The following is a 136026-nucleotide window of genomic DNA, read 5'->3' as shown; positions in this document are numbered from 1 at the left end:
AGTAATTGGTAAGAGGGGATTTGAGGGGACATTTCCACCAGAGGGTAGTGGGAGTCTAGAACTCACTGCCTTAAAGGATGTTAGAGGCAGACACCCTCGCCACATTTAAAAAAAATACTTGGTTGCGCATTAAAGTGCAGTAACCTGCAGGGTTACTGACCAAGAGCTGGAAAGTGGCATTAGGCCGGATTGCTCTTGTTTGGCCAGCCTGGAAACGATGGCCTAAATTGGCTCCTGTGCTGTAAATCTCTACCTCTCGTTTACATGTATTTCCCGTTTTTGCCCCGCATTGGATCGGAAAATCGTGCGTGGTGTATAATTGATGCAAGAATCGCTACCGTCCGTTTGACCCCAGGTTCTCCAGGTTAAATGACCTCCTCTGTTTCAGTCTGGCTGAATCATCACTGAGCAGAACCTGGTGAAAGGCAGCAGGGTGTTTAATCAGAAAATGCCTTACCACTTATTGCCACGCAAATAGTTTATACTTGAAAACTCGTGGGTAAAATGAAAATTACAGTGTGCAAAAGCTGATGTTCATATCTCATGTGATATCTTTGTCGGTATCCCAGCATGAATATTCTTGTAAGCAGAGAGAAATCAAGGATTATTGAAAGGTTCATTCTCTGAGGTGTTGTCGGCATTTCAATGTTCTGATCATTAACCTTTGTTACCTAAACACAAATTCTTAAGTCTGAGATAGATGCTTTAGACAGAAAATCCAAATAGTGATCTATTTTATAGAAGTCTTCTCCAAACCGACATTGAGGGCTGAGTCTGAAGATCAATTATTTGAGGGCCAACAGTTAACACTCGCGTGTTCGGATGAAATATTTCACAACACTTCTTCCTTGAGATATGAATTTTACAAAGATGGACAAGCTCTCAATTCAGCAGAAGGGCATGCCTATTACATCAAGGAGACATCTTGGCGGAACGATTCAGGGAGTTACAGTTATGAAGCATCTACTTTGCACAATGAGGTGAAAAAATGGAGTAATCCGTTTCAGTTTTAGTCAGGCGTGAGTAACATTTACTGCAATTATCATTTTTCTTCCACATAATTTCCAACAAATTTTCACAAGGTGATTCCTCAGTCTAGATGTAGGCCTTACTATGTGTTTAACATGTACTGAATAAATTAGTCAATATATGTGTGCATAGAAAACCACAGTAATAAAGAAGTGTATATTTGTACGGCACAATCATTAGGCCTCAGTCACTGCGTGCAATTTTGGGCCTCAATTCGAAAGAGAACATTAAAATCACTGAAAACGGACAGGATGTCGCTGGGATGGAAACCTTTATTCAGGTTAGAGTTGAGCTACTGGGACCAATATTGCAAGAGTAACCAAGGTAGCTACGCCATGTATTAGTGGGTCTTTTTACAAGTTAATGATGAGGATAAAGTAAATCGGGAAAACGTGTTTCGTCTAAATGTGAAATATGGAAGGATGGTTCATCAATGCACAATGATTACTAAAACAGAAGAGTAGAGCTTAGAAGAACTTATGTATCAAGACGAGTACTGGAGCAGGTTATGATTTGTCACGTGGAGAGCTGGAGTTGGACACCACTGCTTTTAGTTAGAGTAATAGTTATGACACTGGAATAGTGCAGAATTCCTGCCTTTGACAATTAGAATCAGGACCGGACCAGAGGTAGTAGGTTGGCTACACGTAGATTGCATTAAGAATCATGAATTTTCCAATATCAGGATTTCCTGAATTCACTATACCTATTGGTAAAGTAGACGAGGGAAATGGGCGTCCGATATTGGTGTGGTAATCTGAATGGCGAGGCTCTTAATTAGGATGAGAGTCCTATTTGACTTAGAAACTGACACGACAAATTCAAGCAAAACAAAGTAATTAACAGTTGGAAATATTTAAAGTGTCAAAACCGGAATTGTCAATCAGCCCTGGTGAAGAGTTAATAGAAGGAGACACAGCGTCGTTAACCTGCTCATTGAGCAAGGGTTCTATCCCGATTACCCACATTTTCTACAAGGTCCCGGATAAAGAACTCTACCGAGAGGAGTCCAACCTACCCGGAATTACTTACCAAATCGGTAAAGTCCACACCAGCACCGAAGGAGATTTCAGTAGTGGGTTTCATATGAGGCAGGAGGACCTCCTCTGCAGAGCGAATCCATTGCGGTTTCAGTAATAGGTGAGTTGCTATAAATACCTCGGTGATAGAACGAAATAAGTGACTCAAATACAGATCAGTCCGTGAATTACTGCTTGTCTATTAGCTTGGATGGTGTAACATCATCTATGACTTCCATCTGTTTGAAGTGAGGCACGGAGTCATTTACATGAAACAGATGAATGCCAAGAACGAGCAAGGAATGCGATCTGGACACATCAAGTATTGAAGTATAAAACGCAACAGTTATTGGTAGGTTTTAATAAGTGGATCACTCAGTTTACGTTGGCAAATTGAGGAAAGTTACACGAAAAGTTTAATGCATCCACGCATAATAATATAGGCAGTAATTTATGGGAAATACATTTTAGATTTTTTTTCGATAGTTGTTACTTCTGTACTTCAAGTGCAATTGGACAATATAGGTTCCAGCACGATATTATTGGAATATTGCCAGCAGTGGAGCACGCAGTCTTCAGTCCCGAGTTAAGCAGCGCTCTGAAGGAGTTAATTGTAACTTTAGGCGAAGGTTAAACATGGGTCATGTCGAAGAGACCATCCATTATAACCGTCACCCTATCCCCCTCTTTGTCTTCACTGAGAAGGGAAACCGGATGTGGTATATGACTGCGGAAAATTTCACATCGTGCATTTCAGGCCACCTGCCAAATTCAAAATACGTCTGACATGTTCCGTGTGAAATTCAGTCCATGTTGCATTACTGGCTCATTGTCACCATGACATTGAGGTTGGTGACAAAAACAGTTATATACATGAGTGTTTCAGTGTAAGAATGAACAGTGGCAAGTGGAATTTAATCGGAAGAAGTGTGAGGGAATGCATTTGGGGACGGCTAACAAGGCCAAGGAATAAACATTAAATGGTGCAATGCTGAAAAGTGCAGAGGTACAAAGGGACATTGGAATGCAGGTCCACAAATCGCTGAGGGTATCAAGTCAGGTGGTTAAGGAGGCATATGGAATACTTTCCTTTATTATCGAGGCATAGCATGCAAGAGCAAGGAGGTTATGCTTGAACTGTATAAAACAGTGGTAAGGCCGCAGCTGGGGTACTGTGTGCTGTTCTATTCACCGCATTACAGGAAAGCTGTGATTGCACCTGAACGGGTACAGAGGAGATTTAGAAGAATGTTGTCAGGACTGTAGAATGTTGCCTTTTAGGAAAGATTGGAGATGTTGGGTCTGTTTTCTTTGGAACAGAGGAGGCAGAGGGGAGACCTGACTGAGGTGTAGAAAATTGAGGAGCCTGGATAGAGTGGATAGAAAAGACCTGTTTTCCTTGGCAGAGGAGTCAATAACCAGGGGATAGACATAAATAATTGGGGGGAGGTATAGTGGTGACATGAGGGGAAATGTATTTACCCAGACGGTGGTGCGGGTCGGGAACTCATTGCCCGAAAGGATGGTAGAGACAGAAAGCCTCAGCACATTAAAACAAATAATTGGATGTGCATTTATAATGCCGTAAACTACAGGGCTATGGACCAAGATCTGGAAAGTGGGATTAGGCTGGGTAGCTCTTGGTCGGCCGGTGTGGACACGATGGGCCAAAATGGCTTCTTTCTGTGCTGCAACTTTCTATGATTCTATAATTCTGTGATGAACTTCCCGGAAAAAAATCATCTTCTGTGGTGTTGCAAATATGGCGATATCTGATCGTTCAACTGCTTTATTCCCCGCCTGATGTAAAATCCTGTTGAAGATTTAGATGTTTCAAAGAAAATTTGCTTTTAGCAGTCATGTACAAGACATTATTGAGAATCAATATTCTACATCATTGATGGTACAACATAAGGGACATTCTGAAATAAGTACAATCTATTTACAACTTGCACCAGTCTAATTTACTTCTCTGATTTTACTCTCATCAATTCCTTAAATAACTGCAGTAAGAATTCCTTGCTTTTTTACTCCATTCACGTTGCAATAAAGGCCATGATACCATTGTCCATCCTGATTTATGCACAAGTACCCCCAGGTCCTGCTGTACTACGGATCTTTGCAATCTTTCTCCATTTAAATAATAACTTGCTCTTTTTTTCTGCCAAGATTACCACTTTCCAAGATTATACTCCATCTGCCAAATTTTTGCCCATTCACTAAGCCTGTCTCTGTCCTTTTGCAGATTTTTGTGTCCTCCTCACACATTGCTTTTCTTCCCATCTTTGTATCATCAGCAAACTTGGCTAGGGTACCCTCGGTTCCTTCTTCCAAGTTGTTAAGATATAAATTGTAAGTAGTTGGGGTCCCAGCACTGATCACTGCGTCACCCTCCGAGTTCCTGTAGCTGGTGCTTCTCTCACTTCCAAAACCAACAAAACTGTGATTTCAGCGGGGGAGAGCCTCGTTCTCCAGTGCCGGGTGAAGTCAGGCTTTGCACCACATTTCTGCTGGTACCTGAACAACCAACAGTTAGAAAGCACCACCGAATCTTACCACTTAAACACGGACGGGAGTGAGCTCATTATCAGTTCATTCCAGATAGGCCATGGAGGGCGATAACACTGTGTAGCGAACAACAGGGGAACCTATGAAAAGAGATTTAACACAACCAGCAATTATAAGGAGTTCACGGTATCAGGTAACCGATTCATGATGCTTGTGTTAATTTAATTAATTAGTTTTTGTTCAGCAAATCAATCAGTATATTATATTTGCGTGATTTATACCACAAATGACAAATTGCACCTCAGGTGAAAACTTATATGTTATTATTCTGATCAATAAAGTGAACCTAATTAGGGGTTAAATGGTTCCGATATAAACTAGCAGCTTTTCACAAGGGGACTTTTGAAAATGAAATGGACAAATATATGATGTGGCACCCTCGTTAGAAAGTGAGTGAGAGAGAGATAGATCAGTAACCTAGCTGTAAATGTCGGTCCTGTGAAGACATTTGAAGCAGGATGTAGTAGAGATGGAAATAGGATTAATGAAATGGTTTAAGAGAGTAGAGCTAAACATTTCCACTAATGGTGAGACAAAGGAAATGCAAACGCCCAATAAGCCACAACTCATCTGTCTGAAGGGTGTAAAAATAGATATAAAATGGGAGGAGATTTGTCTGAAACATAGGGCCACGTGGACCAGGAGTTTGAATTTGTTACTTTGGAGGACAGGAAGATGGTTGAACACAGTGGTGAGTAGGAATTAGTGTGGGACAGGGAAGTTGGGATTAGTTGGAGTCTGTGGACAGTGGATTTGGAGATCGGAAAGGCAGTCAATGTAATAACAGAGCTTAGAGCTGAGACATGCATGGATATCAGGGAGAAGGGACTGAGTTGATTGGAAAGGGATTCCATTTTGTGCAGATTTAAAAGGAGTTTAATTTGGCACTTGATGCGAGGGTGACTCTGTAATGCTTGGAGAGTATTATGTTATTCATGGATTATGTTTACTTGGTTCCAGCGCAGAGTCACACAACGTCGATCACAGCAACAGTTCTTCTACTTTTTCTTATCGCCGCCCTGATTAAGTTATTTTTCTTCAAACTTCATAATAAGTAGCAAGGTGAGTATTGTCTTACGGGCAGGTGATTGTCTCCACAGTCAGGTGAGGGGATTGAGTCCCCTCCATTTTCAGTTGCAGCATTCCAAATATGAGAGTAAGATTTGGGAGGGAGATGCCTACTGATGGCTGGAGAACAAAGAATTATTTCCATTGATGAGTTCAGAACAGTCATGAATTGAGCTTGCTGGGCTGTGGAATGTTTCCCCTCATTCCATTCTGAAAAGGAATGCACCTGGGCGAGGAACAGAACAATAACTGGCAAATGGTTACTAAGTGAAGGTGTCATCAGATAGTGGATGTGTAATGCATGGCACTATCTAAAACGTTTCCAGATGTTATTTTTGCATTAGTACTCTTATATTTAATGATTTATATTAATGCACGTTTGTAACAGTTTATTATTAATATCACTGAAAATGTTGCTGTTTGGGGTTTAATGAAAGAAACCCAAACCAACTGTAACAGTAGGAGCGCAATATTTACTGCACAATTTGCTGAAGTTTGTCTCTTCCTGTTTTATCCAGACAATTGATCAAGTGTTTCACAGCCACAGGGGTAAATCTGCACAATCTTCATGTTAGTAAGTATTATGCATATCTATGAATATACTGAAGTGGTGAATTTCATCTGTAGCAGGAATGAAAATCAGGCGATTTTGCATCTGCCACCAGTTATAAGTATCAAATGGAACTGAAATCGGACGGGACATGGAGGGTGGCAGGTATGCGAGCACTAGTTTTGCATTCCCATCCAATTCTAATTCATCCCGTAGTCTCTGATATAGCTCCGCTTGAGACATGTAGATTATTTAAGAGCGACAATATCCTCTGAATTCAGTTTTTGCTTTTTAATTTATGAACAGGCCAGTCAGCCACACATCGCTGTTGAGAAAGTTAAACGTTGGTCACTTCGAGAATGAGACTGGAGAATTAATAATGGGGAACAGGGAAATGGCAGGAACATTTAACCTATATTTTGTATTGGTCTTCACGGCAAAAGACACTAAAAGCATCCCAATAATTGATAATCAAGCAGCTATGGGGAAGGGGGATTGTAAAACAATCACTAGCACTAGAGAAAAAGTACTAAGCAAACTGATGGGACTTAAGGTGGACAAGTGCCCTGGATCTCATGGCCTGCATTCTAGCATCGTTAAAATAAATGGCTGCAGAGATAGTGGATATTTTGAGTGTAATCTACTAAAAAGCCCTGATTCTGGAGAGGTCCCAGCAGATCAGATCATCGAAAATGTAATGGCTCAATTTAAGAAATTAAAGAAGGCAAAATGCAGGAAACTTTCGACCTATTAGCTTAACATCTGTCATTGGGAAATTGTTGGAGTTAGTAGTAGCAAGACATTTAGAAAATTATAATAAAGTCAAGCAGATTGAGCATGGTTTGATGAAAGGGAAATCATGTTTGACAAATTTGCTGATGTAAAGAGCAGGGTGAATAAAAGGGAACCAGTGGACGTGGTGCATTTGGATTTCCAGAAGACATTCGATAAGGTGTCACATAAGAGGTTACTGTACAAGATAAAAGATCACTGGGTTGGGGGTTAATATATTAGCATGGATAGAGGTAGGACGAACTATCAGAAAACAGAGAGTCAGAATAAATGTTTCATTTTCAGTTCGGCAAACTGTAACTCGTGGGATGCCACAGGGATCAGTGCGGGGGACTCAACTATTTACAATCTATATTAATCACTTGGATGAAGGGAGCGAGTATATTGCAGCCAAGTTTGCTGATGCGACAAAGATAGGTGGGAAAGCACGTTGTGAGGAGGATTCAAAGAAACTGCTAAGGGATATAGATAGCCTAAGTGAGGTCAAACGTTTGGCAGATGGATTATAAAGTAGGAAAATGTGCGGTTATCCACATTGGTAGGAACAATCAAAAAGCAAATTATTATTTAAATGGGGAGTGATTACAAAATGTTGTGGTGCAGATGGATCTGTGGGTCCTTGTACATGAAACTCGAAAAGTTAGCATGCAGCTACAGCAAGTAATTAGGAAGGCAAAAGGAATGTTAGCCTTTATTGCAAGGGGATGGAGTAGCAAAGTACGGAAGTCCTGCAACAACGGTACAGGCCATCGGTGAGACCACACCTGGAGTACTGCGGAGAGTTTCGGTTTTAAGGAGGCATATATCTGATGTGGAGGTGACGGTGCCTCGAACTCCCACAATTCTGAAGTCATTTGCAACCAACACGGCGATCTGAACCGGGCTTGTTGCTTAAGTATCCAGCTTCCCCTTTGACCTGACTCTAGCTTAAAGAATCGGACCAGCGGTACAATGGCAAGGCTCTGATTGAAACTTCTGTTTTTGACAATGCCGTGGTTTTGATGGGGACCAGGGAGAAGACTTTCCCCCACAGCTAGCGCACTGCATACAGTTCTGGTCACCACTATACATAAAATTCACTATTGCACTAGACAGGGTACACAGGAGATTTATGATGATGTTGCCAGCACTGGATAATTTTAGCTGAGTAAAGATTGCATGGCTGAGGTTTTTTCTTTCGAACGAGGGAAGCTGGAGGTGTACGTTTCTGAGGGGCCTATATAAAATGGATAGGAAGGATCTATTTCTCTTGGCAGAGGATTCAATATCCAGGGGGTATAGATTTTAAGCAATTGGTACGAGGATTAGGAGAACTTTGTTTCACCCAGTGGGTGGTGGAGAGTCTGGACCTCTCTGCCTGAAAGGGTGGTAGAGGTACCAAATCTCAACACATGGACTTGGATGTGCACTTGCTGACCCGACAAGGCTATGGACCAAGAGCTGGGATGTGGGTTAGGTTAGATCGCTCTTTTCGGCCAGCACGGAAACGATGGGCCGAAAACTGATCGAATTCTGATTTACACGAATCCAGTGTCATCACATTGAGCGTCCATCTGCTGTTGTCACCCCTGCTAGCTGCTACTCTCGCAAATCAAGCCTCCTTTCTTCTGGAGCTATATCCGGATTAGTTGAGTAAATTTGGGTATAAAATTCGAGGTTTGTGCAAATTCTTTTCACGCTGCTTCTTTTGCGACTCCATGTGTAAAGGCACCACGAACACCAATAATTGATGTCTAAATTACAAAACGGTCTGAGCTTGGTCTGAACCTGAGATTTCTGCCCCTTCCGAACGCTTCAGACTCACGAGACTTGGAGTTTTGTACCATTGGGTGTACTGGATATCCATTTTCCCTTTGGGGGATAGGTAATGGGTAAGTTGCGTCAGTACCTCCGTCTGGTTCTGCTTGTCTGGCGAATCTGAGGCGCTTACTCCTGGTACCTTCTGCCTACTGCGTGAGGGTCAAATCCGTGAATGTCAAATTATTAACGAGAAACTAGCGACCTTCCGGTGATGCTGGGGGCGGGGAGGTGAGGACGTAGGACTCGTCGAATTGATTGAAATAACAGACCCGGTGCTTTTGAAGTTCAGAACTTTACTAGCTCTCGTAGCCTCAGTAATGGGCTCGGCAAGTCTACAGCATTCCGAGCTGGTCTCAGTCAGTCTGATGGCTTGAGCCTTAACTCGATGGTGGAGGAATTCTTTCCCTCCGAATAACACAAGGCAAGTGGCCCTATATTTAGCTTCGGAATGGTCACCCGATCCGTTTTCTATGGACAATCAAATAGTGGGAACTATATGGACGAGCACAATAAGAGATGCAAACGTAGAGTAGTAATATTGGGGGAGGGACATACAATCATAATGTAGAATGAATTATAGTAATATAAAGGGCAGAGAAGGGGATGCATTTCTGAAGTGTTTTCAGGAGAATGATCGTTTCCATCCCATGATGCTGGATCTGGTTCTGGGGAAACGAGGTGGGTCAAATGGGTGAATATTTAGTGAACAGCGATCACAGTATCATATGCTCAAATTAGCTATGGAAAAGGACAGGGAGCAATCTAGTGTAAACATGTTTATCTGGGAAGACCAATTTCAGTGGGACGAAAACTGATCAACTGGAATGAAAAGATTGGCAGGCAAAGGACAATGGGCTGCATTAAAGAGGAAATAGTTCAGGTACATTTGAAGTACATTCCCACAAGGTTTGCTGGGGGAGGCGCGGGGAGGAAAGAGGGAGGTAGGATAACTAACGTCGGAGCTCCCTGGATGACCAAATACAATGATGAATCAGAACATATGATGGATGTCAAGTTGCAAATATATGATCATCCGGCTACATACAAAGCTCAGATTTGAGGATGATAATAAAATAGCAGCCAACATAAGTTAATCCAAAAGTCTTTAAGCATGCAAATAGTAAATGTGTAGTGAGAGGAGAGATGTTGAAAATTAGGGTCCAAAGAGACTTGTGCATGGATGCAGAGGGTATGGCCAGGTATTAAATTAATATTTTGCATCTGTCTTCACCATGGAAGAGGATGCTGTCCTAGACCTAGGGAAGAGGATAGTGGTGAGGCTTGATATGATAAAATGAGGTATTGGGAAGGCTGGCAGCGGACTGGAAATTAAAATATTAAGCCATTGTTGAAAACCCAACAGATACAGGCCAGTCAGTTTAAACTTGGTAATAGGGAAGTTTTTAGAAACAATAATCGGACAATTAACCGGGGTGGATTAAATCAGGAAAGCCAGCACGGACTTGTTAATGGCAAATTGTGCTTAACCAAACTGATCAAGTTTTTGATAAGGTAACATGCTACCTGAGGATAATACAGTTGATGTACATGGATTTCCAAAAGATGTTTGACGAAGTGCCAAATATTGGACATGCCAGCAAAGTTGAAGCCCATTGAATAATAAGGACAGTGACAGTCTGGATACCGAGTTGCTAAGTGACATAAAACAGCAGTGGTGAATGGTTAGTTAAACTGCAGGAAGATATATGGTGGTGTTCCAAAGGGGTCTGTCTGCGGTCCACTGCTTTTCTTGATGTATATCAATGATTTGGACTTGGGTGTACAAGGCACAATTTCAAAATTCAGCCGACACAAACCTTGGAAGTAAAGTGATGTGTGGAGGATAGTGATCGACTTCAAGACGACATGGACAGGCTGGTGAAATGGGAAGACACGTGGCAGATGAAATTTAACTCGCGTGAAATGATGTATTTTGGTTGGAATAATGAGTGAAGCACATGTATAGTAAATTGTACAATCCTAAATTCGGTGCATGCAGAGACGTTTGCATAAATCGCTGAATGTGGCAGGGCAGGTTGAGAAAGCAGTTACAAGGCTTGCGGGATCCTGGACTTCCTCGAGGTCCGAGTACAAGTGAAAATTATAATTAATCTGTTCACTGGTTCGGGCCCAACTGGAGTATTCTGAAATTCTGGGAACCGCACTTAAGGAAGGATGTGAAGACCTTTTTTAAAGGTCCAGAAAAGATTTACGAGAATGATTCCAGGGATGAGGGACTTCAGTTACATCGATAGACTGGAGAAGCTGGAATTGTTCTCCTTTTGAATAGAGGAGATTTGCTAGGCGCTCATTCATGAGGGATCTGGATAGAGTAGATAGAGAAACTGTTCGCATTGGCAGAAGGGGCGAAAACCAGAGGATACATTCAAGGTGATTGGCAAAAGAACCAAAAAATGATCTAAAACATTTTTATGCAGCGAGTGGTTAAGAACCAGAATTGCACTGCCTGAAAGGCTGGTGGAGAAATACTCTTCTTGTCCAAAAGGGAGTTGGACAAGTATCTGAAAGAAACATATTGCAGGGCTATGGCGAAAGGGCTGGGGAGTGGGATTAGCTGAGTTGCCATGGGCTCGAATGGCCATCTTCCACGCTGTAACCATTCTATGATTTGTGATACGACCTGGGAACTGACTCCCATTACCTGAAATAGTTCAGGTCCTGATACCTGTGCAAATTCCTGGGGTTGGGGTGCTTTTCTTAATCTGCCACTTTTGTAGGGGGAGGGAGTGGCACGAAAGGGTCCGCTGTGATTCTTTTGAAGAGCAGGGGTGTTATCCCCAGTGTCTGGGGATGAATATTTACTAGGCCAACGTTTATCCTCAATCAATGTAACAGGCAGATTACCTGGCCACTAACGCATCGCTGTTTGTGGAAGCTTGCTGTGCGCAAATTGGCTGCCGCGTTTCCCACATTACAACTATAACTAGACTTCAAAAGTATTTAATTGTAAAGCGCTTTGGGCATCTGCTGGTCGTGAGGAGCTATAAAGTTTTCTTTCGCACTGGGAGGTTGACTTGTGTTGAAGTACGGGCAGTCCATTTCTTGTTGTTTTCCGGAATGGATGAACAAACTGCCACCTCTGCTTGCCTTTGCTCCCCAGGAGGCGCAGCGAATACTGGAGCCAATGAGCTTCGAGGAACGGGGAATGACCACAATCGATCGATTGCAAAGGGAGAGAGCGGAGCACAGACAGTTTAACGAAGCAATGATGCGTCTCGCTATTGCTGGTGCAGGTAAGCAGGCTGACTGCGGCTGTCCGCTCTGGAATAGGTTACACGTGCAACTTTCTGTGTGATATTTCCTCGTAATTTAAGAGCTTGCGTCCAATTTTCAATCTGATAACACTGGGCAGGCCAATATATCAAGGTGTAGTGCCCAGAACTATGCAGAGTACTCCTGATATGGTCTAACCAGAGATTTGTATACCCGCAGCATTACTTCTCCGCTCTACCCCGGCCCCTGTATTCAATTCCTCTAGATTTTATCTGTACCTGTCCATAACATTTTAACCTATATACATAGCCCCTAAATCTCTTTAGACCTCCACTGTTACCTTTTCACCAGTTTGAAAGTACTTTGGTCTATCCTTGCATCCAAAGTGGATTACCTCCCATTTGCTTACAATATTACAGTTTTGCCCACTCGCTTAATCTATTAATACCTAGGAATGTTATGCTTTCATTTGCAATGCTGCCTATTTTGTCATCGTGAACTTGGCTGTGTGCTTTTCTATCCTCTATCCTAAGTCGATAATAGTGAATAGTTGAGGCTCCAACGTTGATTCCTGTGGGACAATAGCCAAACATTGCCAATTATCCCTACTGTCTCCTGCCTCTCAGCCAAATTCCTAATCAGGTCAATGATTTGCCTCAATTCCAAAGGCCAAAAATCTTTGCGGGGAATGGGGCAAATTAAATGAAGTATAGGAGGAAATATCTAGAACGGATTCACGTTAAAAAGTATCAGCAACACAGGTGAAGAACAAACCCTGGGTAGATGACAGTGGTGTGCTGTGCACATTTGTGGTCTCTCTCAAATATATATATCCGAGGCACTGGATGATAAATGAATTACATGGATAATATAATAGAAATTTTTAGCACCGAAGGAGGCCATTGCAGCCCATCGTGTCTGCGCTGACCGACAAAGCTACCCAGCCGAATCTAAATTTCCAGCTCTTGATCTGTAGCCCTGTAAGTTGTGGCACTTAAGTGCACATCAAGTACTTTTTAGCAGAGTTGAGCGTTTCTGCCTCTACCACCTTTTCAGGCCTGGAGTACCAGACCCCAATCACCCTCTGGGTGAACACATTCCCATCGCATCTTCTCTAAATCTCCTACCAATTACTTTAAATCTATGCCCCCTGCATGTTGGCCCCTCTACGGGAAATCGGTCCTTCCTATCCACTCTATCGAGGCAGCTCAGAATTTTATACATCAGTCTTTGCATAAATGATCCGACACAAGCGATTGAACGGGGTGGGGCACTGACGTGACCTGAGGAAGTATATCAAAATCGAAAGAAGGGCTTTGAAAGACTAGATTAGAAATAAAGCGGTTTGTGGAGAATACAACACTGTCATAATAAATGATGGTCAATAATTAACCAATAAAGATTGAGGGGAAACTACTTGGTGGATAAAATGTGGAACTGGATACGACGGGGAGTAGTTGAGGAAAGTAGCATAGATGCAATTAACATGGGTGAAAGGAATATGAGGTTTTACGTGTTGGGTTCGGTGAATTGGTTGGAAGGACGCACTTGTGTAGCATAAAGCAGCAGGGCTGAGCGGCCTCTTTCTGTGCTGTGGAATACATGTAATAATCATGGGTATTCGTTATGTTTCACGAACTAGACTCTGGGAATAAATGACAGTACATGGAATCGAAGGCAACCTGTCGCCAGTGGTAAGAAATTGGTTAGGGGCAGGGGACAGCGATACTGGCCATCTACTGCAATTGGCAGGGTGTGATTTGTGGTCCTCCTAGGGATCTGTACTGGGGCCTCAGATTTTCACTTTCAATGATTTAGATGAAACCATATAAATATAGAAATTTACAGTGCAGAAGGAGGCCATTTCGGCCCATAGTGTCCGCGCCGGCCGACACACAGCCGTATATCCAAGTTTTCTCACGCCAGCAAGTTGGCTGGCACAGTAACTAGTGTATATGGAAGCAATTAAGTTTCAAAAGGATATTAAAGTAAGGCAGCAAAACTGCCAAGATGGCGTTTAGTCTGGGAAGTGTGAGATTGTCGACTTTAAATCCCGAGAACGTTGGATCATTATTTCTGTTCGGTTAGAAGCTCGGAACTCAAGCAGAAGAGATCGAGGGACCTCTGAGCAGATATCATTAAACCAGTGGGAGTTACAAAAGACTACTGAGAATTGCTTTCAGGCTCAAATCTCAGTGATCTTAGAAGCGGGCGCGGCCTCCGGCAACTCCGGGCTGGTTTTGAATCTGACACCGAGGCAAACATCCAGCGTCTGAGCTGTAGGACGTTTCAAACTAATGTTTCCCGGCAGGGTCCTTGGGATTGGAGCCTTGTTCCTGATGAACTATTGAGGTGGTGGGTTGAACAACAAGCCCGCACTGTTCCTCATTGTCCGTCTGCCTGATTGGGCTGCACCCACCAATGAATGTAGCAATTGCTCTTTATATCCTCACGGTGGGCTGGGTGGAGGGCACGGTGTGTGCACTAGACAGAAATAACTGGAGGGCGTGGTTTACGATCAAAGCCTGGATTTATGTCACTTCTCCCAGAGGGCGAGATACAGCCATTGAGACATGAACGGGAAGATCCCAGGTGTTGCTGACTGATTCTCGATTGTTGCCAGGGGACCGGGCGGGGTGTCCGGGACACACATTATTAGCGGGGGCGGGGGAGTGGGAGTATAACTGGACACTTACCACTGTCTTGAGACTGAAATCGCCTTTCTTTCCCTCTGACCTTCACAGGTGAACAAGGCAGGTCCAGCCTGGCTGGCGATTGTGGAAACCGGGATCAGTGAAAAGTGGACAGGCGGAATTTCCTGATCCGTGTACATTTCTCGTTGCTCAGTTCGGTCTATTCCAAGGTCCTTTCAGATATGTTTGTTCTCTGGGTCAGTTTTACCTCTGCTGCCTGGGCTGCAGTCGGTGTAAAGCTCCACCTTTCATTACCTGATTGATTCCGGTCCACTTTATTGTCTCCAAACCCCAACTAGGCAGCGGGACTGTTCCCTCGGGTGGAGTTTTGAAAATGGACCAGGGCCCGAATGGTAACAGATTATGCCCGAAGTTTAATTCTCTGATGTCGGGCCAAGCTGGTTCTCAGCATGTCAATGTGACGCTTCATTTTCTTCATCCAGGCAGTAAGTGGACAGGGATGGCAAAATTGTTCATCGAATTAATTATTTATGTTTAACACTCTTTTAGGTTCTCGTCTCTGATGCTTGAGCTTATTCCGGGTGAAGTGAGTAATTAATTGTCAGAGGAATAACAAATGAGCCTGGGCGGGAGTCGGATGAACTCTAGCTTGGATCGTGTTGCAATCGGTGGTGCAGCAACAGATTTCGGCAATGTGCACTCCTGGTCTCATGTCAATATTTTTGCTCCTTCCTTTCACGCCTCTATTCCTTTCCTCCTGCTTTGGTCCCATTAGGCCGCTCCTCCTGTTCACGAGCTTGCCCCACTGACCAATGGAAGCACAGCCGCTTCAGCAGTTGAATGTGCTGACTCAACTCCCCAGTCCCAGCACGGTCAGTGTTCCATATTCAATGAGCAGACTGAACCGCTCGAGCTGTTGGCAACTTCCGTTAACCCTCAGTAACTGAGGCGGCGTTATCTCAGTGCTTGGCCCCTCCTTATATCCATCTACATATTGCATCTCGGTGACATCATCCAAAAGACAATGGGCTGCATTTAACCGGTCCTATGACGGCCTACGCACAGCGTACACTGTCGCAAGCGCTCTTCTGGGATTTCGGCATATGGATGTGGGGAGAAAAAAAAAACAGAACTTGCGATATGTCCATGACTGATCGAATCCGTCTGCTGTAAATTCCCTTTCGCTGGTGCAGGATTGGTCTATTTGTCAAACTACTGCCCAATGAACACCCACTAAACACTTGTACTTGGTAAAAGCAATAAGATCATTTACCAGCATAACGGTTTATATAAATATTTTAAATGATTTTAAAAAAACGCGTACATTTAAAAGTTCTGGTCAATTTGTCCTGGTTAAAAATGCCTAGATTTATTTTTTAATTTTATTCTAAAAGTTTTAATTTTGAAACTAACTATTTTTATTTCTATTTCAGTCAGAATAGCTTTTTTTAGGTGATTTCCAATATGCTTGTACGGATTAAAGAATCCTCCTTTCTCGTTGGTTTTCCTGACTCCCGTGACCCCAGGCACTGCATGCGTTCATGTGATGCATGAGGTTTTACGCCGGCGTACACCTGCAAGCCGAGGACCGCAAAGGACTTGAGCCATGAGATGAGGCATTTTTCTTGAAGTTGAGAGATTTGAGCATGCGGCAAGAATCCGACTGCAATTACCAGGCCGTTATCAGAAGATCGCAGGTTCGAATCCTGTCACGGTCGTTTAACTCAGTGTAATTTTTTATACTCTATTCTGAATTGTCCCAAACTGATTGTCTGACAGTGCTCGCCTGAAGTAACGGAAGACCATTTGCTCAACAAATTCGCCCAGGTCACCAGCAGAATATCATGTCGGACAGTAATGGTAGCACAAATACCCTGCATGAGGAAACTCTTAGCTCAGAGCTCGAGGAGATCTCTCCCCGTGAGAAAAACCCTCGGAGTCGATCTGAGAGGCACCCTACCCTAAAAGCCCTCAGCAATGATATAGATGCGAGTAAAAATAAATTCCATCTATACTGGCTGGAGAAACAAAATAACTCTTGAACTGGCTGACCCAAACGATGAGAACACCCTTCAAACAGCCGTGGCCGAGGTTTGTTCGGCACTCCAGACGATTCAGCATCTGTGGGCTACGCTCTGCGACCTCCACACAAGATAAAGCGAGAGCATTCACGTAAGATGGTCAAAAAACTGAGTAAATCTTCCTAGAGAACAGCGATATTGCCCACATTATGGAGCGGCTCCACACCATGGCCCTACAATCACGGGCGAGCGTCAGCAGGCGGTCGGGACACTCGACAAGAACTCCAGGACATCGTCCTCAAGTCAGCCTACCTAGATTAATGCTCGACACTATGCTGCTGCTGCAACAAAGAACACAGATTTAGTGGTGGTCATAGCGAGATAAACGGTCGAGGCGAAAGTGGCAGAAGTCCAGGGCGAGGTGGCCCTCCAGTTACTTCAAGCCAGGAAATCCATGGCCGTACAGCAAGCAAGGGTAGAGGAGATGGAGCGAGCTGGGTAAGAGACACGGAGGTCTTGTGTCCAAACCTCACCGGAACAGAACTCAAATGACCATGCCTCACAGTTTCGGCACCTCACAGCCAGGTCGGCTCACTCTGCCACTGCATTCCGACTTCAGCCAGCAGCCCTGATCATTCAGCCAGCCGGAACGGAATGAAGAGCTGTCCCCTCAGCCAGTGGCGTAGCAGCAAACTACTCGAGCCTCCGTCATCTCGAGCCGGCAACCAACATGCGGGAACCAAACCTCGACCTAACAATGGCTTTGCCAACACTCGTCACTGCCAGCCTGCACATGAGCCTGATGTTTATGACAGGCTCCCAATCACGTTTCAGTCTTGGCGCCACACATTTGAAGCCATGGTAGACAGGCCACGCAGAAACTTGCTTTTCTCATCAAGTATATAAAAAGAAAACTTCAAACAGTTGGTAAACGTTCCGACACTGGTACTTTGCGGAACATAAAATGGCCTACCAGGAAGTGTGTAATGAAATGGAGAGTTTTGGCACACGTTCAAGATGACCACATACATCCTTCGAAAGCTCGACAAGTTTCTGAAGTTCAAAGCGGATGAAGCCACAAACTTCCCGAACTTGTTGAATTATGTACAGAAATCGCAGTGCAGATGGATGACTTGTCCAAATTGTGGCTGCTCAATTATGCCAACTATCTTCGCCCAACACTCACAACTCCAGGTCTACCTATGCAACGCATGGCGAGAGATGTATCGGAGCATAAGGCTGATACTGGCAGCGACTCATTTCACTAAGCTGGCCAAATTTCTTAAAGGAAGCCAGACCGCACAGCGTCCTTTTATGCAGTTAGCTCCGTACACCAGCTTCAGAAAAGATGCCAATCATTTTCCTCCGACAAATAAATTCCCCGGAACGACTGGCCACTTGTCCGTGCCTCTGGGTCCTACCCCGCCGAGGGCAGATGGGTGCATAAGGTGGAGGTCACGGTTGGCCGCGGTGGCACGTGTCATACCTATACGAGACTGAACTCTCACATAAGATGACACCCGCCTAGAAGCCAACTCACGCACTAAGAGGAACTGAACTGAGTAAACATTTGTAATCCTTGTTTCTAAACAGGGAGTGTATTGGTTGGAGCGAGTTTAATTCTTGACATGAAGTACTCCAACCATAGGCTGGCATTCTTCCGATTGAACGGAAAAGAGCAGAGAAAGAAAAACCAGACGAAACCACCAGCCACAGATTAACAAGCATCCATTTTAGCTCAGATTGTGAAATTTTAGTTAAAAAAGAACTTCCTTCTATATTAAACCTAACCAGAAGGAAAGTGATGTTAGACGCTTCTCATCCAATTGTTCTGGAATTGTTGTATGTGTGATGGACGGTAAGATAAATAACTTCTCGATTACTGCTTTTATTCGATTGTGAATGTTACAAGAATGTTAGATCTGTATGCTATTCTTTATCAACACTTTTCGCACTGCATTATGAAAGGATTTGGATTCTGAAGCTCTGACCTTCGGCCATATCCCTTTGTGCAGAGTTGAACCCAGCTGGAGAATTAGAGGTATGCTCACGTTATGCTACACTCTGACAGAAACCGGTACAAGGAACCCCAACGTTACACATTGATGATGCCCTCTCTTAATTCCCCATGTGTTTTGAATCTCCTGTTTCTTTTGCTTGAACCTACTTTGTTTATGGAATCATTGTCCCCTTGTTTCTGGATCTCGTAATTTCCCAATTTCTCTAAACAATTCCTCGTTTCTGGGGCTGAAATGTCCTTTGTTTCTGGAGCACCTGATTCCCCCTTATTCAGGAGCTAATTAACATATTTCTGGACATAATTCCTCTATTTCTGCAATTCATAATTCTGGTGCTTGTGGAGAACCTAATTCCCCAGGTTGTGGTGTTTATTCCAAAGTTTTAGGCGTTAATTCCCGTGTTTGTGGAATTCATTCCTGTATTTAATGACATCCCATTCCATGTTTCAGGGGCAAATTTATCTGTTCCTGAAGCTGCTAATTCCCATGTTTCAATTGCTCCTAATGCTCCTGTTACTGGAGCGACTAATACTCTAGGTTATAGATGAACTTGTTCCCCTTTTTCTGGAGATATTTCATTTGTTGACATCATAGTTACCCGGTTTATGGAGCTCCAAATTGCATAGTTTATGAAGCATCTAATTGTGCTTTTTGCGTGGCTACCATTTCCACGATAAATATAGCTCCGAATTATATTGCTTGAGGTTCAATCTCCAAATCCTCCTGCTGCAGGAATAGCTAATTTACCTGTGTCTTTAGGCAACTCTCTTCTTTCTAATCTTAATTCCTCTTATTTTGCAGCTAATTTCGCTGTACAGTGTGAGTTCCCCCTGTTCCTGGAGCTCCCACTTCCCCCTCTTCCTGGAACTCCCCCTTCCCCCTGTTCCTGGAGCACCAGGTTGTACTTTATACGTGTCTGAGTGCGGCGATATATATAGCTGAATTGTCCCCAATATCTGACGCCTGACCCTATTCTCTGTCGCTATTCACTGATCTCACTCTATGACCTGCGGCCCCACACCCGTACCCCTCAACCCAGGTCTCCAAAATCGGCGGAATTATGAGAATGCTACAGAAAGAGGGGGATTTGGAGATCCAGAAATGGGGCAATAGGGATCTCTAAAATCAAGGTCAGGAAATGGGTATTGGTAGAGTTAACCCAAACCAGTGCAGTTAACAGAGAGCTCCCGAAGCAGGGTAAATATTTGCTATGTTAAAAGTTATTTTGAGCTGCTAAAACAGACAAACCTGAGCTTCAGAAACAGGAACATTGAAAGTACATTAAAGAGGGGAACTAACAACTCCATAAACAGGGAGCATTTGCTCAAGGAATCTATCGAATTCGCAATGGGCTGCAAGTTGCGTTAGTTGGACGATGTAGCTCGGCGACGTAGCTCACCACTTCCTGGCCTTCAGACCATTGACACGTGTAAAATCGATAGCTTGCCATCAGAACGCTTTCCTTCGGATTTATGTGCTCCCAGACCAGCGTACACAGTTCTTCATACGTGGTTGTTGGTTTCACCAGAGCTAGAAGATTCTTCATGAGGCCATAGGATGTTACCCCACAGAGAGTGAGGAGGATCACCCTTCGTTTAGCAGCGTTCTCGTCCCCTTCCAGCTCGTTGGCCACGAAGTTTTGGGCGAGTCGCTCCAGGAAAGCCGCCCAATCGTCCCCTTCTGAGAATTTCTTCAGGGTACAAACAGTTCTCTGCATTTTCACGTGATTGTTCGTTATCTCTTCGCCAGTTGTTAGTTACATTACTTTATTATAAGCCTGGGTACTGTTGACATGAGTAAGTGGGACCCAACTCCTTTATACAAAATCCAGAGTGTTGGTACAGATTGGGAGGCATGATTATATAAATTGCTGGCATGGGATGCTGGGCTCGCTTGGGACTCCATCAAGTATGCCCTCTGGTGGCCGTATGATACAGATTACTTAGGTTGTATATATAACCAGGTGTTCCTGTTGCAGGGGAATTAGGAGAGCACACTTTTTATATTCTATTCGGAGCTCCAAATTTCGGGAAATTCTCAGCCACATAAAAAGAACAATTAGCTACTGCATAAACATCTGACTTTGGAGCTTCTTAAAAAAAGGGAATTCGCTTCAGAAGCAGGGCGAAAGTCTCCATAAACAGGCGTCTTAGCTCGAGAAAGTGCAGAACTACTCCAGGAAAATAGGATTTAGGACGATATTAAGAGCCTCAGAAAAGGGTGAATTAGCTCCAGAAACGGGAATTAGTAGCAGGATTAGGGAAATTAGGATCAGCAGAAATAGCTACCGTATCAGCTCCAGGAATGCGTGAATTAGCTCCGGAACAAGTTAATTCACTCGAGGAACAGGGGAATTTGAAGCTCCCGGTAAAGGGGAACTTGAAGCTCCAGGAACAGGGGAATTAGGTCAAGGACAAGGGAGCTAGCAGCAGAAATTGCGGAATTATGAGATACAGCATCAGGGCAAATAGCTCCAGGAACATGATTTTGCATAGAAACATAGACAATAGGTGCAGGAGTAGGCCATTCGGCTCTTCGAGCCTGCAGCATGATTCAGTAAGATCATGGCTGATCATTCACCTCAATACCCCTTTCCTGCTTTCTCTCCTTACCCCTTGATCCCGTTATCCATAAGGGCATCTCAGCACCCCTTTCCTGCTTTCCCTCCATACTCCTTGATCCCTTTATCCGTAAGGGCGATATCAAACTCCCTTTGGATAGATCTAAATAACTGGCCTCAACAACTTTCTGTGATAGAGATTTCCACAGGGTAATAACCCTCCGACTCAAGAAGTTTCTCCTCATTTCGGTCTTAAATGGCTTACCCATTATCCTTCGACTGTGACCCCTGGTTCTGGACTAAACCAGAATCGGGAACATTCTTCTGCCTCTAACCTGTCCACTCCCGTCAGTATGTTTATGTTTCTATGAGATCCATTCCCATTTTTCTAAACTCCAGTGAATACAGGCACAGTCGATCCAGTCTCTCCTCATTTGTCAATCCTGCCATCCCGGGAATCAGTCTGGTGAACCTTCGCTGCACTCCTTCAATAGCAAGAACGTCCTTTCTCAGATTGGGAGACCAAAACTAACACAATATTCCAGGTGAGGCCTCATCAAGGCCCTGTACAAAAGTATTAAAATATCCCTGCTCCGATACTCAAATCCCCTAGCTATGAAGACCATTTGCCTTCTTCACCGCCTGCTGTACATGAATGCCAACTTTCAATGACTGATGTACCATGACTCCCAGATCTCGTTGCACCTCGCCTTTTCCTAATCTGTCGCCACTCAGATAATATTCTGCATTCCTGTTTTTGCCACCAAAGTGGATATTCTCACATTTATCCACATTATACTGCATCTGCCATGCATTTGCCCACTCAACTAACCCGTCCAAGTCATCCTGCAGCCTCTTGGCATCCTCTTAACAGCTCAGACAGCAAACCAGCTTGGTATCAACTGCAAGCTTGGAGATATTACACTCAATTCCTTCATCTAAATCATTGATGTATATTGTAAATAGCTGGGGCCCCAGCACTGAACCCTGCAGCACCACACTTTTCACTGTCTGCCATTCTGAAAAGGACCCGTGTATCCTGACACGCTGCGTCCTGTCTGCCATACAGTTCTCTATCCACTTCAATACCTTACCCCCAATATTTGTGCTTTAATTTTGCCACTAATGTCTTGTGTGGACCCTTGTCAAGAGCCTTTCTGAAAATCCAAATACACCAGATCCACTGGTTCTCCCTTGTCCACTCTACTAGTTATGTCCTCAAAAAATTCTGGAAGATTTGTTAAGCATGATTTCCCTTTCATAAAACCAATGATTACTTAGACCGATCCTGTCACTGCTTTCCGAATGCGCTGCTATTTCATCTTTAACAACTGATTCCAACATCTTCCCCACTGCCGATGTCAGGCTAACTGGTCTATAATTCCCCGTTTTCTCTCTCCCTCCTTTTCTGAAAAGTGGTATTACATTAGCTACCCTCCAGTCCATAGTAACTGATCCAGAGTCGATAGGCTGTTGGACAATGATCACTAATGCATCCACTATTCCTGGGGCCACTTCCTGAAGTATTCTGGGATGCAGATTATCAGGCCCTTGGGATTTATCGGCCTTCAATCCCAGCAATTTCGATAACAAACTCTGCTGACTAATAAGGATTTCCTTCAGTTCTTCCTTCTCGCTCGACACTCGGTCCCCCAGTATTTCCAGAAGGTTATTTGTGTCTTCCTTCATGAAGACAGAACTAAAGTATTTGTTCAATTGGTCTGCCATTTCTTTGTTCCCCATTATAAATTCATCTGATTCTGACAGCAAGGGACCTTCGTTTGTCTTCACTAATATTTTTCTCTTCACATATCTATCGAAGCTTTTGCAGTCAGTTTTTATGTTCCCAGCAAGCTCCCTCTCATATTCTATTTTCCAACTTCTAATTAAACCCTATGTCCTCTGCTGAATTCTAAATTTCACCCAATTCTTAGGTTTTCTCCTTTTTCTGGCCTATTTATATTCCTCTTCCTTGGATTTAACACTATCCCTAATTCGCCTTGTTTGCCACAGTTGAGACACATTGCCCGCTTTGTTTTACTCCAGACACAGGTGTACAATTGTTGAAGTTCAACCATGACATCTTTAAATATCTGCCATTGCCTATCCAACGGCAATGCTTTATGTACCATTCGCCAGTCTATTCTAGGCAATTCATGTCTCGTACCATCGAAGTTAACTTTCCTTAAGTCCAGGACCCTAGTCTCTGAATTAATTGTGTTGCTCTCCATCTTAATAAAGATTTCTACCATATTATGGTCACTCTTCCCCAAGGGGCCTCGCACAACAAGATTGCTAATTAGTCCTTTCTAATTACATATCACCCAGTCTAGGATGACCAGCCTTCTAGTTGGTTCCTCGACATATTGGTGTCGAAAACCATTCCTAGTACACTCCAGGAAATCCTCCTCCACCTTATTGGTACCAGTGTGGCCAACCCAATCTATATTTGGATTAAAGTCGCCCATGATAACTGCTGTACCTTTATTGCACGCACCCCTAATTGCTTGTTTTCTGTTGTCCCCAACCTCACTACTACTGCTTGGTGGTCTGTACACAACGTCCACGAGTGTTTTCTGCCCTTTGGTATTCTGCAGCTCTACCCGTACCGATTCCAGATCATCCAAGCTAATGTCCTTCCTTACTATTGCGTTAATTTCCTCTTTAACCAGCAACGCTACCCCACCTCCTTTTCCTTTTTGTCTATGGTTCCTGAATGTTGAATACCTCTGTATGTCGTGTTCCCAGCCTTGGTCATCCTGCAGCCATATCTCTGAAATCCCAATTATATCATATTCGTTAATATATGCATGCGCAGTAAGTTCATCTACCTTATTACGAATACTCCTCGCATTGAGGCACAGAGCCCTGAGGCTTGTATTTTTTAACAAACTTTCTCCCTTTAGATTTTGGCTGTAATGTGGCCGTTTATAATTTTTACCTTGTGTTTCTCTGCTCTCGATTTTTACTTTTCTTCTTTCCATCATTTGCTTCTGCCCCCATTCGACGTCCCTCAATCTCCCTGCATAGGTTCCTACCGCCTGCTATATTAGTTTAATACCTCCTCAACAGCACTAACAAACACTTCCCCTAAGACATTGATTTTGGTCCTTCCCAGGTTCAGACCATCCGGTTTTACTGGGCCCAATTCCCCCAGAACCGGTTCCAATATCCAAGGACTTTGAGTCGCTCCCTCCTGCACCACTCCTCAAGCCACGTATTCATCTTAGCTATCCTGCTAACTCTACGCTGACTAGCACGTGGCACTGGCAGCCATCTTGAGATTACTACCTTTGAGATCTACCTTTTAATTTAACTCCTAGATTCCTAAATTCAGCTTGTAGGACCTCATCCCGTTTTTCCACATATATTGTTGGTACCTATATGCACCGCGACAACTGGCTTGTCACGCTCCCCCTCCAGAATTTCCTGCAGCCACTCCGGGAAATACTTGACCATTGCACCATGGAGGCAACATACCATCCTGGAGTCTCGGTTGCGACTGCAGAAACGCCTATCTATTCCCCTTAAAATAGAATCCCCAACCACTATTGCTCTCCCATTCTTTTTCCTGCCCTCCTGTGCATCAGAGCCACCCACGGTGCCATGAACTTTGCTGCTGGCTACCCCTGTTGAGCCATCTCCCCCAACAATATCCAAAACGGTATATTTGTCTTGGAGGGAGATGACTCAGGGGAGCCACGCACTGCCTTCCCGTTCCTGTTCTGATTGATGATAACGCATTCCCTATCTGCCTGTGGAACCTTTACCTGCGTTGTGAGCAACTCATTAAACGTGCTATTCTCGAAATCCTCAGCATCGTGGATGCTCCACAGTGAATCCATCCGCAGCTCCATTGCCCTAACGCGGTCGCAAGAAATATTCAATATAACTCCAGAAACAGGGTAATTTCCTGATGAAACTGGATGTTAACTAGAAACAGAAGATATAGCGCTGGAGACAGCTGAAGTGGCTCCATAAACATGGGAAATCGGATCTCCGGAGACATGGAATGTAAAAGAAAAATAATGCGGCTGCTGGATTCTTGAATAATAACAGAAAATGCGTGAAATTTCAGCAGGTGAGGCAGCATCTGTGCTGAAAAGCAGAGTTAACGTTTCGGGTAGATGACACTTCGTCAGAACTGCAGAATCTTGGAAAAGAACAGATTCTTGAATTAAACACGAATACAAAAGCAAAATATTGTGGATAGAAACATAGAAACATAGAAACATAGAAAATAGGTGCAGGAGCAGGCCATTCAGCCCTTCTAGCCTGCACCGCCATTCAATGAGTTCATGGCTGAACATGAAACTTCAGTACCCGCTTCCTGCTTTCTCGCCATACCCCTTGATCCCCCGAGTAGTAAGGACTTCATCTAACTCCCTTTTGAATATATTTAGTGAATTGGCCTCAACTACTTTCTGTGGTAGAGAATTCCACAGGTTCACCACTCTCTGGGTGAAGAAGTTTCTCCTCATCTCGGTCCTAAATGGCTTACCCCTTATCCTCAGACTGTGACCCCTGGTTCTGGACTTCCCCAACATTGGGAACATTCTTCCAGCATCTAACCTGTCTAAACCCGTCAGAATTGTAAACGTTTCTATGAGGTCCCCTCTCATTCTTCTGAACTCCAGTGAATACAAGCCCAGTTGATGCAGTCTTTCTTGATAGGTCAGTCCCGCCATCCCGGGAATCAGTCTGGTGAACCTTCGCTGCACTCCCTCAATAGCAAGAATGTCCTTCCTCAAGTTAGGAGACCAAAACTGTACGCAATACTCCAGGTGTGGCCTCACCAAGGCCCTGTACAACTGTAGGAACACCTCCCTGCCCCTGTATTCAAATCCCCTCGCTATGAAGGCCAACATGCCATTTGCTTTCTTAACCGCCTGCTGTACCTGCATGCTAACCTTCAATTACTGATGTATCATGACACCCAGGTCTCGTTGCACCTTCCCTTTTCCTAATCTGTCACCATTCAGATAATAGTCTGTCTCTCTGTTTTTACCACCAAAGTGGATAACCTCACATTTATCCACATTATACTTCATCTGCCATGCATTTGCCCAGTCACCTAAGCTATCCAAGTCATTCTGCAGCCTAATAGCATCCTCCTCGCAGCTCACACTGCCACCCAACTTTGTGTCATCCGCAAATCTGGAGACACTGCATTTAATCCCCTCGTCTAAATCATTAATGTACAATGTAAACAGCTGGGGCCCCAGCACAGAACCTTGCGGCACCCCACTAGTCACTGCCTGCCATTCTGAAAAGTACGCGTTTACTCCTACACTTTGTTTCCTGTCTGACAACCAGTTCTCAATCCACGTCAGCCCACTACCCCCAATCCCATGTGCTTTAACTTTGCACATTAATCTCTTGTGTGGGACCTTGTCGAAAGCCTTCTGAAAGTCCAAATATACCACATCAACTGGTTCTCCTTTGTCCACTTTACTGGAAACATCCTCAAAAAATTCCAGAAGATTTGTCAAGCATGATTTCCCTTTCATAAATCCATGCTGACTTGGACCTATCATGTCACCATTTTCCAGATGCACTGCTATGACATCCTTAATAATTGATTCCATCATTTTACCCACGACTGTGGTCAGGCTGACCGGTCTATAATTACTTGTTTTCTCTCTCCCTCCTTTTTTAAAAAGTGGGGTTACATTGGCTACCGTCCACTCCATAGGAACTGATCCAGAGTCAATGGAATGTTGGAAAATGACTGTCAATGCATCCGCTATTTCCAAGGCCACCTCATTAAGTACTCTGGGATGCAGTCCATCAGGCCCTGGAGATTTATTGGCCTTCAATCGCATCAATTTCCCCAACACAATTTCCCGACTAATAAAGATTTCCCTCAGTTCCCCCTCCTTACTAGACTCTCTGACCCCTTTTATATCCGGAAGGTTGTTTGTATCCTCCTTAGTGAATACCGAACCAAAGTACTTGTTCAATTGGTCTGCCATTTCTTTGTTCCCCGTTATGACTTCCCCTGATTCTGACTGCAGGGGACCTATGTTTGTCTTTACTAACCTTTTTCTCTTTACATACCTATAGAAACTTTTGCAATCCACCTTAATGTTCCCTGCAAGCTTCTTCTCGTACTCAATTTTCCCTGCCCTAATCAAACCCTTTGTCCTCCTCTGCTGAGTTCTAAATTTCTCCCAGTCCCCAGGTTCGCTGCTATTTCTGGCCAATTTGTGTGCCACTTCCTTGGCTTTAATACGATCCCTGATTTCCCTAGATAGCCACGGTAGAGCCACCTTCCCTTTTTTATTTTTACGCCAGACAGGAATGTACAAGTGTTGTAATTCATCCATGAGGTCTCTAAATGTCTGCCATTGCCCATCCACAGTCAACCCCCTAAGTATCATTCGCCAATCTATCCTAGCCAATTCACGCCTCATACCTTCAAAGTTACCCTTCTTTAAGTTCTGGACAATGGTCTCTGAATTTACTGTTTCATTCTCCATCCTAATGCAGAATTCCACCATATTATGGTCAATCTTCCCCAAGGGGCCTCGCAGATGGGATTGCTAATTAATCCTCTCTCATTACACAACACCCAGTCTAAGATGGCCTCCCCCCTAGTTGGTTCCTCAACATATTGGTCTAGAAAACCATCCCTTATGCACTCCAGGAAATCCTCCTCCACCGTATTGCTTCCAGTTTGGCTTGCCCAATCTCTGTGCATATTAAAGTGACCCATTATAACTGCTACACCTTTATTGCATGCACCCCTAATTTCCTGTTTGATGCCCTCCCCAACATTCCTATTACTGTTTGGAGGTCTGTACACAACTCCTACTATCGTTTTCTGCCCTTTGGTGTTCTGCAGCTCTACCCATATAGATTCCACATCATCCAAGCTAAAGTCTTTCCTAACTATTGCATTAATCTCCTCTTTAACCAACAATGCTACCCCACCTCCTTTTGCTTTTATTCTATCCTTCCTGAATGTTGAATATCCCTGAATGTTGAGTTCCCAGCCCTGATCATCCTGGAGCCACGTCTCCGTAATCCCAATCACATCATATTTATTAACATTTATTTGCACAATTAATTCATCCACCTTATTGCGGATACTCCTTGCATTAAGACACAAAGCCTTCAGGCTTGTTTTTTTAACACCCTTTGTCCTTTTAGAATTTTGCTGTACAGTGGCCCTTTTTGTTCTTTGCCTTGGGTTTCTCCGCCCTCCACTTTTCCTCATCTCCTTTCTGTCTTTTGCTTTTGCCTCCTTTTTCTTTCCCTCTGTCTCCCTGCATTGGTTCCCATCCCCCTGCCATATTAGTTTAAATCCTCCCCATCAGCACTAGCAAACACTCCCCCTAGGACATTGGTTCCGGTCCTGCCCAGGTGCAGACCGTCCGATTTGTACTGGTCCCACCTCCCCCAGAACCGGTCCCAATGCCCCAGGAATTTGAATCCCTCCCTGCTGCACCACTGCTGAAGCCGCGTATTGATCTGAGCTATCCTGCGATTCCTACTCTGACTATCACGTGGAACTGGTAGCAATCCCGAGATTACTACTTTTGTGGTCCTACTTTTTAATTTAGCTCCTAGCTCCTTAAATTCGTTTCGTAAGACCTCATCCTTTTTTTACCTATGTCGTTGGTAGCAATGTGCACTACGACAACTGGCTGTTCTCCCTCACATTTCAGAATGTCCTGCACCCGCTCCGAGACATCCTTCACCCTTGCACCAGGGAGGCAACATACCATCCTGGAGTCTCGGTCGCGGCCACAGAAACGCCTATCTATTCCCCTCACCATTGAATCCCCTACCACTATTGCTGTCCCACTCTTTTTCTTGCCCTCCTGTGCAGCAGAGCCAGCCACGGTGCCATGAACTTGGCTGCTGCTGCCCTCCCCTGATGAGTCATCCCCCTCAACAGTACCCAAAGCGGTGTATCTGTTTTGCAGGGAGATGACCAGATGGGACCCCTGCACTACCTTCCTTGCACTACTCTTCCTGCTGGTCTTCCATTCCCTATCTGGCTGTGGACCCTTTCCCTGCGGTAAGACCAACTCACTACACGTGATACACACGTCATTCTCAGCATCGTGGATGCTCCAGAGCGAATCCACCCTCAGCTCTAACTCCGCAACGTGGACAGTCAGGAGCTGGAGGTGGATACACTTCCTGCACACGTCGTCGTCAGGGACACCGGAAGTGTCCCTGAGTTCCCACATGGTACAGGAGGAGCATAACACCCGACCGAGCTCTCCTGCCATGACTTAACCCTTAGATACACTTAAATTGGTAATAACAATGTTAAAAGTTACTGACTAATATAAGAAGAAAAAGAAAAACTACTCACCAATCACCAGCCAATCACTTACCCCCTAGGCTGTGACGTCACCTTTGTATCTTTGCCTTCTCCCTGTAGCTGCACCGGTACGCCTCTCGCCGACCCCGGACTCGCGCTGCTCCAAGCTCCCGCCTCCTCGACTGACTGCTCGACTCCCGCTGGCCTTTATAGGCCTCTCGCCGACCCCGGACTCGCGCTGCTCCAAGCTCCCGCCTCCTCGACTGACTGCTCGACTCCCGCTGGCCTTTATAGGCCTCTCGCCGACCCCGGACTCGCGCTGCTCCAAGCTCCCGCCTCCTCGACTGACTGCTCGACTCCCGCTGGCCTTTATAGGCCTCTCGCCGACCCCGGACTCACGCTGCTCCAAGCTCCCGCCTCCTCGACTGACTGCTCGACTCCCGCTGGCCTTTATAGGCCTCTCGCCGACCCCGGACTCGCGCTGCTCCGAGCCCCCGCCTCCTCGACTGACTGCTCGAACTGCCTGACTCCCGCTGGCCTTTATAGGCCTCTCGCCGACCCCGGATTTGCGCTGCTCCGAACTCCCGCCTCCTCGACTGACTGCTCGAACTGCCTGACTCCCGCTGGCCTTTATAGGCCTCTCGCCGACCTCGGACTCGCGCTGCTCCGAGCTCCCGCCTCCTCGACTGACTGCCAATGATGCTGGAATCTGGAATGAAAACTGAAAATGCTGTAAATCTCAGCAGGTCAGGCAGCATCTGTGGAGAGGAATTAACTAATACAAAAGGAAAATATTGGGGATGCTGGAATCTGAAACGAAAAGAGAAAATATAGATCTTCCCCTCTCCCAATCAGTGCTTCGAAGAATCGGTTCTTTTCCAACACTCTCCAGTTCTGACAAAGTGTCATCGACCAGAAACGTTATCATTGCTTCCTCTCCACGGGAGATACTGCCTGACCTGCTGAGATTTCCAGCATTTTATGTTTTTACTACAATTGATGTGTCCCAAAACTCTGTCCACTTATTAGCTGTCCTGTGCGATCGCTTAGGTTCCTCTTGCACATAATTTGGCAATGGAGGATGAGTAATATAGATTCAAAGATATAACCAGGAAATACATTTACAACAAACAGGTGCTCTCTGCAATACAATTATTTAAAAAAACTATTGCATTATAATAGACAAACACTAACGCAGGTAAGTATATTTATTTATATACCAAAGCACAACTCACAGCTACACGTTTCACGAACACAAATACACCACAATATATTTACAACTATCACAGCTCAAAAAAGATTTTACTCGCTGCGAATCCTCGGCAAGTGCTGCTGTGCCTGTTTTTAGTGTGCTTGTGCTCGGTGTATGGGAAGATTTGGCCGGGCCGTGGTATATCGGGGCTGCATTTCCCTCCCTCAGAGCCTGAGAGATCAGCCAGCACGGGAGGAGCGTTTAATTTATAGCCTAATGCCCTTCTCCAAAATGTGAAGGGACGTAAAACTGGGCAGAGTGCCGATAGAAAGTAACACAAAAAGAGCGAATGATTCTAACAAAATTAATGTTGAAAATTATTATCACGCAACCGCTGAACCGCCCATCCCTCAAGCAATGTCCTGATATGAAACCAGCCTCTTCCCTAAAAATGAAGGGAATACAAAATAACCAGAAATTGCTGAAACCTGGGAGTGAACCAGGAGTCAGTCGAGGAGGCGGGAGCTCGGAGCAGCGCGAGTCCGGGGTCGGCGAGAGGCCTATAAAGGCCAGCGGGAGTCGAGCAGTCAGTCGAGGAGGCGGGAGCTCGGAGCAGCGCGAGTCCGGGGTCGGCGAGAGGCCTATAAAGGCCAGCGGGAGCTCGGAGCAGTCAGTCGAGGAGGCGGGAGCTCGGAGCAGCGCGAGTCCGGGGTCGGCGAGAGACGTACCGGTGCAGCTACAGGGAGAAGGCAAAAAAACAAAGGTGACGTCACAGCCTAGGGGGTAAGTGATTGGCTGGTGATTGGTGAGTAGTTTTTCTTTTTCTTCTTATATTGGTCAGTAACTTTTAACATTGTTATTACCAGTTTAAGTGTATCTAAGGGTTAAGTCATGGCAGGAGAGCTCGGTCGGGTGTTATGCTCCTCCTGTACCATGTGGGAACTCAGGGACACTTCCGGTGTCCCTGACGACTATGTGTGCGGGAAGTGTATCCGCCTCCAGCTCCTGACGGTCCGCGTTGCGGAATTGGAGCTGAGGGTGGATTTACTCTGGAGCATCCACGATGCTGAGAATGACGTGAGTATCACGTGTAGTGAGTTGGTCTTACCGCAGGGAAAGGGTCCACAGCCAGATAGGGAATGGAAGACCAGCAGGAAGAGTAGAGCAAGGAAGGTAGTGCAGGGGTCCCCTGCGGTCATCCCCCTGCAAAACAGATACACCGCTTTGGGTACTGTTGAGGGGAATGACTCATCAGGGGAGGGCAGCAGCAGCCAAGTTCATGGCACCGTGGCTGGCTCTGCTGCACAGGAGGGCAAGAAAAAGAGTGGGAGAGCGATAGTGATAGGGGATTCAATTGTGAGGGGAATAGATAGGCGTTTCTGCGGCCGCAACCGAGACTCCAGGATGGTATGTTGCCTCCCTGGTGCAAGGGTCAAGGATGTCTCGGAGCGGGTGCAGGACATTCTGAAATGGGAGGGAGAACAGCCAGTTGTCGTGGTGCACATTGGTACCAACGACATAGGCAAAAAAAGGGATGAGGTCCTACGAAACGAATTTAAGGAGCTAGGAGCTAAATTAAAAAGTAGGACCTCAAAAGTAGTAATCTCGGGATTGCTACCAGTGCCACGTGATAGTCAGAGTAGGAATCGCAGGATAGCTCAGATGAATACGTGGCTTGAGCAGTGGTGCAGCAGGGAGGGATTCAAATTCCTGGGGCATTGGGACCGGTTCTGGGGGAGGTGGGACCAGTACAAACCGGACGGTCTGCACCTGGGCAGGACTGGAACCAATGTCCTAGGGGGAGTGTTTGCTAGTGCTGTTGGGGAGGATTTAAACTAATATGGCAGGGGGATGGGAACCAATGCAGGGAGACAGAGGGAAACAAAAAGGAGCCAAAAGCAAAAGACAGAAAGGAGATGAGGAAAAGTGTAGGGCAGAGAAACCCAAGGCAAAGAACAAAAAGGGCCACTGTACAGCAAAATTCTAAAAGGACAAAGGGTGTTAATAAAACAAGCCTGAAGGCTTTGTGTCTTAATGCAAGGAGTATCCGCAATAAGGTGGATGAATTAATTGTGCAAATAGATGTTAACAAATATGATGTGATTGGGATTACGGAGACGTGGCTCCAGGATGATCAGGGCTGGGAACTCAACATTCAGGGGTATTCAACATTCAGGAAGGATAGAATAAAAGGAAAAGGAGGTGGGGTAGCATTGCTGGTTAAAGAGGAGATTAATGCAATAGTTAGGAAAGACATTAGCTTGGATGATGTGGAATCTATATGGGTAGAGCTGCAGAACACCAAAGGGCAAAAAACGTTAGTAGGAGTTGTGTACAGACCTCCAAACAGTAATAGGGATGTTGGGGAGGGCATCAAACAGGAAATTAGGGGTGCATGCAATAAAGGTGTAGCAGTTATAATGGGTGACTTTAATATGCACATAGATTGGGCTAGCCAAACTGGAAGCAATACGGTGGAGGAGGATTTCCTGGAGTGCATAAGGGATGGTTTTCTAGACCAATATGTTGAGGAACCAACTAGGGGGGAGGCCATCTTAGACTGGGTGTTGTGTAATGAGAGAGGATTAATTAGCAATCTCATTGTGCGAGGCCCCTTGGGGAAGAGTGACCATAATATGGTGGAATTCTGCATTAGGATGGAGAATGAAACAGTAATTTCAGAGACCATGGTCCAGAACTTAAAGAAGGGTAACTTTGAAGGTATGAGGCGTGAATTGGCTAGGATAGATTGGCGAATGATACTTAGGGGGTTGACTGTGGATGGGCAATGGCAGACATTTAGAGACCGCATGGATGAAGTACAACAATTGTACATTCCTGTCTGGCGTAAAAATAAAAAGGGGAAGGTGGCTCAACCGTGGCTATCTAGGGAAATCAGGGATAGTATTAAAGCCAAGGAAGTGGCATACAAATTGGCCAGAAATAGCAGCGAACCTGGGGACTGGGAGAAATTTAGAACTCAGCAGAGGAGGACAAAGGGTTTGATTAGGACAGGGAAAATGGAGTATGAGAAGAAGCTTGCAGGGAACATTAAGGCGGATTGCAAAAGTTTCTATAGGTATGTAAAGAGAAAAAGGTTGGTGAAGACAAACGTAGGTCCCCTGCAGTCAGAATCAGGGGAAGTCATAACGGGGAGCAAAGAAATGGCGGATCAATTGAACAAGTACTTTGGTTCGGTATTCACTAAGGAGGATACAAACAACCTTCCGGATATAAAAGGGGTCAGAGGGTCTAGTAAGGAAGAGGAACTGAGGGAAATCTTTATTAGTCGGGAAATTGTGTTGGGGAAATTGATGGGATTGAAGGCAGATAAATCCCCAGGGCCTGATGGCCTGCATCCTAGAGTACTTAAGGAGGTGGCCTTGGAAATAGCGGATGCATTGACAGTCATTTTCCAACATTCCATTGACTCTGGATCAGTTCCTATGGAGTGGAGGGTAGCCAATGTAACCCCACTTTTTAAAAAAGGAGGGAGAGAGAAAACAGGGAATTATAGACCGGTCAGCCTGACCTCAGTAGTGGGTAAAATGATGGAATCAATTATTAAGGATGTCATAGCAGTGCATCTGGAAAATGGTGACATGATAGGTCCAAGTCAGCATGGATTTGTGAAAGGGAAATCATGCTTGACAAATCTTCTGGAATTTTTTGAGGATGTTTCCAGTAAAGTGGACAAAGGAGAACCAGTTGATGTGGTATATTTGGACTTTCAGAAGGCTTTCGACAAGGTCCCACACAAGAGATTAATGTGCAAAGTTAAAGCACATGGGATTGGGGGTAGTGTGCTGACGTGGATTGAGAACTGGTTGTCAGACAGGAAGCAAAGAGTAGGAGTAAACGGGTACTTTTCAGAATGGCAGGCAGTGACTAGTGGAGTGCCGCAAGGTTCTGTGCTGGGGCCCCAGCTGTTTACATTGTACATTAATGATTTAGACGAGGGGATTAAATGCAGTATCTCCAAATTTGCGGATGATACTAAGTTGGCTGGCAGTGTGAGCTGCGAGGAGGATGCTATTAGGCTGCAGAGTGACTTGGATAGGTTAGGTGAGTGGGCAAATGCATGGCAGATGAAGTATAATGTGGATAAATGTGAGGTTATCCACTTTGGTGGTAAAAACAGAGAGACAGACTATTATCTGAATGGTGACAGATTAGGAAAAGGGAAGGTGCAACGAGACCTGGGTGTCATGGTACATCAGTCATTGAAGGTTGGCATGCAGGTACAGCAGGCGGTTAAGAAAGCAAATGGCATGTTGGCCTTCATAGCGAGGGGATTTGAATACAGGGGCAGGGAGGTGTTGCTACAGTTGTACAGGGCCTTGGTGAGGCCACACCTGGAGTATTGTGTACAGTTTTGGTCTCCTAACTTGAGGAAGGACATTCTTGCTATTGAGGGAGTGCAGCGAAGGTTCACCAGACTGATTCCCGGGATGGCGGGACTGACCTATCAAGAAAGATTGGATCAATTGGGCTTGTATTCACTGGAGTTCAGAAGAATGAGAGGGGACCTCATAGAAACGTTTAAAATTCTGACGGGTTTAGACAGGTTAGATGCAGAAAGAATGTTCCCAATGTTGGGGAAGTCCATAACCAGGGGTCACAGTCTGAGGATAAGGGGTAAGCCATTTAGGACCGAGATGAGGAGAAACTTCTTCACCCAGAGAGTGGTGAACCTGTGGAATTCTCTACCACAGAAAGTAGTTGAGGCCAATTCACTAAATATATTCAAAAGGGAGTTAGATGAAGTCCTTACTACTCGGGGGATCAAGGGTTATGGCGAGAAAGCAGGAAGGGGGTACTGAAGTTTCATGTTCAGCCATGAACTCATTGAATGGCGGTGCAGGCTAGAAGGGCTGAATGGCCTGCTCCTGCACCTATTTTCTATGTTTCTATGAATCTTTAAACCAACCTTCCAACACTCTCTCAAATGAGCCATTTCGGCATTACAACAAATTAAAGAAAACTTTCACACCACTTTTTTAAAGAAAACCTAACATCTGGAGAAATTACCCCGACCACACAACCCTCACTTCAGGGCAATGAGTCCCGACCAGATCTCGGAGTTCAGGTTGTGTGAATCTATTAGGAAACTCTTAATGCCCAGGTTGCGTTATCACTGCCACGGCCCGGGCACTGCCTGATTCTAGATTTGGACACATTGCTAAGTTCAAACTGTTGCATTTTTCTAACTGGCAATGAATTGACTGATAGTCATGCAGTGAGAAGCTAGTGTGATGCAGCGTAAGAAGAAAAAGTCAAGACGAAAGATAACCGAGATTGTATTGACACTTGCAGTTAAATATTGCCAAGATTTACATTGTCAATTAGCAATGAAAGAGATCTCGTCATTGAACGCTGACTTTAAAACAGCAGGCACAGAAGTGTATTTTTTATCGCAACAATGAATAATGCGCTGCTGATGGTTGCAGCAGCAGCAGTGTGATCAACTGCAAATTTGTTCATAAACAGCCGTTCACATTGCAGTAAAAACAGCGGTAAATGCTATGCTCGGCGGCCAGGAATCGAACCCAAATCGCAGTATTAAGAGCGCCGAACCGAATCTCGAGACCACCAAGGAAGCTACTGCAAGTTTGTGTGCGAAGAAGCAGACCAACCCAGTCTTTCCTGCTTGCTCCATCGAAAATCTCACCACATTTGCGCCAGATAAAACTGTTGGCAGCAAATGTCCGCGCATCCACAGCATCACGTGCGGGTAGGCATCCACTGTAATCTATTTAATTCTGTCCGTTTCTCGGGATTTTTCACTCTCGGTGCCGGGTGAACATTTCATTTGGTGTTTTGTCCTGAACTGCAGACTTTTGCCCATCTCCGGGCGACAGAATTGTTCTGTCTGTCTGTTCCTACTTTTGACCATTGACGGGAACAGGCCTCCGGTTCATCGTTTATCAGCAAACCAAGAAACACAAATAAACAGAAAGATGTGCCTCTCCACCCCGTCGGCAAAGAAGCAATGACTGTTATTCAAAATAATTACCAACCCTTGGGATTCTGTGTGGATTTGTTTCATTATAAAGATTTGTTATTAAACGTTAATAAAAAAACGAATAAAAATAATGAACACTAGAATGGAACCCGCGACCTTGGCATTATTAGTGCGAGGCTCCAAACAACGGAGCTAACCAGCCACAAAGCACGTCAAAATTGCTTGAAAGGCCAGTCTGAGGGGTTTGTGTTTCCGACTCACACTGGGTGACAGAGTTACTGCATAAACATTAAACACATCACATCACTTAAACATTGTTCACTGTTCAGATACAACACTGGGCAGAGTGTAAATAGAACGTAACAGAAAAAGAGCACTGCATCTAAAAAAAATTCATGTTGAAGATTATTATCACGCAACCGCTGAAGAGCACATCCCTCAAGCAGTGTCCCAATATAAAAGCAGTCTATCCCCTCAGAATGAAGGGAACGTGAAAAAAACAGAAATGGCTGAAACACAGGATTGAACCAGGAACCATGTGGATTTTCAGTCGAACGCCTTCCCAACTGAACTATTTCGGCCCGACAGTTGACGAAGCAAAATTTTCTCACACATTTTTGAAAGAAAACTTAAGCCCGGAAAATATTGCCCCGCCCACTCAGTCCTCATTTCAAGGCAATGGGTCCCAAAAACATCTCGGAGCTCTGGATGTGTTAATGTAATGTATAATGATACCGAAAATCTTAATGCTTATGTTAAGTTATCACTGCCCACGATCCTGGCACTTTCCAATTCCGGTCTTGCACACGTTGCAAAGTTCAAAATGTGCATTTTTCCGCATTGGAAATTAATTGACTGATAGCTGGGCTGTGATCAGCTCAGTTTGTTAGGGTGATGCCGCGCAAGAAAGTACAGAGAAGAATAATGATCATTGTGATTGTTCTAACACTGCAGTGAAATGTTGGCAAACCGTACAGTGTCAATCAGCAATTGTAGTTCAATATGTTGATTTAATGTTCTGCTGAAGTGTTCATAATGACACAAAGATTGCACACCAGGCTAGATCTCACAGTGTTGAAGACACAGTGAAATATACTGGAGAGTTTATAACTGTTTCAGGACATCAAATGTCAGTAAAATTCCCCGTTCTGTTCTCGGCACTGATGGGTTGTGAAAGGGAGACGGGCCGAAGACCTATTGAGCTGCACTGACCCCGAACCAAGGTGAAATTAAAGCAGCTTCAGTCCTTAGCAGTGATATGATGAAGAGAGATAATCAAGGAGAGATTTAACGTTAGTGATGGTGAAACTCGGTTAGATCAAAAACTCCATGAATTCTCTGCCGGGAAATTCAGATCTTGCAAATCGCCTGTGAATGTTAAACATTGACAGGGAGTAAAGCAATGTGCAATATAGGACGGGCCCAGTCCAAAAATGAATGCTCAAGGATAGGTTATCCGTGCCCATGGCCCAGGCATTCCCTGATTCCAGTCTTGCACACGTTGCGAAGTTCAAAATACTGAATATTTTCACAGTAGCAATGCATTGATTGATGATAAGCTCGAGTGATGTGGAGCAAATAGGTAACTGGAAGACTAAAGATAGCCATGATTGGCAAAATTTAAGTTGTCCATCAGCAATTGTAGTTCCACTTGTTGAGCGAGATCTGGTCATTTAGTGCAGACTTTAAAACAGAAGTGTCTGTTGTATCACGAAACGCTGCTGATGGTTGGGGCAACAACAGCGAGGTGAGCTGCAAGCTTGTTCAGGAACAGCATTGCATTTCGAAGCACCGCAAAGACAATGTTCCCTGACCGGGAATCGAACCGGGGCCGCGGCGGTGAGAGCGCAGAATCGGAACCACTAGACCACCAGGGAAGCTGCTGTAAATGTCTGTACCAGCAAACAGACCAACCCAGTCTTTCCTCCTTGCTGTTTCGAAATTCTCATCACAATTGCGCCAGGGAAAACTGTTCGCAGCAAATGGCAGTTTTTGTGGAGAACACCAAAGACATGTCGGTGCAATCACAGCGTTAAGTGCGGCTAGGCATCCACTGAAATCCATTTCATTCTCTCCTTTTTCCGGGAATTTTCACTCTCGGTACCGTGTGAACATTTCATTTGGTGTTTTTGTCCTGAACTGCAGCCTTTTGCCCATCAAGTGCGACAGAACCGTTCTGTCTGTCTGTTCTGCTTATAACCATTGACAGGAGCAGGTCTCCAGTTCATCGGTTATCAGCAAAGCAAGAAACACGTATAAACAGAAAGTTGTGCTCTGCACACCGTCGGCAAAGAAGCAATGGCTGTTATGAAAAATTGGGATGGCCCATACTGGGATCGGGCGCGCGCTCTTGGCTTTATTAATACCACGCCCTAAACGACCGATTTAACCGGCAACAAAATGCCCTCGGGCTGCATGAAAGCCCAGCCTGAGGGGATTTTGTATCCGGCACACACTGGCTGATAGAGTTACTGCATAAGAATTGAAGACATCGCATCGCTTAAACATTATTCACTCTTCATATACAAAACTGGACAGAGTATAAATAGAAAGTAACAGAAAAAAAGCTCTGAATCTGAAAAAAAAATCATGTCGAAAATTAATATCACGCAACCGCTGAAAAGCCCATCCCTCAAGCACTGTCTCGATATTAAACCAGCTTCTCTCCTCAAAATGAAGGAAACGCAAAATCACCAGATATTGAACCAGCGACTTTTAGATCTTCAGTCTAACGCTCGCCCAACTGAGGTAATTCGGCCCGACACTAAACGAAGCAAAATTTTCTCACACCTTTTTGAAAGAAAACTTAAACCCCGGAAGTAATTGCCCCGCACACTCAGTCCTCATTTCGGGGCAATGGCTCCCAAACACATCTCGGAGCTCCGGATGTGTTCATGTAATGTATAATGATATTGAAAATCTTAATGCTCATGTTAATTTATCACTGCCCACGATCCAGGCACACTCTGATTCCGGTATTGTGCACGTTGCTAAGTTGAAAATGTGCATTTTTACGCACTGGCAATGAATTGACTGATAGCCGGGCTGTGATCAGCTCGGTTTGTTCGGGTGATGCCGCGCAAGAACGTACATGGAAGAATAATGATCATTGTGATTGTTCTCACACTGTACTTAAATGTTGGCAAACCGTACAGTGTCAATCAGCAATTGGAGTTCCATATGTTCATTTAATGTTCTGCTCAAGTGTTCATAAAGACACAAAGATTTCACACCAGGCTAGATCTCACAGTGTTGAAGACACAGTGAAATATACTGGAGAGTTTATAACCGTTTCAGAACATAACATGTCAGTAAAATTCCCCGTTCTGTTCTCGGCACCGATGGGTTGTGAAAGGGAGACGGGCCGAAGTCCTATTGAGCCGCACTGACCCCGAGCCAAGGTGAAATTAAAGCAGGTTCAGTCTTTAGCAGTGATATGATGAAGAGATATAAGAGTCGCGAATCAAGGAGAGATTTAACGTCAGTGATGGTGAATCTCGGTTCGATCAAAAACTCCAGGAATTCTCAGCCGGGAAATTCAGATCTTGCAAATCGCCTGTGAACGCTAAACATTGACACGCAGTGAGCCAATGTGCAATATAGAAGGGGCCCAGGCCAAATGAATGCTCAAGGATAAGTTTTCAGTGCCCATGGTCCAGGCATTCCCTGATTCCAGTCTTGCACACTTTGCAAAGTTTAAAATGCTGAATATTTCCACAGTGGCAATGCTTTGATTGATGATAAGCTCGAGTGATGTGGCGCAAATAGGTACCTGGAAGATGAAAGAAAGCCATGATTGGCAAAATTTACGTTGTCTTTCAGCAATTGTAGTTCCACTTGTTGAGCGATAACTTGTCACTTAGTGCAGACTTTAAAACAGAAGTGTCTGTTGTCTCACGACGCGCTGCTGATGATTGGGGCAACAACAGCGAGGTGAGCTGCAAGCACCGCAAATACAATGTTCCCTGACCGGGAATCGAACCCGGGCCGCGGCGGTGAGAGCGCCGAATCCTAACCACTAGACCACCAGGGAAGCTGCTGCAAACGTCTGTGCCAGCAAGCAGACCAACCCAGTCTTTCCTCCTTGCTGTTTCGAAATTCTCATCACATTCGCGCCAGGGAAAACTGTTCGCAGCAAATGGCAGTTTTTGTGGAGATCACCAAAGACATGTCCGCGCAATCACAGCGTTAAGTGCGGCTAGGCATCCACTGAAATCCATTTCATTCTCTCCTTTTCCCGGGAATTTTCACTCTCGGTGCCGTGTGAACATTTCATTTGGTGTTTTTGTCCTGAACTGCAGCCTTTTGCCCATCAAGGGCGACAGAACCGTTCTGTCTGTCTGTTCTGCTTTTAAACATTGACGGGAACAGGTCGCCAGTTCATCGGTTCTCAGCAAAGCAAGAAACACGTGAATAACAGAAAGTTGTGCTCTGCACACCGTCGGCAAAGAAGCAATGGCTGTTTTTCCAAATAATTCCCATCCCTTGGGATTCCGTGTGGATTTGTTTCGTTATGAAGGTTTGATTGTAAAAGTTACTAAAAACCGAATAAAAATTATGAAAAATTGGGATGGCCCATACGGGGCTCGGGCCCGCGCTCTTGTCTTTATTAATACCACGCCCCAAGCGACCGATTTAACCGGCAACAAAATGCCCTAGGGCTGCGTGAAAGCCCAGCCTGAGATGATTTTGTATCCGGCACACACTGGGTGATAGAGTTACTGCAGAAGAATTGAACACATCGCATCGCTTAAACATTGTTCACTCTTCATATACAAAACTGGGCAGAGTAAAATAGAAAGTAACAGAAAAAGAGCGCTGAATCTAAAAAAATTCATGTCGAAAATTAGTATCACGCAAACGCTGAACAGCCCATCCCTCAAGCACTGTCTCGATATCAAACCGGCGACTACCCTTAAAATGAAGGAAATGCAAAATCACCTGATATTGCAGAAACCCAGGATTGAACCAGGGATCTTTAGATCTTCAGTCTAACGTTCTCCCAACTGAGCTACTTCGGCCCGAGAGAAATCGAAGCAAAATTTTCTCACACCTTTTTGAAATAAAACTTAAACCCCGGAACGAATTGCCCCGCACACTCAGTCCTCATTTCGGGGCAATGGCTCCCAAACACATCTCGGAGCTCCGGATGTGTTCATGTAATGTATAATGATATTGAAAATCTTAATGCTCATGTTAATTTATCACTGCCCACGATCCAGGCACTCTCTGATTCCGGTATTGTGCACATTGCTAAGTTGAAAATGTGCATTTTTCCGCACTGGCAATGAATTGACTGATAGCCGGGCTGTGACCAGCTCGGTTTGTTAGGGTGATGCCGCGCAAGAACGTACATGGAAGAATAATGATCATTGTGATTGTTCTCACACTGTACTTAAATGTTGGCAAACCGTACAGTGTCAATCAGCAATTGTAGTTCCATATGTTCATTTAATGTTCTGCTGAATTGTTCATAAAGACACAAAGATTGCACACCAGGCTAGATCTCACAGTGTTGAAGACACAGTGAAATATACTGGAGAGTTTATAACTGTTTCAGAACATAACATGTCAGTAAAATTCCCCGTTCTGTTCTCGGCACCGATGGGTTGTGAAAGGGAGACGGGCCGAAGTCCTATTGAGCGGCACTGACCCCGAGCCAAGGTGAAATTAAAGCAGGTTCAGTCTTTAGCAGTGATATGATGAAGAGATATAAGAGTCGCGAATCAAGGAGAGATTTAACGTCAGTGATGGTGAATCTCGGTTCGATCAAAAACTCCAGGAATTCTCTGCCGGGAAATTCAGATCTTGCAAATCGCCTGTGAACGCTAAACATTGACACGCAGTGAGCCAATGTGCAATATAGAAGGGGCACAGGCCAAATGAATGCTCAAGGATAAGTTATCAGTGCCCATGGTCCAGGCATTCCCTGATTCCAGTCTTGCACACTTTGCAAAGTTTAAAATGCTGAATATTTCCACAGTGGCAATGCTTTGATTGATGATAAGCTCGAGTGATGTGGCGCAAATAGGTACCTGGAAGATGAAAGAAAGCCATGATTGGCAAAATTTACGTTGTCTTTCAGCAATTGTCGTTCCACTTGTTGAGCGAGATCTTGTCATTTAGTGCAGACTTTAAAACAGAAGTGTCTGTTGTCTCACGACGCGCTGCTGATGATTGGGGCAACAACAGCGAGGTGAGCTGCAAGCACCGCAAATACAATGTTCCCTGACCGGGAATCGAACCCGGGCCGCGGCGGTGAGAGCGCCGAATCCTAACCACTAGACCACCAGGGAAGCTGCTGCAAACGTCTGTACCAGCAAACAGACCAACCCAGTCTTTCCTCCTTGCTGTTTCGAAATTCTCATCACATTCGCGTCAGGGAAAACTGTTCGCAGCAAATGGCAGTTTTTGTGGAGAACACCAAAGACATTTCCGCGCAATCACAGCGTTAAGTGCGGCTAGGCATCCACTGAAATCCATTTCATTCTCTCCTTTTCCCGGGAATTTTCACTCTCGGTACCGTGTGAACATTTCATTTGGTGTTTTTGTCCTGAACTGCAGCCTTTTACCCATCAAGGGCGACAGAACCGTTCTGTCTGTCTGTTCTGCTTTTAAACATTGACGGGAACAGGTCTCCAGTGCATCGGTTCTCAGCAAAGCAAGAAACACGTTATAAACAGAAAGTTGTGCTCTGCACACCTTCGGCAAAGAAGCATTGGCTGTTATTCCAAATAATTCCCATCCCTTGGGATTCCGTGTGGATTTGTTTCGTTATGAAGGTTTGATTGTAAAAGTTACTAAAAACCGAATAAAAGTTATGAAAAATTGGGATGGCCCATACGGGGATCGGGCCCGCGCTCTTGGCTTTATTAATACCACGCCCTAAGCGACCGATTTAACCGGCAACAAAATTCCCTCGGGCAGCGTGAAAGCCCAGACTGAGATGATTTTGTATCCGGCACACACTGGGTGATAGAGTTACTGCATAAGAATTGAACACATCGCATCGCTTAAACATTGTTCACTCTTCATATACAAAACTGGGCAGAGTATAAATAGAAAGTAACAGAAAAAGAGCGCTGAATCTAAAAAAATTCATGTCGAAAATTAGTATCACGCAAACGCTGAACAGCTCATCCCTCAAGCACTGTCTCGATATCAAACCGGCGACTACCCTTAAAATGAAGGAAATGCAAAATCACCAGATATTGCAGAAACCCAGAATTGAACCAGGGATCTTTAGATCTTCCGTCTAACGCTCTCCCAACTGAGCTATTTCGGCCCGAGAGAAAACGAAGCAAAATTTTCTCACACCTTTTTGAAATAAAACTTAAACCCCGGAAGGAATTGCCCCGCACACTCAGTCCTCATTTCGGGGCAATGGCTCCCAAACACATCTCGGAGCTCCGGATGTGTTCATGTAATGTATAATGATATTGAAAATCTTAATGCTCATGTTAATTTATCACTGCCCACGATCCAGGCACTCTCTGATTCCGGTATTGTGCACATTGCTAAGTTGAAAATGTGCATTTTTCCGCACTGGCAATGAATTGACTGATAGCCGGGCTGTGACCAGCTCGGTTTGTTAGGGTGATGCCGCGCAAGAACGTACATGGAAGAATAATGATCATTGTGATTGTTCTCACACTGTACTTAAATGTTGGCAAACCGTACAGTGTCAATCAGCAATTGTAGTTCCATATGTTCATTTAATGTTCTGCTGAATTGTTCATAAAGACACAAAGATTGCACACCAGGCTAGATCTCACAGTGTTGAAGACACAGTGAAATATACTGGAGAGTTTATAACTGTTTCAGAACATAACATGTCAGTAAAATTCCCCGTTCTGTTCTCGGCACCGATGGGTTGTGAAAGGGAGACGGGCCGAAGTCCTATTGAGCCGCACTGACCCCGAGCCAAGGTGAAATTAAAGCAGGTTCAGTCCTTAGCAGTGATATGATGAAGAGAGATAAGAGTCGCGAATCAAGGAGAGATTTAACGTCAGTGATGGTGAATCTCGGTTCGATCAAAAACTCCAGGAATTCTCTGCCGGGAAATTCAGATCTTGCAAATCGCCTGTGAACGCTAAACATTGACACGCAGTGAGCCAATGTGCAATATAGAAGGGGCACAGGCCAAATGAATGCTCAAGGATAAGTTATCAGTGCCCATGGTCCAGGCATTCCCTGATTCCAGTCTTGCACACTTTGCAAAGTTTAAAATGCTGAATATTTCCACAGTGGCAATGCTTTGATTGATGATAAGCTCGAGTGATGTGGCGCAAATAGGTACCTGGAAGATGAAAGAAAGCCATGATTGGCAAAATTTACGTTGTCTTTCAGCAATTGTCGTTCCACTTGTTGAGCGAGATCTTGTCATTTAGTGCAGACTTTAAAACAGAAGTGTCTGTTGTCTCACGACGCGCTGCTGATGATTGGGGCAACAACAGCGAGGTGAGCTGCAAGCACCGCAAATACAATGTTCCCTGACCGGGAATCGAACCCGGGCCGCGGCGGTGAGAGCGCCGAATCCTAACCACTAGACCACCAGGGAAGCTGCTGCAAACGTCTGTGCCAGCACACAGACCAACCCAGTCTTTCCTCCTTGCTGTTTCGAAATTCTCATCACATTCGCGTCAGGGAAAACTGTTCGCAGCAAATGGCAGTTTTTGTGGAGAACACCAAAGACATTTCCGCGCAATCACAGCGTTAAGTGCGGCTAGGCATCCACTGAAATCCATTTCATTCTCTCCTTTTCCCGGGAATTTTCACTCTCGGTACCGTGTGAACATTTCATTTGGTGTTTTTGTCCTGAACTGCAGCCTTTTACCCATCAAGGGCGACAGAACCGTTCTGTCTGTCTGTTCTGCTTTTAAACATTGACGGGAACAGGTCTCCAGTTCATCGGTTCTCAGCAAAGCAAGAAACACGTTATAAACAGAAAGTTGTGCTCTGCACACCTTCGGCAAAGAAGCATTGGCTGTTATTCCAAATAATTCCCATCCCTTGGGATTCCGTGTGGATTTGTTTCGTTATGAAGGTTTGATTGTAAAAGTTACTAAAAACCGAATAAAAGTTATGAAAAATTGGGATGGCCCATACGGGGATCGGGCCCGCGCTCTTGGCTTTATTAATACCACGCCCTAAGCGACCGATTTAACCGGCAACAAAATTCCCTCGGGCAGCGTGAAAGCCCAGACTGAGATGATTTTGTATCCGGCACACACTGGGTGATAGAGTTACTGCATAAGAATTGAACACATCGCATCGCTTAAACATTGTTCACTCTTCATATACAAAACTGGGCAGAGTATAAATAGAAAGTAACAGAAAAAGAGCGCTGAATCTAAAAAAATTCATGTCGAAAATTAGTATCACGCAAACGCTGAACAGCTCATCCCTCAAGCACTGTCTCGATATCAAACCGGCGACTACCCTTAAAATGAAGGAAATGCAAAATCACCAGATATTGCAGAAACCCAGGATTGAACCAGGGATCTTTAGATCTTCCGTCTAACGCTCTCCCAACTGAGCTATTTCGGCCCGAGAGAAAACGAAGCAAAATTTTCTCACACCTTTTTGAAATAAAACTTAAACCCCGGAAGGAATTGCCCCGCACACTCAGTCCTCATTTCGGGGCAATGGCTCCCAAACACATCTCGGAGCTCCGGATGTGTTCATGTAATGTATAATGATATTGAAAATCTTAATGCTCATGTTAATTTATCACTGCCCACGATCCAGGCACACTCTGATTCCGGTATTGTGCACATTGCTAAGTTGAAAATGTGCATTTTTCCGCACTGGCAATGAATTGACTGATAGCCGGGCTGTGACCAGCTCGGTTTGTTAGGGTGATGCCGCGCAAGAACGTACATGGAAGAATAATGATCATTGTGATTGTTCTCACACTGTACTTAAATGTTGGCAAACCGTACAGTGTCAATCAGCAATTGTAGTTCCATATGTTCATTTAATGTTCTGCTGAATTGTTCATAAAGACACAAAGATTGCACACCAGGCTAGATCTCACAGTGTTGAAGACACAGTGAAATATACTGGAGAGTTTATAACTGTTTCAGAACATAACATGTCAGTAAAATTCCCCGTTCTGTTCTCGGCACCGATGGGTTGTGAAAGGGAGACGGGCCGAAGTCCTATTGAGCCGCACTGACCCCGAGCCAAGGTGAAATTAAAGCAGGTTCAGTCCTTAGCAGTGATATGATGAAGAGAGATAAGAGTCGCGAATCAAGGAGAGATTTAACGTCAGTGATGGTGAATCTCGGTTCGATCAAAAACTCCAGGAATTCTCTGCCGGGAAATTCAGATCTTGCAAATCGCCTGTGAACGCTAAACATTGACACGCAGTGAGCCAATGTGCAATATAGAAGGGGCACAGGCCAAATGAATGCTCAAGGATAAGTGATCAGTGCCCATGGTCCAGGCATTCCCTGATTCCAGTCTTGCACACTTTGCAAAGTTTAAAATGCTGAATATTTCCACAGTGGCAATGCTTTGATTGATGATAAGCTCGAGTGATGTGGCGCAAATAGGTACCTGGAAGATGAAAGAAAGCCATGATTGGCAAAATTTACGTTGTCTTTCAGCAATTGTCGTTCCACTTGTTGAGCGAGATCTTGTCATTTAGTGCAGACTTTAAAACAGAAGTGTCTGTTGTCTCACGACGCGCTGCTGATGATTGGGGAAACAACAGCGAGGTGAGCTGCAAGCACCGCAAATACAATGTTCCCTGACCGGGAATCGAACCCGGGCCGCGGCGGTGAGAGCGCCGAATCCTAACCACTAGACCACCAGGGAAGCTGCTGCAAACGTCTGTGCCAGCAAACAGACCAACCCAGTCTTTCCTCCTTGCTGTTTCGAAATTCTCATCACATTCGCGTCAGGGAAAACTGTTCGCAGCAAATGGCAGTTTTTGTGGAGAACACCAAAGACATTTCCGCGCAATCACAGCGTTAAGTGCGGCTAGGCATCCACTGAAATCCATTTCATTCTCTCCTTTTCCCGGGAATTTTCACTCTCGGTACCGTGTGAACATTTCATTTGGTGTTTTTGTCCTGAACTGCAGCCTTTTACCCATCAAGGGCGACAGAACCGTTCTGTCTGTCTGTTCTGCTTTTAAACATTGACGGGAACAGGTCTCCAGTGCATCGGTTCTCAGCAAAGCAAGAAACACGTTATAAACAGAAAGTTGTGCTCTGCACACCTTCGGCAAAGAAGCATTGGCTGTTATTCCAAATAATTCCCATCCCTTGGGATTCCGTGTGGATTTGTTTCGTTATGAAGGTTTGATTGTAAAAGTTACTAAAAACCGAATAAAAGTTATGAAAAATTGGGATGGCCCATACGGGGATCGGGCCCGCGCTCTTGGCTTTATTAATACCACGCCCTAAGCGACCGATTTAACCGGCAACAAAATTCCCTCGGGCAGCGTGAAAGCCCAGACTGAGATGATTTTGTATCCGGCACACACTGGGTGATAGAGTTACTGCATAAGAATTGAACACATCGCATCGCTTAAACATTGTTCACTCTTCATATACAAAACTGGGCAGAGTATAAATAGAAAGTAACAGAAAAAGAGCGCTGAATCTAAAAAAATTCATGTCGAAAATTAGTATCACGCAAACGCTGAACAGCTCATCCCTCAAGCACTGTCTCGATATCAAACCGGCGACTACCCTTAAAATGAAGGAAATGCAAAATCACCAGATATTGCAGAAACCCAGGATTGAACCAGGGATCTTTAGATCTTCCGTCTAACGCTCTCCCAACTGAGCTATTTCGGCCCGAGAGAAAACGAAGCAAAATTTTCTCACACCTTTTTGAAATAAAACTTAAACCCCGGAAGGAATTGCCCCGCACACTCAGTCCTCATTTCGGGGCAATGGCTCCCAAACACATCTCGGAGCTCCGGATGTGTTCATGTAATGTATAATGATATTGAAAATCTTAATGCTCATGTTAATTTATCACTGCCCACGATCCAGGCACTCTCTGATTCCGGTATTGTGCACATTGCTAAGTTGAAAATGTGCATTTTTCCGCACTGGCAATGAATTGACTGATAGCCGGGCTGTGACCAGCTCGGTTTGTTAGGGTGATGCCGCGCAAGAACGTACATGGAAGAATAATGATCATTGTGATTGTTCTCACACTGTACTTAAATGTTGGCAAACCGTACAGTGTCAATCAGCAATTGTAGTTCCATATGTTCATTTAATGTTCTGCTGAATTGTTCATAAAGACACAAAGATTGCACACCAGGCTAGATCTCACAGTGTTGAAGACACAGTGAAATATACTGGAGAGTTTATAACTGTTTCAGAACATAACATGTCAGTAAAATTCCCCGTTCTGTTCTCGGCACCGATGGGTTGTGAAAGGGAGACGGGCCGAAGTCCTATTGAGCCGCACTGACCCCGAGCCAAGGTGAAATTAAAGCAGGTTCAGTCCTTAGCAGTGATATGATGAAGAGAGATAAGAGTCGCGAATCAAGGAGAGATTTAACGTCAGTGATGGTGAATCTCGGTTCGATCAAAAACTCCAGGAATTCTCTGCCGGGAAATTCAGATCTTGCAAATCGCCTGTGAACGCTAAACATTGACACGCAGTGAGCCAATGTGCAATATAGAAGGGGCACAGGCCAAATGAATGCTCAAGGATAAGTGATCAGTGCCCATGGTCCAGGCATTCCCTGATTCCAGTCTTGCACACTTTGCAAAGTTTAAAATGCTGAATATTTCCACAGTGGCAATGCTTTGATTGATGATAAGCTCGAGTGATGTGGCGCAAATAGGTACCTGGAAGATGAAAGAAAGCCATGATTGGCAAAATTTACGTTGTCTTTCAGCAATTGTCGTTCCACTTGTTGAGCGAGATCTTGTCATTTAGTGCAGACTTTAAAACAGAAGTGTCTGTTGTCTCACGACGCGCTGCTGATGATTGGGGAAACAACAGCGAGGTGAGCTGCAAGCACCGCAAATACAATGTTCCCTGACCGGGAATCGAACCCGGGCCGCGGCGGTGAGAGCGCCGAATCCTAACCACTAGACCACCAGGGAAGCTGCTGCAAACGTCTGTGCCAGCAAACAGACCAACCCAGTCTTTCCTCCTTGCTGTTTCGAAATTCTCATCACATTCGCGTCAGGGAAAACTGTTCGCAGCAAATGGCAGTTTTTGTGGAGAACACCAAAGACATTTCCGCGCAATCACAGCGTTAAGTGCGGCTAGGCATCCACTGAAATCCATTTCATTCTCTCCTTTTCCCGGGAATTTTCACTCTCGGTACCGTGTGAACATTTCATTTGGTGTTTTTGTCCTGAACTGCAGCCTTTTACCCATCAAGGGCGACAGAACCGTTCTGTCTGTCTGTTCTGCTTTTAAACATTGACGGGAACAGGTCTCCAGTGCATCGGTTCTCAGCAAAGCAAGAAACACGTTATAAACAGAAAGTTGTGCTCTGCACACCTTCGGCAAAGAAGCATTGGCTGTTATTCCAAATAATTCCCATCCCTTGGGATTCCGTGTGGATTTGTTTCGTTATGAAGGTTTGATTGTAAAAGTTACTAAAAACCGAATAAAAGTTATGAAAAATTGGGATGGCCCATACGGGGATCGGGCCCGCGCTCTTGGCTTTATTAATACCACGCCCTAAGCGACCGATTTAACCGGCAACAAAATTCCCTCGGGCAGCGTGAAAGCCCAGACTGAGATGATTTTGTATCCGGCACACACTGGGTGATAGAGTTACTGCATAAGAATTGAACACATCGCATCGCTTAAACATTGTTCACTCTTCATATACAAAACTGGGCAGAGTATAAATAGAAAGTAACAGAAAAAGAGCGCTGAATCTAAAAAAATTCATGTCGAAAATTAGTATCACGCAAACGCTGAACAGCTCATCCCTCAAGCACTGTCTCGATATCAAACCGGCGACTACCCTTAAAATGAAGGAAATGCAAAATCACCAGATATTGCAGAAACCCAGGATTGAACCAGGGATCTTTAGATCTTCCGTCTAACGCTCTCCCAACTGAGCTATTTCGGCCCGAGAGAAAACGAAGCAAAATTTTCTCACACCTTTTTGAAATAAAACTTAAACCCCGGAAGGAATTGCCCCGCACACTCAGTCCTCATTTCGGGGCAATGGCTCCCAAACACATCTCGGAGCTCCGGATGTGTTCATGTAATGTATAATGATATTGAAAATCTTAATGCTCATGTTAATTTATCACTGCCCACGATCCAGGCACTCTCTGATTCCGGTATTGTGCACATTGCTAAGTTGAAAATGTGCATTTTTCCGCACTGGCAATGAATTGACTGATAGCCGGGCTGTGACCAGCTCGGTTTGTTAGGGTGATGCCGCGCAAGAACGTACATGGAAGAATAATGATCATTGTGATTGTTCTCACACTGTACTTAAATGTTGGCAAACCGTACAGTGTCAATCAGCAATTGTAGTTCCATATGTTCATTTAATGTTCTGCTGAATTGTTCATAAAGACACAAAGATTGCACACCAGGCTAGATCTCACAGTGTTGAAGACACAGTGAAATATACTGGAGAGTTTATAACTGTTTCAGAACATAACATGTCAGTAAAATTCCCCGTTCTGTTCTCGGCACCGATGGGTTGTGAAAGGGAGACGGGCCGAAGTCCTATTGAGCCGCACTGACCCCGAGCCAAGGTGAAATTAAAGCAGGTTCAGTCCTTAGCAGTGATATGATGAAGAGAGATAAGAGTCGCGAATCAAGGAGAGATTTAACGTCAGTGATGGTGAATCTCGGTTCGATCAAAAACTCCAGGAATTCTCTGCCGGGAAATTCAGATCTTGCAAATCGCCTGTGAACGCTAAACATTGACACGCAGTGAGCCAATGTGCAATATAGAAGGGGCCCAGGCCAAATGAATGCTCAAGGATAAGTGATCAATGCCCATGGTCTAGGCATTCCCTGATTCCAGTCTTGCACACTTTGCAAAGTTTAAAATGCTGAATATTTCCACAGTGGCAATGCTTTGATTGATGATAAGCTCGAGTGATGTGGCGCAAATAGGTACCTGGAAGATGAAAGAAAGCCATGATTGGCAAAATTTACGTTGTCTTTCAGCAATTGTCGTTCCACTTGTTGAGCGAGATCTTGTCATTTAGTGCAGACTTTAAAACAGAAGTGTCTGTTGTCTCACGACGCGCTGCTGATGATTGGGGAAACAACAGCGAGGTGAGCTGCAAGCACCGCAAATACAATGTTCCCTGACCGGGAATCGAACCCGGGCCGCGGCGGTGAGAGCGCCGAATCCTAACCACTAGACCACCAGGGAAGCTGCTGCAAACGTCTGTGCCAGCAATACAGACCAACCCAGTCTTTCCTCCTTGCTGTTTCGAAATTCTCATCACATTCGCGTCAGGGAAAACTGTTCGCAGCAAATGGCAGTTTTTGTGGAGAACACCAAAGACATGTCCGCGCAATCACAGCGTTAAGTGCGGCTAGGCATCCACTGAAATCCATTTCATTCTCTCCTTTTCCCGGGAATTTTCACTCTCGGTACCGTGTGAACATTTCATTTGGTGTTTTTGTCCTGAACTGCAGCCTTTTACCCATCAAGGGCGACAGAACCGTTCTGTCTGTCTGTTCTGCTTTTAAACATTGACGGGAACAGGTCTCCAGTGCATCGGTTCTCAGCAAAGCAAGAAACACGTTATAAACAGAAAGTTGTGCTCTGCACACCTTCGGCAAAGAAGCATTGGCTGTTATTCCAAATAATTCCCATCCCTTGGGATTCCGTGTGGATTTGTTTCGTTATGAAGGTTTGATTGTAAAAGTTACTAAAAACCGAATAAAAGTTATGAAAAATTGGGATGGCCCATACGGGGATCGGGCCCGCGCTCTTGGCTTTATTAATACCACGCCCCAAGCGACCGATTTAACCGGCAACAAAATTCCCTCGGGCAGCGTGAAAGCCCAGACTGAGATGATTTTGTATCCGGCACACACTGGGTGATAGAGTTACTGCATAAGAATTGAAGACATCGCATCGCTTAAACATTGTTCACTCTTCATATACAAAACTGGGCAGAGTATAAATAGAAAGTAACAGAAAAAGAGCGCTGAATCTAAAAAAATTCATGTAGAAAATTAGTATCACGCAAACGCTGAACAGCCCATCCCTCAAGCACTGTCTCGATATCAAACCGGCGACTCCCCTTAAAATGAAGGAAATGCAAAATCACCAGGTATTGCAGAAACCCAGGATTGAACCAGGGATTTTTAGATCTTCAGTCTAACGCTCTCCCAACTGAGCTACTTCGGCCCGAGAGAAAACGAAGCAAAATTTTCTCACACCTTTTTGAAATAAAACTTAAACCCCGGAAGGAATTGCCCCGCACACTCAGTCCTCATTTCGGGGCAATGGCTCCCAAACACATCTCGGAGCTCCGGATGTGTTCATGTAATGTATAATGATATTGAAAATCTTAATGCTCATGTTAATTTATCACTGCCCACGATCCAGGCACTCTCTGATTCCGGTATTGTGCACATTGCTAAGTTGAAAATGTGCATTTTTCCGCACTGGCAATGAATTGACTGATAGCCGGGCTGTGACCAGCTCGGTTTGTTAGGGTGATGCCGCGCAAGAACGTACATGGAAGAATAATGATCATTGTGATTGTTCTCACACTGTACTTAAATGTTGGCAAACCGTACAGTGTCAATCAGCAATTGTAGTTCCATATGTTCATTTAATGTTCTGCTGAATTGTTCATAAAGACACAAAGATTGCACACCAGGCTAGATCTCACAGTGTTGAAGACACAGTGAAATATACTGGAGAGTTTATAACTGTTTCAGAACATAACATGTCAGTAAAATTCCCCGTTCTGTTCTCGGCACCGATGGGTTGTGAAAGGGAGACGGGCCGAAGTCCTATTGAGCCGCACTGACCCCGAGCCAAGGTGAAATTAAAGCAGGTTCAGTCCTTAGCAGTGATATGATGAAGAGAGATAAGAGTCGCGAATCAAGGAGAGATTTAACGTCAGTGATGGTGAATCTCGGTTCGATCAAAAACTCCAGGAATTCTCTGCCGGGAAATTCAGATCTTGCAAATCGCCTGTGAACGCTAAACATTGACACGCAGTGAGCCAATGTGCAATATAGAAGGGGCCCAGGCCAAATGAATGCTCAAGGATAAGTGATCAATGCCCATGGTCTAGGCATTCCCTGATTCCAGTCTTGCACACTTTGCAAAGTTTAAAATGCTGAATATTTCCACAGTGGCAATGCTTTGATTGATGATAAGCTCGAGTGATGTGGCGCAAATAGGTACCTGGAAGATGAAAGAAAGCCATGATTGGCAAAATTTACGTTGTCTTTCAGCAATTGTCGTTCCACTTGTTGAGCGAGATCTTGTCATTTAGTGCAGACTTTAAAACAGAAGTGTCTGTTGTCTCACGACGCGCTGCTGATGATCGGGGAAACAACAGCGAGGTGAGCTGCAAGCACCGCAAATACAATGTTCCCTGACCGGGAATCGAACCCGGGCCGCGGCGGTGAGAGCGCCGAATCCTAACCACTAGACCACCAGGGAAGCTGCTGCAAACGTCTGTGCCAGCAATACAGACCAACCCAGTCTTTCCTCCTTGCTGTTTCGAAATTCTCATCACATTCGCGTCAGGGAAAACTGTTCGCAGCAAATGGCAGTTTTTGTGGAGAACACCAAAGACATGTCCGCGCAATCACAGCGTTAAGTGCGGCTAGGCATCCACTGAAATCCATTTCATTCTCTCCTTTTCCCGGGAATTTTCACTCTCGGTACCGTGTGAACATTTCATTTGGTGTTTTTGTCCTGAACTGCAGCCTTTTACCCATCAAGGGCGACAGAACCGTTCTGTCTGTCTGTTCTGCTTTTAAACATTGACGGGAACAGGTCTCCAGTGCATCGGTTCTCAGCAAAGCAAGAAACACGTTATAAACAGAAAGTTGTGCTCTGCACACCTTCGGCAAAGAAGCATTGGCTGTTATTCCAAATAATTCCCATCCCTTGGGATTCCGTGTGGATTTGTTTCGTTATGAAGGTTTGATTGTAAAAGTTACTAAAAACCGAATAAAAGTTATGAAAAATTGGGATGGCCCATACGGGGATCGGGCCCGCGCTCTTGGCTTTATTAATACCACGCCCCAAGCGACCGATTTAACCGGCAACAAAATTCCCTCGGGCAGCGTGAAAGCCCAGACTGAGATGATTTTGTATCCGGCACACACTGGGTGATAGAGTTACTGCATAAGAATTGAAGACATCGCATCGCTTAAACATTGTTCACTCTTCATATACAAAACTGGGCAGAGTATAAATAGAAAGTAACAGAAAAAGAGCGCTGAATCTAAAAAAATTCATGTAGAAAATTAGTATCACGCAAACGCTGAACAGCCCATCCCTCAAGCACTGTCTCGATATCAAACCGGCGACTCCCCTTAAAATGAAGGAAATGCAAAATCACCAGGTATTGCAGAAACCCAGGATTGAACCAGGGATTTTTAGATCTTCAGTCTAACGCTCTCCCAACTGAGCTACTTCGGCCCGAGAGAAAACGAAGCAAAATTTTCTCACACCTTTTTGAAATAAAACTTAAACCCCGGAAGGAATTGCCCCGCACACTCAGTCCTCATTTCGGGGCAATGGCTCCCAAACACATCTCGGAGCTCCGGATGTGTTCATGTAATGTATAATGATATTGAAAATCTTAATGCTCATGTTAATTTATCACTGCCCACGATCCAGGCACTCTCTGATTCCGGTATTGTGCACATTGCTAAGTTGAAAATGTGCATTTTTCCGCACTGGCAATGAATTGACTGATAGCCGGGCTGTGACCAGCTCGGTTTGTTAGGGTGATGCCGCGCAAGAACGTACATGGAAGAATAATGATCATTGTGATTGTTCTCACACTGTACTTAAATGTTGGCAAACCGTACAGTGTCAATCAGCAATTGTAGTTCCATATGTTCATTTAATGTTCTGCTGAATTGTTCATAAAGACACAAAGATTGCACACCAGGCTAGATCTCACAGTGTTGAAGACACAGTGAAATATACTGGAGAGTTTATAACTGTTTCAGAACATAACATGTCAGTAAAATTCCCCGTTCTGTTCTCGGCACCGATGGGTTGTGAAAGGGAGACGGGCCGAAGTCCTATTGAGCCGCACTGACCCCGAGCCAAGGTGAAATTAAAGCAGGTTCAGTCCTTAGCAGTGATATGATGAAGAGAGATAAGAGTCGCGAATCAAGGAGAGATTTAACGTCAGTGATGGTGAATCTCGGTTCGATCAAAAACTCCAGGAATTCTCTGCCGGGAAATTCAGATCTTGCAAATCGCCTGTGAACGCTAAACATTGACACGCAGTGAGCCAATGTGCAATATAGAAGGGGCCCAGGCCAAATGAATGCTCAAGGATAAGTGATCAATGCCCATGGTCTAGGCATTCCCTGATTCCAGTCTTGCACACTTTGCAAAGTTTAAAATGCTGAATATTTCCACAGTGGCAATGCTTTGATTGATGATAAGCTCGAGTGATGTGGCGCAAATAGGTACCTGGAAGATGAAAGAAAGCCATGATTGGCAAAATTTACGTTGTCTTTCAGCAATTGTCGTTCCACTTGTTGAGCGAGATCTTGTCATTTAGTGCAGACTTTAAAACAGAAGTGTCTGTTGTCTGACGACGCGCTGCTGATGATTGGGGCAACAACAGCGAGGTGAGCTGCAAGCACCGCAAATACAATGTTCCCTGACCGGGAATCGAACCCGGGACACCGCGGTGAGAGCGCCGAATCCTAACCACTAGACCACCGGGGAAGCTGCTGCAAACGTCTGTGCCAGCAAACAGACCAACCCAGTCTTTCCTCCTTGCTATTTCGAAATTCTCATCACATTCGCGTCAGGGAAAACTGTTCGCAGCAAATGGCAGTTTTTGTGGAGAACACCAAAGACATGTCCGCGCAATCATAGCGTTAAGTGCGGCTAGGCATCCACTGAAATCCATTTCATTCTCTCCTTTTCCCGGGAATTTTCACTCTCGGTACCGTGTGAACATTTCATTTGGTGTTTTTGTCCTGAACTGCAGCCTTTTACCCATCAAGGGCGACAGAACCGTTCTGTCTGTCTGTTCTGCTTTTAAACATTGACGGGAACAGGTCTCCAGTGCATCGGTTCTCAGCAAAGCAAGAAACACGTTCTAAACAGAAAGTTGTGCTCTGCACACCTTCGGCAAAGAAGCATTGGCTGTTATTCCAAATAATTCCCATCCCTTGGGATTCCGTGTGGATTTGTTTCGTTATGAAGGTTTGATTGTAAAAGTTACTAAAAACCGAATAAAAGTTATGAAAAATTGGGATGGCCCATACGGGGATCGGGCCCGCGCTCTTGGCTTTATTAATACCACGCCCCAAGCGACCGATTTAACCGGCAACAAAATTCCCTCGGGCAGCGTGAAAGCCCAGACTGAGATGATTTTGTATCCGGCACACACTGGGTGATAGAGTTACTGCATAAGAATTGAAGACATCGCATCGCTTAAACATTGTTCACTCTTCATATACAAAACTGGGCAGAGTATAAATAGAAAGTAACAGAAAAAGAGCGCTGAATCTAAAAAAATTCATGTCGAAAATTAGTATCACGCAAACGCTGAACAGCCCATCCCTCAAGCACTGTCTCGATATCAAACCGGCGACTACCCTTAAAATGAAGGAAATGCAAAATCACCAGATATTGCAGAAACCCAGGATTGAACCAGGGATCTTTAGATCTTCAGTCTAACGCTCTCCCAACTGAGCTACTTCGGCCCGAGAGAAAACGAAGCAAAATTTTCTCACACCTTTTTGAAATAAAACTTAAACCCCGGAAGGAATTGCCCCGCACACTCAGTCCTCATTTCGGGGCAATGGCTCCCAAACACATCTCGGAGCTCCGGATGTGTTCATGTAATGTATAATGATATTGAAAATCTTAATGCTCATGTTAATTTATCACTGCCCACGATCCAGGCACTCTCTGATTCCGGTATTGTGCACATTGCTAAGTTGAAAATGTGCATTTTTACGCACTGGCAATGAATTGACTGATAGCCGGGCTGTGACCAGCTCGCTTTGTTAGGGTGATGCCGCGCAAGAACGTACATGGAAGAATAATGATCATTGTGATTGTTCTCACACTGTACTTAAATGTTGGCAAACCGTACAGTGTCAATCAGCAATTGTAGTTCCATATGTTCATTTAATGTTCTGCTGAATTGTTCATAAAGACACAAAGATTGCACACCAGGCTAGATCTCACAGTGTTGAAGACACAGTGAAATATACTGGAGAGTTTATAACTGTTTCAGAACATAACATGTCAGTAAAATTCCCCGTTCTGTTCTCGGCACCGATGGGTTGTGAAAGGGAGACGGGCCGAAGTCCTATTGAGCCGCACTGACCCCGAGCCAAGGTGAAATTAAAGCAGGTTCAGTCCTTAGCAGTGATATGATGAAGAGAGATAAGAGTCGCGAATCAAGGAGAGATTTAACGTCAGTGATGGTGAATCTCGGTTCGATCAAAAACTCCAGGAATTCTCTGCCGGGAAATTCAGATCTTGCAAATCGCCTGTGAACGCTAAACATTGACACGCAGTGAGCCAATGTGCAATATAGAAGGGGCACAGGCCAAATGAATGCTCAAGGATAAGTTATCAGTGCCCATGGTCCAGGCATTCCCTGATTCCAGTCTTGCACACTTTGCAAAGTTTAAAATGCTGAATATTTCCACAGTGGCAATGCTTTGATTGATGATAAGCTCGAGTGATGTGGCGCAAATAGGTACCTGGAAGATGAAAGAAAGCCATGATTGGCAAAATTTACGTTGTCTTTCAGCAATTGTCGTTCCACTTGTTGAGCGAGATCTTGTCATTTAGTGCAGACTTTAAAACAGAAGTGTCTGTTGTCTCACGACGCGCTGCTGATGATTGGGGCAACAACAGCGAGGTGAGCTGCAAGCACCGCAAATACAATGTTCCCTGACCGGGAATCGAACCCGGGCCGCGGCGGTGAGAGCGCCGAATCCTAACCACTAGACCACCAGGGAAGCTGCTGCAAACGTCTGTGCCAGCACACAGACCAACCCAGTCTTTCCTCCTTGCTGTTTCGAAATTCTCATCACATTCGCGTCAGGGAAAACTGTTCGCAGCAAATGGCAGTTTTTGTGGAGAACACCAAAGACATTTCCGCGCAATCACAGCGTTAAGTGCGGCTAGGCATCCACTGAAATCCATTTCATTCTCTCCTTTTCCCGGGAATTTTCACTCTCGGTACCGTGTGAACATTTCATTTGGTGTTTTTGTCCTGAACTGCAGCCTTTTACCCATCAAGGGCGACAGAACCGTTCTGTCTGTCTGTTCTGCTTTTAAACATTGACGGGAACAGGTCTCCAGTTCATCGGTTCTCAGCAAAGCAAGAAACACGTTATAAACAGAAAGTTGTGCTCTGCACACCTTCGGCAAAGAAGCATTGGCTGTTATTCCAAATAATTCCCATCCCTTGGGATTCCGTGTGGATTTGTTTCGTTATGAAGGTTTGATTGTAAAAGTTACTAAAAACCGAATAAAAGTTATGAAAAATTGGGATGGCCCATACGGGGATCGGGCCCGCGCTCTTGGCTTTATTAATACCACGCCCTAAGCGACCGATTTAACCGGCAACAAAATTCCCTCGGGCAGCGTGAAAGCCCAGACTGAGATGATTTTGTATCCGGCACACACTGGGTGATAGAGTTACTGCATAAGAATTGAACACATCGCATCGCTTAAACATTGTTCACTCTTCATATACAAAACTGGGCAGAGTATAAATAGAAAGTAACAGAAAAAGAGCGCTGAATCTAAAAAAATTCATGTCGAAAATTAGTATCACGCAAACGCTGAACAGCTCATCCCTCAAGCACTGTCTCGATATCAAACCGGCGACTACCCTTAAAATGAAGGAAATGCAAAATCACCAGATATTGCAGAAACCCAGGATTGAACCAGGGATCTTTAGATCTTCCGTCTAACGCTCTCCCAACTGAGCTATTTCGGCCCGAGAGAAAACGAAGCAAAATTTTCTCACACCTTTTTGAAATAAAACTTAAACCCCGGAAGGAATTGCCCCGCACACTCAGTCCTCATTTCGGGGCAATGGCTCCCAAACACATCTCGGAGCTCCGGATGTGTTCATGTAATGTATAATGATATTGAAAATCTTAATGCTCATGTTAATTTATCACTGCCCACGATCCAGGCACACTCTGATTCCGGTATTGTGCACATTGCTAAGTTGAAAATGTGCATTTTTCCGCACTGGCAATGAATTGACTGATAGCCGGGCTGTGACCAGCTCGGTTTGTTAGGGTGATGCCGCGCAAGAACGTACATGGAAGAATAATGATCATTGTGATTGTTCTCACACTGTACTTAAATGTTGGCAAACCGTACAGTGTCAATCAGCAATTGTAGTTCCATATGTTCATTTAATGTTCTGCTGAATTGTTCATAAAGACACAAAGATTGCACACCAGGCTAGATCTCACAGTGTTGAAGACACAGTGAAATATACTGGAGAGTTTATAACTGTTTCAGAACATAACATGTCAGTAAAATTCCCCGTTCTGTTCTCGGCACCGATGGGTTGTGAAAGGGAGACGGGCCGAAGTCCTATTGAGCCGCACTGACCCCGAGCCAAGGTGAAATTAAAGCAGGTTCAGTCCTTAGCAGTGATATGATGAAGAGAGATAAGAGTCGCGAATCAAGGAGAGATTTAACGTCAGTGATGGTGAATCTCGGTTCGATCAAAAACTCCAGGAATTCTCTGCCGGGAAATTCAGATCTTGCAAATCGCCTGTGAACGCTAAACATTGACACGCAGTGAGCCAATGTGCAATATAGAAGGGGCACAGGCCAAATGAATGCTCAAGGATAAGTGATCAGTGCCCATGGTCCAGGCATTCCCTGATTCCAGTCTTGCACACTTTGCAAAGTTTAAAATGCTGAATATTTCCACAGTGGCAATGCTTTGATTGATGATAAGCTCGAGTGATGTGGCGCAAATAGGTACCTGGAAGATGAAAGAAAGCCATGATTGGCAAAATTTACGTTGTCTTTCAGCAATTGTCGTTCCACTTGTTGAGCGAGATCTTGTCATTTAGTGCAGACTTTAAAACAGAAGTGTCTGTTGTCTCACGACGCGCTGCTGATGATTGGGGAAACAACAGCGAGGTGAGCTGCAAGCACCGCAAATACAATGTTCCCTGACCGGGAATCGAACCCGGGCCGCGGCGGTGAGAGCGCCGAATCCTAACCACTAGACCACCAGGGAAGCTGCTGCAAACGTCTGTGCCAGCAAACAGACCAACCCAGTCTTTCCTCCTTGCTGTTTCGAAATTCTCATCACATTCGCGTCAGGGAAAACTGTTCGCAGCAAATGGCAGTTTTTGTGGAGAACACCAAAGACATTTCCGCGCAATCACAGCGTTAAGTGCGGCTAGGCATCCACTGAAATCCATTTCATTCTCTCCTTTTCCCGGGAATTTTCACTCTCGGTACCGTGTGAACATTTCATTTGGTGTTTTTGTCCTGAACTGCAGCCTTTTACCCATCAAGGGCGACAGAACCGTTCTGTCTGTCTGTTCTGCTTTTAAACATTGACGGGAACAGGTCTCCAGTGCATCGGTTCTCAGCAAAGCAAGAAACACGTTATAAACAGAAAGTTGTGCTCTGCACACCTTCGGCAAAGAAGCATTGGCTGTTATTCCAAATAATTCCCATCCCTTGGGATTCCGTGTGGATTTGTTTCGTTATGAAGGTTTGATTGTAAAAGTTACTAAAAACCGAATAAAAGTTATGAAAAATTGGGATGGCCCATACGGGGATCGGGCCCGCGCTCTTGGCTTTATTAATACCACGCCCTAAGCGACCGATTTAACCGGCAACAAAATTCCCTCGGGCAGCGTGAAAGCCCAGACTGAGATGATTTTGTATCCGGCACACACTGGGTGATAGAGTTACTGCATAAGAATTGAACACATCGCATCGCTTAAACATTGTTCACTCTTCATATACAAAACTGGGCAGAGTATAAATAGAAAGTAACAGAAAAAGAGCGCTGAATCTAAAAAAATTCATGTCGAAAATTAGTATCACGCAAACGCTGAACAGCTCATCCCTCAAGCACTGTCTCGATATCAAACCGGCGACTACCCTTAAAATGAAGGAAATGCAAAATCACCAGATATTGCAGAAACCCAGGATTGAACCAGGGATCTTTAGATCTTCCGTCTAACGCTCTCCCAACTGAGCTATTTCGGCCCGAGAGAAAACGAAGCAAAATTTTCTCACACCTTTTTGAAATAAAACTTAAACCCCGGAAGGAATTGCCCCGCACACTCAGTCCTCATTTCGGGGCAATGGCTCCCAAACACATCTCGGAGCTCCGGATGTGTTCATGTAATGTATAATGATATTGAAAATCTTAATGCTCATGTTAATTTATCACTGCCCACGATCCAGGCACTCTCTGATTCCGGTATTGTGCACATTGCTAAGTTGAAAATGTGCATTTTTCCGCACTGGCAATGAATTGACTGATAGCCGGGCTGTGACCAGCTCGGTTTGTTAGGGTGATGCCGCGCAAGAACGTACATGGAAGAATAATGATCATTGTGATTGTTCTCACACTGTACTTAAATGTTGGCAAACCGTACAGTGTCAATCAGCAATTGTAGTTCCATATGTTCATTTAATGTTCTGCTGAATTGTTCATAAAGACACAAAGATTGCACACCAGGCTAGATCTCACAGTGTTGAAGACACAGTGAAATATACTGGAGAGTTTATAACTGTTTCAGAACATAACATGTCAGTAAAATTCCCCGTTCTGTTCTCGGCACCGATGGGTTGTGAAAGGGAGACGGGCCGAAGTCCTATTGAGCCGCACTGACCCCGAGCCAAGGTGAAATTAAAGCAGGTTCAGTCCTTAGCAGTGATATGATGAAGAGAGATAAGAGTCGCGAATCAAGGAGAGATTTAACGTCAGTGATGGTGAATCTCGGTTCGATCAAAAACTCCAGGAATTCTCTGCCGGGAAATTCAGATCTTGCAAATCGCCTGTGAACGCTAAACATTGACACGCAGTGAGCCAATGTGCAATATAGAAGGGGCACAGGCCAAATGAATGCTCAAGGATAAGTGATCAGTGCCCATGGTCCAGGCATTCCCTGATTCCAGTCTTGCACACTTTGCAAAGTTTAAAATGCTGAATATTTCCACAGTGGCAATGCTTTGATTGATGATAAGCTCGAGTGATGTGGCGCAAATAGGTACCTGGAAGATGAAAGAAAGCCATGATTGGCAAAATTTACGTTGTCTTTCAGCAATTGTCGTTCCACTTGTTGAGCGAGATCTTGTCATTTAGTGCAGACTTTAAAACAGAAGTGTCTGTTGTCTCACGACGCGCTGCTGATGATTGGGGAAACAACAGCGAGGTGAGCTGCAAGCACCGCAAATACAATGTTCCCTGACCGGGAATCGAACCCGGGCCGCGGCGGTGAGAGCGCCGAATCCTAACCACTAGACCACCAGGGAAGCTGCTGCAAACGTCTGTGCCAGCAAACAGACCAACCCAGTCTTTCCTCCTTGCTGTTTCGAAATTCTCATCACATTCGCGTCAGGGAAAACTGTTCGCAGCAAATGGCAGTTTTTGTGGAGAACACCAAAGACATTTCCGCGCAATCACAGCGTTAAGTGCGGCTAGGCATCCACTGAAATCCATTTCATTCTCTCCTTTTCCCGGGAATTTTCACTCTCGGTACCGTGTGAACATTTCATTTGGTGTTTTTGTCCTGAACTGCAGCCTTTTACCCATCAAGGGCGACAGAACCGTTCTGTCTGTCTGTTCTGCTTTTAAACATTGACGGGAACAGGTCTCCAGTGCATCGGTTCTCAGCAAAGCAAGAAACACGTTATAAACAGAAAGTTGTGCTCTGCACACCTTCGGCAAAGAAGCATTGGCTGTTATTCCAAATAATTCCCATCCCTTGGGATTCCGTGTGGATTTGTTTCGTTATGAAGGTTTGATTGTAAAAGTTACTAAAAACCGAATAAAAGTTATGAAAAATTGGGATGGCCCATACGGGGATCGGGCCCGCGCTCTTGGCTTTATTAATACCACGCCCTAAGCGACCGATTTAACCGGCAACAAAATTCCCTCGGGCAGCGTGAAAGCCCAGACTGAGATGATTTTGTATCCGGCACACACTGGGTGATAGAGTTACTGCATAAGAATTGAACACATCGCATCGCTTAAACATTGTTCACTCTTCATATACAAAACTGGGCAGAGTATAAATAGAAAGTAACAGAAAAAGAGCGCTGAATCTAAAAAAATTCATGTCGAAAATTAGTATCACGCAAACGCTGAACAGCTCATCCCTCAAGCACTGTCTCGATATCAAACCGGCGACTACCCTTAAAATGAAGGAAATGCAAAATCACCAGATATTGCAGAAACCCAGGATTGAACCAGGGATCTTTAGATCTTCCGTCTAACGCTCTCCCAACTGAGCTATTTCGGCCCGAGAGAAAACGAAGCAAAATTTTCTCACACCTTTTTGAAATAAAACTTAAACCCCGGAAGGAATTGCCCCGCACACTCAGTCCTCATTTCGGGGCAATGGCTCCCAAACACATCTCGGAGCTCCGGATGTGTTCATGTAATGTATAATGATATTGAAAATCTTAATGCTCATGTTAATTTATCACTGCCCACGATCCAGGCACTCTCTGATTCCGGTATTGTGCACATTGCTAAGTTGAAAATGTGCATTTTTCCGCACTGGCAATGAATTGACTGATAGCCGGGCTGTGACCAGCTCGGTTTGTTAGGGTGATGCCGCGCAAGAACGTACATGGAAGAATAATGATCATTGTGATTGTTCTCACACTGTACTTAAATGTTGGCAAACCGTACAGTGTCAATCAGCAATTGTAGTTCCATATGTTCATTTAATGTTCTGCTGAATTGTTCATAAAGACACAAAGATTGCACACCAGGCTAGATCTCACAGTGTTGAAGACACAGTGAAATATACTGGAGAGTTTATAACTGTTTCAGAACATAACATGTCAGTAAAATTCCCCGTTCTGTTCTCGGCACCGATGGGTTGTGAAAGGGAGACGGGCCGAAGTCCTATTGAGCCGCACTGACCCCGAGCCAAGGTGAAATTAAAGCAGGTTCAGTCCTTAGCAGTGATATGATGAAGAGAGATAAGAGTCGCGAATCAAGGAGAGATTTAACGTCAGTGATGGTGAATCTCGGTTCGATCAAAAACTCCAGGAATTCTCTGCCGGGAAATTCAGATCTTGCAAATCGCCTGTGAACGCTAAACATTGACACGCAGTGAGCCAATGTGCAATATAGAAGGGGCCCAGGCCAAATGAATGCTCAAGGATAAGTGATCAATGCCCATGGTCTAGGCATTCCCTGATTCCAGTCTTGCACACTTTGCAAAGTTTAAAATGCTGAATATTTCCACAGTGGCAATGCTTTGATTGATGATAAGCTCGAGTGATGTGGCGCAAATAGGTACCTGGAAGATGAAAGAAAGCCATGATTGGCAAAATTTACGTTGTCTTTCAGCAATTGTCGTTCCACTTGTTGAGCGAGATCTTGTCATTTAGTGCAGACTTTAAAACAGAAGTGTCTGTTGTCTCACGACGCGCTGCTGATGATTGGGGAAACAACAGCGAGGTGAGCTGCAAGCACCGCAAATACAATGTTCCCTGACCGGGAATCGAACCCGGGCCGCGGCGGTGAGAGCGCCGAATCCTAACCACTAGACCACCAGGGAAGCTGCTGCAAACGTCTGTGCCAGCAATACAGACCAACCCAGTCTTTCCTCCTTGCTGTTTCGAAATTCTCATCACATTCGCGTCAGGGAAAACTGTTCGCAGCAAATGGCAGTTTTTGTGGAGAACACCAAAGACATGTCCGCGCAATCACAGCGTTAAGTGCGGCTAGGCATCCACTGAAATCCATTTCATTCTCTCCTTTTCCCGGGAATTTTCACTCTCGGTACCGTGTGAACATTTCATTTGGTGTTTTTGTCCTGAACTGCAGCCTTTTACCCATCAAGGGCGACAGAACCGTTCTGTCTGTCTGTTCTGCTTTTAAACATTGACGGGAACAGGTCTCCAGTGCATCGGTTCTCAGCAAAGCAAGAAACACGTTATAAACAGAAAGTTGTGCTCTGCACACCTTCGGCAAAGAAGCATTGGCTGTTATTCCAAATAATTCCCATCCCTTGGGATTCCGTGTGGATTTGTTTCGTTATGAAGGTTTGATTGTAAAAGTTACTAAAAACCGAATAAAAGTTATGAAAAATTGGGATGGCCCATACGGGGATCGGGCCCGCGCTCTTGGCTTTATTAATACCACGCCCCAAGCGACCGATTTAACCGGCAACAAAATTCCCTCGGGCAGCGTGAAAGCCCAGACTGAGATGATTTTGTATCCGGCACACACTGGGTGATAGAGTTACTGCATAAGAATTGAAGACATCGCATCGCTTAAACATTGTTCACTCTTCATATACAAAACTGGGCAGAGTATAAATAGAAAGTAACAGAAAAAGAGCGCTGAATCTAAAAAAATTCATGTAGAAAATTAGTATCACGCAAACGCTGAACAGCCCATCCCTCAAGCACTGTCTCGATATCAAACCGGCGACTCCCCTTAAAATGAAGGAAATGCAAAATCACCAGGTATTGCAGAAACCCAGGATTGAACCAGGGATTTTTAGATCTTCAGTCTAACGCTCTCCCAACTGAGCTACTTCGGCCCGAGAGAAAACGAAGCAAAATTTTCTCACACCTTTTTGAAATAAAACTTAAACCCCGGAAGGAATTGCCCCGCACACTCAGTCCTCATTTCGGGGCAATGGCTCCCAAACACATCTCGGAGCTCCGGATGTGTTCATGTAATGTATAATGATATTGAAAATCTTAATGCTCATGTTAATTTATCACTGCCCACGATCCAGGCACTCTCTGATTCCGGTATTGTGCACATTGCTAAGTTGAAAATGTGCATTTTTCCGCACTGGCAATGAATTGACTGATAGTCGGGCTGTGACCAGCTCGGTTTGTTAGGGTGATGCCGCGCAAGAACGTACATGGAAGAATAATGATCATTGTGATTGTTCTCACACTGTACTTAAATGTTGGCAAACCGTACAGTGTCAATCAGCAATTGTAGTTCCATATGTTCATTTAATGTTCTGCTGAATTGTTCATAAAGACACAAAGATTGCACACCAGGCTAGATCTCACAGTGTTGAAGACACAGTGAAATATACTGGAGAGTTTATAACTGTTTCAGAACATAACATGTCAGTAAAATTCCCCGTTCTGTTCTCGGCACCGATGGGTTGTGAAAGGGAGACGGGCCGAAGTCCTATTGAGCCGCACTGACCCCGAGCCAAGGTGAAATTAAAGCAGGTTCAGTCCTTAGCAGTGATATGATGAAGAGAGATAAGAGTCGCGAATCAAGGAGAGATTTAACGTCAGTGATGGTGAATCTCGGTTCGATCAAAAACTCCAGGAATTCTCTGCCGGGAAATTCAGATCTTGCAAATCGCCTGTGAACGCTAAACATTGACACGCAGTGAGCCAATGTGCAATATAGAAGGGGCCCAGGCCAAATGAATGCTCAAGGATAAGTGATCAATGCCCATGGTCTAGGCATTCCCTGATTCCAGTCTTGCACACTTTGCAAAGTTTAAAATGCTGAATATTTCCACAGTGGCAATGCTTTGATTGATGATAAGCTCGAGTGATGTGGCGCAAATAGGTACCTGGAAGATGAAAGAAAGCCATGATTGGCAAAATTTACGTTGTCTTTCAGCAATTGTCGTTCCACTTGTTGAGCGAGATCTTGTCATTTAGTGCAGACTTTAAAACAGAAGTGTCTGTTGTCTCACGACGCGCTGCTGATGATTGGGGAAACAACAGCGAGGTGAGCTGCAAGCACCGCAAATACAATGTTCCCTGACCGGGAATCGAACCCGGGCCGCGGCGGTGAGAGCGCCGAATCCTAACCACTAGACCACCAGGGAAGCTGCTGCAAACGTCTGTGCCAGCAATACAGACCAACCCAGTCTTTCCTCCTTGCTGTTTCGAAATTCTCATCACATTCGCGTCAGGGAAAACTGTTCGCAGCAAATGGCAGTTTTTGTGGAGAACACCAAAGACATGTCCGCGCAATCACAGCGTTAAGTGCGGCTAGGCATCCACTGAAATCCATTTCATTCTCTCCTTTTCCCGGGAATTTTCACTCTCGGTACCGTGTGAACATTTCATTTGGTGTTTTTGTCCTGAACTGCAGCCTTTTACCCATCAAGGGCGACAGAACCGTTCTGTCTGTCTGTTCTGCTTTTAAACATTGACGGGAACAGGTCTCCAGTGCATCGGTTCTCAGCAAAGCAAGAAACACGTTATAAACAGAAAGTTGTGCTCTGCACACCTTCGGCAAAGAAGCATTGGCTGTTATTCCAAATAATTCCCATCCCTTGGGATTCCGTGTGGATTTGTTTCGTTATGAAGGTTTGATTGTAAAAGTTACTAAAAACCGAATAAAAGTTATGAAAAATTGGGATGGCCCATACGGGGATCGGGCCCGCGCTCTTGGCTTTATTAATACCACGCCCCAAGCGACCGATTTAACCGGCAACAAAATTCCCTCGGGCAGCGTGAAAGCCCAGACTGAGATGATTTTGTATCCGGCACACACTGGGTGATAGAGTTACTGCATAAGAATTGAAGACATCGCATCGCTTAAACATTGTTCACTCTTCATATACAAAACTGGGCAGAGTATAAATAGAAAGTAACAGAAAAAGAGCGCTGAATCTAAAAAAATTCATGTAGAAAATTAGTATCACGCAAACGCTGAACAGCCCATCCCTCAAGCACTGTCTCGATATCAAACCGGCGACTCCCCTTAAAATGAAGGAAATGCAAAATCACCAGGTATTGCAGAAACCCAGGATTGAACCAGGGATTTTTAGATCTTCAGTCTAACGCTCTCCCAACTGAGCTACTTCGGCCCGAGAGAAAACGAAGCAAAATTTTCTCACACCTTTTTGAAATAAAACTTAAACCCCGGAAGGAATTGCCCCGCACACTCAGTCCTCATTTCGGGGCAATGGCTCCCAAACACATCTCGGAGCTCCGGATGTGTTCATGTAATGTATAATGATATTGAAAATCTTAATGCTCATGTTAATTTATCACTGCCCACGATCCAGGCACTCTCTGATTCCGGTATTGTGCACATTGCTAAGTTGAAAATGTGCATTTTTCCGCACTGGCAATGAATTGACTGATAGCCGGGCTGTGACCAGCTCGGTTTGTTAGGGTGATGCCGCGCAAGAACGTACATGGAAGAATAATGATCATTGTGATTGTTCTCACACTGTACTTAAATGTTGGCAAACCGTACAGTGTCAATCAGCAATTGTAGTTCCATATGTTCATTTAATGTTCTGCTGAATTGTTCATAAAGACACAAAGATTGCACACCAGGCTAGATCTCACAGTGTTGAAGACACAGTGAAATATACTGGAGAGTTTATAACTGTTTCAGAACATAACATGTCAGTAAAATTCCCCGTTCTGTTCTCGGCACCGATGGGTTGTGAAAGGGAGACGGGCCGAAGTCCTATTGAGCCGCACTGACCCCGAGCCAAGGTGAAATTAAAGCAGGTTCAGTCCTTAGCAGTGATATGATGAAGAGAGATAAGAGTCGCGAATCAAGGAGAGATTTAACGTCAGTGATGGTGAATCTCGGTTCGATCAAAAACTCCAGGAATTCTCTGCCGGGAAATTCAGATCTTGCAAATCGCCTGTGAACGCTAAACATTGACACGCAGTGAGCCAATGTGCAATATAGAAGGGGCCCAGGCCAAATGAATGCTCAAGGATAAGTGATCAATGCCCATGGTCTAGGCATTCCCTGATTCCAGTCTTGCACACTTTGCAAAGTTTAAAATGCTGAATATTTCCACAGTGGCAATGCTTTGATTGATGATAAGCTCGAGTGATGTGGCGCAAATAGGTACCTGGAAGATGAAAGAAAGCCATGATTGGCAAAATTTACGTTGTCTTTCAGCAATTGTCGTTCCACTTGTTGAGCGAGATCTTGTCATTTAGTGCAGACTTTAAAACAGAAGTGTCTGTTGTCTGACGACGCGCTGCTGATGATTGGGGCAACAACAGCGAGGTGAGCTGCAAGCACCGCAAATACAATGTTCCCTGACCGGGAATCGAACCCGGGACACCGCGGTGAGAGCGCCGAATCCTAACCACTAGACCACCGGGGAAGCTGCTGCAAACGTCTGTGCCAGCAAACAGACCAACCCAGTCTTTCCTCCTTGCTATTTCGAAATTCTCATCACATTCGCGTCAGGGAAAACTGTTCGCAGCAAATGGCAGTTTTTGTGGAGAACACCAAAGACATGTCCGCGCAATCATAGCGTTAAGTGCGGCTAGGCATCCACTGAAATCCATTTCATTCTCTCCTTTTCCCGGGAATTTTCACTCTCGGTACCGTGTGAACATTTCATTTGGTGTTTTTGTCCTGAACTGCAGCCTTTTACCCATCAAGGGCGACAGAACCGTTCTGTCTGTCTGTTCTGCTTTTAAACATTGACGGGAACAGGTCTCCAGTGCATCGGTTCTCAGCAAAGCAAGAAACACGTTCTAAACAGAAAGTTGTGCTCTGCACACCTTCGGCAAAGAAGCATTGGCTGTTATTCCAAATAATTCCCATCCCTTGGGATTCCGTGTGGATTTGTTTCGTTATGAAGGTTTGATTGTAAAAGTTACTAAAAACCGAATAAAAGTTATGAAAAATTGGGATGGCCCATACGGGGATCGGGCCCGCGCTCTTGGCTTTATTAATACCACGCCCCAAGCGACCGATTTAACCGGCAACAAAATTCCCTCGGGCAGCGTGAAAGCCCAGACTGAGATGATTTTGTATCCGGCACACACTGGGTGATAGAGTTACTGCATAAGAATTGAAGACATCGCATCGCTTAAACATTGTTCACTCTTCATATACAAAACTGGGCAGAGTATAAATAGAAAGTAACAGAAAAAGAGCGCTGAATCTAAAAAAATTCATGTCGAAAATTAGTATCACGCAAACGCTGAACAGCTCATCCCTCAAGCACTGTCTCGATATCAAACCGGCGACTACCCTTAAAATGAAGGAAATGCAAAATCACCAGATATTGCAGAAACCCAGGATTGAACCAGGGATCTTTAGATCTTCAGTCTAACGCTCTCCCAACTGAGCTACTTCGGCCCGAGAGAAAACGAAGCAAAATTTTCTCACACCTTTTTGAAATAAAACTTAAACCCCGGAAGGAATTGCCCCGCACACTCAGTCCTCATTTCGGGGCAATGGCTCCCAAACACATCTCGGAGCTCCGGATGTGTTCATGTAATGTATAATGATATTGAAAATCTTAATGCTCATGTTAATTTATCACTGCCCACGATCCAGGCACTCTCTGATTCCGGTATTGTGCACATTGCTAAGTTGAAAATGTGCATTTTTACGCACTGGCAATGAATTGACTGATAGCCGGGCTGTGACCAGCTCGCTTTGTTAGGGTGATGCCGCGCAAGAACGTACATGGAAGAATAATGATCATTGTGATTGTTCTCACACTGTACTTAAATGTTGGCAAACCGTACAGTGTCAATCAGCAATTGTAGTTCCATATGTTCATTTAATGTTCTGCTGAATTGTTCATAAAGACACAAAGATTGCACACCAGGCTAGATCTCACAGTGTTGAAGACACAGTGAAATATACTGGAGAGTTTATAACTGTTTCAGAACATAACATGTCAGTAAAATTCCCCGTTCTGTTCTCGGCACCGATGGGTTGTGAAAGGGAGACGGGCCGAAGTCCTATTGAGCCGCACTGACCCCGAGCCAAGGTGAAATTAAAGCAGGTTCAGTCCTTAGCAGTGATATGATGAAGAGAGATAAGAGTCGCGAATCAAGGAGAGATTTAACGTCAGTGATGGTGAATCTCGGTTCGATCAAAAACTCCAGGAATTCTCTGCCGGGAAATTCAGATCTTGCAAATCGCCTGTGAACGCTAAACATTGACACGCAGTGAGCCAATGTGCAATATAGAAGGGGCCCAGGCCAAATGAATGCTCAAGGATAAGTGATCAATGCCCATGGTCCAGGCATTCCCTGATTCCAGTCTTGCACACTTTGCAAAGTTTAAAATGCTGAATATTTCCACAGTGGCAATGCTTTGATTGATGATAAGCTCGAGTGATGTGGCGCAAATAGGTACCTGGAAGATGAAAGAAAGCCATGATTGGCAAAATTTACGTTGTCTTTCAGCAATTGTCGTTCCACTTGTTGAGCGAGATCTTGTCATTTAGTGCAGACTTTAAAACAGAAGTGTCTGTTGTCTCACGACGCGCTGATGATGATTGGGGCAACAACAGCGAGGTGAGCTGCAAGCACCGCAAATACAATGTTCCCTGACCGGGAATCGAACCCGGGCCGCGGCGGTGAGAGCGCCGAATCCTAACCACTAGACCACCGGGGAAGCTGCTGCAAACGTCTGTGCCAGCAAACAGACCAACCCAGTCTTTCCTCCTTGCTGTTTCGAAATTCTCATCACATTCGCGCCAGGGAAAACTGTTCGCAGCAAATGGCAGTTTTTGTGGAGAACACCAAAGACATTTCCGCGCAATCACAGCGTTAAGTGCGGCTAGGCATCCACTGAAATCCATTTCATTCTCTCCTTTTCCCGGGAATTTTCACTCTCGGTACCGTGTGAACATTTCATTTGGTGTTTTTGTCCTGAACTGCAGCCTTTTACCCATCAAGGGCGACAGAACCGTTCTGTCTGTCTGTTCTGCTTTTAAACATTGACGGGAACAGGTCTCCAGTGCATCGGTTCTCAGCAAAGCAAGAAACACGTTATAAACAGAAAGTTGTGCTCTGCACACCTTCGGCAAAGAAGCATTGGCTGTTATTCCAAATAATTCCCATCCCTTGGGATTCCGTGTGGATTTGTTTCGTTATGAAGGTTTGATTGTAAAAGTTACTAAAAACCGAATAAAACTTATGAAAAATTGTGATGGCCCATACGGGGATCGGGCCCGCGCTCTTGGCTTTATTAATACCACGCCCTAAACGACCGATTTAACCGGCAACAAAATGCCCAAGGGCTGCGTGAAAGCCCAGCCTGAGATGATTTTGTATCCGGCACACACTGGGTGGTAGATTTACTGCATCAGAATTGAACACATCGCATCGCTTAAACATTGTTCACTCTTCATATACAAAACTGGGAAGAGTACAAATAGAAAGTAACAGAAAAAGAGCGCTGAATCTGAAACAAATCATGTCGAAAATTAGTATCACGCAACCGCTGAACAGCCCAACCCTCAAGGACTGTCTCGATATCAAACCAGCTTCTCCACTTAAAATGAAGGAAACGCAAAATCACCAGATATTGCCAAAACCCAGAATTGAAACAGGAACCTTTCGATCTTCAGTCTAACACTCCCCCAACTGAGCTATTTCTGCCCGACAGAACAAGAAGCAAAACTTTCTCACACCTTTTTGAAATAAAACTTAAACCCCGGAACGAATTGCCCCGCACACTCAGTCCTCATTTCGGGGCAATGGCTCCCAAACACATCTCGGAGCTCCGGATGTGTTCATGTAATGTGTAATGATATTGAAAATCTTAATGCTCATGTTAATTTATCACTGCCCACGATCCAGGCACTCTCTGATTCCGGTATTGTGCACTTTGCTAAGTTGAAAATGTGCATTTTTCCGCAATGGCAATGAATTGACTGATAGCCGGGCTGTGATCAGCTCGGTTTGTTAGGGTGATGTCGCGCAAGAACGTATATGGAAGAATAATGATCATTGTGATTGTTCTCACACTGTACTTAAATGTTGGCAAACCGTACAGTGTCAATCAGCAATTGTAGTTCCATATGTTCATTTAATGTTCTGCTGAATTGTTCATAAATACACAAAGATTGCACACCAGGCTAGACCTCACAGTGTTGAAGACACAGTGAAATATACTGGAGAGTTTATAACTGTTTCAGAACATAACATGTCAGTAAAATTCCCCGTTCTGTTCTCGGCACCGATGGGTTGTGAAAGGGAGACCGGCCGAAGTCCTATTGAGCCGCACTGACCCCGAGCCAAGGTGAAATTAAAGCAGGTTCAGTCCTTAGCAGTGATATGATGAAGAGAGATAAGAGTCGCGAATCAAGGAGAGATTTAACGTCAGTGATGGTGAATCTCGGTTAGATCAAAAACTCCAGGAATTCTCTGCCGGGAAATTCAGATCTTGCAAATCGCTTGTGAACGCTAAACATTGACACGCAGTGAGCCAATGTGCAATATAGAAGGGGCCCAGGCCAAATGAATGCTCAAGGATAAGTGATCAATGCCCATGGTCCAGGCATTCCCTGATTCCAGTCTTGCACACTTTGCAAAGTTTAAAATGCTGAATATTTCCACAGTGGCAATGCTTTGATTGATGATAAGCTCGAGTGATGTGGCGCAAATAGGTACCTGGAAGATGAAAGAAAGCCATGATTGGCAAAATTTACGTTGTCTTTCAGCAATTGTAGTTCCACTTGTTGAGCGAGATCTTGTCATTTAGTGCAGACTTTAAAACAGAAGTGTCTGTTGTCTCACGACGCGCTGCTGATGATTGGGGCAACAACAGCGAGGTGAGCTGCAAGCACCGCAAATACAATGTTCCCTGACCGGGAATCGAACCCGGGCCGCGGCGGTGAGAGCGCCGAATCCTAACCACTAGACCACCAGGGAAGCTGCTGCAAAAGTCTGTGCCAGCAAACAGACCAACCCAGTCTTTCCTCCTTGCTATTTCGAAATTCTCATCACATTCGCGCCAGGGAAAACTGTTCGCAGCAAATGGCAGTTTTTGTGGAGAACACCAAAGACATGTCCACGCAATCACAGCGTTAAGTGCGGCTAGGCATCCACTGAAATCCATTTCATTCTCTCCCTTTTCCGAGTATTTTCACTCTCGGTACCGTGTGAACATTTCATTTGGTGTTTTTGTCCTCAACTGCAGCCTTTTGCCCATCAAGGGCGACAGAACCGTTCTGTCTGTCTGTTCTGCTTTTAAACATTGACGGGAACAGGTCTCCAGTGCATCGGTTCTCAGCAAAGCAAGAAACACGTTATAAACAGAAAGTTGTGCTCTGCACACCTTCGGCAAAGAAGCATTGGCTGTTATTCCAAATAATTCCCATCCCTTGGGATTCCGTGTGGATTTGTTTCGTTATGAAGGTTTGATTGTAAAAGTTACTAAAAACCGAATAAAAGTTATGAAAAATTGGGATGGCCCATACGGGGATCGGGCCCGCGCTCTTGGCTTTATTAATACCACGCCCCAAGCGACCGATTTAACCGGCAACAAAATTCCCTCGGGCAGCGTGAAAGCCCAGACTGAGATGATTTTGTATCCGGCACACACTGGGTGATAGAGTTACTGCATAAGAATTGAAGACATCGCATCGCTTAAACATTGTTCACTCTTCATATACAAAACTGGGCAGAGTATAAATAGAAAGTAACAGAAAAAGAGCGCTGAATCTAAAAAAATTCATGTAGAAAATTAGTATCACGCAAACGCTGAACAGCCCATCCCTCAAGCACTGTCTCGATATCAAACCGGCGACTCCCCTTAAAATGAAGGAAATGCAAAATCACCAGGTATTGCAGAAACCCAGGATTGAACCACGGATTTTTAGATCTTCAGTCTAACGCTCTCCCAACTGAGCTACTTCGGCCCGAGAGAAAACGAAGCAAAATTTTCTCACACCTTTTTGAAATAAAACTTAAACCCCGGAAGGAATTGCCCCGCACACTCAGTCCTCATTTCGGGGCAATGGCTCCCAAACACATCTCGGAGCTCCGGATGTGTTCATGTAATGTATAATGATATTGAAAATCTTAATGCTCATGTTAATTTATCACTGCCCACGATCCAGGCACTCTCTGATTCCGGTATTGTGCACATTGCTAAGTTGAAAATGTGCATTTTTCCGCACTGGCAATGAATTGACTGATAGCCGGGCTGTGACCAGCTCGGTTTGTTAGGGTGATGCCGCGCAAGAACGTACATGGAAGAATAATGATCATTGTGATTGTTCTCACACTGTACTTAAATGTTGGCAAACCGTACAGTGTCAATCAGCAATTGTAGTTCCATATGTTCATTTAATGTTCTGCTGAATTGTTCATAAAGACACAAAGATTGCACACCAGGCTAGATCTCACAGTGTTGAAGACACAGTGAAATATACTGGAGAGTTTATAACTGTTTCAGAACATAACATGTCAGTAAAATTCCCCGTTCTGTTCTCGGCACCGATGGGTTGTGAAAGGGAGACGGGCCGAAGTCCTATTGAGCCGCACTGACCCCGAGCCAAGGTGAAATTAAAGCAGGTTCAGTCCTTAGCAGTGATATGATGAAGAGAGATAAGAGTCGCGAATCAAGGAGAGATTTAACGTCAGTGATGGTGAATCTCGGTTCGATCAAAAACTCCAGGAATTCTCTGCCGGGAAATTCAGATCTTGCAAATCGCCTGTGAACGCTAAACATTGACACGCAGTGAGCCAATGTGCAATATAGAAGGGGCCCAGGCCAAATGAATGCTCAAGGATAAGTGATCAATGCCCATGGTCCAGGCATTCCCTGATTCCAGTCTTGCACACTTTGCAAAGTTTAAAATGCTGAATATTTCCACAGTGGCAATGCTTTGATTGATGATAAGCTCGAGTGATGAAAGAAAGCCATGATTGGCAAAATTTACGTTGTCTTTCAGCAATTGTAGTTCCACTTGTTGAGCGAGATCTTGTCATTTAGTGCAGACTTTAAAACAGAAGTGTCTGTTGTCTCACGACGCGCTGCTGATGATTGGGGCAACAACAGCGAGGTGAGCTGCAAGCACCGCAAATACAATGTTCCCTGACCGGGAATCGAACCCGGGCCGCGGCGGTGAGAGCGCCGAATCCTAACCACTAGACCACCAGGGAAGCTGCTGTAAACATCTGTACCAGCAAACAGACCAACACAGTCTTTCCTCCTTGCTGTTTCGAAATTCTCATCACATTCGCGCCAGGGAAAACTGTTCGCAGCAAATGGCAGTTTTTGTGGAGAACACCAAAGACATGTCCGCGCAATCACAGCGTTAAGTGTGGCTAGGTATCCACTGAAATCCATTTCATTCTCTCCTTATCCCGGGAATTTACACTCTCGGTACCGTGTGAACATTTCATTTGGTGTTTTTGTCCTGAACTGCAGCCTTTTGCCCATCAAGGGCGACAGAACCGTTCTGTCTGTCTGTTCTGCTTTTAAACATTGACGGTAACAGGTCTCCAGTTCAACGGTTCTCAGCAAAGCAAGAAACACGTTATAAACAGAAAGTTGTACTCTGCACACCGTCGGCAAAGAAGCAATGGCTGTTATTCCAAATAATTCCCATCCCTTGGGATTCCGTGTGGATTTGTTTCATTATGAAGATTTGATTGTAAAAGTTACTAAAAACTGAATAAAAATTATGAAAAATTGGGATGGCCCATACGGGGATCGGGCCCGCGCTCTTGGCTTTATTAATACCACGCCCAAAGCGACCGATTTAACCGGCAACAAAATGCCCTAGGGCTGCGTGAAAGCCCAGCCTGAGATGATTTTGTATCCGGCACACACTGGGTGATAGAGCTACTGCATAAGAATTGAACACATCGCATCGCTTAAACATTGTTCACTCTTCATATACAAAACTGGGCAGAGTATAAATAGAAAGTAACAGAAAAAGAGCCCTGAATCTAAAAAAAATCATGTCGAAAATTAGTATCACGCAAACGCTGAACAGCCCATCCCTCAAGCACTGTCTCAATATCAAACCGGCTGCTCCCCTCAAAATGAAGGAAACGCAAAATTACCAGATATTGCAGAAACCCGGGATTGAACCAGGGACCTTCAAATCTTCAGTCTAACGCTCTCCCAACTGAGCTATTTCAGCCGGACAGAAAACAAAGCAAAACTTTCTCACACCTTTTCGAAAGAAAACTTAAACCCCGGAAGGAATTGCCCCGCACACTCAGTCCTCATTTCGGGGCAATGGCTCCCAAAAACATCACGGAGCTCCGGATGTGTTCATGTAATGTATAATGATATTGAAAATCTTAATGCTCATGTTAATTTATCACTGCCCACGATCCAGGCACTCTCTGATTCCGCTATTGTGCACGTTGCTAAGTTGAAAATGTGCATTTTTCCGCACTGGCAATGAATTGACTGATAGCCGGGCTGTGACCAGCTCGGTTTGTTCGGGTGATGCCGCGCAAGAACGTACATGGAAGAATAATGATCATTGTGATTGTTCTCACACTGCACTTAAATGTTGGCAAACCGTACAGTGTCAATCAGCAATTGTAGTTCCATATGTTCATTTAATGTTCTGCTAAAGTGTTCATAAAGACACAAAGATTGCACACCAGGCTAGATCTCACAGTGTTGAAGACACAGTGAAATATACGGGAGAGTTTTAAACTGTTTCAGAACATAACATGTCAGTAAAATTCCCCGTTCTGTTCTCGGCACTGATGGGTTGTGAAAGGGAGACGGGCCGAAGTCCTATTGAGCCGCACTGACCCCGAGCCAAGGTGAAATTAAAGCAGGTTCAGTCCTTAGCAGTGATATGATGAAGAGAGATAAGAGTCGCGAATCAAGGAGAGATTTAACGTTAGTGATGGTGAATCTCGGTTCGATCAAATACTCCAGGAATTCTCTGCCGGGAAATTCAGATCTTGGAAATCGCCTGTGAACGCTAAACATTGACACGCAGTGAGCCAATGTGCAATATAGGAGGGGCCCAGGCCAAATGAATGCTCAAGGATAAGTTATCAGTGCCCATGGTCCAGGCATTCCCTGATTCCAGTCTTGCACACTTTGCAAAGTTTAAAATGCTGATTCTTTCCACAGTGGCAATGCTTTGATTGATGATAAGCTCGAGTGATGTGGCGCAAATAGGTACCTGGAAGACGAAAGAAAGCCATGATTGGCAAAATTTACGTTGTCTTTCAGCAATTGTAGTTCCACTTGTTGAGCGAGTTCTTGTCATTTAGTGCAGACTTTAAAACAGAAGTGTCTGTTGTCTCACGACGCGCTGCTGATGATTGGGGCAACAACAGCGACGTGAGCTGCAAGCACCGCAAATACAATGTTCCCTGACCGGGAATCGAACCCGGGCCGCGGCGGTGAGAGCGCCGAATCCTAACCACTAGACCACCAGGGAAGCTGCTGCAAACGTCTGTACCAGCAAACAGACCAACCCAGTCTTTCCTCCTTGCTGTTTCGAAATTCTCATCACATTCGCGCCAGGGAAAACTGTTCGCAGCAAATGGCAGTTTTTGTGGAGAACACCAAAGACATTTCCGCGCAATCACAGCGTTAAGTGCGGCTAGGCATCCACTGAAATCCATTTCATTCTCTCCTTATCCCGGGAATTTACACTCTCGGTACCGTGTGAACATTTCATTTGGTGTTTTTGTCCTGAACTGCAGCCTTTTGCCCATCAAGGGCGACAGAACCGTTCTGTCTGTCTGTTCTGCTTTTAAACATTGACGGTAACAGGTCTCCAGTTCAACGGTTCTCAGCAAAGCAAGAAACACGTTATAAACAGAAAGTTGTACTCTGCACACCGTCGGCAAAGAAGCAATGGCTGTTATTCCAAATAATTCCCATCCCTTGGGATTCCGTGTGGATTTGTTTCATTATGAAGATTTGATTGTAAAAGTTACTAAAAACTGAATAAAAATTATGAAAAATTGGGATGGCCCATACGGGGATCGGGCCCGCGCTCTTGGCTTTATTAATACCACGCCCAAAGCGACCGATTTAACCGGCAACAAAATGCCCTAGGGCTGCGTGAAAGCCCAGCCTGAGATGATTTTGTATCCGGCACACACTGGGTGATAGAGCTACTGCATAAGAATTGAACACATCGCATCGCTTAAACATTGTTCACTCTTCATATACAAAACTGGGCAGAGTATAAATAGAAAGTAACAGAAAAAGAGCCCTGAATCTAAAAAAAATCATGTCGAAAATTAGTATCACGCAAACGCTGAACAGCCCATCCCTCAAGCACTGTCTCAATATCAAACCGGCTGCTCCCCTCAAAATGAAGGAAACGCAAAATTACCAGATATTGCAGAAACCCGGGATTGAACCAGGGACCTTCAAATCTTCAGTCTAACGCTCTCCCAACTGAGCTATTTCAGCCGGACAGAAAACAAAGCAAAACTTTCTCACACCTTTTCGAAAGAAAACTTAAACCCCGGAAGGAATTGCCCCGCACACTCAGTCCTCATTTCGGGGCAATGGCTCCCAAAAACATCACGGAGCTCCGGATGTGTTCATGTAATGTATAATGATATTGAAAATCTTAATGCTCATGTTAATTTATCACTGCCCACGATCCAGGCACTCTCTGATTCCGCTATTGTGCACGTTGCTAAGTTGAAAATGTGCATTTTTCCGCACTGGCAATGAATTGACTGATAGCCGGGCTGTGACCAGCTCGGTTTGTTCGGGTGATGCCGCGCAAGAACGTACATGGAAGAATAATGATCATTGTGATTGTTCTCACACTGCACTTAAATGTTGGCAAACCGTACAGTGTCAATCAGCAATTGTAGTTCCATATGTTCATTTAATGTTCTGCTAAAGTGTTCATAAAGACACAAAGATTGCACACCAGGCTAGATCTCACAGTGTTGAAGACACAGTGAAATATACGGGAGAGTTTTAAACTGTTTCAGAACATAACATGTCAGTAAAATTCCCCGTTCTGTTCTCGGCACTGATGGGTTGTGAAAGGGAGACGGGCCGAAGTCCTATTGAGCCGCACTGACCCCGAGCCAAGGTGAAATTAAAGCAGGTTCAGTCCTTAGCAGTGATATGATGAAGAGAGATAAGAGTCGCGAATCAAGGAGAGATTTAACGTTAGTGATGGTGAATCTCGGTTCGATCAAATACTCCAGGAATTCTCTGCCGGGAAATTCAGATCTTGCAAATCGCCTGTGAACGCTAAACATTGACACGCAGTGAGCCAATGTGCAATATAGAAGGGGCCCAGGCCAAATGAATGCTCAAGGATAAGTTATCAGTGCCCATGGTCCAGGCATTCCCTGATTCCAGTCTTGCACACTTTGCAAAGTTTAAAATGCTGAATATTTCCACAGTGGCAATGCTTTGATTGATGATAAGCTCGAGTGATGTGGCGCAAATAGGTACCTGGAAGATGAAAGAAAGCCATGATTGGCAAAATTTACGTTGTCTTTCAGCAATTGTAGTTGGACTTGTGAAGCGAGATCTTGTCATTTAGTGCAGACTTTGAAACAGAAGCGTCTGTTGTCTCACGACGCGCTGCTGATGATTGGGGCAACAACAGCGAGGTGAGCTGCAAGCACCGCAAATATAATATTTCCTGACCGGGAATCGAACCCGGGCCGCGGCGGTGAGAGCGCCGAATCCTAACCACTAGACCACCAGGGAAGCTGCTGCAAACGTCTGTACCAGCAAACAGACCAACCCAGTCTTTCCTCCTTGCTGTTTCGAAATTCTCATCACATTCGCGCCAGGGAAAACTGTTCGCAGCAAATGGCAGTTTTTGTGGAGAACACCAAAGACATTTCCGCGCAATCACAGCGTTAAGTGCGGCTAGGCATCCACTGAAATCCATTTCATTCTCTCCTTATCCCGGGAATTTACACTCTCGGTACCGTGTGAACATTTCATTTGGTGTTTTTGTCCTGAACTGCAGCCTTTTGCCCATCAAGGGCGACAGAACCGTTCTGTCTGTCTGTTCTGCTTTTAAACATTGACGGTAACAGGTCTCCAGTTCAACGGTTCTCAGCAAAGCAAGAAACACGTTATAAACAGAAAGTTGTACTCTGCACACCGTCGGCAAAGAAGCAATGGCTGTTATTCCAAATAATTCCCATCCCTTGGGATTCCGTGTGGATTTGTTTCATTATGAAGATTTGATTGTAAAAGTTACTAAAAACTGAATAAAAATTATGAAAAATTGGGATGGCCCATACGGGGATCGGGCCCGCGCTCTTGGCTTTATTAATACCACGCCCAAAGCGACCGATTTAACCGGCAACAAAATGCCCTAGGGCTGCGTGAAAGCCCAGCCTGAGATGATTTTGTATCCGGCACACACTGGGTGATAGAGCTACTGCATAAGAATTGAACACATCGCATCGCTTAAACATTGTTCACTCTTCATATACAAAACTGGGCAGAGTATAAATAGAAAGTAACAGAAAAAGAGCCCTGAATCTAAAAAAAATCATGTCGAAAATTAGTATCACGCAAACGCTGAACAGCCCATCCCTCAAGCACTGTCTCAATATCAAACCGGCTGCTCCCCTCAAAATGAAGGAAACGCAAAATTACCAGATATTGCAGAAACCCGGGATTGAACCAGGGACCTTCAAATCTTCAGTCTAACGCTCTCCCAACTGAGCTATTTCAGCCGGACAGAAAACAAAGCAAAACTTTCTCACACCTTTTCGAAAGAAAACTTAAACCCCGGAAGGAATTGCCCCGCACACTCAGTCCTCATTTCGGGGCAATGGCTCCCAAAAACATCACGGAGCTCCGGATGTGTTCATGTAATGTATAATGATATTGAAAATCTTAATGCTCATGTTAATTTATCACTGCCCACGATCCAGGCACTCTCTGATTCCGCTATTGTGCACGTTGCTAAGTTGAAAATGTGCATTTTTCCGCACTGGCAATGAATTGACTGATAGCCGGGCTGTGACCAGCTCGGTTTGTTCGGGTGATGCCGCGCAAGAACGTACATGGAAGAATAATGATCATTGTGATTGTTCTCACACTGCACTTAAATGTTGGCAAACCGTACAGTGTCAATCAGCAATTGTAGTTCCATATGTTCATTTAATGTTCTGCTAAAGTGTTCATAAAGACACAAAGATTGCACACCAGGCTAGATCTCACAGTGTTGAAGACACAGTGAAATATACGGGAGAGTTTTAAACTGTTTCAGAACATAACATGTCAGTAAAATTCCCCGTTCTGTTCTCGGCACTGATGGGTTGTGAAAGGGAGACGGGCCGAAGTCCTATTGAGCCGCACTGACCCCGAGCCAAGGTGAAATTAAAGCAGGTTCAGTCCTTAGCAGTGATATGATGAAGAGAGATAAGAGTCGCGAATCAAGGAGAGATTTAACGTTAGTGATGGTGAATCTCGGTTCGATCAAATACTCCAGGAATTCTCTGCCGGGAAATTCAGATCTTGCAAATCGCCTGTGAACGCTAAACATTGACACGCAGTGAGCCAATGTGCAATATAGAAGGGGCCCAGGCCAAATGAATGCTCAAGGATAAGTTATCAGTGCCCATGGTCCAGGCATTCCCTGATTCCAGTCTTGCACACTTTGCAAAGTTTAAAATGCTGAATATTTCCACAGTGGCAATGCTTTGATTGATGATAAGCTCGAGTGATGTGGCGCAAATAGGTACCTGGAAGATGAAAGAAAGCCATGATTGGCAAAATTTACGTTGTCTTTCAGCAATTGTAGTTGGACTTGTGAAGCGAGATCTTGTCATTTAGTGCAGACTTTGAAACAGAAGCGTCTGTTGTCTCACGACGCGCTGCTGATGATTGGGGCAACAACAGCGAGGTGAGCTGCAAGCACCGCAAATATAATATTTCCTGACCGGGAATCGAACCCGGGCCGCGGCGGTGAGAGCGCCGAATCCTAACCACTAGACCACCAGGGAAGCTGCTGCAAACATCTGTGCCAGCAAACAGACCAACCCAGTCTTTCCTCCTTGCTGTTTCGAAATTCTCATCACATTCGCGCCAGGGAAAACTGTTCGCAGCAAATGGCAGTTTTTGTGGAGATCACCAAAGACATGTCCGCGCAATCACAGCGTTAAGTGCGGCTAGGCATCCACTGAAATCCATTTCATTCTCTCCTTTTCCCGGGAATTTTCACTCTCGGTGCCGTGTGAACATTTCATTTGGTGTTTTTGTCCTGAACTGCAGCCTTTTGCCCATCAAGGGCGACAGAACCGTTCTGTCTGTCTGTTCTGCTTTTAAACATTGACGGGAACAGGTCGCCAGTTCATCGGTTCTCAGCAAAGCAAGAAACACGTTATAAACAGAAAGTTGTGCTCTGCACACCGTCGGCAAAGAAGCAATGGCTGTTATTCCAAATAATTCCCATCCCTTGGGATTCCTTGTGGAAATGTTTCGTTATGAAGATTTGTTGTAAAAGTTAATAAAAACCGAATAGAAATTATGAAAAATTGGGATGGCCCATACGGGGCTCGGGCCCGCGGTCTTGGCTTTATTAATACCACGCCCTAAACGACCGATTTAACCGGCAACAAAATGCCCTAGGGCTGCGTGAAAGCCCAGCCTGAGATGATTTTGTATCCGGCACACACTGGGTGATAGAGTTACTGCATAAGAATTGAACACATCGCATCCCTTAAACATTTTTCACTCTTCATATACAAAACTGGGCAGAGTATAAATAGAAAGTAACAGAAAAAGAGCGCTGAATCTAAAAAAAATCATGTCGAAAATTAGTATCACGCAAATGCTGAACAGCCCATCCCTCAAGCACTGTCTCGATATCAAACCAGCGACTCCCCTTAAAATGAAGGAAACGCAAAATGACCAGATATTGCCGAAACCCGGGATTCAACCAGGGAGCTTTAGATCTTCAGTCTAACGCTCTCCCAACTGAGCTATTTCAGCTCGACAGAAAACGAAGCAATACTTTCTCACACCTTTTTGAAAGAAAACTTAAACCCCGGAAGGAATTGCCCCGCACACTCAGTCCTCATTTCGGGGCAATGGCTCCCAAACACATCTCGGAGCTCCGGATGTGTTCATGTAATGTATAATGATATTGAAAATCTTAATGCTCATGTTAATTTATCACTGCCCACGATCCAGGCACTCTCTGATTCCGGTATTGTGCAAGTTGCTAAGTTGAAAATGTGCATTTTTCCGAACTGGCAATGAATTGACTGATAGCCGGGCTGTGATCAGCACGATTTGTTAGGGTGATTCCGCGCAAGAACGAACATGGAAGAATAATGATCATTGTGATTGTTCTCACACTGCACTTAAATTTTGGCAAACCGTACAGTGTCAATCAGCAATTGTAGTTCCATATGTTCATTTAATGTTCTGCTCAAGTGTTCATAAAGACACAAAGATTGCACACAAGGCTAGATCTCACAGTGTTGAAGACACAGTGAAATATACTGGAGAGTTTATAACTGTTTCAGAACATAACATGTCAGTAAAATTCCCCGTTCTGTTCTCGGCACCGATGGGTTGTGAAAGGGAGACGGGCCGACGTCCTATTGAGCCGCACTGACCCCGAACCAAGGTGAAATTAAAGCAGGTTCAGTCCTTAGCAGTGATATGATGAAGAGAGATAAGAGTCGCGAATCAAGGAGAGATTTAACGTTAGTGATGGTGAATCTCGGTTCGATCAAATACTCCAGGAATTCTCTGCCGGGAAATTCAGATCTTGCAAATCGCCTGTGAACGCTAAACATTGACACGCAGTGAGCCAATGTGCAATATAGAAGGGGCCCAGGCCAAATGAATGCTCAAGGATAAGTTATCAGTGCCCATGGTCCAGGCATTCCCTGATTCCAGTCTTGCACACTTTGCAAAGTTTAAAATGCTGAATATTTCCACAGTGGCAATGCTTTGATTGATGATAAGCTCGAGTGATGTGGCGCAAATAGGTACCTGGAAGATGAAAGAAAGCCATGATTGGCAAAATTTACGTTGTCTTTCAGCAATTGTAGTTCCACTTGTGAAGCGAGATCTTGTCATTTAGTGCAGACTTTAAAACAGAAGTGTCTGTTGTCTCACGACGCGCTGCTGATGATTGGGGCAACAACAGCGAGGTGAGCTGCAAGCACCGCAAATACAATGTTCCCTGACCGGGAATCGAACCCGGGCCGCGGCGGTGAGAGCGCCGAATCCTAACCACTAGACCACCAGGGAAGCTGCTGCAAACGTCTGTGCCAGCAATACAGACCAACCCAGTCTTTCCTCCTTGCTGTTTCGAAATTCTCATCACATTCGCGCCAGGGAAAACTGTTCGCAGCAAATGGCAGTTTTTGTGGAGATCACCAAAGACATGTCCGCGCAATCACAGCGTTAAGTGCGGCTAGGCATCCACTGAAATCCATTTCATTCTCTCCTTTTCCCGGGAATTTTCACTCTCGGTACCGTGTGAACATTTCATTTGGTGTTTTTGTCCTGAACTGCAGCCTTTTGCCCATCAAGGGCGACAGAACCGTTCTGTCTGTCTGTTCTGCTTTTAAACATTGACGGGAACAGGTCTCCAGTGCATCGGTTCTCAGCAAAGCAAGAAACACGTTATAAACAGAAAGTTGTGCTCTGCACACCTTCGGCAAAGAAGCATTGGCTGTTATTCCAAATAATTCCCATCCCTTGGGATTCCGTGTGGATTTGTTTCGTTATGAAGGTTTGATTGTAAAAGTTACTAAAAACCGAATAAAAGTTATGAAAAATTGGGATGGCCCATACGGGGATCGGGCCCGCGCTCTTGGCTTTATTAATACCACGCCCTAAGCGACCGATTTAACCGGCAACAAAATTCCCTCGGGCAGCGTGAAAGTCCAGACTGAGATGATTTTGTATCCGGCACACACTGGGTGATAGAGTTACTGCATTAGAATTGAACACATCGCATCGCTTAACCATTGTTCACTCTTCATATACAAAACTGGGCAGAGTATGAATAGAAAGTAACAGAAAAAGAGCGCTGAATCTAAAAAAATTCATGTCGAAAATTAGTATCACGCAAACGCTGAACAGCCCATCCCTCAAGCACTGTCTCGATATCAAACTGGCGACTACCCTTAAAATGAAGGAAATGCAAAATCACCAGATATTGCAGAAACCCAGGATTGAACCAGGGATCTTTAGATCTTCAGTCTAACGCTCTCCCAACTGAGCTACTTCGGCCCGAGAGAAAACGAAGCAAAATTTTCTCACACCTTTTTGAAATAAAACTTAAACCCCGGAAGGAATTGCCCCGCACACTCAGTCCTCATTTCGGGGCAATGGCTCCCAAACACATCTCGGAGCTCCGGATGTGTTCATGTAATGTATAATGATATTGAAAATCTTAATGCTCATGTTAATTTATCACTGCCCACGATCCAGGCACTCTCTGATTCCGGTATTGTGCAAGTTGCTAAGTTGAAAATGTGCATTTTTCCGCACTGGCAATGAATTGACTGATAGCCGGGCTGTGACCAGCTCGGTTTGTTAGGGTGATGCCGCGCAAGAACGTACATGGAAGAATAATGATCATTGTGATTGTTCTCACACTGTACTTAAATGTTGGCAAACCGTACAGTGTCAATCAGCAATTGTAGTTCCATATGTTCATTTAATGTTCTGCTGAATTGTTCATAAAGACACAAAGATTGCACACCAGGCTAGATCTCACAGTGTTGAAGACACCGTGAAATATACTGGAGAGTTTATAACTGTTTCAGAACATAACATGTCAGTAAAATTCCCCGTTCTGTTCTCGGCACCGATGGGTTGTGAAAGGGAGACGGGCCGAAGTCCTATTGAGCCGCACTGACCCCGAGCCAAGGTGAAATTAAAGCAGGTTCAGTCCTTAGCAGTGATATGATGAAGAGAGATAAGAGTCGCGAATCAAGGAGAGATTTAACGTTAGTGATGGTGAATCTCGGTTCGATCAAAAACTCCAGGAATTCTCTGCCGGGAAATTCAGATCTTGCAAATCGCCTGTGAACGCTAAACATTGATACGCAGTGAGCCAATGTGCAATATAGAAGGGGCCCAGGCCAAATGAATGCTCAAGGATAAGTGATCAGTGCCCATGGTCCAGGCATTCCCTGATTCCAGTCTTGCACACTTTGCAAAGTTTAAAATGCTGAATATTTCCACAGTGGCAATGCTTTGATTGATGATAAGCTCGAATGATGAAAGAAAGCCATGATTGGCAAAATTTACGTTGTCTTTCAGCAATTGTAGTTCCACTTGTGAAGCGAGATCTTGTCATTTAGTGCAGACTTTAAAACAGAAGTGTCTGTTGTCTCACGACGCGCTGCTGATGATTGGGGCAACAACAGCGAGGTGAGCTGCAAGCACCGCAAATACAATGTTCCCTGACCGGGAATCGAACCCGGGCCGCGGCGGTGAGAGCGCCGAATCCTAACCACTAGACCACCAGGGAAGCTGCTACAAACGTCTGTGCCAGCAAACAGACCAACCCAGTCTTTCCTCCTTGCTGTTTCGAAATTCTCATCACATTCGCGTCAGGGAAAACTGTTCGCAGCAAATGGCAGTTTTTGTGGAGAACACCAAAGACATGTCCGCGCAATCACAGCGTTAAGTGCGGCTAGGCATCCACTGAAATCCATTTCATTCTCTCCTTTTCCCGGGAATTTTCACTCTCGGTACCGTGTGAACATTTCATTTGGTGTTTTTGTCCTGAACTGCAGCCTTTTGCCCATCAAGGGCGACAGAACCGTTCTGTCTGTCTGTTCTGCTTTTAAACATTGACGGGAACAGGTCTCCAGTGCATCGGTTCTCAGCAAAGCAAGAAACACGTTATAAACAGAAAGTTGTGCTCTGCACACCTTCGGCAAAGAAGCATTGGCTGTTATTCCAAATAATTCCCATCCCTTGGGATTCCGTGTGGATTTGTTTCGTTATGAAGGTTTGATTGTAAAAGTTACTAAAAACCGAATAAAAGTTATGAAAAATTGGGATGGCCCATACGGGGATCGGGCCCGCGCTCTTGGCTTTATTAATACCACGCCCTAAGCGACCGATTTAACCGGCAACAAAATTCCCTCGGGCAGCGTGAAAGCCCAGACTGAGATGATTTTGTATCCGGCACACACTGGGTGATAGAGTTACTGCATAAGAATTGAACACATCGCATCGCTTAACCATTGTTCACTCTTCATATACAAAACTGGGCAGAGTATAAATAGAAAGTAACAGAAAAAGAGCGCTGAATCTAAAAAAATTCATGTCGAAAATTAGTATCACGCAAACGCTGAACAGCCCATCCCTCAAGCACTGTCTCGATATCAAACTGGCGACTACCCTTAAAATGAAGGAAATGCAAAATCACCAGATATTGCAGAAACCCAGGATTGAACCAGGGATCTTTAGATCTTCAGTCTAACGCTCTCCCAACTGAGCTACTTCGGCCCGAGAGAAAACGAAGCAAAATTTTCTCACACCTTTTTGAAATAAAACTTAAACCCCGGAAGGAATTGCCCCGCACACTCAGTCCTCATTTCGGGGCAATGGCTCCCAAACACATCTCGGAGCTCCGGATGTGTTCATGTAATGTATAATGATATTGAAAATCTTAATGCTCATGTTAATTTATCACTGCCCACGATCCAGGCACTCTCTGATTCCGGTATTGTGCAAGTTGCTAAGTTGAAAATGTGCATATTTCCGCACTGGCAATGAATTGACTGATAGCCGGGCTGTGATCAGCACGATTTGTTAGGGTGATGCCGCGCAAGAACGTACATGGAAGAATAATGATCATTGTGATTGTTATCACACTGCACTTAAATGTTGGCAAACCGTACAGTGTCAATCAGCAATTGTAGTTCCATATGTTCATTTAATGTTCTGCTGAATTGTTCATAAAGACACAAAGATTGCACACCAGGCTAGATCTCACAGTGTTGAAGACACAGTGAAATATACTGGAGAGTTTATAACTGTTTCAGAAAATAACATGTCAGTAAAATTCCCCGTTCTGTTCTCGGCACCGAAGGGAGGGAGACGGGCCGAAGTCCTATTGAGCTGCACTGACTCTGACCAAGGTGAAATTAAAGCAGGTTCAGTCCTTAGCAGTGATATGATGAAGAGAGATAAGAGTCGCGAATCAAGGAGAGATTTAACGTTAGTGATGGTGAATCTCGGTTCGATCAAATATTCCAGGAATTCTCTGCCGGGAAATTCAGATCTTGCAAATCGCCTGTGAACGCTAAACATTGACACGCAGTGAGCCAATGTGCAATATAGAAGGGGCCCAGGCCAAATGAATGCTCAAGGATAAGTGATCAATGCCCATGGTCCAGGCATTCCCTGATTCCAGTCTTGCACACTTTGCAAAGTTTAAAATGCTGAATATTTCCACAGTGGCAATGCTTTGATTGATGATAAGCTCGAGTGATGTGGCGCAAATAGGTACCTGGAAGACGAAAGAAAGCCATGATTGGCAAAATTTACGTTGTCTTTCAGCAATTGTAGTTCCACTTGTTGAGCGAGATCTTGTCATTTAGTGCAGACTTTGAAACAGAAGTGTCTGTTGTCTCACGACGCGCTGCTGATGATTGGGGCAACAACAGCGAGGTGAGCTGCAAGCACCGCAAATACAATGTTCCCTGACCGGGAATCGAACCCGGGCCGCGGCGGTGAGAGCGCCGAATCCTAACCACTAGACCACCAGGGAAGCTGCTGTAAATGTCTGTACCAGCAAACAGACCAACCCAGTCTTTCCTCCTTGCTGTTTCGAAATTCTCATCACATTCGCGCCAGGGAAAACTGTTCGCAGCAAATGGCAGTTTTTGTGGAGAACACCAAAGACATTTCCGCGCAATCACAGCGTTAAGTGCGGCTAGGCATCCACTGAAATCCATTTCATTCTCTCCTTTTCCCGGGAATTTTCACTCTCGGTACCGTGTGAACATTTCATTTGGTGTTTTTGTCCAGAACTGCAGCCTTTTGCCCATCAAGGGCGACAGAACCGTTCTGTCTGTCTGTTCTGCTTTTAAACATTGACGGGAACAGGTCTCCAGTGCATCGGTTCTCAGCAAAGCAAGAAACACGTTATAAACAGAAAGTTGTGCTCTGCACACCTTCGGCAAAGAAGCATTGGCTGTTATTCAAAATAATTCCCATCCCTTGGGATTCCGTGTGGATTTGTTTCGTTATGAAGGTTTGATTGTAAAAGTTACTAAAAACCGAATAAAAATTATGAAAAATTGGGATGGCCCATACGGGGATCGGGCCCGCGCTCTTGGCTTTATTAATACCACGCCCTAAGCGACCGATTTAAGCGGCAACAAAATGCCCTCGGGCAGCGTGAAAGTCCAGACTGAGATGATTTTGTATCCGGCACACACTGGGTGATAGAGTTACTGCATAAGAATTGAACACATCGCATCGCTTAAACATTGTTCACTCTTCATATACAAAACTGGGCAGAGTATAAATAGAAAGTAACAGAAAAAGAGCGCTGAATCTAAAAAAAATCATGTCGAAAATTAGTATCGCGCAAACACTGAACAGCCCATCCCTCAAGCACTGTCTCGATATCAAACCGGCTGCTCCCCTTAAAATGAAGGAAACGCAAAATCACCAGACATTGCCAAAACTCGAGATTGAACCAGGGACCTTTAGATCTTCGGTCTAACGCTCTCCCAACTGAGCTATTTCGGCTCGACAGAAAACGCAGCAAAACTTTCTCACACCTTTTTGAAAGAAAACTTAAACCCCGGAAGGAATTGCCCCGCACACTCAGTCCTCATTTCGGGGCAATGCCTCCCAAACACATCTCGGAGCTCCGGATGTGTTCATGTAATTTATAATGATATTGAAAATCTTAATGCTCATGTTAATTTATCACTGCCCACGATCCAGGCACTCTCTGATTCCGGTATTGTGCACGTTGCTAAGTTGAAAATGTGCATTTTTCCGCACTGGCAATGAATTGACTGATAGCCGGGCTGTGACCAGCTCGGTTTGTTAGGGTGATTCCGCGCAAGAACGTACATGGAAGAATAATGATCATTGTGATTGTTCTCACACTGTACTTAAATGTTGGCAAACCGTACAGTGTCAATCAGCAATTGTAGTTCCATATGTTCATTTAATGTTCTGCTGAATTGTTCATAAAGACACAAAGATTGCACACCAGGCTAGATCTCACAGTGTTGAAGACACAGTGAAATATACTGGAGAGTTTATAACTGTTTCAGAACATAACATGTCAGTAAAATTCCCCGTTCTGTTCTCGGCACCGATGGGTTGTGAAAGGGAGACGGGCCGAAGTCCTATTGAGCCGCACTGACCCCGAGCCAAGGTGAAATTAAAGCAGGTTCAGTCCTTAGCAGTGATATGATGAAGAGAGATAAGAGTCGCGAATCAAGGAGAGATTTAACGTTAGTGATGGTGAATCTCGGTTCGATCAAAAACTCCATGAATTCTCTGCCGGGAAATTCAGATCTTGCAAATCGCCTGTGAACGCTAAACATTGACACGCAGTGAGCCAATGTGCAATATAGAAGGGGCCCAGGCCAAATGAATGCTCAAGGATAAGTTATCAGTGCCCATGGTCCAGGCATTCCCTGATTCCAGTCTTGCACACTTTGCGAAGTTTAAAATGCTGAATATTTCCACAGTGGCAATGCTTTGATTGATGATAAGCTCGAGTGATGTGGCGCAAATAGGTACCTGGAAGATGAAAGAAAGCCATGTCCCGGGGGGAGGGGTGAGTGTGCCGGGGGGAGGGGAGAGTGTCTCGGGGGGAGGGGAGAGTGTCCCGAGGGGAGGGGAGGGGAGAATGTCTCGGGGGGAGGGGAGGGGAGAGTGTTCCGGGGGGATGGGAGAGTGTCCCGGGGGAAGGGAGAGTGTCCCGGGGGGAGTGGAGTGTGTCTCGGGGGGAGGGGACGTGAGAGTGTTCCGGGGGGAGGGGAGAGTGTCCCGGGGGGAGGGGAGTGGAGAGTGTCTCGCGGGGAGGGGAGAGTGTCCCGAGGGGCGGGGTGAGTGTCCCGGGGGGAGGGGAGAGTGTCTCGGGGGGAGGGGAGAGTGTCCCGAGGGGAGGGGAGAGTGTCTCGTGGGGGAGGGGAGAGTGTCCCGAGGAAAGGGTAGGGGAGAGTGTCCCGGGGGGAGGGGAGAGTGTCCCGGGGGGAGGGGAGAGTGTCCCGTGAGGAGGGGAGAGTGTCCCGGGGGGAGGGGAGAGTGTCCCGGGGGGAGGGGAGAGTGTCTCGGGGGGGAGGGGAGAGTGTCCCGAGGAGAGGGTAGGGGAGAGTGTCCCGGGGGGAGGGGAGAGTGTCCCGGGAGGAAGGGAGAGTTTCCCGGGGGGAGGGGAGAGTGTCTCGTGGGGAGGGAAGGGGCGAGTGTATCGGGGGGAGGGGAGAGTGTCTCGGGAGGAGGGGAGGGGAGAATGTCTCGGGGGGAGGGGAGGGGAGAGTGTCTCGGGGGGAGGGGAGAGTGTCTCGGGGGGAGGGGAGAGTGTCTCGGGGGTAGGGGAGAGTGTCTCGGGGGGAGGGGAGTGTGTACCGGCGGCAGGGGAGAGTGTCTCGGGGGAGGGGAGAGTGTCCCGGGGGAGGGGAGCGTGTCTCAGGGGGAGGGGAGAGTGCCTCAGGGGGTGGAGAGAGTGTCTCATTTGGAGGGGAGAGTGTCTCGGGGAGAGGGGAGAGTGTCCCGGGGGGAGGGGTGAGTATGCCGGGGGGAGGGGAGAGTGTCTCGGGGGGAGGGGAGAGTGTCCCGAGGGGAGGGGAGGGGAGAATGTCTCGGGGGGAGGGGAGGGGAGAGTGTTCCGGGGGGATGGGAGGGGAGAGTGTCCCGAGGAGAGGGGAGGGGAGAGTATCCCGAGTGGAGGGGAGAGTGTCCCGGTGGGAGGGGAGCGTGTCCCGGGGGAAGGGAGAGTGTCCCGGGGGGAGGGGAGAGTTTCCCGAGGGGAGGGGAGAATGTCTCAGTGGGAGCGGAGAGTGTACCGTGGAGAGGGGAGAGTGTCCCGGGGGGAGGGGAGGAGAGAGTGTCCCCGGGGGAGGGGAGAGTGTCTCGGGGGGAGGGGAGGAGAGAGTGTTCCGGGGGGATGGGAGAGTGTCCCGGGGGAAGGGAGAGTGTCCCGGGGGGAGTGGAGTGTGCCTCGGGGGGAGGGGACGTGAGAGTGTCCCGGGGGGAGGGGAGAGTGTCCCGGGGGGAGGGGTGAGTGTCCCGGGGGGAGGGGAGAGTGTCCCGCGGGGAGGGGAGAGTGTCTCAGGGGGAGCGGAGATTGTCCCGTGGAGAGGGGAGAGTGTCCGGGGGGAGGGGAGGGGAGAGTGTCCCAGGGGGAGGGGAGAGTGTCCCGGGGGGAGGGGAGGGGAGAGTGTCCCAAGGACAGGGGAGGGGAGAGTGTCCCGAGTGGAGGGGAGAGTGTCCCGGTGGGAGGGGAGCGTGACCCGGGGGAAGGGAGAGTGTCCCGGGGGGAGGGGAGAGTTTCCCGACGGGAGGGGAGAATGTCTCAGTGGGAGCGGAGAGTGTACCGTGGAGAGGGGAGAGTGTCCCGGGGGGAGGGGAGGGGAGAGTGTCCCCGGGGGAGGGGAGAGTGTCTCGGGGGGAGGGGAGGAGAGAGTGTCCCGGGGGGGAGGGGAGAGTGTCCCCGGTGGAGGGGAGAGTGTCCCGGGGGGTGGGGAGAGTGTCTCGGGGGGAGGGCAGAGTGTCTCGGGGGGAGAGGAGCGTATCTCGGGGGGAGGGGAGAGTGTCTCAGATGGAGGGGAGAGTGTCTCAGGGGGAGGGGAGAGTGTCTCGGGGGGAGGGGAGAGTGTCTCGGGGGGAGGGGAGAGTGTCTCGGGGGAAGGGGAGAGTGTCTCGGATGAGGGGAGTGTGTACCGGGGGCAAGGGGAGTGTCTCGGGGGGAGGGGAGAGTGTCCCGGGGGAGGGGAGCGTGTCTCAGGGGGAGGGGAGAGTGTCTCGGGGGAGGGGAGAGTGTCTCGGGGGAGGGGAGAGTGTCCCGGGGGAGGGGAGGGTGTCTCAGGGGGAGGGGAGAGTGTCTCAGGGGGTGGAGAGAGTGTCTCAGTTGGAGGGGAGAGTGTCTCGGGGAGAGGGGAGAGTGTCCCGGGGGGAGGGGTGAGTGTGCCGGGGGGAGGGGAGAGTGTCTCGGGGGGAGGGGAGAGTGTCCCGAGGGGAGGGGAGGGGAGAATGTCTCGGGGGGAGGGGAGGGGAGAGTGTTCCGGGGGGATGGGAGAGTGTCCCGGGGGAAGGGAGAGTGTCCCGGGGGGAGTGGAGTGTGTCTCGGGGGGAGGGGACGTGAGAGTGTCCCGGGGGGAGGGGAGAGTGTCCCGGGAGGAGGGGAGTGGAGAGTGTCTCGCGGCGAGGGGAGAGTGTCCCGAGGGGCGGGGTGAGTGTCCCGGGGGGAGGGGAGAGTGTCTCGGGGGGAGGGGAGAGTGTCCCGAGGGGAGGGGAGAGTGTCTCGTGGGGGAGGGGAGAGTGTCCCGAGGAGAGGGTAGGGGAGAGTGTCCCGGGGGGAGGGGAGAGTGTCCCGTGAGGAGGGGAGAGTGTCCCGGGGGGAGGGGAGAGTGTCCCGGGGGGAGGGGAGAGTGTCCCGTGAGGAGGGGAGAGTGTCCCGGGGGGAGGGGAGAGTGTCCCGGGGGGAGGGGAGAGTGTCTCGGGGGGGAGGGGAGAGTGTCCCGAGGAGAGGGTAGGGGAGAGTGTCCCGGGGGGAGGGGAGAGTGTCCCGGGAGGAAGGGAGAGTGTCCCGGGGGGAGGGGAGAGTGTCTCGTGGGGAGGGAAGGGGCGAGTGTATCGGGGGGAGGGGAGAGTGTCCCGGGAGGAGGGGAGGGGAGAATGTCTCGGGGGGAGGGGAGGGGAGAGTGTCTCGGGCGGAGGGGAGTGTGTACCGGCGGCAGGGGAGAGTTTCTCGGGGGAGGGGAGAGTGTCCCGGGGGAGGGGAGCGTGTCTCAGGGGGAGGGGAGAGTGTCTCAGGGGGTGGAGAGAGTGTCTCAGTTGGAGGGGAGAGTGTCTCGGGGAGAGGGGAGAGTGTCCCGGGGGGAGGGGTGAGTGTGCCGGGCGGAGGGGAGAGTGTCTCGGGGGGAGGGGAGAGTGTCCCGAGGGGAGGGGAGGGAAGAATGTCTCAGGGGGAGGGGAGGGGAGAGTGTTCCGGGGGGATGGGAGAGTGTCCCGAGGAGAGGGGAGGGGAGAGTGTCCCGAGTGGAGGGGAGAGTGTCCCGGTGGGAGGGGAGCGTGTCCCGGGGGAAGGGAGAGTGTCCCGGGGGGAGGGGAGAGTTTCCCGAGGGGAGGGGAGAATGTCTCAGTGGGAGCGGAGAGTGTACCGTGGAGAGGGGAGAGTGTCCCGGGGGGAGGGGAGGGTAGAGTGTCCCCGGGGGAGGGGAGAGTGTCTCGGGGGGAGGGGAGGAGAGAGTGTCCCGGGTTGGAGGGGAGAGTGTCCCCGGTGGAGGGAAGGGGAGAGTGTCCCGAGGTGTGGCGTGAGTGTCCCGGGGAGAGGGGAGAGTGTCCCGGGGGGATGGGAGAGTGTCCCGGGGGAAGGGAGAGTGTCCCGGGGGGAGTGGAGTGTGTCTCGGGGGGAGGGGACGTGAGAGTGTCCCGGGGGGAGGGGAGAGTGTCCCGGGGGGAGGGGAGAGTGTCCCGGGGGGAGGGAAGAGTGTCTCAGGGGGAGCGGAGATTGTCCCGTTGAGAGGGGAGAGTGTCCGGGGGGAGGGGAGGGGAGAGTGTCCCAGGGGGAGGGGAGAGTGTCCCGGGGGGAGGGGAGGGGAGAGTGTCCCGAGGAGAGGGGAGGGGAGAGTGTCCCGAGTGGAGGGGAGAGTGTCCCGGTGGGAGGGGAGCATGTCCCGGAGGAAGGGAGAGTGTCCCGGGGGGAGGGGAGAGTTTCCCGACGGGAGGGGAGAATGTCTCAGTGGGAGCGGAGAGTGTACCGTGGAGAGGGGAGAGTGTCCCGGGGGGAGGGGAGGGGAGAGTGTCCCCGGGGGAGGGGAGAGTGTCTCGGGGGGAGGGGAGGAGAGTGTGTCCCGGGGGGGAGGGGAGAGTGTCCCCGGTGGAGGGGAGAGTGTCCCGGGGGGTGGGGAGAGTGTCTTGGGGGGAGGGCAGAGTGTCTCGGGGGGAGAGGAGCGTGTCTCGGGGGGTGGGGAGAGTGTCTCAGATGGAGGGGAGAGTGTCTCAGGGGGAGGGGAGAGTGTCTCAGGTGGAGGGGAGAGTGTCTCGGGGGGAGAGGAGAATGTCTCGGGGCGAGGAGAGAGTGTCTCAGATGGAGGGGAGAGTGTCTCAGGGGGAGGGGAGAGTGTCTCGGGGGGAGGGGAGAGTGTCTCGGGGGGAGGGGAGAGTGTCTCGGGGGGAGGGGAGAGTGTCTCGGGGGTAGGGGAGAGTGTCTCTGGGGGAGGGGAGTGTGTACCGGCGGCAGGGGAGAGTGTCTCGGGGGAGGGGAGAGTGTCCCGGGGGAGGGGAGCGTGTCTCAGGGGGAGGGGAGAGTGTCTCAGGGGGTGGAGAGAGTGTCTCAGTTGGAGGGGAGAGTGTCTCGGGGAGAGGGGAGAGTGTCCCGGGGGGAGGGGTGAGTGTGCCGGGGGGAGGGGAGAGTGTCTCGGGGGGAGGGGAGAGTGTCCCGAGGGGAGGGGAGGGGAGAATGTCTCGGGGGGAGGGGAGGGGAGAGTGTTCCGGGGGGATGGGAGGGGAGAGTGTCCCGAGGAGAGGGGAGGGGAGAGTGTCCCGAGTGGAGGGGAGAGTGTCCCGGTGGGAGGGGAGCGTGTCCCGGGGGAAGGGAGAGTGTCCCGGGGGGAGGGGAGAGTTTCCCGAGGGGAGGGGAGAATGTCTCAGTGGGAGCGGAGAGTGTACCGTGGAGAGGGGAGAGTGTCCCGGGGGGAGGGGAGGGGAGAGTGTCCCCGGGGGAGGGGAGAGTGTCTCGGGGGGAGGGGAGGAGAGAGTGTCCCGGGTTGGAGGGGAGAGTGTCCCCGGTGGAGGGGAGGGGAGAGTGTCCCGAGGTGTGGCGTGAGTGTCCCGGGGAGAGGGGAGAGTGTCCCGGGGGGATGGGAGAGTGTCCCGGGGGAAGGGAGAGTGTCCCGGGGGGAGTGGAGTGTGTCTCGGGGGGAGGGGACGTGAGAGTGTCCCGGGGAGAGGGGAGAGTGTCCCGGGGGGAGGGGAGAGTGTCCCGGGGGGAGGGGAGAGTGTCTCAGGGGGAGCGGAGATTGTCCCGTTGAGAGGGGAGAGTGTCCGGGGGGAGGGGAGGGGAGAGTGTCCCAGGGGGAGGGGAGAGTGTCCCGGGGGGAGGGGAGGGGAGAGTGTCCCGAAGAGAGGGGAGGGGAGAGTGTCCCGAATGGAGGGGAGAGTGTCCCGGTGGGAGGGGAGAGTGTCCCGGAGGAAGGGAGAGTGTCCCGGGGGGAGGGGAGAGTTTCCCGAGGGGAGGGGAGAATGTCTCAGTGGGAGCGGAGAGTGTACCGTGGAGAGGGGAGAGTCTCCCGGGGGGAGGGGAGGGGAGAGTGTCCCCGGGGGAGGGGAGAGTGTCTCGGGGGGAGGGGAGGAGAGTGTGTCCCGGGGGGGAGGGGAGAGTGTCCCCGGTGGAGGGGAGAGTGTCCCGGGGGGTGGGGAGAGTGTCTCGGAGGGAGGGCAGAGTGTCTCGGGGGGAGAGGAGCGTGTCTCGGGGGGAGGGGAGAGTGTCTCAGATGGAGGGGAGAGTGTCTCAGGGGGAGGGGAGAGTGTCTCAGGTGGAGGGGAGAGTGTCTCGGGGGGAGAGGAGAATGTCTCGGGGCGAGGAGGGAGTGTCTCAGATGGAGGGGAGAGTGTCTCAGGTGGAGGGGAGAGTGTCTCGGGGGGAGGGGAGAGTGTCTCGGGGGGAGGGGAGAGTGTCTCGGGGGGAGGGGAGAGTGTCTCGGGGGTAGGGGAGAGTGTCTCGGGGGGAGGGGAGTGTGTACCGGCGGCAGGGGAGAGTGTCTCGGGGGAGGGGAGAGTGTCCCGGGGGAGGGGAGCGTGTCTCAGGGGGAGGGGAAAGTGTCTCAGGGGGTGGAGAGAGTGTCTCAGTTGGAGGGGAGAGTGTCTCGGGGAGAGGGGAGAGTGTCCCGGGGGGAGGGGTGAGTGTGCCGGGGGGAGGGGAGAGTGTCTCGGGGGGAGGGGAGAGTGTCCCGAGGGGAGGGGAGGGGAGAATGTCTCGGGGGGAGGGGAGGGGAGAGTGTTCCGGGGGAATGGGAGGGGAGAGTGTCCCGAGGAGAGGGGAGGGGAGAGTGTCCCGAGTGGAGGGGAGAGTGTCCCGGTGGGAGGGGAGCGTGTCCCGGGGGAAGGGAGAGTGTCCCGGGGGGAGGGGAGAGTTTCCCGAGGGGAGGGGAGAATGTCTCAGTGGGAGCGGAGAGTGTACCGTGGAGAGGGGAGAGTGTCCCGGGGGGAGGGGAGTGTGTCTCGTGGGGAGGGAAGGGGCGAGTGTATCGGGGGGAGGGGAGAGTGTCCCGGGAGGAGGGGAGACTGTCCCGGGGGGAGGGGAGAGTGTCTCCGCGGGTAGGGGAGTGTGTCCCGAGGAGAGCGGAGGGGAGAGTGTCCCGAGGGGAGGGGAGAGTGTCCCGGGGGGAGGGGAGGGGAGAGTGTCCCGAGGGGAGTGGAGAGTTTCCCAGGGGGAGGGGACGGGAGAGTGTCCCGAGGTGTGGCGTGAGTGTCCCGGGGGGAGGGGAGAGTGTTCCGGGGGGATGGGAGAGTGTCCCGGGGGAAGGGAGAGTGTCCCGGGGGGAGTGGAGTGTGTCTCGGGGGGAGGGGACGTGAGAGTGTCCCGGGGGGAGGGGAGAGTGTCCCGGGGGGAGGGGAGAGTGTCCCGGGGGGAGGGGAGAGTGTCCCGGGGGGAGGGGAGAGTGTCTCAGGGGGAGCGGAGATTGTCCCGTGGAGAGGGGAGAGTGTCCGTGGGGAGGGGAGGGGAGAGTGTCCCAGGGGGAGGGCAGAGTGTCCCGGGAGGAAGGGAGAGTGTCCCGGGGGGAGGGGAGCGTGTCTTAGGGGGAGGGGAGAGTGTCTCAGGGGGTGGAGAGAGTGTCTCAGTTGGAGGGGAGAGTGTCTCGGGGAGAGGGGAGAGTGTCCCGGGGGGAGGGGTGAGTGTGCCGGGGGGAGGGGAGTGTGTCTCGGGGGGAGGGGAGAGTGTCCCGAGGGGAGGGGAGGGGAGAATATCTCGGGGGGAGGGGAGGGGAGAGTGTTCCGGGGGTATGGGAGAGTGTCCCGGGGGAAGGGAGAGTGTCCCGGGGGGAGTGGAGTGTGTCTCGGGGGGAGGGGACGTGAGAGTGTCCCGGGGGGAGGGGAGAGTGTCCCGGGGGGAGGGGAGTGGAGAGTGTCTCGCGGGGAGGGGAGAGTGTCCCGAGGGGCGGGGTGAGTGTCCCGGGGGGAGCAGAGAGTGTCTCGGGGGGAGGGGAGAGTGTCCCGAGGGGAGGGGAGAGTGTCTCGGGGGGAGGGGAGAGTGTCCCGAGGGGAGGGGAGAGTGTCTCGTGGGGGAGGGGAGAGTGTCCCGAGGAAAGGGTAGGGAAGAGTGTCCCGGGGGGAGGGGAGAGTGTCCCGTGAGGAGGGGAGAGTGTCCCGGGGGGAGGGGAGAGTGTCCCGGGGGGAGGGGAGAGTGTCCCGTGAGGAGGGGAGAGTGTCCCGGGGGGACGGGAGAGTGTCCCGGGGGGAGGGGAGTGTGTACCGGCGGCAGGGGAGAGTGTCTCGGGGGAGGGGAGAGTGTCCCGGGGGAGGGGAGCGTGTCTCAGGGGGAGGGGAGAGTGTCTCATGGGGTGGAGAGAGTGTCTCAGTTGGAGGGGAGACCGTCTCGGGGAGAGGGGAGAGTGTCCCGCGGGGAGGGGTGAGTGTGCCGGGGGGAGGGGAGAGTGTCTCGGGGGGAGGGGAGAGTGTCCCGAGGGGAGGGGAGGGGAGAATGTCTCGGGGGGAGGGGAGGGGAGAGTGTTCCGGGGGGATGGGAGGGGAGAGTGTCCCGAGGAGAGGGGAGGGGAGAGTGTCCCGAGTGGAGGGGAGAGTGTCCCGGTGGGAGGGGAGCGTGTCCCGGGGGAAGGGAGAGTGTCCCGGGGGGAGGGGAGAGTTTCCCGAGGGGAGGGGAGAATGTCTCAGTGGGAGCGGAGAGTGTACCGTGGAGAGGGGAGAGTGTCCCGGGGGGAGGGGAGGGGAGAGTGTCCCCGGGGGAGGGGAGAGTGTCTCGGGGGGAGGGGAGGAGAGAGTGTCCCGGGTTGGAGGGGAGAGTGTCCCCGGTGGAGGGGAGGGGAGAGTGTCCCGAGGTGTGGCGTGAGTGTCCCGGGGAGAGGGGAGAGTGTCCCGGGGGGATGGCAGAGTGTCCCGGGGAAAGGGAGAGTGTCCCGGGGGGAGTGGAGTGTGTCTCGGGGGGAGGGGACGTGAGAGTGTCCCGGGGGGAGGGGAGAGTGTCCCGGGGGGAGGGGAGAGTGTCCCGTGAGGAGGGGAGAGTGTCCCGGGGGGAGGGGAGAGTGTCCCGGGGGGAGGGGAGAGTGTCCCGTGAGGAGGGGAGAGTGTCCCGGGGGACGGGAGAGTGTCCCGGGGGGAGGGGAGTGTGTCCCGGGGGGAGGGGAGAGTGTCTCGTGGGGAGGGAAGGGGCGAGTGTATCGGGGGGAGGGGAGAGTGTCCCGGGAGGAGGGGAGGGGAGAATGTCTCGGGGGGAGGGGAGGGGAGAGTGTCTCGGGGGGAGGGGAGAGTGTCTCGGGGGGAGGGGAGAGTGTCTCGGGGGTAGGGGAGAGTGTCTCGGGGGGAGGGGAGTGTGTACCGGCGGCAGGGGAGAGTGTCTCGGGGGAGGGGAGAGTGTCCCGGGGGAGGGGAGGGGAGAGTGTCCCAGGGGGAGGGGAGAGTGTCCCGGGGGGAGGGGAGGGGAGAGTGTCCCGAGGAGAGGGGAGGGGAGAGTGTCCCGAGTGGAGGGGAGAGTGTCCCGGGGGAAGGGAGAGTGTCCCGGGGGGAGTGGAGTGTGTCTCGGGGGGAGGGGACGTGAGAGTGTCCCGGGGGGAGGGGAGAGTGTCCCGGGGGGAGGGGAGAGTGTCCCGGGGGGAGGGAAGAGTGTCTCAGGGGGAGCGGAGATTGTCCCGTTGAGAGGGGAGAGTGTCCGGGGGGAGGGGAGGGGAGAGTGTCCCAGGGGGAGGGGAGAGTGTCCCGGGGGGAGGGGAGGGGAGAGTGTCCCGAGGAGAGGGGAGGGGAGAGTGTCCCGAGTGGAGGGGAGAGTGTCCCGGTGGGAGGGGAGCATGTCCCGGAGGAAGGGAGAGTGTCCCGGGGGGAGGGGAGAGTTTCCCGACGGGAGGGGAGAATGTCTCAGTGGGAGCGGAGAGTGTACCGTGGAGAGGGGAGAGTGTCCCGGGGGGAGGGGAGGGGAGAGTGTCCCCGGGGGAGGGGAGAGTGTCTCGGGGGGAGGGGAGGAGAGTGTGTCCCGGGGGGGAGGGGAGAGTGTCCCCGGTGGAGGGGAGAGTGTCCCGGGGGGTGGGGAGAGTGTCTTGGGGGGAGGGCAGAGTGTCTCGGGGGGAGAGGAGCGTGTCTCGGGGGGTGGGGAGAGTGTCTCAGATGGAGGGGAGAGTGTCTCAGGGGGAGGGGAGAGTGTCTCAGGTGGAGGGGAGAGTGTCTCGGGGGGAGAGGAGAATGTCTCGGGGCGAGGAGAGAGTGTCTCAGATGGAGGGGAGAGTGTCTCAGGGGGAGGGGAGAGTGTCTCGGGGGAGGGGAGAGTGTCTCGGGGGGGGAGAGAGTGTCTCGGGGGGAGGGGAGAGTGTCTCGGGGGTAGGGGAGAGTGTCTCTGGGGGAGGGGAGTGTGTACCGGCGGCAGGGGAGAGTGTCTCGGGGGAGGGGAGAGTGTCCCGGGGGAGGGGAGCGTGTCTCAGGGGGAGGGGAGAGTGTCTCAGGGGGTGGAGAGAGTGTCTCAGTTGGAGGGGAGAGTGTCTCGGGGAGAGGGGAGAGTGTCCCGGGGGGAGGGGTGAGTGTGCCGGGGGGAGGGGAGAGTGTCTCGGGGGGAGGGGAGAGTGTCCCGAGGGGAGGGGAGGGGAGAATGTCTCGGGGGGAGGGGAGGGGAGAGTGTTCCGGGGGGATGGGAGGGGAGAGTGTCCCGAGGAGAGGGGAGGGGAGAGTGTCCCGAGTGGAGGGGAGAGTGTCCCGGTGGGAGGGGAGCGTGTCCCGGGGGAAGGGAGAGTGTCCCGGGGGGGAGGGGAGAGTTTCCCGAGGGGAGGGGAGAATGTCTCAGTGGGAGCGGAGAGTGTACCGTGGAGAGGGGAGAGTGTCCCGGGGGGAGGGGAGGGGAGAGTGTCCCCGGGGGAGGGGAGAGTGTCTCGGGGGGAGGGGAGGAGAGAGTGTCCCGGGTTGGAGGGGAGAGTGTCCCCGGTGGAGGGGAGGGGAGAGTGTCCCGAGGTGTGGCGTGAGTGTCCCGGGGAGAGGGGAGAGTGTCCCGGGGGGATGGAGAGTGTCCCGGGGGAAGGGAGAGTGTCCCGGGGGGAGTGGAGTGTGTCTCGGGGGGAGGGGACGTGAGAGTGTCCCGGGGAGAGGGGAGAGTGTCCCGGGGGGAGGGGAGAGTGTCCCGGGGGGAGGGGAGAGTGTCTCAGGGGGAGCGGAGATTGTCCCGTTGAGAGGGGAGAGTGTCCGGGGGGAGGGGAGGGGAGAGTGTCCCAGGGGGAGGGGAGAGTGTCCCGGGGGGAGGGGAGGGGAGAGTGTCCCGAGGAGAGGGGAGGGGAGAGTGTCCCGAATGGAGGGGAGAGTGTCCCGGTGGGAGGGGAGAGTGTCCCGGAGGAAGGGAGAGTGTCCCGGGGGGAGGGGAGAGTTTCCCGAGGGGAGGGGAGAATGTCTCAGTGGGAGCGGAGAGTGTACCGTGGAGAGGGGAGAGTCTCCCGGGGGGAGGGGAGGGGAGAGTGTCCCCGGGGGAGGGGAGAGTGTCTCGGGGGGAGGGGAGGAGAGTGTGTCCCGGGGGGGAGGGGAGAGTGTCCCCGGTGGAGGGGAGAGTGTCCCGGGGGGTGGGGAGAGTGTCTCGGAGGGAGGGCAGAGTGTCTCGGGGGGAGAGGAGCGTGTCTCGGGGGGAGGGGAGAGTGTCTCAGATGGAGGGGAGAGTGTCTCAGGGGGAGGGGAGAGTGTCTCAGGTGGAGGGGAGAGTGTCTCGGGGGGAGAGGAGAATGTCTCGGGGCGAGGAGGGAGTGTCTCAGATGGAGGGGAGAGTGTCTCAGGGGGAGGGGAGAGTGTCTCGGGGGGAGGGGAGAGTGTCTCGGGGGGAGGGGAGAGTGTCTCGGGGGTAGGGGAGAGTGTCTCGGGGGGAGGGGAGTGTGTACCGGCGGCAGGGGAGAGTGTCTCGGGGGAGGGGAGAGTGTCCCGGGGGAGGGGAGCGTGTCTCAGGGGGAGGGGAAAGTGTCTCAGGGGGTGGAGAGAGTGTCTCAGTTGGAGGGGAGAGTGTCTCGGGGAGAGGGGAGAGTGTCCCGGGGGGAGGGGTGAGTGTGCGGGGGGAGGGGAGAGTGTCTCGGGGGGAGGGGAGAGTGTCCCGAGGGGAGGGGAGGGGAGAATGTCTCGGGGGGAGGGGAGGGGAGAGTGTTCCGGGGGAATGGGAGGGGAGAGTGTCCCGAGGAGAGGGGAGGGGAGAGTGTCCCGAGTGGAGGGGAGAGTGTCCCGGTGGGAGGGGAGCGTGTCCCGGGGGAAGGGAGAGTGTCCCGGGGGGAGGGGAGAGTTTCCCGAGGGGAGGGGAGAATGTCTCAGTGGGAGCGGAGAGTGTACCGTGGAGAGGGGAGAGTGTCCCGGGGGGAGGGGAGTGTGTCTCGTGGGGAGGGAAGGGGCGAGTGTATCGGGGGGAGGGGAGAGTGTCCCGGGAGGAGGGGAGACTGTCCCGGGGGGAGGGGAGAGTGTCTCCGCGGGTAGGGGAGTGTGTCCCGAGGAGAGCGGAGGGGAGAGTGTCCCGAGGGGAGGGGAGAGTGTCCCGGGGGGAGGGGAGGGGAGAGTGTCCCGAGGGGAGTGGAGAGTTTCCCAGGGGGAGGGGACGGGAGAGTGTCCCGAGGTGTGGCGTGAGTGTCCCGGGGAGAGGGGAGAGTGTTCCGGGGGGATGGGAGAGTGTCCCGGGGGAAGGGAGAGTGTCCCGGGGGGAGTGGAGTGTGTCTCGGGGGGAGGGGACGTGAGAGTGTCCCGGGGGGAGGGGAGAGTGTCCCGGGGGGAGGGGAGAGTGTCCCGGGGGGAGGGGAGAGTGTCTCAGGGGGAGCGGAGATTGTCCCGTGGAGAGGGGAGAGTGTCCGTGGGGAGGGGAGGGGAGAGTGTCCCAGGGGGAGGGGAGAGTGTCCCGGGAGGAAGGGAGAGTGTCCCGGGGGGAGGGGAGCGTGTCTTAGGGGGAGGGGAGAGTGTCTCAGGGGGTGGAGAGAGTGTCTCAGTTGGAGGGGAGAGTGTCTCGGGGAGAGGGGAGAGTGTCCCGGGGGGAGGGGTGAGTGTGCCGGGGGGAGGGGAGTGTGTCTCGGGGGGAGGGGAGAGTGTCCCGAGGGGAGGGGAGGGGAGAATATCTCGGGGGGAGGGGAGGGGAGAGTGTTCCGGGGGTATGGGAGAGTGTCCCGGGGGAAGGGAGAGTGTCCCGGGGGGAGTGGAGTGTGTCTCGGGGGGAGGGGACCGTGAGAGTGTCCCGGGGGGAGGGGAGAGTGTCCCGGGGGGAGGGGAGTGGAGAGTGTCTCGCGGGGAGGGGAGAGTGTCCCGAGGGGCGGGGTGAGTGTCCCGGGGGGAGCAGAGAGTGTCTCGGGGGGAGGGGAGAGTGTCCCGAGGGGAGGGGAGAGTGTCTCGTGGGGGAGGGGAGAGTGTCCCGAGGAAAGGGTAGGGAAGAGTGTCCCGGGGGGAGGGGAGAGTGTCCCGTGAGGAGGGGAGAGTGTCCCGGGGGGAGGGGAGAGTGTCCCGGGGGGAGGGGAGAGTGTCCCGTGAGGAGGGGAGAGTGTCCCGGGGGGACGGGAGAGTGTCCCGGGGGGAGGGGAGTGTGTCCCGGGGGGAGGGGAGAGTGTCTCGTGGGGAGGGAAGGGGCGAGTGTATCGGGGGGAGGGGAGAGTGTCCCGGGAGGAGGGGAGGGGAGAATGTCTCGGGGGGAGGGGAGGGGAGAGTGTCTCGGGGGGAGGGGAGAGTGTCTCGGGGGGAGGGGAGAGTGTCTCGGGGGTAGGGGAGAGTGTCTCGGGGGGAGGGGAGTGTGTACCGGCGGCAGGGGAGAGTGTCTCGGGGGAGGGGAGAGTGTCCCGGGGGAGGGGAGCGTGTCTCAGGGGGAGGGGAGAGTGTCTCATGGGGTGGAGAGAGTGTCTCAGTTGGAGGGGAGACCGTCTCGGGGAGAGGGGAGAGTGTCCCGCGGGGAGGGGTGAGTGTGCCGGGGGGAGGGGAGAGTGTCTCGGGGGGAGGGGAGAGTGTCCCGAGGGGAGGGGAGGGGAGAATGTCTCGGGGGGAGGGGAGGGGAGAGTGTTCCGGGGGGATGGGAGGGGAGAGTGTCCCGAGGAGAGGGGAGGGGAGAGTGTCCCGAGTGGAGGGGAGAGTGTCCCGGTGGGAGGGGAGCGTGTCCCGGGGGAAGGGAGAGTGTCCCGGGGGGAGGGGAGAGTTTCCCGAGGGGAGGGGAGAATGTCTCAGTGGGAGCGGAGAGTGTACCGTGGAGAGGGGAGAGTGTCCCGGGGGGAGGGGAGGGGAGAGTGTCCCCGGGGGAGGGGAGAGTGTCTCGGGGGGAGGGGAGGAGAGAGTGTCCCGGGTTGGAAGGGAGAGTGTCCCCGGTGGAGGGGAGGGGAGAGTGTCCCGAGGTGTGGCGTGAGTGTCCCGGGGAGAGGGGAGAGTGTCCCGGGGGGATGGGAGAGTGTCCCGGGGAAAGAGAGAGTGTCCCGGGGGGAGTGGAGTGTGTCTCGGGGGGAGGGGACGTGAGAGTGTCCCGGGGGGAGGGGAGAGTGTCCCGGGGGGAGGGGAGAGTGTCCCGTGAGGAGGGGAGAGTGTCCCGGGGGGAGGGGAGAGTGTCCCGGGGGGAGGGGAGAGTGTCCCGTGAGGAGGGGAGAGTGTCCCGGGGGGACGGGAGAGTGTCCCGGGGGGAGGGGAGTGTGTCCCGGGGGGAGGGGAGAGTGTCTCGTGGGGAGGGAAGGGGCGAGTGTATCGGGGGGAGGGGAGAGTGTCCCGGGAGGAGGGGAGGGGAGAATGTCTCGGGGGGAGGGGAGGGGAGAGTGTCTCGGGGGGAGGGGAGAGTGTCTCGGGGGGAGGGGAGAGTGTCTCGGGGGTAGGGGAGAGTGTCTCGGGGGGAGGGGAGTGTGTACCGGCGGCAGGGGAGAGTGTCTCGGGGGAGGGGAGAGTGTCCCGGGGGAGGGGAGGGGAGAGTGTCCCAGGGGGAGGGGAGAGTGTCCCGGGGGGAGGGGAGGGGAGAGTGTCCCGAGGAGAGGGGAGGGGAGAGTGTCCCGAGTGGAGGGGAGAGTGTCCCGGTGGGAGGGGAGCGTGTCCCGGGGGAAGGGAGAGTGTCCCGGGGGGAGGGGAGAGTTTCCCGAGGGAAGGGGAGAGTGTCCCGGGGGGAGGGCAGAGTGTCTCGGGGGGAGAGGAGCGTGTCTCGGGGGGAGGCGAGAGTGTCTCAGATGGAGGGGAGCGTGTCCCGGGGGAAGGGAGAGTGTCCCGGGGGGAGGGGACGTGAGAGTGTCCCGGGGGGGGGGGAGAGTGTCCCGGGGGGAGGGGAGAGTGTCTCAGGGGGAGCGGAGATTGTCCCGTGGAGAGGGGAGAGTGTCCGGGGGGAGGGGAGGGGAGAGTGTCCCAGGGGGAGGGGAGAGTGTCCCGGGGGGAGGGGAGGGGAGAGTGTCCCGAGGAGAGGGGAGGGGAGAGTGTCCCGAGTGGAGGGGAGAGTGTCCCGGGGGGAGGGGAGAGTTTCTCGAGGGGAGGGGAGAATGTCTCAGTGGGAGCGGAGAGTGTACCGTGGAGAGGGGAGAGTGTCCCGGGGGGAGGGGAGGGGAGAGTGTCCCCGGGGGAGGGGAGAGTGTCTCGGGGGGAGGGGAGGAGAGAGTGTCCCGGGGGGGAGGGGAGAGTGTCCCCGGTGGAGGGGAGAGTGTCCCGGGGGGTGGGGAGAGTGTCTCGGGGGGAGGGCAGAGTGTCTCGGGGGGAGAGGAGCGTGTCTCGGGGGGAGGGGAGAGTGTCTCAGATGGAGGGGAGAGTGTCTCAGGGGGAGGGGAGAATGTCTCAGGTGGAGGGGAGAGTGTCTCGGGGGGAGAGGAGAATGTCTCGGGGCGAGGAGAGAGTGTCTCAGATGGAGGGGAGAGTGTCTCAGGGGGAGGGGAGAGTGTCTCGGGGGGAGGGGAGAGTGTCTCGGGGGGAGGGGAGAGTGTCTCGGGGGGAGGGGAGAGTGTCTCGGGGGTAGGGGAGAGTGTCTCGGGGGGAGGGGAGTGTGTACCGGCGGCAGGGGAGAGTGTCTCGGGGGAGGGGAGAGTGTCCCGGGGGAGGGGAGCGTGTCTCAGGGGGAGGGGAGAGTGTCTCAGGGGGTGGAGAGAGTGTCTCAGTTGGAGGGGAGAGTGTCTCGGGGAGAGGGGAGAGTGTCCCGGCGGGAGGGGTGAGTGCGCCGGGGGGAGGGGAGAGTGCTCCGGGGGGAGGGGAGAGTGTCCCGAGGGGAGGGGAGGGGAGAATGTCTCGGGGGGAGGGGAGGGGAGAGTGTTCCGGGGGGATGGGAGGGGAGAGTGTCCCGAGGAGAGGGGAGGGGAGAGTGTCCCGAGTGGAGGGGAGAGTGTCCCGGTGGGAGGGGAGCGTGTCCCGGGGGAAGGGAGAGTGTCCCGGGGGGAGGGGAGAGTTTCCCGAGGGGAGGGGAGAATGTCTCAGTGGGAGCGGAGAGTGTTCCGTGGAGAGGGGAGAGTGTCCCGGGGGGAGGGGAGAGTGTCTCGTGGGGAGGGAAGGGGCGAGTGTATCGGGGGGAGGGGAGAGTGTCCCGGGAGGAGGGGAGACTGTTCCGGGGGGAGGGGAGAGTGTCTCCGCGGGTAGGGGAGTGTGTCCCGAGGAGAGGGGAGGGGAGAGTGTCCCGAGGGGAGGGGAGAGTGTCCCGGGGGGAGGGGAGGGCAGAGTGTCCCGAGGAGAGTGGAGAGTTTCCCAGGGGGAGGGGAGGGGAGAGTGTCCCGAGGTGTGGCGTGAGTGTCCCGGGGAGAGGGGAGAGTGTTCCGGGGGGATGGGAGAGTGTCCCGGGGGAAGGGAGAGTGTCCCGGTGGGAGTGGAGTGTGTCTCGGGGGGAGGGGACGTGAGAGTGTCCCGGGGGGAGGGGAGAGTGTCCCGGGGGGAGGGGAGAGTGTCCCGGGGGGAGGGGAGAGTGTCTCAGGGGGAGCGGAGATTGTCCCGTGGAGAGGGGAGAGTGTCCGGGGGGAGGGGAGGGGAGAGTGTCCCAGGGGGAGGGGAGAGTGTCCCGAGGAGAGGGGAGGGGAGAGTGTCCCGAGTGGAGGGGAGAGTGTCCCGGTGGGAGGGGAGCGTGTCCCGGGGGAAGGGAGAGTGTCCCGGGGGGAGGGGAGAGTTTCCCGAGGGGAGGGGAGAATGTCTCAGTGGGAGCAGAGAGTGTACCGTGGAGAGGGGAGAGTGTCCCGGGGGGAGGGGAGGGGAGAGTGTCCCCGGGGGAGGGGAGAGTGTCTTGGGGGGAGGGGAGGAGAGAGTGTCCCGGGGGGGAGGGGAGAGTGTCCCCGGTGGAGGGGAGAGTGTCCCGGGGGGTGGGGAGAGTGTCTCGGGGGGAGGGCAGAGTGTCTCGGGGGGAGAGGAGCGTGTCTCGGGGGGAGGGGAGAGTGTCTCAGATGGAGGGGAGAGTGTCTCAGGGGGAGGGGAGAGTGTCTCGGGAGGAGGGGAGAGTGTCTCGGGGGAAGGGGAGAGTGTCTCGGATGAGGGGAGTGTGTACCGGGGGCAAGGGAGAGTGTCTCGGGGGGAGGGGAGAGTGTCCCGTGGGAGGGGAGCGTGTCTCAGGGGGAGGGGAGAGTGTCTCAGGGGGAGGAGAGAGTGTCTCAGGGGGAGGGGAGAGTGTCTCGGGGGAAGGGGCGAGTGTCTCGGGGGGAGGGGAGAGTGTCTCAGGTGGAGGGGAGAGTGTCTCGGGGGGAGAGGAGAATGTCTCGGGGCGAGGAGAGAGTGTCTCAGATGGAGGGGAGAGTGTCTCAGGGCGAGGGGAGAGTGTCTCGGGGGGAGGGGAGAGTGTCTCGGGGGGAGGGGAGAGTGTCTCGCGGGGAGGGGAGAGTGTCTCGGGGGTAGGGGAGAGTGTCTCGGGGGGAGGGGAGTGTGTACCGGCGGCAGGGGAGAGTGTCTCGGGGAAGGGGAGAGTGTCCCGGGGGAGGGGAGCGTGTCTCAGGGGGAGGGGAGAGTGTCTCAGGGGGTGGAGAGAGTGTCTCAGTTGGAGGGGAGAGTGTCTCGGGGAGAGGGGAGAGTGTCCCGGGGGGAGGGGTGAGTGTGCCGGGGGGAGGGGAGAGTGTCTCTGGGGGAGGGGAGTGTGTCCCGAGGGGAGGGGAGGGGAGAATGTCTCGGGGGGAGGGGAGGGGAGAGTGTTCCGGGGGGATGGGAGAGTGTCCCGGTGGCAGGGGAGAGTGTCCCGGGGGGAGGGGAGTGGAGTGTGTCTCGGGGGGAGGGGACGTGAGAGTGTCCCGAGGGGAGGGGAGTGGAGTGTGTCTCGGGGGGAGGGGACGTGAGAGTGTCCCGGGGGGAGGGGAGAGTGTCCCGGGGGGAGGGGAGAGTGTCCCGGGGGAAGGGGAGAGTGTCCCGAGGGGCGGGGTGAGTGTCCCGGGGGGAGGGGAGAGTGTCTCGGGGGGAGGGGAGAGTGTCCCGAGGGGACGGGAGAGTGTCTCGTGGGGGAGGGGAGAGTGTCCCGAGGAGAGGGTAGGGGAGAGTGTCCCGGGGGGAGGGGAGAGTGTCCCGTGAGGAGGGGAGAGTGTCCCGGGGGGAGGGGAGAGTGTCCCGGGGGGAGGGGAGAGTGTCCCGTGAGGAGGGGAGAGTGTCCCGGGGGGAGGGGAGAGTGTCCCGGGGGGAGGGGAGAGTGTCTCGGGGGAGGGGAGAGTGTCCCGGGGGAGGGGAGCGTGTCTCAGGGGGAGGGGAGAGTGTCTCAGGGGATGGAGAGAGTGTCTCAGTTGGAGGGGAGAGTGTCTCGGGGAGAGGGGAGAGTGTCCCGGGGGGAGGGGTGAGTGTGCCGGGGGGAGGGGAGAGTGTCTCTGGGGGAGGGGAGTGTGTCCCGAGGGGAGGGGAGGGGAGAATGTCTCGGGGGGAGGGGAGGGGAGAGTGTTCCGGGGGGATGGGAGAGTGTCCCGGTGGGAGGGGAGAGTGTCCCGGGGGGAGGGGAGTGGAGTGTGTCTCGGGGGGAGGGGACGTGAGAGTGTCCCGAGGGGAGGGGAGTGGAGTGTGTCTCGGGGGGAGGGGACGTGAGAGTGTCCCGGGGGGAGGGGAGAGTGTCCCGGGGGGAGGGGAGAGTGTCCCGGGGGAAGGGGAGAGTGTCCCGAGGGGCGGGGTGAGTGTCCCGGGGGGAGGGGAGAGTGTCTCGGGGGGAGGGGAGAGTGTCCCGAGGGGAGGGGAGAGTGTCTCGAGGGGGAGGGGAGAGTGTCCCGAGGAGAGGGTAGGGGAGAGTGTCCCGGGGGGAGGGGAGAGTGTCCCGTGAGGAGGGGAGAGTGTCCCGGGGGGAGGGGAGAGTGTCCCGGGGGGAGGGGAGAGTGTCCCGTGAGGAGGGGAGAGTGTCCCGGGGGGAGGGGAGAGTGTCCCGGGGGCAGGGGAGAGTGTCTCGGGGGAGGGGAGAGTGTCCCGGGGGAGGGGAGCGTGTCTCAGGGGGAGGGGAGAGTGTCTCAGGGGATGGAGAGAGTGTCTCAGTTGGAGGGGAGAGTGTCTCGGGGAGAGGGGAGAGTGTCCCGGGGGGAGGGGTGAGTGTGCCGGGGGGAGGGGAGAGTGTCTCGGGGGGAGGGGAGAGTGTCCCGAGGGGAGGGGAGGGGAGAATGTCTCGGGGGGAGGGGAGGGGAGAGTGTTCCGGGGGGATGGGAGGGGAGAGTGTCCCGAGTGGAGGGGAGAGTGTCCCGGGGGGAGTGGAGTGTGTCTCGGGGGGAGGGGACGTGAGAGTGTCCCGGGGGGAGGGGAGAGTGTCCCGGAGGGAGGGGAGAGTGTCCCGGGGGGAGGGGAGAGTGTCCCGGGGGGAGGGGAGAGTGTCCCAGGGGGAGCGGAGATTGTCCCGTGGGGAGGGGAGAGTGTCTCGGGGGAGGGGAGAGTGTCCCGGGGGAGGAGAGCGTGTCTCAGGGGGAGGGGAGAGTGTCTCAGGGGATGGAGAGAGTGTCTCAGTTGGAGGGGAGAGTGTCTCGGGGAGAGGGGAGAGTGTCCCGGGGGGAGGGGTGAGTGTGCCGGGGGGAGGGGAGAGTGTCTCGGGGGGAGGGGAGAGTGTCCCGAGGGGAGGGGAGGGGAGAATGTCTCGGGGGGAGGGGAGGGGAGAGTGTTCCGGGGGGATGGGAGGGGAGAGTGTCCCGAGTGGAGGGGAGAGTGTCCCGGGGGGAGTGGAGTGTGTCTCGGGGGGAGGGGACGTGAGAGTGTCCCGGGGGGAGGGGAGAGTGTCCCGGAGGGAGGGGAGAGTGTCCCGGGGGGAGGGGAGAGTGTCCCGGGGGGAGGGGAGAGTGTCCCAGGGGGAGCGGAGATTGTCCCGTGGAGAGGGGAGAGTGTCCGGGGGGAGGAGAGGGGAGAGTGTCCCAGGGGGAGGGGAGAGTGTCCCGGGGGGAGGGGAGGGGAGAGTGTCCCGAGGAGAGGGGAGGGGAGAGTGTCCCGAGTGGAGGGGAGAGTGTCCCGGTGGGAGGGGAGCGTGTCCCGGGGGAAGGGAGAGTGTCCCGGGGGGAGGGGAGAGTTTCCCGAGGGGAGGGGAGAATGTCTCAGTGGGAGCGGAGAGTGTACCGTGGAGAGGGGAGAGTGTCCCGGGGGGAGTGGAGGGGAGAGTGTCCCCGGGGGAGGGGAGAGTGTCTCGGGGGGAGGGGAGGAGAGAGTGTCCCGGGGGGGAGGGGAGAGTGTCCCCGGTGGAGGGGAGAGTGTCCCGAGGTGTGGCGTGAGTGTCCCGGGGAGAGGGGAGAGTGTCCCGGTGGGAGGGGAGCGTGTCCCGGGGGAAGGGAGAGTGTCCCGGGGGGAGGGGAGAGTGTCTCGTGGGGAGGGAAGGGGCGAGTGTATCGGGGGGAGGGGAGAGTGTCCCGGGAGGAGGGGAGGGGAGAATGTCTCGGGGGGAGGGGAGGGGAGAGTGTCTCGGGGGGAGGGGAGAGTGTCTCGGGGGGAGGGGAGAGTGTCTCGGGGGTAGGGGAGAGTGTCTCGGGGGGAGGGGAGTGTGTACCGGCGGCAGGGGAGAGTGTCTCGGGGGAGGGGAGAGTGTCCCGGGGGAGGGGAGGGGAGAGTGTCCCAGGGGGAGGGGAGAGTGTCCCGGGGGGAGGGGAGGGGAGAGTGTCCCGAGGAGAGGGGAGGGGAGAGTGTCCCGAGTGGAGGGGAGAGTTTCCCGAGGGGAGGGGAGAGTGTCTCGGGGGGAGGGGAGGGGAGCGTGTCCCGGGGGAAGGGAGAGTGTCCCGGGGGGAGGGGAGAGTTTCCCGAGGGGAGGGGAGAGTGTCTCGGGGGGAGGGCAGAGTGTCTCGGGGGGAGAGGAGCGTGTCTCGGGGGGAGGCGAGAGTGTCTCAGATGGAGGGGAGCGTGTCCCGGGGGAAGGGAGAGTGTCCCGGGGGGAGGGGACGTGAGAGTGTCCCGGGGGGGGGGAGAGTGTCCCGGGGGGAGGGGAGAGTGTCTCAGGGGGAGCGGAGATTGTCCCGTGGAGAGGGGAGAGTGTCCGGGGGGAGGGGAGGGGAGAGTGTCCCAGGGGGAGGGGAGAGTGTCCCGGGGGAAGGGGAGGGGAGAGTGTCCCGAGGAGAGGGGAGGGGAGAGTGTCCCGGGGGGAGGGGAGAGTGTCTCAGGGGGAGCGGAGATTGTCCCGTGGAGAGGGGAGAGTGTCCGGGGGGAGGGGAGGGGAGAGTGTCCCGGTGGGAGGGGAGCGTGTCCCGGGGGAGGGGAGAGTGTCCCGGGGGGAGGGGAGAGTTTCTCGAGGGGAGGGGAGAATGTCTCAGTGGGAGCGGAGAGTGTACCGTGGAGAGGGGAGAGTGTCCCGGGGGGAGGGGAGGGGAGAGTGTCCCCGGGGGAGGGGAGAGTGTCTCGGGGGGAGGGGAGGAGAGAGTGTCCCGGGGGGGAGGGGAGAGTGTCCCCGGTGGAGGGGAGAGTGTCCCGGGGGGTGGGGAGAGTGTCTCGGGGGGAGGGCAGAGTGTCTCGGGGGGAGAGGAGCGTGTCTCGGGGGGAGGGGAGAGTGTCTCAGATGGAGGGGAGAGTGTCTCAGGGGGAGGGGAGAATGTCTCAGGTGGAGGGGAGAGTGTCTCGGGGGGAGAGGAGAATGTCTCGGGGCGAGGAGAGAGTGTCTCAGATGGAGGGGAGAGTGTCTCAGGGGGAGGGGAGAGTGTCTCGGGGGGAGGGGAGAGTGTCTCGGGGGGAGGGGAGAGTGTCTCGGGGGGAGGGGAGAGTGTCTCGGGGGTAGGGGAGAGTGCCTCGGGGGGAGGGGAGTGTGTACCGGCGGCAGGGGAGAGTGTCTCGGGGGAGGGGAGAGTGTCCCGGGGGAGGGGAGCGTGTCTCAGGGGGAGGGGAGAGTGTCTCAGGGGGTGGAGAGAGTGTCTCAGTTGGAGGGGAGAGTGTCTCGGGGAGAGGGGAGAGTGTCCCGGGGGGAGGGGTGAGTGTGCCGGGGGGAGGGGATAGTGCTCCGGGGGGAGGGGAGAGTGTCCCGAGGGGAGGGGAGGGGAGAATGTCTCGGGGGGAGGGGTGGGGAGAGTGTTCCGGGGGGATGGGAGGGGAGAGTGTCCCGAGGAGAGGGGAGGGGAGAGTGTCCCGAGTGGAGGGGAGAGTGTCCCGGTGGGAGGGGAGTTTGTCCCGGGGGAAGGGAGAGTGTCCCGGGGGGAGGGGAGAGTTTCCCGAGGGGAGGGGAGAATGTCTCAGTGGGAGCGGAGAGTGTTCCGTGGAGAGGGGAGAGTGTCCCGGGGGGAGGGGAGAGTGTCTCGTGGGGAGGGAAGGGGCGAGTGTATCGGGGGGAGGGGAGAGTGTCCCGGGAGGAGGGGAGACTGTTCCGGGGGGAGGGGAGAGTGTCTCCGCGGGTAGGGGAGTGTGTCCCGAGGAGAGGGGAGGGGAGAGTGTCCCGAGGGGAGGGGAGAGTGTCCCGGGGGGAGGGGAGGGCAGAGTGTCCCGAGGAGAGTGGAGAGTTTCCCAGGGGGAGGGGAGGGGAGAGTGTCCCGAGGTGTGGCGTGAGTGTCCCGGGGAGAGGGGAGAGTGTTCCGGGGGGATGGGAGAGTGTCCCGGGGGAAGGGAGAGTGTCCCGGTGGGAGTGGAGTGTGTCCCGGGGGGAGGGGACGTGAGAGTGTCCCGGGGGGAGGGGAGAGTGTCCCGGGGGGAGGGGAGAGTGTCCCGGGGGGAGGGAAGAGTGTCCCGGGGGGAGGGGAGAGTGTCTCAGGGGGAGCGGAGATTGTCCCGTGGAGAGGGGAGAGTGTCCGGGGGGAGGGGAGGGGAGAGTGTCCCAGGGGGAGGGGAGAGTGTCCCGAGGAGAGGGGAGGGGAGAGTGTCCCGAGTGGAGTGGAGAGTGTCCCGGTGGGAGGGGAGCGTGTCCCGGGGGAAGGGAGAGTGTCCCGGGGGGAGGGGAGAGTTTCCCGAGGGGAGGGGAGAATGTCTCAGTGGGAGCAGAGAGTGTACCGTGGAGAGGGGAGAGTGTCCCGGGGGGAGGGGAGGGGAGAGTGTCCCCGGGGGAGGGGAGAGTGTCTTGGGGGGAGGGGAGGAGAGAGTGTCCCGGGGGGGAGGGGAGAGTGTCCCCGGTGGAGGGGAGAGTGTCCCGGGGGGTGGGGAGAGTGTCTCGGGGGGAGGGCAGAGTGTCTCGGGGGGAGAGGAGCGTGTCTCGGGGGGAGGGGAGAGTGTCTCAGATGGAGGGGAGAGTGTCTCAGGGGGAGGGGAGAGTGTCTCGGGAGGAGGGGAGAGTGTCTCGGGGGAAGGGGAGAGTGTCTCGGATGAGGGGAGTGTGTACCGGGGGCAAGGGAGAGTGTCTCGGGGGGAGGGGAGAGTGTCCCGTGGGAGGGGAGCGTGTCTCAGGGGGAGGGGAGAGTGTCTCAGGGGGAGGAGAGAGTGTCTCAGGGGGAGGGGAGAGTGTCTCGGGGGAAGGGGCGAGTGTCTCGGGGGGAGGGGAGAGTGTCTCAGGTGGAGGGGAGAGTGTCTCGGGGGGAGAGGAGAATGTCTCGGGGCGAGGAGAGAGTGTCTCAGATGGAGGGGAGAGTGTCTCAGGGCGAGGGGAGAGTGTCTCGGGGGGAGGGGAGAGTGTCTCGGGGGGAGGGGAGAGTGTCTCGCGGGGAGGGGAGAGTGTCTCGGGGGTAGGGGAGAGTGTCTCGGGGGGAGTGGAGTGTGTACCGGCGGCAGGGGAGAGTGTCTCGGGGGAGGGGAGAGTGTCCCGGGGGAGGGGAGCGTGTCTCAGGGGGAGGGGAGAGTGTCTCAGGGGGTGGAGAGAGTGTCTCAGTTGGAGGGGAGAGTGTCTCGGGGAGAGGGGAGAGTGTCCCGGGGGGAGGGGTGAGTGTGCCGGGGGGAGGGGAGAATGTCTCTGGGGGAGGGGAGTGTGTCCCGAGGGGAGGGGAGTGGAGTGTGTCTCGGGGGGAGGGGACGTGAGAGTGTCCCGGGGGGAGGGGAGAGTGTCCCGGGGGAGGGGAGAGTGTCCCGGGGGAAGGGGAGAGTGTCCCGAGGGGCGGGGTGAGTGTCCCGGGGGGAGGGGAGAGTGTCTCGGGGGGAGGGGAGAGTGTCCCGAGGGGAGGGGAGAGTGTCTCGTGGGGGAGGGGAGAGTGTCCCGAGGAGAGGGTAGGGGAGAGTGTCCCGGGGGGAGGGGAGAGTGTCCCGTGAGGAGGGGAGAGTGTCCCGGGGGGAGGGGAGAGTGTCCCGGGGGGAGGGGAGAGTGTCCCGTGAGGAGGGGAGAGTGTCCCGGGGGGAGGGGAGGGTGTCCCGGGGGGAGGGGAGAGTGTCTCGGGGGAGGGGAGAGTGTCCCGGGGGAGGGGAGCGTGTCTCAGGGGGAGGGGAGAGTGTCTCAGGGGATGGAGAGAGTGTCTCAGTTGGAGGGGAGAGTGTCTCGGGGAGAGGGGAGAGTGTCCCGGGGGGAGGGGTGAGTGTGCCGGGGGGAGGGGAGAGTGTCTCGGGGGGAGAGGAGAGTGTCCCGAGGGGAGGGGAGGGGAGAATGTCTCGGGGGGAGGGGAGGGGAGAGTGTTCCGGGGGGATGGGAGGGGAGAGTGTCCCGAGTGGAGGGGAGAGTGTCCCGGGGGGAGTGGAGTGTGTCTCGGGGGGAGGGGACGTGAGAGTGTCCCGGGGGGAGGGGAGAGTGTCCCGGAGGGAGGGGAGAGTGTCCCGGGGGGAGGGGAGAGTGTCCCGGGGGGAGGGGAGAGTGTCCCAGGGGGAGCGGAGATTGTCCCGTGGAGAGGGGAGAGTGTCCGGGGGGAGGAGAGGGGAGAGTGTCCCAGGGGGAGGGGAGAGTGTCCCGGGGGGAGGGGAGGGGAGAGTGTCCCGAGGAGAGGGGAGGGGAGAGTGTCCCGAGTGGAGGGGAGAGTGTCCCGGTGGGAGGGGAGCGTGTCCCGGGGGAAGGGAGAGTGTCCCGGGGGGAGGGGAGAGTTTCCCGAGGGGAGGGGAGAATGTCTCAGTGGGAGCGGAGAGTGTACCGTGGAGAGGGGAGAGTGTCCCGGGGGGAGTGGAGGGGAGAGTGTCCCCGGGGGAGGGGAGAGTGTCTCGGGGGGAGGGGAGGAGAGAGTGTCCCGGGGGGAGGGGAGAGTGTCCCCGGTGGAGGGGAGAGTGTCCCGAGGTGTGGCGTGAGTGTCCCGGGGAGAGGGGAGAGTGTCCCGGGGGGATGGGAGAGTGTCCCGGGGGAAGGGAGAGTGTCCCGGGGGGAGGGGAGAGTGTCCCGGGGGGAGGGGAGAGTGTCCCAGGGGGAGCGGAGATTGTCCCGTGGAGAGGGGAGAGTGTCCGGGGGGAGGAGAGGGGAGAGTGTCCCAGGGGGAGGGGAGAGTGTCCCGGGGGGAGGGGAGGGGAGAGTGTCCCGAGGAGAGGGGAGGGGATAGTGTCCCGAGTGGAGGGGAGAGTGTCCCGGTGGGAGGGGAGCGTGTCCCGGGGGAAGGGAGAGTGTCCCGGGGGGAGGGGAGAGTTTCCCGAGGGGAGGGGAGAATGTCTCAGTGGGAGCGGAGAGTGTACCGTGGAGAGGGGAGAGTGTCCCGGGGGGAGGGGAGGGGAGAGTGTCCCCGGGGGAGGGGTGAGTGTCTCGGGGGGAGGGGAGGAGAGAGTGTCCCGGGTGGGAGGGGAGAGTGTCCCCGGTGGAGGGGAGAGTGTCCCGGGGGGTGGGGAGAGTGTCTCGGGGGGAGGGCAGAGTGTCTCGGGGGGAGGGGAGAGTGTCTCAGATGGAGGGGAGAGTGTCTCAGGGGGAGGGGAGAGTGTCTCGGGGGGAGGGGAGAGTGTCTCGGGGGGAGGGGAGAGTGTCTCGGGGGAAGGGGAGAGTGTCTCGGATGAGGGGAGTGTGTACCGGGGGCAGGGAAGAGTGTCTCGGGGGGAGGGGAGAGTGTCCCGGGGGAGGGGAGCGTGTCTCAGGGGGAGGGGAGAGTGTCTCAGGGGGAGGAGAGAGTGTCTCAGGCGGAGGGGAGAATGTCTCGGGGGAAGGGGCGAGTGTCTCGGGGGGAGGGGAGAGTGTCTCAGGTAGAGGGGAGAGTGTCTCGGGGGGAGAGGAGAATGTCTCGAGGCGAGGAGAGAGTGTCTCAGATGGAGGGGAGAGTGTCTCAGGGGGAGGGGAGAGTGTCTCTGGGGGAGGGGAGAGTGTCTCGGGGGGAGGGGAGAGTGTCTTGGGGGGAGGGGAGAGTGTCTCGGGGGGAGGAGAGAGTGTCTCGGGGGTAGGGGAGAGTGTCTCGGGGGGAGGGGAGTGTGCACAGGCGGCAGGGGAGAGTGTCTCGGGGGAGGGGAGAGTGTCCCGGGGGAGGGGAGCGTGTCTCAGGGGGAGTGGAGAGTGTCTCAGGGGGTGGAGAGAGTGTCTCAGTTGGAGGGGAGAGTGTCTCGGGGAGAGGGGAGAGTGTCCCGGGGGAGGGGAGCGTGTCTCAGGGGGAGTGGAGAGTGTCTCAGGGGGTGGAGAGAGTGTCTCAGTTGGAGGGGAGAGTGTCTCGGGGAGAGGGGAGAGTGTCCCGGGGGGAGGGGTGAGTGTGCCGGTGGGAGGGGAGAGTGTCTCGGGGGGAGGGGAGAGTGTCCCGAGGGGAGGGGAGGGGAGAATGTCTCGGGGGGAGGGGAGGGGAGAGTGTTCCGGGGGGATGGGAGAGTGTCCCGGGGGAAGGGAGAGTGTCCCGGGGGGAGTGGAGTGTGTCTCGGGGGGAGGGGACGTGAGAGTGTCCCGGGGGGAGGGGAGAGTGTCCCGTGAGGAGGGGAGAGTGTCCCGAGGGGAGGGTAGGGGAGAGTGTCTCGTGGGGGAGGGGAGAGTGTCTCGTGGGGAGGGAAGGGGCGAGTGTATCGGGGGGAGGGGAGAGTGTCCCGGGAGGAGGGGAGACTGTCCCGGGGGGAGGGGAGAGTGTCTCCGCGGGTAGGGGAGTGTGTCCCGAGGAGAGGGGAGGGGAGAGTGTCCCGAGGGGAGGGGAGAGTGTCCCGGGGGGAGGGGAGGGGAGAGTGTCCCGAGGGGAGTGGAGAGTTTCCCAGGGGGAGGGGAGGGGTGAGTGTCCCGAGGTGTGGCGTGAGTGTCCCGGGGAGAGGGGAGAGTGTTCCGGGGGGATGGGAGAGTGTCCCGGGGGAAGGGAGTGTGTCCCGGGGGGAGTGGAGTGTGTCTCGGGGGGAGTGGACGTGAGAGTGTCCCGGGGGGAGGGGAGAGTGTCCCGGGGGAGGGGAGAGTGTCCCGGGAGGAGGGGAGAGTGTCCCGGGGGGAGTGGAGAGTGTCTCAGGTGGAGCGGAGATTGTCCCGTGGAGAGGGGAGAGTGTCCGGGGGGAGGGGAGGGGAGAGTGTCCCAGGGGGAGGGGAGAGTGTCCCGAGGAGAGGGGAGGGGAGAGTGTCCCGAGTGGAGGGGAGAGTGTCCCGGTGGGAGGGGAGCGTGTCCCGGGGGAAGGGAGAGTGTCCCGGGGGGAGGGGAGAGTTTCCAGAGGGGAGGGGAGAATGTCTCAGTGGGAGCGGAGAGTGTACCGTGGAGAGGGGAGAGTGTCCCGGGAGGAGGGGAGGGGAGAGTGTCCCCGGGGGAGGGGAGAGTGTCTCGGGGGGAGGGGAGGAGAGAGTGTCCCGGGGGGGAGGGGAGAGTGTCCCCGGTGGAGGGGAGAGTGTCCCGGGGGGTGGGGAGAGTGTCTCAGATGGAGGGGAGAGTGTCTCGGGGGGAGGGGAGAGTGTCTCGCGGGAAGGGGAGAGTGTCTCGGATGAGGGGAGTGTGTACCGGGGGCAGGGGAGAGTGTCTCGGGGGGAGGGGAGAGTGTCTCGGGGGGGGGGAGCGTGTCTCAGGGGAAGGGGAGAGTGTCTCAGGGGGAGGAGAGAGTGTCTCAGGGGGAGGGGAGAGTGTCTCGGGGGAAGGGGCGAGTGTCTCGGGGGGAGGGGAGAGTGTCTCAGGTGGAGGGGAGAGTGTCTCGGGGGGAGAGGAGAATGTCTCGGGGCGAGGAGAGAGTGTCTCAGATGGAGGGGAGAGTGTCTCAGGGGGAGGGGAGAGTGTCTCGCGAGGAGGGGAGAGTGTCTCGGGGGGAGGGGAGAGTGTCTCGGGGGGAGGGGAGAGTGTCTCGGGGGTAGGGGAGAGTGTCTCGGGGGGAGGGGAGTGTGTACCGGCGGCAGGGGAGAGTGTCTCGGGGGAGGGGAGAGTGTCCCGGGGGAGGGGAGCCTGTCTCAGGGGGAGGGGAGAGTGTCTCAGGGGGTGGAGAGAGTGTCTCGGTTGGAGGGGAGAGTGTCTCGGGGAGAGGGGAGAGTGTCCCGGGGGGAGGGGTGAGTGTGCCGGGGGGAGGGGAGAGTGTCTCGGGGGGAGGGGAGAGTGTCCCGAGGGGAGGGGAGGGGAGAATGTCTCGGGGGGAGGGGAGGGGAGAGTGTTCCGGGGGGATGGGAGAGTGTCCCGGGGGAAGGGAGAGTGTCCCGGGGGGAGTGGAGTGTGTCTCGGGGGGAGGGGATGTGAGAGTGTCCCGGGAGGAGGGGAGAGTGTCCCGGGGGGAGGGGAGTGGAGAGTGTCTCGCGGGGTGGGGAGAGTGTCCTGAGGGGCGGGGTGAGTGTCCCGGGGGGAGGGGAGAGTGTCTCGGGGGGAGGGGAGAGTGTCCCGAGGGGAGGGGAGAGTGTCTCGTGGGGGAGGGGAGAGTGTCCCGAGGAGAGGGTAGGGGAGAGTGTCCCGGGGGGAGGGGAGAGTGTCCCGTGAGGAGGGGAGAGTGTCCCGGGGGGAGGGGAGAGTGTCTCGGGGGGAGGGGAGAGTGTCTCGGGGGTAGGGGAGAGTGTCTCGGGGGAGGGGATTGTGTACCGGCGGCAGGGGAGAGTGTCTCGGGGGAGGGGAGAGTGTCCCGGGGGAGGGGAGCGTGTCTCAGGGGGAGGGGAGAGTGTCTCGGGGAGAGGGGAGAGTGTCCCGGGGGGAGGGGTGAGTGTGCCGGGGGGAGGGGAGAGTGTCTCGGGGGGAGGGGAGAGTGTCCCCGGTGGAGGGGAGAGTGTCCCGAGGTGTGGCGTGAGTGTCCCGGGGAGAGGGGAGAGTGTCCCGGGGGGATGGGAGAGTGTCCCGGGGGAAGGGAGAGTGTCCCGGGGGGAGTGGAGTGTGTCTCGGGGGGAGGGGACGTGAGAGTGTCCCGGGGGGAGGGGAGAGTGTCCCGGGGGGAGGGGAGAGTGTCCCGGGGGGAGGGGAGAGTGTCCCTGGGGGAGGGGAGAGTGTCCCGGGGGAAGGGAGAGTGTCCCGGGGGGAGGGGAGAATGTCCCGTGGAGAGGGGAGAGTGTCCGGGGGGAGGAGAGGGGAGAGTGTCCCAGGGGGAGGGGAGAGTGTCCCGGGGGGAGGGTAGGGGAGAGTGTCCCGAGGAGAGGGGAGGGGAGAGTGTCCCGAGTGGAGGGGAGAGTGTCCCGGTGGGAGGGGAGCGTGTCCCGGGGGAAGGGAGAGTGTCCCGGGGGGAGGGGAGAATGTCCCGTGGAGAGGGGAGAGTGTCCGGGGGGAGGGGAGGGGAGAGTGTCCCCGGGGGAGCGGTGAGTGTCTCGGGGGGAGGGGAGGAGAGAGTGTCCCGGGGGGGAGGGGAGAGTGTCCCCGGTGGAGGGGAGAGTGTCCCGGGAGGAGGAGAGACTGTCTCGGGTGGAGGGGAGAGTGTCCCGAGGGGAGGGGAGTGTGTCTCGGGGGGGAGGGGAGAGTGTCCCGAGGAGAGGGGAGGGGAGAGTGTCCCAGGGGGAGGGGAGAGTGTCCCGGGGAGAGGGGCGAGTGTCCCGGGGGGAGGGGAGGGGAGAGTGTCCCGAGGTGTGGCGTGAGTGTCCCGGGGAGAGGGGCGAGTGTCCCGGGGGGAGGGGAGGGGAGAGTGTCCCGAGGTGTGGCGTGAGTGTCCCGGGGAGAGGGGAGAGTGTCCCGGGGGGAGGGGAGAGTGTCACGGGGGGAGGGGGAGTGTCTCCGCGGGTAGGGGAGTGTGTCCCGAGGAGAGGGGAGGGGAGAGTGTCCCGAGGGGAGGGGAGAGTGTCCCGGGGGGTGGGGAGGGGAGAGTGTCCCGAGGTGTGGCGTGAGTGTCCCGGGGAGAGGGGAGAGTGTCCCGGGGGGAGGGGAGAGTGTCACGGGGGGAGGGCAGAGTGTCCCGGGGGGAGGGGAGTGTGTCACGGGGGGAGGGGGAGTGTCTCCGCGGGTAGGGGAGTGTGTCCCGAGGAGAGGGGAGGGGAGAGTGTCCCGAGGGGAGGGGAGAGTGTCCCGGGGGGAGGGGAGGGGAGAGTGTCCCGAGGTGTGGCGTGAGTGTCCCGGGGAGAGGGGAGAGTGTCCCGGGGGGAGGGGAGAGTGTCACGGGGGGAGGGGAGAGTGTCTCGGTGGGAGGGAAGAGTGTCTCGGTGGGAGGAGAGAGTGTCCCGGGGGAGGGGAGAGTGTCTCCGCGGGTAGTGAAGTGTGTCCCGAGGAGAGGGGAGGGGAGAGTGTCCCGAGGGGAGGGGAGAGTGTCCCGGGGGGAGGGGAGGGGAGAGTGTCCCGAGGGGAGGGGAGAGTGTCCCGGGGGGAGGGGAGAGTGTCCCGGGGGGAGGGGAGGGGAGAGTGTCCCGAGGGGAGGGGAGAGTGTCCCGGGGGGAGGGGAGGGGAGAGTGTCCCGAGGGGAGGGGAGAGTGTCCCGAGGGGAGGGGAGAGTGTCCCGGGGGGAGGGGAGGGGAGAGTGTCCCGAGGGGAGGGGAGAGTGTCCCGGGGGGAGGGGAGGGGAGAGTGTCCCAAGGGGAGTGGAGAGTTTCCCAGGGGGAGGGGAGAGTGTCACGGGGGGAGGGAGAGTGTCTCGGGGGAGGGGAGAGTGTCTCAGGGGGAGGAGAGAATGTCTCGGGGGAGTGGAGAGTGTCTCGGTGGGAGTGGAGAGTGTCTTGGGGGGAGGGGAGAGTGTCTCGGGGGAGTGGAGAGTGTCACGGGGGGAGGGAGAGTGTCTCGGGGGAGTGGAGAGTGTCACGGGGGGAGGGAGAGTGTCTCGGGGGGAGGGGAGAGTGTCTCCGCGGGTAGGGGAGTGTGTCCCGAGGAGAGGGGAGGGGAGAGTGTCCCGAGGGGAGTGGAGAGTTTCCCAGGGGGAGGGGAGAGTGTCACGGGGGGAGGGAGAGTGTCTCGGGGGAGGGGAGAGTGTCCCGGGGGAGGGGAGAGTGTCTCCGCGGGTAGGGGAGTGTGTCCCGAGGAGAGGGGAGGGGAGAGTGTCCCGAGGGGAGGGGAGAGTGTCCCGGGGGGAGGGGAGTGGAGAGTGTCCCGAGGGGAGGGGAGAGTGTCCCGGGGGGAGGGGAGGGGAGAGTGTCCCGAGGGGAGGGGAGAGTGTCCCGGGGGGAGGGGAGGGGAGAGTGTCCCGAGGGGAGTGGAGAGTTTCCCAGGGGGAGGGGAGAGTGTCACGGGGGGAGGGAGAGTGTCTCGGGGGAGGGGAGAGTGTCTCAGGGGGAGGAGAGAATGTCTCGGGGGAGTGGAGAGTGTCTCGGTGGGAGTGGAGAGTGTCTTGGGGGGAGGGGAGAGTGTCTCGGGGGAGTGGAGAGTGTCACGGGGGGAGGGAGAGTGTCTCGGGGGAGTGGAGAGTGTCACGGGGGGAGGGAGAGTGTCTCGGGGGGAGGGGAGAGTGTCTCCGCGGGTAGGGGAGTGTGTCCCGAGGAGAGGGGAGGGGAGAGTGTCCCGAGGGGAGTGGAGAGTGTCCCCGGGGGAGGGGAGAGTGTCTCGGGGGGAGGGGAGGAGAGAGTGTCCCGGGGGGGAGGGGAGAGTGTCCCCGGTGGAGGGGAGAGTGTCCCGGGGGGTGGGGAGAGTGTCTCAGATGGAGGGGAGAGTGTCTCAGGGGGAGGGGAGAGTGTCTCGGGGGGAGGGGAGAGTGTCTCGGGGGGAGGGGAGAGTGTCTCGCGGGAAGGGGAGAGTGTCTCGGATGAGGGGAGTGTGTACCGGGGGCAGGGGAGAGTGTCTCGGGGGGAGGGGAGAGTGTCTCGGGGGGGGGGAGCGTGTCTCAGGGGGAGGGGAGAGTGTCTCAGGGGGAGGAGAGAGTGTCTCAGGGGGAGGGGAGAGTGTCTCGGGGGAAGGGGCGAGTGTCTCGGGGGGAGGGGAGAGTGTCTCAGGTGGAGGGGAGAGTGTCTCGGGGGGAGAGGAGAATGTCTCGGGGCGAGGAGAGAGTGTCTCAGATGGAGGGGAGAGTGTCTCAGGGGGAGGGGAGAGTGTCTCGCGAGGAGGGGAGAGTGTCTCGGGGGGAGGGGAGAGTGTCTCGGGGGGAGGGGAGAGTGTCTCGGGGGTAGGGGAGAGTGTCTCGGGGGGAGGGGAGTGTGTACCGGCGGCAGGGGAGAGTGTCTCGGGGGAGGGGAGAGTGTCCCGGGGGAGGGGAGCCTGTCTCAGGGGGAGGGGAGAGTGTCTCAGGGGGTGGAGAGAGTGTCTCGGTTGGAGGGGAGAGTGTCTCGGGGAGAGGGGAGAGTGTCCCGGGGGGAGGGGTGAGTGTGCCGGGGGGAGGGGAGAGTGTCTCGGGGGGAGGGGAGAGTGTCCCGAGGGGAGGGGAGGGGAGAATGTCTCGGGGGGAGGGGAGGGGAGAGTGTTCCGGGGGGATGGGAGAGTGTCCCGGGGGAAGGGAGAGTGTCCCGGGGGGAGTGGAGTGTGTCTCGGGGGGAGGGGATGTGAGAGTGTCCCGGGAGGAGGGGAGAGTGTCCCGGGGGGAGGGGAGTGGAGAGTGTCTCGCGGGGTGGGGAGAGTGTCCTGAGGGGCGGGGTGAGTGTCCCGGGGGGAGGGGAGAGTGTCTCGGGGGGAGGGGAGAGTGTCCCGAGGGGAGGGGAGAGTGTCTCGTGGGGGAGGGGAGAGTGTCCCGAGGAGAGGGTAGGGGAGAGTGTCCCGGGGGGAGGGGAGAGTGTCCCGTGAGGAGGGGAGAGTGTCCCGGGGGGAGGGGAGAGTGTCTCGGGGGGAGGGGAGAGTGTCTCGGGGGTAGGGGAGAGTGTCTCGGGGGGAGGGGATTGTGTACCGGCGGCAGGGGAGAGTGTCTCGGGGGAGGGGAGAGTGTCCCGGGGGAGGGGAGCGTGTCTCAGGGGGAGGGGAGAGTGTCCCGGGGGGAGGGGTGAGTGTGCCGGGGGGAGGGGAGAGTGTCTCGGGGGGAGGGGAGAGTGTCCCCGGTGGAGGGGAGAGTGTCCCGAGGTGTGGCGTGAGTGTCCCGGGGAGAGGGGAGAGTGTCCCGGGGGGATGGGAGAGTGTCCCGGGGGAAGGGAGAGTGTCCCGGGGGGAGTGGAATGTGTCTCGGGGGGAGGGGACGTGAGAGTGTCCCGGGGGGAGGGGAGAGTGTCCCGGGGGGAGGGGAGAGTGTCCCGGGGGGAGGGGAGAGTGTCCCTGGGGGAGGGGAGAGTGTCCCGGGGGAAGGGAGAGTGTCCCGGGGGGAGGGGAGAATGTCCCGTGGAGAGGGGAGAGTGTCCGGGGGGAGGAGAGGGGAGAGTGTCCCAGGGGGAGGGGAGAGTGTCCCGGGGGGAGGGTAGGGGAGAGTGTCCCGAGGAGAGGGGAGGGGAGAGTGTCCCGAGTGGAGGGGAGAGTGTCCCGGTGGGAGGGGAGCGTGTCCCGGGGGAAGGGAGAGTGTCCCGGGGGGAGGGGAGAATGTCCCGTGGAGAGGGGAGAGTGTCCGGGGGGAGGGGAGGGGAGAGTGTCCCCGGGGGAGCGGTGAGTGTCTCGGGGGGAGGGGAGGAGAGAGTGTCCCGGGGGGGAGGGGAGAGTGTCCCCGGTGGAGGGGAGAGTGTCCCGGGAGGAGGGGAGACTGTCTCGGGTGGAGGGGAGAGTGTCCCGAGGGGAGGGGAGTGTGTCTCGGGGGGAGGGGAGAGTGTCCCGAGGAGAGGGGAGGGGAGAGTGTCCCAGGGGGAGGGGAGAGTGTCCCGGGGAGAGGGGCGAGTGTCCCGGGGGGAGGGGAGGGGAGAGTGTCCCGAGGTGTGGCGTGAGTGTCCCGGGGAGAGGGGCGAGTGTCCCGGGGGGAGGGGAGGGGAGAGTGTCCCGAGGTGTGGCGTGAGTGTCCCGGGGAGAGGGGAGAGTGTCCCGGGGGGAGGGGGAGTGTCTCCGCGGGTAGGGGAGTGTGTCCCGAGGAGAGGGGAGGGGAGAGTGTCCCGAGGGGAGTGGAGAGTGTCCCGGGGGGTGGGGAGGGGAGAGTGTCCCGAGGTGTGGCGTGAGTGTCCCGGGGAGAGGGGAGAGTGTCCCGGGGGGAGGGGAGAGTGTCACGGGGGGAGGGCAGAGTGTCCCGGGGGGAGGGGAGTGTGTCACGGGGGGAGGGGGAGTGTCTCCGCGGGTAGGGGAGTGTGTCCCGAGGAGAGGGGAGGGGAGAGTGTCCCGAGGGGAGGGGAGAGTGTCCCGGGGGGAGGGGAGGGGAGAGTGTCCCGAGGTGTGGCGTGAGTGTCCCGGGGAGAGGGGAGAGTGTCCCGGGGGGAGGGGAGAGTGTCACGGGGGGAGGGGAGAGTGTCTCGGTGGGAGGGAAGAGTGTCTCGGTGGGAGGAGAGAGTGTCCCGGGGGAGGGGAGAGTGTCTCCGCGGGTAGTGAAGTGTGTCCCGAGGAGAGGGGAGGGGAGAGTGTCCCGAGGGGAGGGGAGAGTGTCCCGGGGGGAGGGGAGGGGAGAGTGTCCCGAGGGGAGGGGAGAGTGTCCCGGGGGGAGGGGAGAGTGTCCCGGGGGGAGGGGAGGGGAGAGTGTCCCGAGGGGAGGGGAGAGTGTCCCGGGGGGAGGGGAGGGGAGAGTGTCCCGAGGGGAGGGGAGTGTGTCCCGAGGGGAGGGGAGAGTGTCCCGGGGGGAGGGGAGGGGAGAGTGTCCCGAGGGGAGGGGAGAGTGTCCCGGGGGGAGGGGAGGGGAGAGTGTCCCAAGGGGAGTGGAGAGTTTCCCAGGTCGAGGGGAGAGTGTCACGGGGGGAGGGAGAGTGTCTCGGGGGAGGGGAGAGTGTCTCAGGGGGAGGAGAGAATGTCTCGGGGGAGTGGAGAGTGTCTCGGTGGGAGTGGAGAGTGTCTTGGGGGGAGGGGAGAGTGTCTCGGGGGAGTGGAGAGTGTCACGGGGGGAGGGAGAGTGTCTCGGGGGAGTGGAGAGTGTCACGGGGGGAGGGAGAGTGTCTCGGGGGGAGGGGAGAGTGTCTCCGCGGGTAGGGGAGTGTGTCCCGAGGAGAGGGGAGGGGAGAGTGTCCCGAGGGGAGTGGAGAGTTTCCCAGGGGGAGGGGAGAGTGTCACGGGGGGAGGGAGAGTGTCTCGGGGGAGGGGAGAGTGTCCCGGGGGAGGGGAGAGTGTCTCCGCGGGTAGGGGAGTGTGTCCCGAGGAGAGGGGAGGGGAGAGTGTCCCGAGGGGAGGGGAGAGTGTCCCGGGGGGAGGGGAGTGGAGAGTGTCCCGAGGGGAGGGGAGAGTGTCCCGGGGGGAGGGGAGGGGAGAGTGTCCCGAGGGGAGGGGAGAGTGTCCCGGGGGGAGGGGAGGGGAGAGTGTCCCGAGGGGAGTGGAGAGTTTCCCAGGGGGAGGGGAGAGTGTCACGGGGGGAGGGAGAGTGTCTCGGGGGAGGGGAGAGTGTCTCGGTGGGAGTGGAGAGTGTCTCGGGGGGAGGGGAGAGTGTCTCGGGGCAGGGGAGAGTGTCTCGGTGGGAGTGGAGAGTGTCACGGGGGGAGGGAGAGTGTCTCGGGGGAGTGGAGAGTGTCACGGGGGAGGGGAGAGTGTCTCGGGTGAGTGGAGAGTGTCACGGGGGGAGGGAGAGTGTCTCGGGGGAGGGGAGAGTGTCTCGGGGTCGGGGAGTGTGTCTCGGGGGGAGGGGAGAGTGTCTCGGGGGGAGGGGAGAGTGTCTCGGGGGAGGGGAGAGTGTCTCGGGGGAGTGGAGAGTGTCACGGGGGGAGGGAGAGTGTTTCGGGGGAGGGGAGAATATCTCGGGGTAGGGGAGTGTGTCTCGGGGGGAGGGGAGAGTGTCCCGGGGGAGGGGAGAGTGTCTCCACGGGTAGGGGAGTGTGTCCCGAGGAGAGGGGAGGGGAGAGTGTCCCGAGGGGAGGGGAGTGTGTCCCGGGGGGAGGGGAGGGGAGAGTGTCCCGAGGGGAGTGGAGAGTTTCCCAGGGGGAGGGGAGGGGAGAGTGTCCCGGGAGGAGGGGAGACTGTCCCGGGGGGAGGGGAGAGTGTCTCCGCGGGTAGGGGAGTGTGTCCCGAGGAGAGGGGAGGGGAGAGTGTCCCGAGGGGAGGGGAGAGTGTCCCGGGGGGAGGGGAGGGGAGAGTGTCCCGAGGGGAGTGGAGAGTTTCCCAGGGGGAGGGGAGGGGAGAGTGTCCCGAGGTGTGGCGTGAGTGTCCCGGGGAGAGGGGAGAGTGTCCCGGGGGGAGGGGGGAGTGTCACGGGGGGAGGGGAGAGTGTCCCGGGAGGAGGGGAGACTGTCTCGGGTGGAGGGGAGAGTGTCCCGAGGGGAGGGGAGTGTGTCTCGGGGGGGAGGGGAGAGTGTCCCGAGGAGAGGGGAGGGGAGAGTGTCCCAGGGGGAGGGGAGAGTGTCCCGGGGAGAGGGGTGAGTGTCCCGGGGGGAGGGGAGGGGAGAGTGTCCCGAGGTGTGGCGTGAGTGTCCCGGGGAGAGGGGAGAGTGTCCCGGGGGGAGGGGAGAGTGTCACGGGGGGAGGGGGAGTGTCTCCGCGGGTAGGGGAGTGTGTCCCGAGGAGAGGGGAGGGGAGAGTGTCCCGAGGGGAGGGGAGAGTGTCTCATGGGGAGGGAGAGTGTCTCGGGGGAGGGGAGAGTGTCTCGGGGTAGGGGAGTGTGTCTCGGGGGAGGGGAGTGTGTCTCGGGGGGAGGGGAGAGTGTCTCGGGGTAGGGGAGTGTGTCTCAGGGGGAGGGGAGATTGTCCCGGGGTCGGGAAGTGTGTCTCGGGGGGAGGGGAGAGTGTCTCCGCGGGTAGGGGAGTGTGTCCCGAGGAGAGGGGAGGGGAGTGTGTCCCGAGGAGAGGGGAGGGGAGAGTGTCCCGGGGGGAGGGGAGGGGAGAGTGTCCCGAGGGGAGTGGAGAGTTTCCCAGGGGGAGGGGAGGGGAGAGTGTCCCGAGGTGTGGCGTGAGTGTCCCGGGGAGAGGGGAGAGTGTCCCGGGGGGAGGGGAGAGTGTCACGGGGGGAGGGGAGAGTGTCACGGGGGGAGGGGAGAGTGTCCCGGGAGGAGGGGAGACTGTCTCAGGTGGAGGGGAGAGGGTCCCGAGGGGAGGGGAGTGTGTCTCGGGGGGGAGGGGAGAGTGTCCCGAGGAGAGGGGAGGGGAGTGTGTCCCAGGGGGAGGGGAGAGTGTCCCGGGGAGAGGGGCGAGTGTCCCGGGGGGAGGGGAGGGGAGAGTGTCCCGGGGGGAGGGGAGAGTGTCACGGGGGGAGGGGGAGTGTCTCCGCGGGTAGGGGAGAGTGTCCCGAGGAGAGGGGAGGGGAGAGTGTCCCGAGGGGAGGGGAGAGTGTCTCGGGGGGAGGGGAGAGTGTCACGGGGGGAGGGGAGAGTGTCCCGGGGGGAGGGGAGAGTGTCACGGGGGGAGGGGAGAGTGTCCCGGGGGGAGGGGAGAGTGTCACGGGGGGAGGGGGAGTGTCTCCGCGGGTAGGGGAGAGTGTCCCGAGGAGAGGGGAGGGGAGAGTGTCCCGAGGGGAGGGGAGAGTGTCTCGGGGGGAGGGGAGAGTGTCCCGGGGGGAGGGGAGAGTGTTCCGGGGGGAGGGGAGGGGAGAGTGTCCCGAGGGGAGGGGAGAGTGTCCCGGGGAGAGGGGCGAGTGTCCCGGGGGGAGGGGAGGGGAGAGTGTCCCGAGGTGTGGCGTGAGTGTCCCGGGGAGAGGGGAGAGTGTCCCGGGGGGAGGGGAGAGTGTCACGGGGGGAGGGGAGAGTGTCCCGGGGGAGGGGAGAGTGTCTCAGGGGGAGGAGAGAATGTCTCGGGGGAGTGGAGAGTGTCTCGGTGGGAGTGGAGAGTGTCTTGGGGGGAGGGGAGAGTGTCTCAGGGGAGTGGAGAGTGTCACGGGGGGAGGGAGAGTGTCTCGGGGGAGTGGAGAGTGTCACGGTGGGAGGGAGAGTGTCTCGGGGGAGGGGAGAGTGTCACGGGGGGAGGGGAGAGTGTCCCGGGGGGAGGGGAGAGTGTCACGGGGGGAGGGGGAGTGTCTCCGCGGGTAGGGGAGTGTGTCCCGAGGAGAGGGGAGGGGAGAGTGTCCCGAGGGGAGGGGAGAGTGTCCCGGGGGGAGGGCAGTGGAGAGTGTCCCGAGGTGTGGCGTGAGTGTCCCGGGGAGAGGGGAGAGTGTCCCGGGGGGAGGGGAGAGTGTCACGGGGGGAGGGGAGAGTGTCTCGGTGGGAGGGTAGAGTGTCTCGGGGGGAGGAGAGAGTGTCCCGGGTGAGGGGAGAGTGTCTCCGCGGGTAGGGAATTGTGTCCCGAGGAGAGGGGAGGGGAGAGTGTACCGAGGGGAGGGGAGAGTGTCCCGGGGGGAGGGGAGGGGAGAGTGTCCCGGGGGGAGGGGAGAGTGTCACGGGGGGAGGGGTGAGTGTCACGGGGGGAGGGAGAGTGTCTCGGGGGAGGGGAGAGTGTCTCAGGGGGAGGAGAGAATGTCTCGGTGGGAGTGGAGAGTGTCTTGGGGGAGTGGAGAGTGTCACGGGGGGAGGGAGAGTGTCTCGGGGGAGCGGAGAGTGTCTCGGGGTAGGGGAGTGTGTCTCGGGGGGAGGGGAGATTGTCCCGGGGGAGTGGAGAGTGTCTCGGGGGGAGGAGAGAGTGTCTCGGGGGGAGTTGAGAGTGTCTCCGCGGGTAGGGGAGTGTGTCCCGAGGAGAGGGGAGGGGAGAGTGTCCCGAGGGGAGGGGAGAGTGTCCCGGGGGGAGGGGAGGGGAGAGTGTCCCGAGGGGAGTGGAGAGTTTCCCAGGGGGAGGGGAGGGGAGAGTGTCCCGAGGTGTGGCGTGAGTGTCCCGGGGAGAGGGGAGAGTGTCCCGGGGGGAGGGGAGAGTGTCACGGGGGGAGGGGAGAGTGTCCCGGGAGGAGGGGAGACTGTCTCGGGTGGAGGGGAGAGGGTCCCGAGGGGAGGGGAGTGTGTCTCGGGGGGGAGGGGAGAGTGTCCCGAGGAGAGGGGAGGGGAGAGTGTCCCAGGGGGAGGGGAGAGTGTCCCGGGGGGAGGGGAGGGGAGAGTGTCCCGAGGTGTGGCGTGAGTGTCCCGGGAAGAGTGTCTCGGGGGGAGGGGAGAGTGTCTCGGGGGGAGGGGAGAGTGTCCCTGGGGGAGGAGAGAGTGTCCCGGGGGGAGGGGAGGGGAGGGTGTCCCGAGGGGAGTGGAGAGTTACCCAGGGGGAGGGGAGGGGAGAGTGTCCCGGGAGGAGGGGAGACTGTCCCGGGGGGAGGGGAGAGTTTCTCGGGGGAGGGGAGAGTGTCTTGGGGGGAGGGGAGAGCGTCTCGGTGGGAGGGAAGAGTGTCTCGGGGTGAGGGGAGAGTGTCTCGGGGGGAGGGGAGAGTGTCTCGGGGGGAGGAGAGAGTGTCCCGGGGGAGGGGAGAGTGTCTCCGCGGGTAGGGAAGTGTGTCCCGAGGAGAGGGGAGGGGAGAGTGTCCCGAGTGGAGGGGAGAGTGTCCCGGGGGGAGGGGAGGGGAGAGTGTCCCGGGGGGAGGGGAGAATGTCACGGGGGGAGGGGTGAGTGTCACGGGGGGAGGGGAGAGTGTCACGGGGGGAGGGGAGAGTGTCCCGGGGGAGGGGAGAGTGTCTCAGGGGGAGGAGAGAATGTCTCGGGGGAGTGGAGAGTGTCTCGGTGGGAGTGGAGAGTGTCTTGGGGGGAGGGGAGAGTGTCTCGGGGGAGTGGAGAGTGTCACGGGGGGAGGGAGAGTGTCTCGGGGGAGTGGAGAGTGTCACGGTGGGAGGGAGAGTGTCTCGGGGGAGGGGAGAGTGTCACGGGGGGAGGGGAGAGTGTCCCGGGGGGAGGGGAGAGTGTCACGGGGGGAGGGGGAGTGTCTCCGCGGGTAGGGGAGTGTGTCCCGAGGAGAGGGGAGGGGAGAGTGTCCCGAGGGGAGGGGAGAGTGTCCCGGGGGGAGGGCAGTGGAGAGTGTCCCGAGGTGTGGCGTGAGTGTCCCGGGGAGAGGGGAGAGTGTCCCGGGGGGAGGGGAGAGTGTCACGGGGGGAGGGGAGAGTGTCTCGGTGGGAGGGTAGAGTGTCTCGGGGGGAGGAGAGAGTGTCCCGGGTGAGGGGAGAGTGTCTCCGCGGGTAGGGAATTGTGTCCCGAGGAGAGGGGAGGGGAGAGTGTACCGAGGGGAGGGGAGAGTGTCCCGGGGGGAGGGGAGGGGAGAGTGTCCCGGGGGGAGGGGAGAGTGTCACGGGGGGAGGGGTGAGTGTCACGGGGGGAGGGAGAGTGTCTCGGGGGAGGGGAGAGTGTCTCAGGGGGAGGAGAGAATGTCTCGGTGGGAGTGGAGAGTGTCTTGGGGGAGTGGAGAGTGTCACGGGGGGAGGGAGAGTGTCTCGGGGGAGCGGAGAGTGTCTCGGGGTAGGGGAGTGTGTCTCGGGGGGAGGGGAGATTGTCCCGGGGGAGGGGAGAGTGTCTCGGGGGGAGGAGAGAGTGTCTCGGGGGGAGTTGAGAGTGTCTCCGCGGGTAGGGGAGTGTGTCCCGAGGAGAGGGGAGGGGAGAGTGTCCCGAGGGGAGGGGAGAGTGTCCCGGGGGGAGGGGAGGGGAGAGTGTCCCGAGGGGAGTGGAGAGTTTCCCAGGGGGAGGGGAGGGGAGAGTGTCCCGAGGTGTGGCGTGAGTGTCCCGGGGAGAGGGGAGAGTGTCCCGGGGGGAGGGGAGAGTGTCACGGGGGGAGGGGAGAGTGTCCCGGGAGGAGGGGAGACTGTCTCGGGTGGAGGGGAGAGGGTCCCGAGGGGAGGGGAGTGTGTCTCGGGGGGGAGGGGAGAGTGTCCCGAGGAGAGGGGAGGGGAGAGTGTCCCAGGGGGAGGGGAGAGTGTCCCGGGGGGAGGGGAGGGGAGAGTGTCCCGAGGTGTGGCGTGAGTGTCCCGGGAAGAGTGTCTCGGGGGGAGGGGAGAGTGTCTCGGGGGGAGGGGAGAGTGTCCCTGGGGGAGGAGAGAGTGTCCCGGGGGGAGGGGAGGGGAGGGTGTCCCGAGGGGAGTGGAGAGTTACCCAGGGGGAGGGGAGGGGAGAGTGTCCCGGGAGGAGGGGAGACTGTCCCGGGGGGAGGGGAGAGTGTCTCCGCGGGTAGGGGAGTGTGTCCCGAGGAGAGGGGAGGGGAGAGTGTCCCGAGGGGAGGGGAGAGTGTCCCGGGGAGAGGGGCGAGTGTCCCGGGGGGAGGGGAGGGGAGAGTGTCCCAAGGTGTGGCGTGAGTGTCCCGGGGAGAGGGGAGAGTGTCCCGGGGGGAGGGGAGAGTGTCACGGGGGGAGGGGAGAGTGTCCCGGGGGGAGGGGAGAGTGTCACGGGGGGGAGGGGGAGTGTCTCCGCGGGTAGGGGAGTGTGTCCCGAGGAGAGGGGAGGGGAGAGTGTCCCGAGGGGAGGGGAGATTGTCCCGGGGGGAGGGGAGGGGAGAGTGTCCCGAGGGGAGTGGAGAGTTTCCCAGGGGGAGGGGAGAGTGTCACGGGGGGAGGGAGCGTGTCTCGGGGGGGAGGGAGTGTGTCCCGAGGAGAGGGGAGGGGAGAGTGTCCCGAGGGGAGGGGAGAGTGTCCCGGGGGGAGGGGAGGGGAGAGTGTCCCGAGGGGAGGGGAGAGTGTCCCGGGGGGAGGGGAGGGGAGAGTGTCCCGAGGGGAGTGGAGAGTTTCCCAGGGGGAGGGGAGAGTGTCACGGGGGGAGGGAGAGTGTCTCGGGGGAGGGGAGAGTGTCTCGGTGGGAGTGGAGAGTGTCTCGGGGGGAGGGGAGAGTGTCTCGGGGCAGGGGAGAGTGTCTCGGTGGGTGTGGAGAGTGTCACGGGGGGAGGGAGAGTGTCTCGGGGGAGTGGAGAGTGTCACGGGGGAGTGAGAGTGTCTCGGGTGAGTGGAGAGTGTCACGGGGGGAGGGAGAGTGTCTCGGGGGAGGGGAGAGTGTCTCAGGGTCGGGGAGTGTGTCTCGGGGGGAGGGGAGAGTGTCTCGGGGGGAGGGGAGAGTGTCTCGGGGGAGGGGAGAGTGTCTCGGGGGAGTGGAGAGTGTCACGGGGGGAGGGAGAGTGTTTCGGGGGAGGGGAGAATGTCTCGGGGTAGGGGAGTGTGTCTCGGGGGGAGGGGAGAGTGTCCCGGGGGAGGGGAGAGTGTCTCCACGGGTAGGGGAGTGTGTCCCGAGGAGAGGGGAGGGGAGAGTGTCCCGAGGGGAGGGGAGTGTGTCCCGGGGGGAGGGGAGGGGAGAGTGTCCCGAGGGGAGTGGAGAGTTTCCCAGGGGGAGGGGAGGGGAGAGTGTCCCGGGAGGAGGGGAGACTGTCCCGGGGGGAGGGGAGAGTGTCTCCGCGGGTAGGGGAGTGTGTCCCGAGGAGAGGGGAGGGGAGAGTGTCCCGAGGGGAGGGGAGAGTGTCCCGGGGAGAGGGGAGGGGAGAGTGTCCCGAGGGGAGTGGAGAGTTTCCCAGGGGGAGGGGAGGGGAGAGTGTCCCGAGGTGTGGCGTGAGTGTCCCGGGGAGAGGGGAGAGTGTCCCGGGGGGAGGGGAGAGTGTCACGGGGGGAGGGGAGAGTGTCCCGGGAGGAGGGGAGACTGTCTCGGGTGGAGGGGAGAGTGTCCCGAGGGGAGGGGAGTGTGTCTCGGGGGGGAGGGGAGAGTGTCCCGAGGAGAGGGGAGGGGAGAGTGTCCTAGGGGGAGGGGAGAGTGTCCCGGGAGGAGGGGTGAGTGTCCCGGGGGGAGGGGAGGGGAGAGTGTCCCGAGGTGTGGCGTGAGTGTCCCGGGGAGAGGGGAGAGTGTCCCGGGGGGAGGGGAGAGTGTCACGGGGGGAGGGGGAGTGTCTCCGCGGGTAGGGGAGTGTGTCCCGAGGAGAGGGGAGGGGAGAGTGTCCCGAGGGGAGGGGAGAGTGTCTCATGGGGAGGGAGAGTGTCTCGGGGGAGGGGAGAGTGTCTCGGGGTAGGGGAGTGTGTCTCGGGGGAGGGGAGTGTGTCTCGGGGGGAGGGGAGAGTGTCTCGGGGTAGGGGAGTGTGTCTCGGGGGGAGGGGAGATTGTCCCGGGGTCGGGAAGTGTGTCTCGGGGGGAGGGGAGAGTGTCTCCGCGGGTTGGGGAGTGTGTCCCGAGGAGAGGGGAGGGGAGAGTGTCCCGAGGGGAGGGGAGAGTGTCCCGGGGGGAGGGGAGGGGAGAGTGTCCCGAGGGGAGTGGAGAGTTTCCCAGGGGGAGGGGAGGGGAGAGTGTCTCCGCGGGTAGGGGAGTGTGTCCCGAGGAGAGGGGAGGGGATTGTGTCCCGAGGAGAGGGGAGGGGAGAGTGTCCCGGGGGGAGGGAGAGTGTCTCGGGGGAGTGGAGAGTGTCACGGTGGGAGGGAGAGTGTCTCGGGGGAGGGGAGAGTGTCACGGGGGGAGGGGAGAGTGTCCCGGGGGGAGGGGAGAGTGTCACGGGGGGAGGGGGAGTGTCTCCGCGGGTAGGGGAGTGTGTCCCGAGGAGAGGGGAGGGGAGAGTGTCCCGAGGGGAGGGGAGAGTGTCCCGGGGGGAGGGCAGTGGAGAGTGTCCCGAGGTGTGGCGTGAGTGTCCCGGGGAGAGGGGAGAGTGTCCCGGGGGGAGGGGAGAGTGTCACGGGGGGAGGGGAGAGTGTCTCGGTGGGAGGGTAGAGTGTCTCGGGGGGAGGAGAGAGTGTCCCGGGTGAGGGGAGAGTGTCTCCGCGGGTAGGGAATTGTGTCCCGAGGAGAGGGGAGGGGAGAGTGTACCGAGGGGAGGGGAGAGTGTCCCGGGGGGAGGGGAGGGGAGAGTGTCCCGGGGG

At 52.8% G+C, this 136026-nt stretch overlaps 44 non-coding genes across 44 annotated transcripts; all 44 read right to left on the bottom strand.

The window, feature by feature from the left end:
- Positions 1–40712: 40712 nt before the first annotated feature.
- Positions 40713–40784, bottom strand: trnae-cuc (transfer RNA glutamic acid (anticodon CUC)). The gene has a single exon. It is a non-coding gene; the product is annotated as a tRNA-Glu (tRNA).
- Positions 40785–41699: 915 nt separating this feature from the next.
- trnaf-gaa (transfer RNA phenylalanine (anticodon GAA)) lies at positions 41700–41772 on the bottom strand. Its single transcript has one exon. It is a non-coding gene; the product is annotated as a tRNA-Phe (tRNA).
- Positions 41773–42975: 1203 nt separating this feature from the next.
- On the bottom strand, positions 42976–43047 carry trnae-cuc (transfer RNA glutamic acid (anticodon CUC)). The gene has a single exon. It is a non-coding gene; the product is annotated as a tRNA-Glu (tRNA).
- Positions 43048–43963: 916 nt separating this feature from the next.
- trnaf-gaa (transfer RNA phenylalanine (anticodon GAA)) lies at positions 43964–44036 on the bottom strand. Its single transcript has one exon. It is a non-coding gene; the product is annotated as a tRNA-Phe (tRNA).
- A 1203-nt stretch (positions 44037–45239) lies between these two features.
- Positions 45240–45311, bottom strand: trnae-cuc (transfer RNA glutamic acid (anticodon CUC)). The gene has a single exon. It is a non-coding gene; the product is annotated as a tRNA-Glu (tRNA).
- Positions 45312–46227: 916 nt separating this feature from the next.
- trnaf-gaa (transfer RNA phenylalanine (anticodon GAA)) lies at positions 46228–46300 on the bottom strand. Its single transcript has one exon. It is a non-coding gene; the product is annotated as a tRNA-Phe (tRNA).
- A 1203-nt stretch (positions 46301–47503) lies between these two features.
- Positions 47504–47575, bottom strand: trnae-cuc (transfer RNA glutamic acid (anticodon CUC)). Its single transcript has one exon. It is a non-coding gene; the product is annotated as a tRNA-Glu (tRNA).
- Positions 47576–48491: 916 nt separating this feature from the next.
- On the bottom strand, positions 48492–48564 carry trnaf-gaa (transfer RNA phenylalanine (anticodon GAA)). The gene has a single exon. It is a non-coding gene; the product is annotated as a tRNA-Phe (tRNA).
- A 1203-nt stretch (positions 48565–49767) lies between these two features.
- trnae-cuc (transfer RNA glutamic acid (anticodon CUC)) lies at positions 49768–49839 on the bottom strand. The gene has a single exon. It is a non-coding gene; the product is annotated as a tRNA-Glu (tRNA).
- Positions 49840–50755: 916 nt separating this feature from the next.
- On the bottom strand, positions 50756–50828 carry trnaf-gaa (transfer RNA phenylalanine (anticodon GAA)). Its single transcript has one exon. It is a non-coding gene; the product is annotated as a tRNA-Phe (tRNA).
- A 1203-nt stretch (positions 50829–52031) lies between these two features.
- Positions 52032–52103, bottom strand: trnae-cuc (transfer RNA glutamic acid (anticodon CUC)). The gene has a single exon. It is a non-coding gene; the product is annotated as a tRNA-Glu (tRNA).
- A 917-nt stretch (positions 52104–53020) lies between these two features.
- On the bottom strand, positions 53021–53093 carry trnaf-gaa (transfer RNA phenylalanine (anticodon GAA)). Its single transcript has one exon. It is a non-coding gene; the product is annotated as a tRNA-Phe (tRNA).
- A 1203-nt stretch (positions 53094–54296) lies between these two features.
- trnae-cuc (transfer RNA glutamic acid (anticodon CUC)) lies at positions 54297–54368 on the bottom strand. Its single transcript has one exon. It is a non-coding gene; the product is annotated as a tRNA-Glu (tRNA).
- Positions 54369–55285: 917 nt separating this feature from the next.
- Positions 55286–55358, bottom strand: trnaf-gaa (transfer RNA phenylalanine (anticodon GAA)). The gene has a single exon. It is a non-coding gene; the product is annotated as a tRNA-Phe (tRNA).
- A 1203-nt stretch (positions 55359–56561) lies between these two features.
- On the bottom strand, positions 56562–56633 carry trnae-cuc (transfer RNA glutamic acid (anticodon CUC)). The gene has a single exon. It is a non-coding gene; the product is annotated as a tRNA-Glu (tRNA).
- A 916-nt stretch (positions 56634–57549) lies between these two features.
- Positions 57550–57622, bottom strand: trnaf-gaa (transfer RNA phenylalanine (anticodon GAA)). Its single transcript has one exon. It is a non-coding gene; the product is annotated as a tRNA-Phe (tRNA).
- A 1203-nt stretch (positions 57623–58825) lies between these two features.
- On the bottom strand, positions 58826–58897 carry trnae-cuc (transfer RNA glutamic acid (anticodon CUC)). Its single transcript has one exon. It is a non-coding gene; the product is annotated as a tRNA-Glu (tRNA).
- Positions 58898–59813: 916 nt separating this feature from the next.
- Positions 59814–59886, bottom strand: trnaf-gaa (transfer RNA phenylalanine (anticodon GAA)). The gene has a single exon. It is a non-coding gene; the product is annotated as a tRNA-Phe (tRNA).
- A 1203-nt stretch (positions 59887–61089) lies between these two features.
- trnae-cuc (transfer RNA glutamic acid (anticodon CUC)) lies at positions 61090–61161 on the bottom strand. Its single transcript has one exon. It is a non-coding gene; the product is annotated as a tRNA-Glu (tRNA).
- Positions 61162–62077: 916 nt separating this feature from the next.
- Positions 62078–62150, bottom strand: trnaf-gaa (transfer RNA phenylalanine (anticodon GAA)). Its single transcript has one exon. It is a non-coding gene; the product is annotated as a tRNA-Phe (tRNA).
- A 1203-nt stretch (positions 62151–63353) lies between these two features.
- Positions 63354–63425, bottom strand: trnae-cuc (transfer RNA glutamic acid (anticodon CUC)). The gene has a single exon. It is a non-coding gene; the product is annotated as a tRNA-Glu (tRNA).
- A 916-nt stretch (positions 63426–64341) lies between these two features.
- Positions 64342–64414, bottom strand: trnaf-gaa (transfer RNA phenylalanine (anticodon GAA)). Its single transcript has one exon. It is a non-coding gene; the product is annotated as a tRNA-Phe (tRNA).
- A 1203-nt stretch (positions 64415–65617) lies between these two features.
- On the bottom strand, positions 65618–65689 carry trnae-cuc (transfer RNA glutamic acid (anticodon CUC)). The gene has a single exon. It is a non-coding gene; the product is annotated as a tRNA-Glu (tRNA).
- A 917-nt stretch (positions 65690–66606) lies between these two features.
- Positions 66607–66679, bottom strand: trnaf-gaa (transfer RNA phenylalanine (anticodon GAA)). Its single transcript has one exon. It is a non-coding gene; the product is annotated as a tRNA-Phe (tRNA).
- A 1203-nt stretch (positions 66680–67882) lies between these two features.
- trnae-cuc (transfer RNA glutamic acid (anticodon CUC)) lies at positions 67883–67954 on the bottom strand. Its single transcript has one exon. It is a non-coding gene; the product is annotated as a tRNA-Glu (tRNA).
- A 917-nt stretch (positions 67955–68871) lies between these two features.
- trnaf-gaa (transfer RNA phenylalanine (anticodon GAA)) lies at positions 68872–68944 on the bottom strand. The gene has a single exon. It is a non-coding gene; the product is annotated as a tRNA-Phe (tRNA).
- A 1203-nt stretch (positions 68945–70147) lies between these two features.
- On the bottom strand, positions 70148–70219 carry trnae-cuc (transfer RNA glutamic acid (anticodon CUC)). The gene has a single exon. It is a non-coding gene; the product is annotated as a tRNA-Glu (tRNA).
- Positions 70220–71135: 916 nt separating this feature from the next.
- trnaf-gaa (transfer RNA phenylalanine (anticodon GAA)) lies at positions 71136–71208 on the bottom strand. Its single transcript has one exon. It is a non-coding gene; the product is annotated as a tRNA-Phe (tRNA).
- A 1203-nt stretch (positions 71209–72411) lies between these two features.
- Positions 72412–72483, bottom strand: trnae-cuc (transfer RNA glutamic acid (anticodon CUC)). Its single transcript has one exon. It is a non-coding gene; the product is annotated as a tRNA-Glu (tRNA).
- Positions 72484–74675: 2192 nt separating this feature from the next.
- On the bottom strand, positions 74676–74747 carry trnae-cuc (transfer RNA glutamic acid (anticodon CUC)). Its single transcript has one exon. It is a non-coding gene; the product is annotated as a tRNA-Glu (tRNA).
- A 2166-nt stretch (positions 74748–76913) lies between these two features.
- trnae-cuc (transfer RNA glutamic acid (anticodon CUC)) lies at positions 76914–76985 on the bottom strand. Its single transcript has one exon. It is a non-coding gene; the product is annotated as a tRNA-Glu (tRNA).
- A 916-nt stretch (positions 76986–77901) lies between these two features.
- Positions 77902–77974, bottom strand: trnaf-gaa (transfer RNA phenylalanine (anticodon GAA)). The gene has a single exon. It is a non-coding gene; the product is annotated as a tRNA-Phe (tRNA).
- Positions 77975–79177: 1203 nt separating this feature from the next.
- trnae-cuc (transfer RNA glutamic acid (anticodon CUC)) lies at positions 79178–79249 on the bottom strand. Its single transcript has one exon. It is a non-coding gene; the product is annotated as a tRNA-Glu (tRNA).
- Positions 79250–80165: 916 nt separating this feature from the next.
- On the bottom strand, positions 80166–80238 carry trnaf-gaa (transfer RNA phenylalanine (anticodon GAA)). Its single transcript has one exon. It is a non-coding gene; the product is annotated as a tRNA-Phe (tRNA).
- Positions 80239–81441: 1203 nt separating this feature from the next.
- On the bottom strand, positions 81442–81513 carry trnae-cuc (transfer RNA glutamic acid (anticodon CUC)). The gene has a single exon. It is a non-coding gene; the product is annotated as a tRNA-Glu (tRNA).
- A 916-nt stretch (positions 81514–82429) lies between these two features.
- Positions 82430–82502, bottom strand: trnaf-gaa (transfer RNA phenylalanine (anticodon GAA)). The gene has a single exon. It is a non-coding gene; the product is annotated as a tRNA-Phe (tRNA).
- A 1203-nt stretch (positions 82503–83705) lies between these two features.
- Positions 83706–83777, bottom strand: trnae-cuc (transfer RNA glutamic acid (anticodon CUC)). Its single transcript has one exon. It is a non-coding gene; the product is annotated as a tRNA-Glu (tRNA).
- Positions 83778–84692: 915 nt separating this feature from the next.
- On the bottom strand, positions 84693–84765 carry trnaf-gaa (transfer RNA phenylalanine (anticodon GAA)). The gene has a single exon. It is a non-coding gene; the product is annotated as a tRNA-Phe (tRNA).
- Positions 84766–85968: 1203 nt separating this feature from the next.
- On the bottom strand, positions 85969–86040 carry trnae-cuc (transfer RNA glutamic acid (anticodon CUC)). Its single transcript has one exon. It is a non-coding gene; the product is annotated as a tRNA-Glu (tRNA).
- A 917-nt stretch (positions 86041–86957) lies between these two features.
- trnaf-gaa (transfer RNA phenylalanine (anticodon GAA)) lies at positions 86958–87030 on the bottom strand. Its single transcript has one exon. It is a non-coding gene; the product is annotated as a tRNA-Phe (tRNA).
- A 1177-nt stretch (positions 87031–88207) lies between these two features.
- Positions 88208–88279, bottom strand: trnae-cuc (transfer RNA glutamic acid (anticodon CUC)). Its single transcript has one exon. It is a non-coding gene; the product is annotated as a tRNA-Glu (tRNA).
- A 916-nt stretch (positions 88280–89195) lies between these two features.
- Positions 89196–89268, bottom strand: trnaf-gaa (transfer RNA phenylalanine (anticodon GAA)). Its single transcript has one exon. It is a non-coding gene; the product is annotated as a tRNA-Phe (tRNA).
- A 1195-nt stretch (positions 89269–90463) lies between these two features.
- Positions 90464–90535, bottom strand: trnae-cuc (transfer RNA glutamic acid (anticodon CUC)). The gene has a single exon. It is a non-coding gene; the product is annotated as a tRNA-Glu (tRNA).
- A 916-nt stretch (positions 90536–91451) lies between these two features.
- trnaf-gaa (transfer RNA phenylalanine (anticodon GAA)) lies at positions 91452–91524 on the bottom strand. The gene has a single exon. It is a non-coding gene; the product is annotated as a tRNA-Phe (tRNA).
- Between the last annotated feature and the right edge of the window lie 44502 nt (positions 91525–136026).

This window comes from Pristiophorus japonicus, unplaced genomic scaffold (assembly GCF_044704955.1).
Source record: "Pristiophorus japonicus isolate sPriJap1 unplaced genomic scaffold, sPriJap1.hap1 HAP1_SCAFFOLD_787, whole genome shotgun sequence".
Classification (NCBI taxonomy): domain Eukaryota; kingdom Metazoa; phylum Chordata; class Chondrichthyes; family Pristiophoridae; genus Pristiophorus; species Pristiophorus japonicus.
Note: the sequence above shows the minus strand (reverse complement) of the source record. Positions and strands in the feature narration are given on the sequence as shown.